Genomic DNA, 138,597 nt, shown 5'->3' on the forward strand with positions numbered 1-138,597 from the left:
TACAGATGTCACCCATGGAAGGTCAGCTTGCTTTCGCCTCTTTAGTCTTCCTTATACTGACCAACAGAACGCGAATTACTAAACCACTCACGTTGAATGGCCCTCACCTTGCAGGTTCCATGGTGGGGTCCCTGGAACCCCCTGGAATCATTAAAAGATGACCCTTTTACTCTCACCTGTGGGCTCTAGATGCCAGTACCCAGGAACAAGAAATGACTCAACTCACACTTGACACCCTTTTGATGTTAACAGCTTAAAGGAAATGCCAAAGAAATCACCCGATAAAGCTCAGTACACATTCATGATGAAAATGAATCTCAGCAAACTATGAAAAAGAGGGAACTTTGCCTTGATAAAAGGCATCAGAAACCTAAAACAAGCAACTCCATGCTGAAATACTGGAAATGTTCTCATGATACATTCAATGCGCCCCTAACGATAACATTTATCACTGAGTGTCTTCAACAATATATAGGGTCTCCTGGCCCCTACAAAAAGATAAGAATGATATATAAGAAATATAAATATCATGAGGAACAGGCAAAATTTCTGTCATTTGTAAATATAAGCATATATTTATAAAATGTGAGAATCAATTATTAGAAATATTAGAGGGAAAGTGAGAATCCAAAATGATGGCTGGACATACAATCAACCAAAAATAAATCAATAGTTTTCTTATAAACCAGCAATAATTAATTTAAAATGTGATAAAAATAATATAATAACAATTGCAAATAACACCATAAAGGAAGTAAAAATAAACCTAACAAGAAATGAGAAGACAACGATTTTCAGAGACTTAGACTGTTTCTCTGTAAAATACGGGAAATATGTTTCTCTGTACTTTTTTGAATTTTGGGGAAGGCTCAATAATTTGTGTGCTGGGCCCTGAGCTCATGTGGCAGGGTGACCAGATTAAAAATTGACATTCATGAAAGAATGAGAAATAGTTCTGCTCGTTCCCATCTGGTTTTGTGGATTGTGATCCAGAACTTCCTCTTGTCCCGAAAAAGAAGTATATGCAGTGAGGGAGGGCATTACATGAAGGTGGGAGAAGTGGGGACCTTTCTGGAGATGCGACATAGATATGGTCACCTCCTCAAGCAAGTAGAGACATGATCCAATTCCCACACAGCCTTGGGACATGGGGGCCATGGTCCCTTTCCATGCAGTCCTGAGACTGAGGTGGCTCACAGAGCCCTGAATGCCACCACTGTTGGGCCATGGCAAACATCCAGGGGGCTGAGTGGGGAACGGAAGGCATGATATCACCACCCTCAAATGGAACATGTAGACTTAGATCAGGAGCTATCTAGATGCCAGCCATCAACACTAATGCTCCTCTGTTCCTCCAGACATTTCTGTAACTCCCCATCTGCCCATACAACCTGAGGATGGGAGCAGGTTGCCCCTTCCACCCAACAAAAAAGCTTAACCTGAGATTGAACTTTCCACTTTTCAGGTAAGTGGGGCCTCAGAGCCAGAGTTAACTTGATTTCTAAAATCACAGAAATATTTCTTGAAACCAAAGCAATGGAAACTCATGTTAACATATTCATGATTTATTACACTTGAATCATCTCTGCTCAGTGAGAGGATGGGGTGGTGATGAGCATAAGCTTCAGGTTCAGGTAGATGGGTTTGAAAACAGCCTCTGTCACTTGCTCCGTGTAACAAAACTCAAAACATTTAACTTCTTTAAGTTTCAGTGTTCTTGTATAAAAAATGGGGAAAATAATGCTCGTTCCATGGCACTGTGTGAAGATTAAGTCATAGTTTATAAGATGTCTTAGAAGTGCTTGTCAAGGTGCTTGGTATATAGTATATGCTCAATAAACACCTCACTGAGGTCTGAAGTGGTGGGGATGTGTTCATCAGCAGGAAGTTACTTGGGTAATGCCTGAGGTGGGAGTGAGATCTTCCCTAGAGGCATAGGCTGGCTGCTTTTAGGTCAGGGAGTTGAGTTGGTACCCCCAGAGTCAAGGGAGTGGATAATACATGCCAATCACTAGGGGTGGGTTGGCCTCCTCCATGCTGGGGCACCACCCAGCCCTCTGACCTCATGGAGAGCCTGAGCAGATGTGCCCCACAGACCTCAGGCTGCCAGATAATCCCGAATGTATCCTTAGCTCCACACATTTGGAATTTCCCAGAAGTCCACCCATCTATCATTATGCTTGAGCAGCACTGCTAAATCTTGATAAGGCTGGGCAGGCAGTGGGCTGCAAAGAAAGAGTAGAGGGGCCAGGAAGCAGGCACCCTGTGTGTGCTTTTGGAGGGAACCTCCATCCCAGGACTTCACTGTTGCCATCTATAAATGAAGGAGTTGGACAAGAAGAGGAAGAAAGAAGCCTCCCTCTCTTGCCAAAGGGCGAAGTTAGAGTGGCTGTCTAGAGTGCAAAGCTGAGAAGGGGCTCCGGGGGGAGTCAGACTGATTAGTAATCAAGGGGGAGGAGTCAGGGCCCAGCGGGGAGTGCCGTGGCTAAGATACCTCCAACTCTTATAGCTACAAAGGTGTTACAGCACCTCATAGACCAGGTGGATTCCCCAGGACGTGGGCTGAAAGGCAAGGCAGGACCCTCTCCATCCTGTGGCCGTGGTGCCTGCTCAAAACTCACAGATGGCCAGTCGGGACTGCAGGCAGTTCTTGTTATTCCACCGGCCATCTGTGTACATCTCCACACACTTCTCTTCGCCCCAACCCCCGGGCTCCCCTGGGTACCAGTTGGTGTAATCCACAGGGGTTCCATCCACGTAGCGGAAGTTTCCAGCAGTGGGACCCTCAGTCAGGCCCAGGTAAGCATAAGTATTGTGCTTCTTCACGATGTTTGCAATGGCCTCATTCTCCTCTAGACTCCTTGGGGTAGCAATGCGTCCACCTGCTCTGGCACACGACTCTCTAATGGCATCAAAATTGACCAACTGCCCACTGGTGGCGAAGACCTTCTCTCCCACTGCCAGCATGGACCCCTGCAGACTGAGGACTGACAGCAGAGGAATCCGGGTCAGGCCACAGGCCTCTTTGTTTCCAAGTCCTTTTCCTTCCCTTTATGCTCTCTGCCTTTATGCGCTTTGCAATCTCTTCACCTCTTCCTCTCTCTCCTTCTTCCCTCCCTCTTCCAATCCTAGTCTTTCTGGATTCCCCTCCATGCTCCCATCATTTAATTATCCGTTCACCCATTTAACAATTACTTATTGACCGTCTATTATGTGCCTGAAACTGTGCAATTTCCTGGGATTCAATAGAAAGCAGTACAGCCAGGAACATTGCTTCCCCAGGACACAGGGAGAGAATCCACATCTACCTCGGTCTCCTCTGAGCCGTTCAGGAACATCTGAACAAGGACCTCCATGTCCACACTTGTTTGTCAAGTCTCTAGATTCTGGAGCCTGATGCTGAGAACGAGGAGAACTTATGGGAACCCCCTACCCTCAGAGGGCCCCAAGGGATCCCCTTACCGCGCATCATCTTCAGGATTTGATGGTTGATCTCAAGGAGTGTGCTCTGGAGCTCCTCGTCTAGATAAGGTGGAAGCCCTGTAGAGAGATCCCCAGCAAGAAGAGGGGCAGGCCAACAAAAACCCCCACTTGTGCCAAGCAGGTGTGAGGCCAGCTGCAAGCCTGCCATTCTGCCCTTCACTTGTCTAGAGCCACTGCCCAGGCCCCAGGTCATAAGGGTCCCCGAGGTTGGAGTGTGTTTCCTACTCCCTACACACTTGTCCTTTAATGCAGCCTCGCACTTACTCAGCCCCCCCTCTGCTCTTCTTTCCTACCATATCCTTTCATGGCTCTGTCTGTCCACTTCTGCGGGGTTTTCTAGTTTCTGGGCAGGGCCCCCTTCCCCACCTTCCAACCACAAGAGCAAATGTGGTTCTCTCTGACTCTCCTGATGGACCTTGATTACTGCTCAGAGCTGCAGAGTTGCCCTGGACATGCGGGGTTCCCAGTGATATCATCTGTCTGGTCCTTGGTCCACATAAGCCCCTGCGCCCTCAGAATGCCCCTATGCCTCAGCACTAGGAAGTGCCTCGCCTCCTTGCAGTGCTGTCCCAGTTCCCACACCTGACGCCCTGTGTCTCCCCATCAGCTGTTGTGATGCGTGGAACACTTCCACTACCCACCAGTCCCTGCGCTGTGGCCCACGACCCAGACCCCTCTGATTTCTCAACCTCATATTCTCTTATCTAGGTTGAAACATATACCCTTTGGGGACTTCCGTGGTTTTGTCTGCTCCCCTTCATCCCTCAAGTAACTGACCACATGGGCACGGTGTCCAGTTGCTTCTGTCCACTGGCCACATCCTGCTCACCTGGAGGACCCCTCTCACCAGGCTCTCCCTTTTCTCCACGCTCTCCAGTGAGGCCAGGGGCTCCAGTCATCCCATCACGCCCAGGGGGGCCTGGCATTCCTCCAGGGGGGCCCATGGGGCCTGCAGAGAGAGGGGGACAAGGATGTATGCTATCTATCATCCACAGTGGGTTGGGGCTGATGGGACTGGACCTCCCTTATCAGCCAGGCTGACTCACCTGTCACTCCACGGGCACCTTGAGGGTAGACCCTCCAGGGCTGCTCCAGTCTATGGGTCCCCGGAAACTCCCACCATCCAGCTGACCCTTGAACGTAGCCCAGAACCCTGGACAGCAAGTCCCCCTGAAAACAGGTCACTGTCCCTCAGCTCCCACTCAGTACCTGGAGGTCCAGGGTCTCCTTTGATGCCATCTCTCCCATCTCTTCCTGGCAGGCCATGGGATCCAGGAGTACCAGGGGTGCCAGGGCTTCCAAGACAAACTTCCTTCATGTTGTACTCAAGGCCAGAAACCACCATCCAGATGAGGGTGAGGGTCAAAGAGCACAGCAGCATGGTGCCTGCTCCAGCGGCTCCTTCTGTGGAAGGAAAAGGCTGTGGCCCACCCGGAGCATTTGCCAAGGTCTCCCCTTGCTGTGCTTTGTCAAGATTCAGGCACATGATGGAGCCTGAGGGCCAGGGCAGGTACAGACAGGAGCTCTGGAAAGACCCATACTATCCTTGGAAACTCCCAGCATCATCTGGTATCTAACATGGTCTCATGCCCCATCCCTCTGGCTGGAGGTGGAGTGGTACCTGGGCAGGTGAGCAGTGGTAAAGAGCTCTGGAGAGTCAGAGGACCTCGGTTCTAATGGAGTCTCTGTTCCTCGCTGTGTGACCGTGGGGAACTCACTTCACCTCTCTTGGCTTCAGCTGAAACTTCTGTCCTGGAGGCAATCCTGGCCTGTCCCTCCCAGGCTGTTGGGAGGAAGGATGTGGTCAACATCCACTCGCTCCATCTGTCCCTCATCCTCTCAGCTACCCGTTGCTCTTGAGTTCTAAGGGATCATGATCCTGAGGATGAGCAGAGATGACCAGGGCCCACGTCTTGGCCACCCCACGGTGGTCAGTGATAGGGAGTCCCCTCCTCCCTGCTTTCTCGGGACTTTCTCTTTGGCAGGCTGTTTCTCCCCCTGCCTCCACCCTGCAGGCCCTGCTGAATCCCTGGGGCCAATGGGCCCGGCCCAGGCGCACAGTGAAGTATGAGGATATTCGCAAGCCCACCTTCCTGTACCCATAGTTAGGGTTCTGTGGAACAAGTCCCAGTGGTACCCAGGGAGGGCCCCTCCTTCCCTGCCTGACCCATAGTGAAGCCTGTGGCTGCTGGGCTGCTTCATGCTGCTGCAACCCTGGGAAAGACCCAGGGGATGGGGCTAAACTCACCCACACGAACAGAGCCTATGTGGCTCTCTGCCTCCAGATCTGCCTCCAGGTGGCGAGGTGGACAGCAACATTTATACTGACCGTAGGCTACCAGGCTTCCTCTCCAGCCCAGGGAGGGGCCTGCCACAAGGGCCTCTACTCCAGGACAGCCAGGCAGGAAGCTGTCATCTTGTTTACCCAGTACTTTTCCCCACAGGGCACTCAGCTGGAGGGCCACTTAGGAAACCCACTAAAGAGAAACTCCAGATCGGTAAGAAGGGACAATTCCCACGGACCGGAGGCCACCCACTCTCCCTCCACCCACTTTCCCCAAAGCAGTGAAGAACGAGAGCGCTTATACGGGAACCGATGGAGCCACGTGGCAAAGGGAGCCCTCTCCCTCCTGGGCCTTGGCCTCCCGGTCCTGGCTCGTGACATGTTCGCAGCCCCAGAATCACGATCCCCCGAAAGCCCGCCAGCTGGAGAGAACATACCAGGGCTGGACTCTTTTCCCAGGGGAGCAAAGAGGCAGGTCAGTGACATACAGGGCTTCCTCCTGGGGCCATTCCAGCTCCAGAGCCTCTTTGGCTCTTGGAAGTGTCCATAGGGCTCCAGAGTGTGCAGAGGTCACGTCTGAAGCCAAAGGGTGGTCAGGGTGAGCTGGAACAAACTGTCATGGGGCGTGGCTCCCCACTGAGCCCCCAGCTCTTGCTTCCGGGGCCTGCAGCTGAGTTGACGGAGCATGGTTCCCCGGTACAGGTGAACCCTGGGCGGGTTCCCCAGCCCTCCGCCCCGGCAGGCTCAGAGGTGGGGAAGCAGGGCGGGGGCTGGAAGGTCACAGGAGGACAGCAGTTTCTGTCTCGGCCTTGGTGATGTCTGACGACCTGCAGTGGTGGTTTCTTTAAGTAGTGGAATGACACGTGAAGCCTTAATTGATAAGATTCCCTCTTCAAGCCACTTGATGAGGAGGGAATCTCTAACATAGGGATGGTAACGATGGGGAACAGAGACAGGAAGAAATCGCCATGCTTACCTGTGAGTGGTCTGAAAAATCTTGAGATCCTCAGGGAGAGCGGGAGCTCAGCTAATGGAATCCCTTTCCCAGGAGCAGGGAGCCTGTCAGAGCCTCGCTGGAGCCCTGAGTGCTTTCAGCTGCCCTGCTGCCGCCTGTCACGTGCCCTGCGACCCTGTCAGGCACAGGATGGGGAGCCAGGGCCAGCGCAGGGTTGGGTCAACTGGGGAGCAGCTCCAGCTTAAGGACCACAACTCGGCTTGGAGGCAATGCGGTTCTGCAGGTGAAGGAATGGGAGCAGGGGTCTTCTTGGGCAGATTTTAAAGGGTCTGGGGGGAGGCAGCCTGGAGGTCCGGGCCATGGCTGGTGGGGAAGGGTGTGGACTAAGGAGTCAGACACACCTGAGCTGCACTTTGGAGCTGCCACTTGTTATCCCTGTGGCCTAGGTCAGGTTATATAACTTCCTGAGCCATGGTTTTCTGGGGTTCTTTGAAATTATTATTTTGAAGTAATAACAAACCTACAAGAAAGAGGCAGGTGCACTACAAATTTTTTTCTGAACCTATGAGAGTAGGTTGCAAACATGACACTCCATCACCCTGGTATATTAGTTTATATTCCATATGAAGATGTTTTCCAATATAACCATCAAAATCAAGAAATTAACACTGGTTCAGATATTATTTTTACTTAAAAACATGAAAGAGTATCACGGGGTATTTTATTTAATCTTTTAAGTCACCTGTTTAACTTAAGTCACTCACATGGCTTAATGCCAATATATTAAAGTATGTCATAAAAATTCTAATAAAATGACTAATTAATTATTTACCTGGCCTTACCGCCTTCTTCATCCTGTGTTCCACCACTCTCCTTCTCCAGCTTCTAAGAGGGTGTTCCAAGTTCACAGAACTGAGGGGTGCTTTCCACGGCGCTCTTCCTCTGAGCATGATTCTTCTCTTGTCTGGAATGTTCTGACTGCCTTTTCTGCCACACACCAAAAAGGGTGGATGTCATATAATATTTGTCTTTCTCTGTCTGACTTATCTCACTTAGCATAATGTCCTCAAGGACTATCCATGTTGCTGCAAATGACAGGATTTCCTTTTTTTCGTGGGTGAATAATATTCCGTTGTATGTATACACCACATCTTTATCCATTCATGTATCAGTGGACACTTAGGTTGTTTCCATCCTTGTGAATAATGCTGCAATAAACATGGGAGTGAAGATATCTCCTTGAAAACCTGTTTTCATTTCCTTTGGATATATACCCAAAACTGGGACGGCTGGATCATATAGTAGTTCTGTTTTTAAATTTTTGAGGGACCTCCATACTGTTACCCATAGTGGCTAGACCCATTTACCAGTTTATAATCCCACCAACAGGGCACAAGGGAACAAAGAATTTTTTACTGTAAGTATGCAACATTTGGGACGTACTTATACTAAAAAATTATTCATTGTTGATCTGAAGTTCAGGTGTCGTTGGGCATCTTATATTTTATCTGGCAAACCTACCTGCAGGTACCGTCAAGCAGAGGCTCTGGGTGAGGCAGGAGAGACCTCCTCTGGCTTGCTGTCATCTTATGGGTTTAGTCTGGGCCCACATTGTTGGGTCCACATTGTCAAAGTTGCTGATTTTTGGCTCAGATACAGATGAAAAGTCTTCCTGACCTCTGTGTGGCTTTTGAGCAGGGGCTGAAGTGTGGAGTGTATGGGTTACAAATGGGGCTGGTATTTAAAACAAACCCCAGCTCTCCTGAAGCGGCAGGGAACATCCAGGAGCTGGGGGTGAGAAAGCCCAGGATTTGCTTTATCCCTGCCTCCACCTGGACTAGAATGACTCTCCTGAGGAGTTTCCATGGCTACATTGGGAGGGAGGACGGCAAGGTAAGACCCAGTAGGACAGAGCAAAGGAAGGGACCAGGTGTGGCTGCAGCTCCCGACCAGGCTTCCTGGGGATGAGTGTCCATCAAAGCAGGGATGTTGACCAAGTGCACAGGCTTCTCACAGAGCCTAAGCGTCCACTTCTCTGGGGCAGTGGGCTCTAGATGCCTTGCAAACACGTGCAAAGCCCAGAGAGGAGGCACCAGCCAGGGCTCAGGCCCTGGTGGTTGTTTACATGAGGCTGCCTGGTGGAGACAAAGCTGAGAGCAGCCGGTGGGACAGGACGGGACAGGCAGACAGCAGGGGCAGGGAGGGGTTGGCAGCAAGCAGGCTGGGGTTCTCCCCAGGAAAGGTGCAAGATGGGCTGCGCCTGGATCCCAGCCGGAGGGAGCTAGAGAAACCGTCTGCCACCTACACTGCGACAGGAGAGAACTCTCAATGGCCTGCAAGCTTCTTCATGGACAACACTTTAGCTTAACTCCAGTGCATCACGGGATCAAGGAGGCCCTGGTCTTCAGAATCAAACAGGTACATTAGCATGTGCTCTACGCAGTCACAGCTGTTCCCCTGGGAGGAATTCCAGGCTCAGGACAACATGGGATTCTTTTCGCCCTGCTTCATGGAACAACCAGCTTCTGGTCTGATCCCAGCCTCGTGTTTTCACTGGAACTGAAGGGACTTTTCCCATCATGGATCTCCCCACTCCTCCCCCACATTCACTACATTCATCCGGGGCCTCCACTGTCCTCAGAGGACACCTGAGCCCACATCCTGACACCCACGTGACCCTCCCGTGACAGCCTCGGCCCCCTCCTGGCTCACCCAGGAGCCAGGCCCCGGAACACCGTGGCGTCAGCTGTGGGAGTGTCCACAGAGCTCTCTAAAGAGGCTCCTTCTTCCTGGTCCTACAGCCTGGATGTGTTCTACTCTCTCGTGTGCAGTGCCCTTCTGTGAGTCCTCCTATATTTAATTAACCTCAGATTACAGCAACAATACCTCAACACATTCATTCTAGACTTTTGAAAACATTTCAGAAGGGACCAAAGCCTCTCGGCATTTAGGCCTGCAACGCTTGTCCCAGGGATCTGGGATGTCGGAGCGATGTCCCCTCAGGCCAAGTTGTGGGCCTAAGACTGGCTATGGTCTGGGTTTCATTTTCTAAAAGACCTGAATGTTCAAGAAGAGAGGGCATTCTCTGGAGCTTTCAGCTTAAAAGTGGCTCAAGAATGGGGCCGAGAAGGAGGTCTCAGCACCGCCCACCCTGCTCCCTCAGGGCATCCTGAAGGGCAGCCAGACCACAGGCTGCTCCACCTCATTGGGCTGAAGAGATGATAAAAGGTGACAGTTCAGGTAGAGCTCCTGGCAGGGTGACTGGTGTGGGGAAAATCTGATCCTTGCCGGAGTGCCCCACCTCTGTAGAGGTGAAGGGACCAGCTCCTCAGGCACCCGTCCAATGCCCGCCCTCTGCGGGGGCAGGCAGGGCTTCCCAGGCATCTGCATCACTCCTAACTCTAGGGTCTTCTTCCGAAACTACCCCCTGGTGTGTGGCTGCTGCTTTCCAGGCCCCTTGTAACAGAGGATCTGTTGGGTGGGTGCTGGAGTTGTTACTCACTGACCCGGGAGAAACTGACTAGGAACAAATAAAGACTCCAGCTTCCAGTCAACATGTATTTAAAACAGCTTCAACCAAACACATCTTGGTTTACTGGGAGATGGTGTTAATATAAAAATTATGCCTGTGAGTATAAATATAAAAAACTGATTTTGTGCTTCATATATGACCCGAGCCAGAGGAACTCAGCCCTCTGCAAAGCGAGCACAGCCCCACCATGTGCCAGAGCTGGGACTCTCCTAAGCTACATGGCTGTGCCCCAACACAAGACCAGAGGGCACATGCTGGGCCATGGACCCCACACTGCCCCAGGTCAGGAGCCAGGCCTGCAGGGACATTCAGAGAGGCAGGGCCTTCAGGAGTGCAACTATGGAGATGACCACTGCAGGGCCACTGGCCACCAGCCACATCCGCTTCCACCACAAAGCCTTGTCCCAGCAACCCAGCGGTCCTGTCCTGGGGCTGTGCCCACTGCCGTGGCTTGTCTGTACACAGCCCTGCAGACATCCATAGGACAAACACGGAATCTGCATGAGATCCTGACCCAGCATCCAGCCTGGTCCAAGGAGCAACAGGGATACTGAAGCTGGAGGAGAAAGAGCCTCTGCCTGTGAAGTGTGGAAGGGTAACCTGAGGATGAGTGTCTCGGATAAACATGAACCAGGGAAGGGAGCAGGTGACTAATCACAGAGACCCACAAGGACGCAAGCGCACCCTGCGAATGCAGAGGGAACTGAGAGACCAGCAGAGAGCGGTGGCACACAGCTTGAGGTCCACCCCGGAGAACCAAGGAGAGTTAGCCAGATTGGGAGAGACACATGGGAGGAATAGAGGGGCCCACGGGGGGAAGGAGACCCAGGCTGGTACATGTCACAAAAGGCCAGGGAGTGGTAGGACACAGTGCCACAAATGCTGCTGCCTGTGCCTCAGACTCTCATGACCCTGGGGAGAATCCTCACTCAGGAAGCCCGCGGTTCCCAGCTGTGCCCCTGAGGCCTGGCTCGCCGCAGGGTGGGAGATGGCGCCTGGGCCCGGGGCTTCAGTGTCCTTGATCAGGAATTCCCATTCCCTTCTAAGTTCCACTTGAGAGCAGACACAAATGTTGGATGGCATCTGTGTCCCCCCTGGTTTCCTGAAGAACCTGAGGGTCAGTCTCTCATGTGCATAATCCTTCCCCACCCCCAGAACAGTACACCCCTAACAAAGGAGAAAGAAGGGGGTACTCCCTGGGATGAGAGGGGGGCACAGGCACACCAAAGCCCTGAGAAATCTGATCAGACTGGCGCAGGAACATTTGCCTCAACTGGACTTTTTTGTTCCAGAGAGAGGGAATGTTGAGAAAAGGGTTCTGACCTCTCAGGGGCTGTGAATGGCTTCCGTACCTACAGAGAGGAACGGTGCTCCCTGAGTTCTGAGGCTTATCATCCCCAATAGAACTCACAAGAGGGAGCCTGGCCTCGATCCCACGAGGAATGTATGGGTCAGCTCTGCCCTCTGGTGGCTGAATGAAAAACTGCAGTCAAAGGCGAGGATGTGCAGACAAACATCGCACATCACCCTCCGAGTTCATTGATTCCACCTTCACGGGGGGCTACTTTGTATCAGGTGCTATGATAGGCCCTGACTTAATCCTCTGACTCCCCTGGCTGTATCCATGAGGATTATTCCCCGCTTCCTCCTGACCTAGTCTGATACAGAGTCTTCACCCTTGTGGGCCTCCCTTTGTCAGGGCTCTTCTTGCTAATCGTCCCATCCCTGTTTGTCCACAGAGGCTGACTCAGTGCTGTGCCCCGGAGAAGGCTGATATAAACCAGTGTCCATTCCTGAGACCTGCTAGGTACATTTACATCTACCATATCCCTCCAAGGCTCACTGGAAGACAGGGCCCATCTTTACCCCCTTAGAGCAGAGAAGGACACTGAGTCTCAGTGAGGTTCCCATAACTTACTAGAAGTGGTCCAGCCTGCAGGTTCTAGAGCCTGGTTTAAACGTCTTTCCATCTGATCCCACAGCATCTTAGGCATGGCTTCCCTGAAGATCCAGTGCATTCTTTGCCCATAGCCATGGCTCAGGCCCTGGATGGGCTCCTCCTGGACTGTCACTCTGGCAAGGTGGACCTCATCCAAGCCTCAGGTGCCAGGACGGCTTACTGTATCCCCCAGAAGCTCCAGCCTTGCTCTTTGCCTAGAATCCACACCCATCCCTGGACATGCTTGATCCTGGCTCAGCTAGACTGAGCTCAGCCACTTATACCCCAGCCTTCGGCCCCAAGGCTGCTGGCCCAGAGCTTGGTACAGGCTGCCCCCAAGGCCCTCAGCAGGTGCACTGCACAGCCAGTGGTGCCACTGGAGCAGGCTCTTTGCTCTAGCTGAAAAGACCCAGATGCCCTGGAGAGGTGGAACAGAGCTGAGAATCCCAGCCTGTACCCACCTTCTGCAGCCCTGAGTAACTGAGTTCAGTCCAGCCCTGGCCAGGGGCCCTGACAACCAGAGGGCAGCAGCTCTACTGGGCCCAGAACACCAGGAGCCCCCTGGGCCCCTCATTCCACACACCTGCTCCCCACACAATCAGCACAGCCCAGCCATTCTTTGATCAACTACAGAGACCATGACATCATCCCCACTGTTCTCTTATTACCCAGCAACACAGAAGCCATCGGCAGAGAGAAGGTGTTCTGATATTTCCAATGTCTCTGGTGGTTGAACTCCTCCCAGAGAATAGTTGTTTAAGAAATAGTGAATTGTGTCATCAACTTAAATTTAACCCGTTATATTTTCTAGAAATTAAAATATGAAGAGAATCATTTAAAAACCCACTACTGGGCTTCCCTGGTGGCGCAGTGGTTGAGAGTCCGCCTGCCGATGCAGGGGACGCAGGTTCGTGCCCCGGTCCGGGAAGATCCCACATGCCGCAGAGCGGCTAGGCCCGTGAGCCATGGCCGCTGAGCCTGCGCGTCCGGAGCCTGTGCTCCGCGACGGGAGAGGCCACAATAGCGAGAGGCCCGCGTACCGCAAAGAAAAAAAAAAAACAAAAAAACCCACTACTTACTAAATACTATCCAGAAGTTTGTTTATAATTCTATTGAGATACAATCTGAGAAAAAGTAAAAAACTTATGTACAAAGAGTTCTTTAAACTAAAAACAAATATAGATAATTCAAAATTACATTTGGACAAAGGTGAGCTATTATAGTGGGCCTTGGGGTGATTTGGGATTTGGTCATGAAGCTAGGAGGTAACTCATTTGCACGTTCTGGATGAGCGTGTTCAGGGAAGACCCAGCCCCTGAGGGAGGACGACAGGGAGGACAAAGACCCCTTGGTGAGAAGCCAGCTCAGGGCCCCACCTGGGCTTCCTGGAGGAAGGGGTGGAAGAGAACATCCTCCCACCATGAACTCCACATGTGGATTCACTGGACAGCGTGGAGGAAGAGGAGGGGCAGGGAACACCTGGCAGCCACGGAGGGAAAAAGTGGGGGAGAAAAACAAGGGCCCAGGGCTCAGGTAGCATGTGCTCCCTGATAAGTGCTCCATCTGGATCATCAGATGTGTGACCCAAGTCTAGAAGCTCTGTTTGTTTTTTTTTTTAATTAAACTATAGTTGATCTGTAACATTATGTTATCTTCAGGTATACAACAGTGATTCAATATTTTTATAGACTATACTCCATTTAAAGTTATTATAAAATATTGGCTGTATTCCCTGTGCTGTACAATATTCCCTTGTCACCAATTTATATTAAAGATAGTGCTTTACCTCTTAATCCTGCCCCTATCTTGCCCCACCCCGCTCCTCTCTCTACTATAAATAAACCGCTAGTTTATTCTCTGTATCTGTAAGTCTGTTTCCTTTTTGTTATATTCATTAGTTTTGTTTTTTAGATTTCAAATATCAGTGACAACATACAGTATTTGTCTTTCTCTGTTTGATTTATTTCACTAAGCATAATACTCTCCAGGTCCATTCATGTTGTTGCAAATGGCAAAATTCCATCCTTTTTTATGGCTGAATAATATTCCATTGTAAATACGTCCCAAATCTTCTTTTCCATTCCTCTGTTGATGGACACTTTGTTTGCCCCTTATCTTAGCTGCTGTAAATAATGCAGCTATGAATATTAGGATGCATATATCTTTTTGAATTAGTGTTTTTGTTTTCTTCAGATAAGTACCCAGGAGTGGGATTGCTGAATCATATGGTAGTTCTATTTTTAATTTTTTGAGGAACCTCCATACTGTTTTCCACAGTGGCTATACCAATGTACATTCCCACAAATGGTATATGTACTAGGGTTCCCTTTTCTCCACATCTTCACCAACATTTATTATTTATTCTCTCTCTCTGTGGATTTTTTTTTTTTTCAGTCATCCTGCACAGCTTGCGAGATCTTAGTTCCCGGACCAGGGGTTGAACCCGGGCCATGGCAGTGAAAGCACCGAGTCCTAACCACTGGACTACCAAGGAACTCCTTATTTATTCTCTTTTTGATCATAGCCATTATGACAGGTTCAAGGTGATATCTCATTGTGGTTGTGATTTTCATCTTCTGATGCTTAGTGATGTTGAGCATCTTTTCATGTGAATGTCGGCCACCTGTATGTGTTCTTTGGAAAAATGTCTATTCAGGTCTTGTCCATTTTTTTTATTGGGTTGTTCGGGTTTTTTTATATTGAGCTGTAAGAGCTCCCTTCTGGCCTGTGAAATTTCTGCAGAAAAATTGCCTGATGAGGGTTCCCTTGTATGTGAATCTTTTTTTTTCTCTTGCTGCCCTTAAAATTCTCTTTAACTTTCGCCATTTTAATTACCTTGATATACCTTGGTGTGGGTCTGTTTGGGTTCATCTTGTTGGAGACCCTCTGTGCTTTCTGTACCTGGAAATCTGTTTCCTTCTTCAGCTTTGGGAAATTTTCAGCCATAATTTCATCAAGTACATTTTCTACCCCCTTCACTCTCTCTTCTCCTTCTGGGACTCCCATAATGTGAACGTTAGTACACTTGATGTTGTCCCTAAGGCCCCCTTAAACAATCCTCCTTTTTAGAAAATTTCTTTTTCTTGTTCTTATTGGTTGACTTCCATTATTCTATCTTCCAGATTGTTTATGCATTCTTCTGTATTGCCTAGTCTGCTGTATCACCTAGTTTGCTGGTAATTCCTTCTGTTTTTCATTTCAGTTATTGTATTCTTCTCTGACTGGTTCTTTTTTATATTTTCTGTTAAAATTCTCACTGTGTTCATCTATTCTTTTCCCTAGTTTAGTTAGCATTCTTATTACTAATGCTTTTAACTCTTTATCTGGTAAATCTCTCTGTTCCTCCAGCATTTTTTTTCTTGTTATTTTGTTTGAAACAAATTCCTCTGTCTTCTCATTCTGTTTAACCGTCTCTATAAAATTAGGTGAAAGTTAGTAACCTACCCCCGTCTTGAAGGTGTGTCCTTGTGTGAGAGTGCTCCTAAGCAGTTTGCGTGTGCCCAGTGGCTCTGGTGGAAGTGAGCGTGGGTCACATCTTCCCTCAGGGTGTGCTGGCAGCTACCGCCTCGGTGGGGGGTAGGGCTGGAGATGGAGGGGCTAGAGCTGGAGCCAGCTGTGAGCAGGGGTATCTCCTCTGCTCAGTGGCCATCAGTCCCTATTGGGGGCATGGTCAGGGTCCCAGGTGCTGGCGCAGAAGCCCTGAGGGTCAGGTCCAAGCTGGTTCCAGCACTGGAGCAAGACAGGCTGGAGAAGGTGCCCGCTGTGGGCTGCGGTACGCTCTGGGACAGTTCCAGCAAGCCCGTCAGAGCCCCGGTCGTTGCTGATCTGCTGTCTCTGCACGCTCGCCACCTACAGGAGCCCTCACCCTATTGGAGGCAGGGCCAGGTTCAAGCCATCTTCATCCCCCCACCAAGTGTGCTCTCTCCTTAGCAATGGCAGCCTTTGCCCTGGGGGACAGCTGCACCAGAGCCAAGAGTGGCTGGGCAGGCTCCCGCTGTGGGCTGGGGTACGCATGAAACTGGCCAGAGCCCGGGGGAGGTTTCCATCTGCTTCCTCTGCCTTGTTCCCAGGACTAAGCACGAGTATGTGTGCGCTCTTCAAGGGTGGTGTCTAGGTCTCTTACAGCCCTCCAGTAAGTCCCACGGCTTTTCAAACCAGCTAAGGGTACTCGTCTTCCCCCCATCGGACCCCAGAGCTGGGGCGTCCAATGTGTGACTCAAACCCCTCACTCCCCAGGGAGGCTCTCCAAGCCCATGCAGTCCTCCTCCTCTTCTGTGTCCCCTGCTAGGGGCACAGCTCCTGACCTGATCCCTTCTCCCTTCTGCCCAACTCCATGTGGACCTTTCTTTACAGCCTTGACTGGGGAAGAGGCTTTCTGCAAGTCCTGTTAGTTTTCAGTGAGAGCTGCTCCGCATGTATTACAGATGCGTTCGTGGGGGCAGGTGAGCTCAGTGTCCTCCTACTCCGCCATCCTGATCTCCCTGCTGGAAACTCTGGTGTAATCGCTGTTTCCGATATTCTTTGTCTTGGGCCTGCACCTCCTGTCTGGAGGTGATGTTGTTTCTTTCAGCCTTCAATGAACATGAGTTTTCAGTTCAAGGGACAGAATCCTGTTTTGAGAAGAAGAAACGGATCTTTCCAGCTTTGTTCCAAGAGCTTTGTGTGTTTTTTTAAAAACTATTAATTAATTAATTATTTGTTTGGCTGCGCTGGGTCTTAGCTGTGGCAGGCGGGATCTTTAGTTGTGGCATGTGGGATTTAGTTCCCTGACCAGGGATCGAACCCGGGCCCCCTGCACTGGGATGTTCCAAGATCTCTGAATCATTCTCTGTAGCTCCAGATCCATTTTGGACACGTCCAGGACATCTGACATTTCTGGGCTTTGGTCTTCTATTCCAGGACAAAACTTGATGAGGGCTTTACATCTTCCTAGAATTAGTGCTGAACTGCTACTGGCATGCTTCTCAGCTCCCTGTAAAGAACGTCTGCCACTGGTTGAACAAGTCCATCAGAAACAAGAGAACTATTATCAGGACACCTACCACAGCACCCTCCAGCATCTCCCACTGAGACCCAGGGAGAGTTAGACTTGGCCTCATATCATACGGAAGGTTCTCCTGCCATGAAACTCTGCAGCATCTCCTAGGTTTGCCGCTATAACAGCTTCATGGGAGGCTAAGTCCTCCCTAGTTCCCCAGGCTGATGAAGGGCCCCCACCCTCAATGGTCTGCTGGGCCACAACAGGGAGGAGACCAGGGGACACACCTGTGCCTGGTAACCAGGGTAGACCAGCACTACAGGGGGGTAGGGAAGGACAGCAACAATAAAGGCACACACCCTCAACCCTCCTGCCTTCTGCTGAAGCCTTGCTTCTGTGGTCTCCGAGGACCCATCTCCCATCCTCTGCCCGCACTGTCCCCTCTGTCTGGTGAGCCCTTCCTCTCACTGCTCATGCTGTGAGCACGTTCCCACATGTAACCCCTGGGTTCCCCGGCCCATGTCCCCAGGGCCCACAGCTCGGTGCTCCATGATCCATGCAAGTCTTGGACGGCAGGAGGGAGGGAGGGAGGGAGGGAAGGAGGGAGGGAGGAAACCATCGTTTGCCATTCCTGAGTATTCCCACATTTTTGTTCTCTCTTGTCTGTGGTTTTCCCTAAGGAAAGCTTAAAATTACTGTCCACAGGAGTATCTGAATTACAAATTACATAATTTAAAATATAAATACGTGTTATAGAAATTTAAATATTCAACAAATTAAAATAAATGCAAATCTATATGCTAATAACATCAGGCGACCACATAACATTAGAAGTCACCATTTTGGACTGTTATACAACAAAAACCTCAAAAATTTTTGAAAAGTACAAATAACAGAGATTATTTTCTGTAATTGCCTGTCAGTGAAACTAGGAACAAGTGAAAAAATTCAAGCAAAAACAACCATGTGGAAATTTTAGAACTGCCTCTGGGGTAAATTTTGGATCTAGAAGCAGCTGAGCCTACATGCAGCTCAGAAAGTTAGAAATGGAAAATGAAACAGAAGGAAAGCAGAGAAATAGAAATGAGGTCAAAACAAATGAAATACCTTAGAACTCATAACCTCGGGATGCTTTGATGCCAAAATCAGAGCTAATTACGAGGTGATATTCCTTTTCTTTCCTTTCTTCCCTTCCATCCTTTTCTTTCTATCTTCCTTCCTTCTTTCTCTTTTTTTCTTTTTTTTTAAAGGGAGAATGTTCAGAGCTGCCTTTCAGAGTTCTGTGCGGGGAGATGGATGGTCCCACAGTGCCTCTTGGGAGGTTGGAGCAGCCCTGGAGGAGGTGATGGGGAGGGGGCAGGGTCAGCCTGGCCAGGTGCTCCCCCTGGGACTCTTACGGGATCCCTCAGCCCAGAGTTGAGACTAGAACAAGCCATCCAACCTCCTGTCGGGAGGAGGGAGGTGAGCACAGTGGTTGGGGTCAGGGCCCCTGGAGGTGAGGGGTGGGTCCAGGACTGAGGGGAAGCGGTCTCCTACTCCTCCCCTAGGGGCTGCCCCTCCTGCTGGAGAACATGCACAGCTCCGAGGGTCCTCACACCCCTCCAGAGCAGCAGGACGAGGCCCAGTGCTGGGTGAGGACACGATCCAGCCACTTCTCCCAACGAAGGGAAGGGGAATCATGCCGCCACACCGTGGTTCCCATCCTGCCCGGGGACGGGGTCTGCCCTTTACTGAGTGGGGATCCTCAGAAGTGGCCTCACCCACCTGAGCCTCAGTTTCATCCTCTGTAACCTGGGGATCTGAATGGCCCTCTTAGGCTGCCATGGTCGCCTCAGCAGCTGCAGCCTTGGCTTGTGCAGGACGAGGGCTCCTCCCAGCCCCCGTGTCCCAGGGCCATCTTTTGGGGGCTCCACAAAACCCCCTAGAGGTAGCCCCCTCAGCCTTGGCAGCAAGGGGGGGAGTCCTGCTCTTAGGAGGCCAAGAGCAGACGTGGGCTTCCTGAGAGTCCCCCCTCCCCCCGACCACCCTGATCCAGTCAGCCCACACCGACCTTGCCCTCCTGCCGTCCTCAGGAGAGGGTGTGGCCACCTGACCCACAGGTCTGGGAGCAAAGCTCTCCCTCCCTATCTTGACGGCACCTCTGACCCAAGGCTCAAACCTGACAAACATGGCATTTAAATTTCAAGAAAAAAGAACGAAGTACCCTCCAGAAAGTTTGTAACAAGTCACACCGACCGTATTTGGAAATGCACATTTCCTTACATCTTTGCCAGCCCTGGATTTTAAGAACATTTCCCCCCCAGCCATTTGTTCACCAAAATACAAGATTGCATTTTTAAAAAGTTATTCCTTGAAATGTGCGCCTTCGAGCAACTTTCATTTCTTGTGGTTTCTTCCATTTCTTTAATTACATGTTTATTCCTGTCCTTATACTTTGTCCATTTACTTCTGGGGTTTGGGCTGCTTTCTTATTGATCTGTGGTTCATTAAATTTGACATTGTAAATATTTTCCATTTGTCAGTTATGTTTTATCTTTGTGGGTTTTTTCACCTAATGCGCAAGAATTTCTTTTATGACATCAGATTTAGCGAATTATTTCCCTTATGCCTTTTGAGTATCACACTGTCCTGTGACAGTCACATCAAATGGGTCTGCTGTAACCTCCCATATTGTAAGGGGACGTCCAATGCCACCTTTGACGCAGATTTTGGGGGTTGTAAACTCCCCTGTTCCCCCTGGTTGGTTTCCTCTTCCAATGAATTATTTTCCTACCCACATTTTTTTGCATCTAGGGCCGATACGAACTGAACTCAGAACACAGCCCCTCTTCCTTATTTCTCCAAAACCTCTTTCATGAAGATGCCAAGGCAGTAGACCTCAGAGCCCAGGAACCAGGTGTCTGTCTCAGTTTTTTTCCCCACAGACTTATTGAGATATAATTGACATATAACATTGTGTAAGTTTAAGGTGTGCAAAGTGCTGATTTGATACACTTGATACACTGCACAATGATTACCACCAGTGCACTAGCTCACACCTCCAACATGTCACATAGTTACCATTTCTGTTTTGTGGTGGGAACATTTAAGATCTACTCTTAGATCTTTTTAAGTATATAATACAGTGCTATTAGCTATAATCACCATGCTATACATTAGATCCCCAGAACTTATCTTTAAACTGGAAGTGTGTACCCTTTAACCAACATTTCCCCACTCCCCCATCCACTCACCCTCCCACCCCCTTGAGCCCCTGGCAACCACCATTCTACTCACTTCTGTGAGTTCGGCTTTTGTAGATCCCACACGTAAGTGACGTCATACGGTGTGTGTCTTTCCCCGACTTACCTCACTCAGCACAATGCCCTCCAGGTTCATCCACGTTGTTGCAAACGGCAGGATTTCCTCCTTGCTCATGAGTGATATTCCACTGTACATCTACGACACATCTTCTCTATTTATTCTTCCATTGGTGGACACTTAGGTTGCTTCCATATCTTGGCTATCGTGTCACTGCTTCTTACACTGTGCCTGGGTCACATCTGCTCTGGGGAATTTGTCCCAGGCCAAAATTTCTCCTGAAGTTTCAATTTCCAAGCCTTTCACCCCAGCCATCCACTGCTGTTTCTCCCATTCGCCTCTCATTCCCCCACCCCTCCATCCACCACCACCTCTCAGACCAAACTCCCAACTCCCCTTCCTCGATACCCGCCTCCAAGTGCCTCCCCATCTGATGTCACCTTCCTCTGGACCCTCTGTGGGAAATGGGCTTTGTCATATCGTGTCATTCATTCCCTGTTCACTTCCAGGGTTGAAACATTAAACTGCCAAGTGATGGCTGTATAACTACTCACGGTTACAGTGCTACGTCTTAACAAGTGCTAAAACACACACACATACAAAAAAACAAAACAAACCCCAAAAAACCCCCACACAACCCTGATGAAGGATGGTAATCTACATCTACATCTCTGGGCACCTGAGCCTGGCACAGAACCCACCGGAGGGCAAGCAGGATTCTCAGCACCTGCAGAACCTCTTTGATGAGGGGAGCTCAGGGAGCAGGAGAGATGAGCACACCTAGGATTCATTCTGATATGACTACATCGAGCACCTTCTCTGTGCCAGGCCCTGCACTGGAGCAGGTATGAAATGGCAAACAAAGCAGTCAAGGCAAGACCTCAAGAATTCTGAATCTGGGGCTTCCCTGATGGTGCAGTGGCTAAGAATCCGCCTGCCAATGCAGGGGACACGGGTTCGAGCCCTGGTCTGGGAGGATCCCACATGCCGCGGAGCAACTAAACCTGTGTGCCACAACTCCTGAGCCTGCGAGCCACAACTCCTGAAGCCCATGTGCCTAGAGCCTGTGCTCTGCAACAAGCCACTGCCGCGCACCGCAACGAATAGCCCCTGCTCACCGGAACTAGAGAAAGCCCGCACACAGCAACAAAGACCCAATGCAGCCATACATACATACATACATAAATGAATAAATGAATAAAAGAATTCTGAGTCCTATGGATGCGACAGGCACGAACAAGCAAGCACTGCCACCCACAAGGAGTTACAGCTTTTGATGGCTCAGGACCAGAGTAAGATGGCCATCATTCATGGAGGATGTTTGGGAGAGTCTTTCTGGAGGGTGATTAGTAAACGGAGACTGGAAGGGTTCGGAGGAACCACCTGTGAAGAGACGAGAGGGTGGGTGGGTATAGAAGGAGACACGAGGGGTTTGGGCCCCAAGGTTAAACGAGGAAATCACATATTTACACATTATACACACTGAACAAGAAACAAAACATGGGAGTAGAAAGGGGAGGTTACCAAGGAAGGGGTTTTTCAGAAACACAGAAATTTCATCTGAAACCTAGAGGATGAGACAGAGCATCCAGCCAAAGACAGAAGAAGTGTATCACAGAAAGAAAGGCCTGGAGGGCAAAGGCCTGGGGCAGGAGTGAGTGGGTCCTGTTTGGTGAAGCCAGAGAAGCCAGGGAGTCTGGAGTGGGGTGGGTGGGAGAGCCCAGAATGAGGGCAGACAGATGGGTAGTGGGCAGGCACATGGGACACTGACAGCTAATACCTGGTGTATTTAGAGGTACTCAAGGATTACAACTGGGGTGTGAAACACGGCCACATTATTTTAAGGAGTCTCCTTTCCCCGGGTCACTGACAACCTCCATGTGGCTGAAGTCCCTGGGCACTCGGAGGCCTCATGTCACGTAAGCCGCTGGTGTCATTCCACGTGGGCAACCCGCACTCATCTTCGCTTAGCTCCGAAGGACGCTCCCCACTCCCACAACTCTCCTGGCTTCCCCCCCCCACCCTCCCGCGGCTCCCTTCCTGTTTCCTTTGCTATTTCATTTCCCTGACACCTTGACACTTGGGAACTTCATGGCCCAGAAAGGGCTTCCCCTCCATGCTTTCACTAATTATTCGGCCTTTGATGCCTACAGAGCCATTCTTCTACCACCTTCCCTCCCGGGCACATATCCTAACACGGCTCACGTGCATATTTTTATTTATGTGTTCTCATGTGTATTATTTTCTAGGAAATGTAGTCATTGCACAGCCCAGGCAATAGCCTCTAGAGCACAGGTCTCCTCTCTCTGCCGCACTCCCAGGTCTGTCCTTCCTGGGGCCCTGGTCAGCCTGTCTTGCGCCGGGGTGTCACCAGAAACCTCTTTCCGCAGTCTCCCCCTCCTCCGGACGTTTCCCCAGAGCTGACCCCCTCCCCACCGCCTGCTCTGACCATGCCCCAGGACGACCTCTCCGGGGGCTCCTGCGGGGACAATCTCTCATCCAAACGATGGTCTGTTAACTCTCCTCACGAGACGTGTGAAGGGAAACGTGCACCCACTGAAGGCCTGGCTCGTCTCTCTGCCAACCAACCCCCTTCATTCACTCACCTCACTTCAGTCACTGAACTGGCTGACAAATACTGCACGAGCGCCCACCTCGTGCCAGGCTTACTGCAGACAACACGCAGGGAGGGGCAGCAGAAGGAACCAGGTGAGGACAAGGGGCACAAATGCCAGATGATGAAGGGGGCACACTCTGAAGCCACCTGCCAGCCTGGTGCCCTTGGCCACACTCCCATCCCACTTCGGGCCTCAGGGTCTCCACGTGTGACGTGGGTTTGCTAGGAATGCCTACCTCTGGGCGGCGTGCTGCAGAATGAATATGGCGATGCAGTGATGCTGCAGGAGGTGGCACGAGATGCCTTAACCTGTGCTGGCTGGACCCCACACACACGGGATCGGAGGGACCCTGGCTGGCAAACCCTGAGGGCAGGACACCTGCTTCGCTGCGGGACGGGGATCAGGTAATGTTACTTGGAGTGGAGGTTGCAGACAAAAACTAAGCATAGAGTAGTTGCTCCTTGTGTTTTTATTCACCGGTTTAGCAGGTACTATTAACAAATAGACTCTAGTTTCATATAAACAGTGTTGACCCAAAAAAACCTTGTTTCTCCAGTGGGTGGGGAAAGTATAAAATTCTGAATTTTCACTTCGAATATGGCCCAAGTTAGAGGAACTCAGCCACCTGCAAGGCTGAGCCTCCCTCTCCCGAAAGGAACTCAAGGCTTCCTGGGTGACCTGGAGCCCTGAGAGAGACCTGAGCTTCCGTATCACACACACCAGCTCTAGGCTTTTATGGAGATCTGGGCTTCTTTCTCTGCCCTGAACAAGCTGCCTTTTCCCTGAGGGGAAGAGAAAGCCGAGGGTCTTCGTGCTTCAGGCCTAGAGCCCAGCTGCTGGCCGCCTGCCACCCAGGTGAGGCTTCCTGGGCTGTGTCTCCCAGCCAGATCCAGCACCGTGTGCCCCAGAAAGAAGGCCAGTCCCCAGCGTTCTCCAGAAGCCCATGGAGGCCCCTACCTGAGCCTGTGGTCTGGGGAGAACGTAGAGGTGCAGCTGTCAGAGGCCCAGGCTGAGGAAGGGGGATGGGGGGAGTGGGTACCAGCCACAGATGGAAAGGCTGGGGAATGTGCAGCTTCCAAGACCCCGGTGCGCAAAGGAGCACCCAGGACCTCAGGGGTAGAGCTGCCCCCAGAGGCTGCCCGGTAAAGGCAGAAACCGCCTCTTGACATCCTGACTTATCTCCCATTAGGAGTCAAGCCCTGCCACTTTGAGTCACCATTTAACATTTGATATTCAGGCCTTAGGGCTGTCCTCTCTGGAAGTGGGGTCTGAGGGGCTCACCCACTGATCCTAACAGCAGTCAGACTGCAGGGGTTACAGAGGGGCCAGAGAGAGAGCGAGCCGTGGAGGACACAGGGTTCCACCCCCTGTTTAAGGGCCAAGCAGGAGGAACACGGCTCCTGCTCTAGGAAGCCCGATGGGACAGGACTGGCCTTGGACCCTTTCCCCAGGGGTCCACAGGCCCAGCCCTGCATGTCCCTGAGTGGTCAGGGCTGGGATTATACCGCTGCCTCTTAATTCCCAACTCCAGCCCAGCCCTGTGGGCCAGGATAGCCAGCGCACCCCGAACTGTCTTCTGAAATGAAAGAGGCAAAGGAAACACCCCTCTGGGTCTGTCCTGACTCTGCAGATCATGGCCCAGGGCTCACCAAGGGCTTAATCCCCTAATTCCCAGAGACCTCAAGTCTTCAGGACAGAGGTCACAGCCTCATCTCAATGCACTTGGTCATCACTCAGAGCTGTCTCTGGCATGAGATGGGGGCGCTGGCAGGGGGAGACACGGTGTATGGGCTCCCGCTCTCACATCTAGCCTTGTATAGATGGCTTCCCCATCTATACATGCAGGTAACACAGGGGGTCACCTCACTGTGTTGCAGTGAAGAAGAAATGAGATCAGTGAGTAGTTCAGTCCCTTACACACTAGACGCTCTCACCCCTGCCACAAACCCAGCCTGGGAGGGCCTCTGGAAGGCCTGGGCTCAGGACGCTGACCGCATGGCCACAGACGTGAGGGGCAGCCCCGGCACACCCAGGCCCACACGGAGCCCTGAGATCTGTGCCGTGTGCTGCCCTCGGCACACGCCAGGGAGGCAGGGGCTGGTCAGCGTCCAGGCCGTGGCGGAAGGTGAGCGAGGGGATTTACTGCCGACCACGGGTGGGATTTCCACTAAATTCGCATCGTCTTGGCCTGAGGGAGAGGCAGGGGAACCTCGTGACTGTCCTCACGAGGAGATCTGAGCCCGGCACCAGGAGGCCCCCTCCTCCTGCTAAATCAGAGGGGCCTGGCTTTGCCAGGGAGGCGGCAGTGGGTGGGCAAGGCCCAGCCCGGGGTCCGGGAGATCTGAGAGTTGGGGTCCTAGAAAAGAGGAACGCGGCTCTGTTCCACCCAGATGCCTCCACGGTGCGGCCAGGCCTGGTCCCACCAGCACTAAAACACAAGCTTTTTCGGAACTTCCCAGGGGAACTCGCTTCTTCCGAAATGGCCGTAGCATGCCGTCTTCTGGTAGATGGGCTTCTTCAAATCCAAGTCCCTGTGTGTGCAGCAGAAAAAAGGTCATTTCTAATAGAAAAGGAGCAGAGTTTCTTCCTCTGAATTTGGGCACAGGAGCAATTAAGAGACGACGACAGTCTGTGTGGTGGTGTTACCCACCCGAGAACAACTAACTCCCTCTAAGTGTTCTGTCTCCACCATGCCACGTCTTACGAGGTGACTGCCACTGGTGCTTAGGAAACAGGCTGAGTTCAGGGACAGCCTGACTGATCACACAAATGCAGCAGGAACCAGGGATGTGAACTCTGGCCTACTCTCCACTCCACTCACTTGGCCCAGACCGACATCAACACCGCCAAGCTCCAGGCAGCAGGGGTGGCATCAGAAACGAGAGCAGGTGGGGCTGGACTTGCCGACTGAATTCCCAGCCAACGGGCCTTGGGATTATTTTCCTAAGATCCCCCAGCTGCTCAAAGATGGCCCCCCTAGGGTCAGGGTCTGCTGGGCCAGCAGGGACCCGACCCAGCTGCCTTCAACCTGAAAACCAGACATCCTGCATTTGGGGTTTGCACTGTGCTGGACCAAGAGCCGGAAGCCCCTCCTGCTTCTGGGAGGCTGAACATCCTTCCTTCTGCTTCCCTTTCCAGTGAGCTGACCACCGGGTGAGGGAAGAGGGTCCTGCCCAGCAGAGGGGGCGGTCCTTTTACCTGACGATGACGCCAGGCCGAAGGTCGAAGTTCTTGTTGACCACATCCAGCAGCTCTCTCTCTGTCTTCTGGGACGTTCCGTAGGTGAAGATGGAAATGGACAGTGGCTCGGCCACACCAATGGCATAGGACACCTTCCAGAAGAGTCCAGGGTCAAGGACGGGCCCCTTGCAGAGACCCTGACATCCTCAGGGAGGGGATGCTGAAACCACACACGCCCTGCCCAACACGTTCCCCCAGCCCCCCATCTGCCTAGAAATCCCTGCCATCTTCATGGTGGGCAGTTTCTGTACGTGCCCCGCTGCCTGAAGACTTGTTTTCCCGCTCCCAGGTTTGCAGGGCACCGGCCACAGAGCCCAACACGACACACACAGAGTTGCATCCTCCGGCAAAGTGTGGTCCTTCCCCTAGGCCAGGGTGCCCTTACTCAGGGTAGACCTGGGGGTCCGAGCCGGGGGGCTCCAACCCACCTGCACAAGCACTCTCCGGCAGAGCCCCGCCTTCACCAGGGACTTGGCCACCCAGCGGGCAGCGTACGCGGCCGAGCGGTCCACCTTGGTGTAGTCCTTCCCGGAGAAGGCGCCCCCGCCGTGCGCCCCCCAGCCGCCATAGGTGTCCACAATGATCTTACGGCCAGTGACTCCTGCATCCCCCTGTGGAGGGAAAGGAAGACACAGAGGGAGGATGTGGGAGGAGGGGGCGGCCAAAGCACTTCAGTGGCCGCTGGACCACAACTTGGAGATGGTCCCCGAAGCTTCTGGGGGCACACGTTCCAAAGACCCCTTGGCTGGAGTCAGCCAGAAACCCTGGGCTCTAATCCCAGTTCAATCACTGACTAGTCACAGAAGTCAGGTCACCTGTCAGAGCCTCGTCAGAAAGGGCAAAAGGTGGGCCAGCTGGGGTCACAGCCCGCTCGTAAAGCCTTTGTTTGTAGGAGTCAATCGTAACGGAGAAATCCAAGTGCAGGAGGAAACCGCGCTGTGACAAATACACCCCGGGCTGTGCCCCGGCTGGTGCCACCCGGCAAACGTTAAGCTACCCGTTTCCTCAAGTGTCTGCTCTGTGCATCTCTGTCAACAAAGACGTTTGGGGGCGGGGGGGGTCTCTATGTTTCTCTGTTAAATGATGTGGGGGAAGTCTGCGTACTATACCATCCCCCCCTGCCCCGCTTAGAGATCCACAGTTCACAGCAGCATGCCGAGGCCCTGAGAAGTCCTGCAGGAAAACACAGTGAGCTGTGCCTTCCTTTCACCCTGGGTTTCTGCGCTACTTTGGCTCGAGCACCCAACCCAGGGACTCCGCTTTGCGGCAACACGTCCACAGGGAGGTGCCCCGGCGGTGGTCAGCAGCCTCTCGGAGGGTCTAGGGCACTCTCCGACTGCTCACGCCGGCTGCACGGGAGAAAGGGACCCCCCACGTCCCCATCTAAAACACAGCCCCCACCTTGGTGCCCACAAGAGCTGCAGGTCACGCGTGGCCGAGACCCAGGAAGCGCCACCCGGGCAAGCTCAGCGCCCATGATGGTGAGTTAGCCCCGGGCAGGGTCAGGCGGCAGCTGGACACGTGTGAGACGTCTCGAGAGGGAGGGCCAGGCAGCACTGAGGGGGAGCCTCCTGGGGACATGTCCCCATTCCTCCTGTACTCAAGGGCGCACAGCAGGCTTCACAGAACAAGCTGACTTCACGTTTCATCCAGGGCCAGACCCACCTGGCCGAGCCACACAAAGCCAGCACCCTCCTGTGGCCTTTGCCCTCAGGGAGGTGAGCAACGGCAGGGCCTCACGCAGAGCCGGGGACGCACCTGGGGGCCTCCGATGACAAACCGCCCGCTGGGCTGCAGGTGGTAGATGGTGTCCTTGTCCAGGTACTGGGCCGGCACCACGGCCCTGATCACCTGCTCCTTCAGCGCCCTGCGCATGTCCTCCAGCGTGACGTCCTCGTTGTGCTGCACGGAGATGACGATGGTGTGGATGCGCACGGGGATGACCGCGCCGCGCTCCTGCGTGTACTGCACTGTCACCTGGCGGGGGGCAGGGAGGGAGGCAACGTCGTGAGGCCCTGCCCTGAGCTGAGGACACGCTGCTGCCAGGCGCAGGAGCCCAGGAGGCAGGCAGGGCTCCCAGGAGCCAGAGGGACCCCCTGTCCTCAAAGGGCCTTCAGGCAAGTTCATCTGACACATTCTTAAACTGGATAACTGCCTGGCACTGTGAGATGACTGGGCACGAGGCACAAGCTATTCCCACCTGTGACCACAATCAGTGCCACTTGGAGACTCGGGTGTCACAGAGTTTCCGCTCTGTGACCCACTAGACTCCACTCCTCCTACCTCAGAGGGCTCTGGGTGCCAGAAAATGTCCCTCTGCCAAAGCCCTCTCTTGACCCTCCGTGGCCCAGGCCCAAGACACCCCGGCTCCCACCAAGGAACACAGGAGTCCACAGGCCACACGCCCACTGCCCCGGCCCCCTCGGTGGAGGAGCTCTGGAAGCATATGGGGCCAGAGGCCTTGCCTGCTGGAGGGACAGGGTGACAGGGACTCGAGCCAGGAGGACTGAAGTGGAGGGAGCAGCAAGCTCTGGATCACCAGCCTCTGTGTGTCTGCACAAAAGCAAGGAAAAGCAGAGCGCGTGGAGGGAAGGATCCTGCCTGCAGCTCCCGCGCAGGGCAGGCCACAGGGACAGAGCGGGGGTTCACTCCCTCCAGCGTGGGTCAGTTCTGTGCCCACTCTATGTATTACCGATGAATATTTAAACCATCCCAGCAAGATCGGCATTACTGTCTCCACTTTACAAATGAGGAAGACCAGGCTCTGAGAAGTGAAACAACTTCCCTGAAGTCACACGCCAGTCGGTGAAAAGCCCAGGAGCCAACACTGCTCTGCCTGCCCCCAACGCTGTGTCCCGCCCAGAGCAGCACAGAGAAAATGCCTCTGCACTCTGTCCTCTACCGACACATCAGGAGGGCGCGAGAGCCCGACATCACAGCCTGATCTGTCCGGTGACGAAGGAGAGCAGCCTGGGCACCCTGGGCTTACAGAGCGAGAGGGAAAGGGATGGTGAGGATGGCAGATGAGGCTGGGAAAAGAAAACAGAAGCCAGCAAAACACAGTCAGCCAGACCGAGCGTGTACCGTACGCGACAAGCCATGCCAAAAGCTGTGAGAAGCTGTTACCAGCCCCACTTTAAAGACAAGAAAGCTGAGCTTCCAGAACATAAGCACTCTAGAGCTCAAGATCGCACAGCCAGCAGAGGTGGGCTGTGACTGTGCGCCGTGCGGCCCGGTGCCTGCAGCTCTGCCCAGCACAAGGTCGTCACCCAAGACCCTCAAGGCTGGAGCCACAGGCCCCGTCACTACCCGAGGCAGCCTGGACCCACAAGGGCAGTGCCCAGAGGGGCTGTGCGCCTGCAGGAGTGCAGCTATGCTGCATGGTCTGGCAGGGACACTGGCCGGCAGGTACATGACTGCTCCCCACCCCAAGGGCCTTGACAGGACCACAGGGCAGCAAACAGTGGGCCCTGGGGCTATGCCTGAGGCGAGGTCCCGGCCTGCCCAAAGGCCCCTCAGATATCCATCCAACATGGGACGTGTATCAAACTCTACTCTATGTCCTGCCTGGTCCAAAGAGCCAAAGGGTGGGATCCAGAAGAAGGAAGGGAAAGAGCCCTGACCCCACGATGCCTGATCCTAGTGAGATGGGCAGACGCACACCGCCTGTGCTCTGAGAGCAGCCCGTTAATGCTGGGCCGCGTGCACACAGGGCCCTGTGAGAGGGAGCTGGAGTTGGGGGCTTCGCGGGCTCCAGAGGGGAGCCCCTGTGGCGGCTCTGGGACCAGACCTGCTGCACCTGGCCTCAGGAGAAGGCTCCTATCCTGCGCAGCTGCTGAGGCCCATCTCCACTGCTACCGACTCCCCTGCCCTGCCACAAACCCCAAGCAGAGCTGTGGCAGAGCAAAGGGCCCCAAGCATCGCTCTTATCTCATCACGTCAGCAAGATGTGGGGAAAAGTACACCGTGGAAAACACAACTCTGGCCAGGTACAAAAACAGCCATCCGTGCTGCCACTCAATTCTCAGTATCAGCAGCAAGAATTTGCTCAGGTGGAAAGGTTCCTCCTGTTCACAGTCGACACTCTGGGTAGATGATGAAAATCCTTTACCAGTAAGGTATAGAGGAGAAGGCCCAGACATTGTTCCTGGCAGGGTGCCCGTCCCAGTGCAGCAGCCGCGTGGAGGCCGGCCGAGGGCCTCAGGGAGAGGCTCCGTCAGCAGACCCCCGCACCCTCTCTGATGCCCGCTGGCTCAGGGCCAGCCTGCGGCAGGGGAGTGAGGCCGACTGGTATCCAAAGTAGCATTTGTAAGAGAATTCAGTGTCTCCTTGCAAGAAGGGAAAGCCTGGAAGAGCCCATCCTCCCCTCCCTCCCTCACTGCCTTCTGAACTCAGAAACGTTCTATTACTAAGCAAATACAGGAGGCCTTTCCTATTTCAGCGGGTCCAGTAGGTGGACCCTCCAGTCCTTACCCTCAGGCGGGTAGGAAGGAAACCCGAGTCACCCCACTTACTTCCTCCCATCCCTGTTCTAGGATTTCCTTTTCTGTGAATCTCCAACCTGCCTCCCATCACAGCACAGCTCTGCCACAGGATGGGGAGGGCTCTTTTCTTTCGGTACCATCACAGTCTACATGTTTTAGCTCTCCTGCCCACAACCTCAAAGAACACCTGAGGGATGCTCATGGTTCCACTTCTCACCTTGGGGGTCATGTGGATAACACCAGAAGTCCCAAGGATGGGTTTCTTTTAGGCCACAGAGGTACTCCCTTGCCCCAGGTACAGCTGATATGCAACTTCTGCCTTGTGTGGCCTTACACTTGCGGTGAGAAGGATGCGCCTCTGTGAAGCTGGAGGAACGGGACAGAGTTGCGTGCACCGCGCTGAGCTATAAAACCACGTGAGCCAAATTCCAAGTGCGGGGTCAAGAGGAGGTCCCACCTGAGGGCGGCCAGAGAAGACCATGAGGAGGTGGGAACCACGCTGGCCACTGATGGACAGGTGGAGGCCAGAGAAAGCTTCCAAGGAAGACGAAGTGTGGGAGCGCAGGTGCAAAGCACCGAGAAAAAAGGGGAGCGTGAGTGAAAGGATATGGTTTAAGCAAAGACTGGGGGTGGGGACAGAAGAAGGTAAAGCTGGAAGACCATACAAGGCGTTAAATACCAGAATAACGAGTAGGAAGGAGGCAGAAAGTTGTAGACAATTCTGAGCAGATACAAGGAAATTAAAAGTGAAGCCCAAAGCGAATTAACTGAAGTTTCCAGGCAGATAGAACCTTTGGGAGGACACAGCACTGTTCCTGGGCCTGGCCTGGGGAATGGGGCCGGAGCGGAAGGGATGCACTAGAGGGAAAACGGGAGCCCAGGTAGAGTGGAGACAGACAGGGCCGGGAAGGGTGGGCTCCATCACACTCCTTCAGCTGAGGAGAGCTCCCGGGGCCCGGGTGTTTGCTGGGTGAATGAGAAATGGGGCTGGTGATTCAGTTAGACCTGCAGGGGGAAGATCTGGAAGCGGAGCGTGCAGAGGTGAAGGCTGGATTCACAAGCGTGGGCAGGAGGAAAGAGCGTGGAAGAGGAAGTGCCAGGACCCCGCTGGAGTGTGGAAGAGGAGCTGGGGAAGGAAGCCTTGAGGAGAGGGGCCATCGAGGCCGTCAGGGTGCGGGGAGAGGAGGCGGACAGGAGGCCTCTGCGTGTGCCAACACATGCATCACCACCGGCCTTCAAACAATACAGACGTCGGTGCGGATTTCTTCACTGCAGGGAGCACAGGGGTCAGGGCGGCTTTGCCACAGAGAGTCAGAATCGGCAAAGCCTTTTTATGAGAAACAAAGCGAAAGGGCCACAGCGAGCTGCAGACAGTACTTGTTCACGGCGTGTTCAAGGTTTGCTCAAGACGTGGAGACCTGATAGGCAGCGACCGAAAGTCTGAAACCTGTTACAGAGGAGGTTTGTGGCAGGAATTGGGGAATCATATTACTAGAGTCAACTTATGCTAAGAAAGCCCCCGCACTAAAAACCTAGAACTGCTCTTTTCATTTTTCTGTGTCTTCTGAAATTTTTCATAATAAAGTGTTGGGGTCAGGGGAGAAAAGATCTGGAGCTGAAGATTTTTGAAACAAATAGTTCTTTTCAGAATCAACAATTCTTTGAATGCCCAGACGGAACATTTGGATCTAACAACGATCAGTATCAAGAGGAAGGGGGGTGGTGTTTGAGGCACGCATCTGGAGCCCCACAGGGGGCGGAGGGCAGGGGCTCACCTGCGTCTTGGAGTCAGGCCGCAGCCAGGGGAGCTGCCCCGAGCGCCGCAGTTCTGCCATGCGGGCGTTGAGTCTGTGCGCCAGGATGATGGTGAGGGGCATGCACTCCTCCGTCTCGTCTGTGGCGTAGCCGAACATCAGGCCCTGCAGCAGACACCTGCTTCAGACCACAGGCAACAACCCTCCTCAAATCTAAAGCCCCACTGGCCCTCCATCCTCGCGGGTATGTAACTTTAGCACTGGGCACTTGTGGAGGGGAAGACGTGGTCCCCGAACTCAACACTCTAGAAGGGGAGACAAGCCCACACCGGGTGTCCCCAACCCTCCCTGCCCTCAAGTCACTACCCTGAAGAAGGGGTGACTCACTCCAGGCATGGGGACGGGGGTCTACCCCATAGTGCATTCAGTCCATTACGCATGAACTTCCCCGGCTAGCCCCTCACACAGAGCACACTGCACTACCGTCCTGACGCAGGGCCAACGCTCAGCGTTTAGTGACCTGATCTCCGGCACCGACATCCTCTTCGTTTCTGTCCAGATGGACACACTGGGCAATATCCGGGGACTGCTGCTCCAAAGCCACCAGCACGTTGCAGGTCTTGAAGTCAAAGCCTAGGCACAAGGAGAGCAGGCCTGAGCAGAGGGAGGCTGGAGCTCCTGGGGGACTGCTTGGCACACGACAGGGCATTTAGCGGCGTGGGTGGTCTCTCTACCATCCATCTGGGCCCAGAGCTGAGGCCCAGGACGGGGAACATCAGTATCCTTCCCATCCTATCACGTGCAACTCTTCAGTCAAAAAAAATCCTCCACAGAGTATTAAATTACACCTCGATTAAAAATATATATCCTACACAGAGCGGCAGTATGAAGACCAAATAGCAGCTACAGCTGCCCTGGCTGAAGGGCAGGTGGGTGACTCACAGCCCTGCCCCCTTTGCCTCTCCCAGAGGCACCTCCCAGGACCCAGGTGGAAAATCACTGCACTGAATGAACATCAAGGGCCCTTTCAAAAGCCCAGGCACACGCCAAACCCAAGCATCAAATATACTGAACAATACGGTGCATGTGAACCATCCAGAGACACTCCCAGAGCCAGAGCCCCCTGAGCCCGAGACAGGCCCGCGGCCTGGAGCAAAAATGGAAAAACCACACCTCTGGAGGCCAAGGCCCCTTCAGGCCATCCCCAAAGCTCAAGCACAGAGATGGAGGCCAGTCCCCCGCAGGTGGGCACAGCGGGCTGGGGCCTGGGACGTGGAGTCCTGGGTAGCAACAGCCCAGGCCAAGGAGCCCTGAGAGGGAGCCGCCGGGCAGACAGCACAACCTCTCCGACACTGGTCCTCACTGGGCTCAGCTACAGGACGGACACAAATGAGGAGCTAAAACGCACAGAGGCCTCACCACAGGGACAAGTATCAGTGACGAGATGACTGTCACCCTCTTTCCAGTCTGTCCTACCCATGTGGCCAGAATGGGCTTATTAAAACAAACAAAACCACAAAAAAGCCTAGGTTCGATCTATCTTTTATGCTCATGCTTCAAGTGGGGACCTGCCACCAAAGGAAGTAAACCGGAAACCGCTCAGCTGCAGCCAGGCCTTCCAGGCTGAGAGCTCTCAGCCCACGGGATCTCGGGCTTAGCCTTAAACACAACCTCCTCTGCCACCTCCACTAGGGCTCTCTGCCTAGAATGCTCCTCCTCTGCCTCCCATCCCCCTCCACAAGTCCATCTAGCTCTCTGAAAACGTCCTTGGACGGTCCCCCCCGCAGCTCTTCACTGCACACTCTGCCTCTGACTGGCCGCCGGGCACCCTGTACTGTATCACTAATGCCAGGCAGTGCCCCCGCTCAGGAGCCATCAGGCCACCTCTGTCCTCTGCAGCCCCTGTTCGCAGTGCACGTTTCTGAATGCACAAACCAAGGAACAACCTTTAGGGAACAATCTTTAGCTGCCGAGGACTCACCTCCTCACTCCGGGTCTAAATAATAAATCTTCTTAGCGCTGAAAATTAAAGGCTCCAAGTGACTCAGGAGAACAGAGTTCAGGGGACTAAGGGGAGAGCAGGAGGGCTTGGAAGGGGCAGGGGGAGCCACTAGCCTAGGGCCTTGTGGCTGCAGGCCAGCCCGCAGCCTGCTGGCCGCTTGGTGCAGGCGCACTGACAGGCACAGGTGGGCGCGCTCCCACTCCTCCCTTTCCGGGGGACGTTGTACCTCTGGGAAACGTTCCTGCTGCCTAACGCAGAGCAAGGTTCGCTCTTGAACAAGGTCTAAGCGTACATAAACAAGTCGGCTCTTCCTGGTAGAACAGGGCGAAGGCTCTGCGTGGTAACGTGTCAGGAGGCTGCTGCTCTGGGACGACGCGTCTCCTCCGCGGACACCCCACATGCTGGCTGGGAGAACCGACCTGTACTCACTGGCTTCCTCCCAGCGATTCTTGATAGACCCCCAAAACTTTCGTGTGCTCAAGCGAGTCCTCTGAGCGAGCCAGAAGGTGGCTGCACTGAGCTTCTGTGTGTCCGCGCCCTCACGCAGAGAGCGCCTCTCTCACTTATGGAGATGCGTGCACGTCACCCCAGCCTGCCCTGACCCACAAAGATGCCACACATCAGCCCAAACAACCCATAAGTACAACGTAGTGTACACTGGCCCTAGCATCTGGCCCTCGCACCCTGTCTTTTCACGCCCTCCAGGCTGGGCCCCTTCCCAGCCTGCCCGGTCCCTGGTGTGGGAGTCTGCTTCAGGGCCCTCAGTTCTCTCCAGCTCTCACCCCCACCCCATCACAGAGCTCTTCCTCAGCTCCCGCCAGGGCCTGGGCCCCTTCGCTGGGTCGTAGGCTCCCACACTGCCTGGCACTGGAGCTACCCTGGGCCAGCCTGTCTCCTCTGCCTGCTTTCGGCACCCGTTCTGGACTGAGTCACCTTCTTCTTTGTCTATGTGGGGAAGCAGCATAACTTAGTAGAAAGTGCAGGAGTCCCAACCGGGGGGCGGGGGGCAGCCACTTACTGATCGTGTCACCTTACACAAGTTACCGACATATGGAAGCTTCAACTTCCTCATCTGCATGAAGAGCAGAGCAGAGCTCCTTGAACAGTTAGGTAGGAAGACGCACACAGAGACCAGCCCCAGAGCCCGGCAGAGAACACGGCCCCAGCAGAGGGCAGCTCCTTGTACTGGGAGCTTCCTCCTCTTCCAAGATGGCAGGACCATAAACAAGCCCAGAGGCAGCCATGGCTGGACAGGGGCTGATCCCCCTGGGCTGCCACGCTGTCGTGCCAGAGGCTGGGAGCCCTGGACCCTGGCAGGCAGGCCTAGGAGCCTTCTTCCCCTGGGAGGTATCTGCTCTTCCAGGAGATGGAGAGCCTCAGGTGGGACTCAGCCCTGGGGCCCTGGCCTCACCCTTGGCCGAGTCGTCGTAGCCGATGTGCTTGATGGTGTCCCGTACCACCCGCTGGTAGTCCACCATGGCCATGGAGGTGATCTCCCCGCACAGCAGCACCATGCCCGTCTTACACACCGTCTCTGAAGGGAAGGAGACATGTTAGTGGCCATGTGCTGGCGAAGGGGGCTCCACACCTGGACCTCTCACAGTGCTGAGACAGAGACACGCAAGGAGCCGCACAAGGAATGGACTCCAGAAGGAAAACTCATGACGCTAATGAGGAGAGTAAATCCCGGCACAAGTGCTGACCGTCTTCCCAGGCCACCCGGAGAACTGCGGCTCGCAGAGAACTGGTCACACCCGAGTTTTCATACCTCGCACTTACTGTCGCACACTTGCCTGATCCTGAACTGCTTATTCAGCCTCAGCTGTTGGGTGAAGATAACCATAAGACTGCTTTGGGGATTAGAATGAGACGCTGGCTGTATGCGGTCATAGAGAATGCAGAATGCAGCCAACATACGTGAGGCCTCTCCCGCCCCCTTATTGCTAAAACTCCACTGCAGGCTTTAGGCATGGGGTCCTGAGCAGAGAATCAAGGCAGGTTATTTGTAAAGATGTCAGGGTGAAGTCCACCCTCAGAGGGGCATGGGTCCCTACAGTGCTCATTCTGGGGGCTAGGGTGGCCCTGGAGAGGGAAGGGCGGGTCTGTACAGCAAAAAGGACAGGGTGCTGACCGTGAGGAGATCGGGGCTCTGATCTCCACACCGGGACCCCTACCCCATGACCTTGGCCAAGGCCCTGATTAAGCTGCACCCAAGATCTCCTCAGTAAAGTGAGGGGGCTAGACCTACCACCCCTGGAGCCCTCCAGGCTCTGAAGCCCCCGGCTCTCTGCTGTGCTGAAGACTTCAACACAGGCAAAGGTTTCAAGCTCAGCCCACTCAGGTCTCCAGCAGGAGGGATTAGGCGTTTCTTACCGCAGGCCACCTTGGCACTGGGGTCCTGCTTGAGGTGCGCATCCAGCACTGCATCGCTGATCTGGTCACAGATCTTATCTGGAAGAGAATGAACATGTGTAAGAATCACAGGAATATTAAGCCTAGCAAACTGAAATGTTAAAATAATTAGATACTTCGTCAGTTTACATATCGAATCTACCTAAGAGGACACTTTTTAAATATAAGAAATTATAAATTTTTTGGAATTTTAATTTCTTCCCATTTCTGCCTTAATATTGGATGATGTATATTATATAAAGTCATAAAATTCCCTAAAAAGAGAAATATATTCCAAAACCAGTTACAAGAGCCTAAAGCAATTCACACACACACACACACACACACATGCATATTCTTCTAACTAAAAAGTATCTCATCCCTCAGCATATTCCCTTTAATTCTAACATCTAGAAAAGTCCTAGAAACAGAAGTTAAAATACTAACTGATGACATCAGTAAGATTAGGTGCCAAGAGGCGGACTAGGATGGGACAGACACATGGTACCGCTGGTCCCGCAAGATGCAGTGCGCTGTGTAGAAAATACCACACCCGGTTCTGGGACTACACCTGTAAGAATCGCGTAAGAGAACCTCTGCACATTACTGCCACTGCTGTTTTGCAGAATACTTCCACAAGCAGCTCTCAGATCCTTCCCGCCGTCACTCAGCCTCCTGAAAGCCGGATATCCTAACAGCTGGGTTTGACCTCCTCAATCAAGGTGGGATTGACAAAGAGTCCAACATGAACTGGCATTTCATCTTATTCTACGATTTGCCTTGAAGACTCCCCATGGCCTGGGGCTTCCCTGGTGGCGCAGTGGTTAAGAATCTGCCTGCCAATGCAGGGGACACGGGTTCGAGCCCTGGCCCGGGAAGATCCCACATGCCGCGGAGCAACTAAGCCCGTGCGTCACAACCACTGAGCCTGCGCTCTAGACCCCGCGAGCCACAACGACTGAAGACCATGTGCCTAGAGCCCGTGCTCTGCAACAAGAGAAGCCACAACAATGAGAAGCCCGCGCAACGCAACGAAGAGTAGCCCCCGCTCGCCGCAACTAGAGAAAGCCTGCATGTAGCAACAAACACCCAACACAGCCAAAAATAAAACAAGTAAATCAATAAATTTTTTAAAAAAGACTCCCCATGGTCGAGTATGTAGACACTGTGGAAAAATCCACTCTTGCTTTGGCGTTATGTTCACAAATTCAGAAAAAAAAGTGACATCTATTTACACATATTACATCTCGTTTAGTGTTCAAAAATACCCATAGAGTCTGCTCTTAGTAAATTAATAAGTTTTTTTCCAGCTTTATTTGGGTATAATTGGTATATAAAAATCTGCATATAATTAATGTATGTAATTTGCTAAGCTTGGTCACATGTACATACTTGTATTACCATCACCACCATCAGGGTTTAATAAACATCCGTCACCTCCAAAATCTCCTTGTGTCCCTCCTGTCGTTTTTTAAGTTTTTAAATTAAGAACGCAGGTCCAGAATCAAGCATTTCTGCTTTTGAAAGTGCCTATTAAGTTCTGTAGTTAAAATGTTAGTTAATCTGAAGGTGAATTCTCTAATCTTTCCTTCAGAAACTGCTACTAAACATATATTTGAGTTTTTCTATCTTCCTGCAGATCCTGGTCATAAATCTAGGTTTGCCTGAGTCCATGCCTCTGCAACCCCCTACCAATCATGGCCTCCTGCTGCCCAAATGTCCACTTTAGACCCAGCCATCAGGCCTCCTAGGAGCCACTCACACAACGACCACGGATGACTCTGCTCGTTTAGACGACACAGGTCACATGTTTCCAGTGCACACAGGGAAATAGGATAAGGGATATTAGGGATAAAGCTGGAGTTGAGCAAGGGTATTAAGACAGCTTCACAGACTAAGATAATGCCTTAGGAGGTCCTTTCTGAACTCTTTCTTGAGGCTTTTGAAATTTCTATCAATATCACTTAGTAGTCTTAAGACAGCCAATAGTTGGTTTTCTTGGAAGTTGAAAAAGAAGCATTAATTTTATCTTTCTGATGGAGAGGAATTCAGCACTGGAATGACAAGCAGAAAGCCACCAAGGAAACTGTCTTAACATGAATGGCTAATTTATAGTGGCAAGCGCAAGGAGAATCAGACAAATTGAAGGGCTGCCATTAAGTAGACAGAACAGCCAACTGATTGGCTGGAATTTTCATTCTCTGTCCATTGAGCACATGTTGTGTGTACAATGGGACCACTGGCCACTGCGTGACAAAGCACCCACTTCCGCCGCATGGAGCAAATCCTATCTATGGCCATCTCCTAACCTGTATATGGCTTTCATACGTACGTCATGGAGCTGTCCAGAATATGTTAGACATAGCAATGGATCTGAGATTATGAGTACAGTAAACCTAGAAACTTCATAAAGTCATGCAGAATTAAAGATGCTATTTACATTGAATTGAGCTAAGTCACATACAAAACTCCGTTTAACCCAAGATTTCTCAATGGCAATACTGACCTTTGGGGCTGGAAAATTTCTTCTTTGTGGGGGATGGTCTTGTGCACGCAGGGTGTTTAGAAGCACACCTGGCCTCTCTCCACTAAATGCCAGTCTCACCCCACGCCCACCCCGCCCCCCGACAGCTGTGACAGCCAAAACGTTCCAGACACCACAAAATGCCCTTGCGGGAAAAGGGCACACCCTCCCCAGCTGAGAACCAGCGGCTGAAGCACATGGAAGGAGCAGCGCGCTGAGGTATCTAAAGCTGGGCTACGAGGTATGAAAGTTAAAGCTCTGAGAAAGAACAAGGATGAGGAAGATGAAAAGAAGGTAGACTTGGTGATGATTAGTGACCAAGAACTTCAAATACTCCAGCGAATTGTGAAGAGGTGCTTAAATACATAAATCAGCGTGTCTGGCCCCCAAGGTTCTCCTAGACCAGTGGTTCTGAAAGCGTGGCTCCCTCATCAGCAGCAGCATCATCGCCTGGGAACTTCTTAAGAATGCAAATTCTTGAGCCTCACCCAAGATCTACTAAATCAGAAACTCTGGGGGTGGAGCCCAGTACGTTGTGTTCTAACAAGCCCGTGGGGTGACGCTGATGCGCCCTGAAGCCTGGGAACCACTGTCCCAGAAAGTTGAGGCTCCCACTGTGGTCTTCACGGAAGCCTCTCTCGTTTCCCCACATCACAGTCCTCCTACCTTTCAGAGACCCAATAAAATGCTGGAATTTTCTTCCAGAGATCTGTCTCAGCCCCTGTTTAGAACGCACCGCCGTTCACTTCTAAACCGCACATGCTTTCCATGCAAAACTTAGTGACCCGTGGTCTTGCTTGCGGGAACATTCTCTGTTGACTTAAGCTGCTCATTGATAATAAAGCTTTACTCAAAAAAAATAATCTCTCTATATAGCGTTAATACCTGATGATACATTTTACACATATGTTTATCCAACCAGCCGTGTGTTCTCCGTCGCAGTCCCGCTGTGAGGAGATGCTGGTGGTGGGCTGCGGCACAGATCCTCGGCTTCGTTAACTTACAATCTATTATTTGCATAACAAGTGACTGTTTTACAAGACTGCAAACTAACAGAATAAAAAATTACTGCATATTGTTCTTGCCAAGATCCCTTACAGTTACTGACCCACACCGTTTTCCAGGCCTTCAGTAACAGCGACCCCCCGGTACAGGTCACCATCCAACCAGGACCACCTACTCACCCGGGTGCCCCTCTCCTACAGATTCCGAGGTGAACATGAAGGCCCCTTCCTCGCTTAGAGAATGGTCACACAAGCCATCCACCGGTCCATTCATCTCTTCAAACTGTCCACTCGGCTTCTTCAAGGTAACAATTTTAATGCTGGGACTTGGCCTGAGGGTTCTGTTTGTTTGTTTCCTTCTTTAAACCCAACAGGCTCGTCTCCGCAGAGCCACAGGGCTCACTTCTGCCTAAGTGCCTGCAAGCGCACGTGAGAGTAAAGGTGCGGAGGGATGAGAAGGGAGGGACTGGAGAAGGATGTGTCACTCCCTCCAACTGGCCAGAGCTTGCTCCTGAGTGACTCCTATATATGGAAAAGTGAAAGTGCCTGAATAATCATGTGAGAAAATTGGAGGAGTCCACTTCCGGGGTGTGTGTGTGTGTGTGTCTTCTCACCTTGAGGAATTTCAGCCCTTAGCTCTCATCTCCCAAGTCCTAAGCATGTGGCCAATGTATGGCAAAGAAGGTTGTACAGATTCTGCATAAGTGAAGCTCCTCTGGGACTCTGCTTTAGCTCTGCAGCTCATCTCCTCAGTGCACCAAGGTTAACATCCCACGTTGGAGGCGGGGGTCTGTGGTTACTCAGGGATACAAATAAATAGGAAGCAAAAAACTCCTGCCCAGAGATATGGTTTAGGCTGAGATTACAGCACAGGACGCCTTTGCTCTTCGGTGCCCTGCCTGCTCGCCCACACCTTGTCTGAATTGGGCTCTTCCCCTTCTTCTGCCTTCTCAGAGCAAGAGTATGCACCTATATTCTGAGTCAGCTTGCATGTTACACAACAGATTCATTTAGAGGAAAAGCTTTTGAGCCCACATTTTTCTGCTCATAGAAATCACAGAAACTGTCAACTTCTCTAAGACGCTAGCAATCACATTGACAAGCAAGATGTTAAAAAAGTATCCGCACGGGCTACAGAGAACAATGATTTTTGGAAAAGGATTCCTGAGAGGCAGATTCATTATGGGGAAATCATCAGAGTCCAGTTTCCCAAAGCTTCTTATGATAAATTGGTCCTATACACTTGAGAAACATCCTGCTCACGTGACTCCTGCATTATTTTTGCTTTGACCAAGAAAAGAAGTGGACAGGATTATATCCTGAACCAATTCCTACACTAAATGACAGCATCTTTCACTTCACTCCCTCCCACTCTCAGATCTAGCTGCATCCTCAGGCCCAAGGAACAATAGGGAATTGAGATCACGGAGAGTGAGAATGGGTGGAGAAACTGGTTCCCACTAGAATGCAATACAAAGTAATCAACCAAAACCTTGTGCATCAAGCACCGGACTGTGGGAAGCAAAAGGGAGGACACAATTGCCCCAACGAACAGTTCTGGCAACCAAATCCCCTCTGTACTTATGAGCATTTAAAATTTTTTTTTTCCAAATCTTGAGTTTTCCAACTGGTCAACAGTGGCAGTACTATCCCTCCAGGGAATTAAAACCATATTAAAGCGATGTCTTCTGGGATAAAGTAAGAGATTTTACATATACACATTTAATCAGAGGCATTTTACAAAGAGGGAGCTAGAATGCTCAGTCACAAGACTGCAGAAGGTCCAAAGAGGAAGAGGCCACTGGGAAGGGATGGAAAATGAGGAATCAAACAGGGACTTTAGACAACATAGCCTTGTCCCTGTCAACACACAGGAATCCTGCTGTTTGCACTTAAAATATTTCAACATCACTGTCCTTTGGTAAATTTCTTCTGGGTACACTGGTTTCAAGCCTGGAGGCAATGTGAGCTAATGTTTAATATGAACTGTAGACCTAGGTTACCGCAGCATTTACAACGGCAGCCATTATGTTCTAAATGTGCTTTAAGAGAAAGATGAAGTTTCAAGTACTCGTGCAGATTCCTAGAGCTTGCAAGAAGCCAGAAAACAAAGCAGCCTAACTGCCCTCTGAATTCCAAAATGAATAACAGCATCATGGGGCGAAGAGGCATGGGGCGGGGGCGGGGGAGTGGGTGGGATGGAGGGGACAGTGTCGGGTCCGGAGAAGCGGCACTTTCAGAAACGTATGCAGGAGGCTTCTGCAGCCTGGACGTAAATGCAGAGTGAGGGAAGGATCTGGAAGGCACCTAGTTGAGTATCCATCTTATGAGTCTCATATGACATCCCTACTAACTACTAGGCCACCGTATGCTCTTTCAGCAGATAAATGTTAACAAGAAGTGCACAAAACACGGTGGCTGGGAGTGCAGGCTTCAGGGCTGGAGTCCTGTTTTGCCTCTAACCCACTACACACCCTGGGGTAGGCTTCCTACACTCTCTAGGCTGCTGTTTCCTCATCTTTAAAGCAGGTTAAATAATTACCTACCTCAGAGCATTGCTGTCAGAACTACAAGAGATCACACGGGTATGCTGAGTATTGAGCATAGTGCTAGCACACAATAAGGGTTTAATAAAATATTACCTAAGCACCTTCTATGTACATACACATGATTTTCTTCTGAAAAAAAAATAGCTCACCATATACATGTTATTTGCATCTTGCTTTTCACAATATACTATGGTTCTCTTTTTACATCTCAACATATAGGCAGACCTCATTTTTAGCACTTGACTAATATCCCACAATGAGGATATACCGTAAATTATTTAACCACTCATTCCCCAATGGCTGTATATTTTCAACTTCTAATTATTTCGTGTTACCATAATGCTGCAGAGAAGATACTAATCATTGGCATCCTTTTATAAAAAGACAAAATGCAAGGGCCTGGCAATGCTGAACTAGACCAAAGATTTCCCTTTTGTAATAAATTTTACCCAGTTAGTGAAAAGAAACAGCACTTCAACAATGAGTTAAAACAGCAGCATCAATCTGCCCCCTTCAGATATAACTGGCAGACCTTGGCAATGACATAATTACTTAGAGAGCTGAACCTACGAGAACTACATAGCCCTAATCTGCTATCATAAACTCAAATTAAAGCCTCCCTTACGCAAAGACTGTCCCGTTCTCCCTTACGCATGAATTGTCCTAATGTCCCCTGACCCAGCCCCACTGATTACCTAAGTCCAATATGTGTCAAAGGCCCAGAGTTGACCTCACTTCCATGTAGCAACCTTCAACTCTAAACCTCTGCTGACTAATCTCTGAAGAAACCTGCCTTTGAAAATATCACTTTCAGTTAGATATACCCCTGAGGAATCTCTAAATGTAAAATATCAAGTGGAAAACCATGTTTCCGATGAACAGTATATGTAAGCCACACTGACCAGTTTCAGGAATAAGCTTAAGGGCACCTTATCCCACATAACACCATGAGGCAGCAGAACTAGTGGAAAGCAGCTGGCCAATGGTGCCCTTTGCTTGCCCCTGCACTGCCATGTATGATGGCTATGCCACAGGCAGAAGAAAGGTCAGTTTGATGACCTAAAACTCTGATGCAGAAGTGGAGTGTGCATCCACCTCTTAAATGCTGTTTAAGTGCAAACATTTCTAAACTTTGGTGAGAAACTCCCCTAACTTAAATGGCATAATAACCACATGGAATATTTGCTTCTTTTGCCCTCATTAAACACAAACTTTTATCACATATGTCATCCTGGAACATAATAACTTATTCATGAAAAAAGGTAAAACTGACTCAACACCACTTATTGAAGAGGCTGTCTTTTCCACATTGTATATTTTTGCCTCCTTTGTCATAGATTAATTGACCATATGTGTGTGGGTTTATTTCTGAGCTCTCTATTCTGGTCCACTGATCTATGTGTCTATTTTTGTGCCATAACCATACTGTTTTGATTACTATAGCTTTGTAGTATAGTCTGAAGTCAGGGAGCATGACACCTCTAGCTTTGTTCTTTTTTCTCAAGATTGCCTTTGTTATTTGGGGTCTTTTGTGGTTCCATACAAATTTTAGGATTATTTGTTCTAGTTGTGTGAAAAACATCATAGGTTATTTTGATAGGGATTGCATAATACAGCTACATGTGAAAGAATGAAATCAGAACATTTTCTCACATCATATACAAAAATAAACTCAAAATGAACTAAAGACCTAAATGTAAGACTGAAAACCATAAAAATCCTAGAAGAAAACATAGGCAGTACACTCTCTGACATAAGTCTTAACAATATATTTTTGGATCTGTCTCCTCAGGCAAGGGAAACAAAAGCAAAAATAAACAAATGGAACCTAATTAAATTCAAAAGTTTTTGCACATCAAAGGAAGGCATCAACAAAACGAAAGGACAAGCTACTGAATGGGAGAAGATATTTGCAAATGATATGCTTGATAAGGGGTTAATATCCAAACTATATAAAGAGCTCTTATAACTCAATATCCAAAAAACAAACAACCTGATTTAAAAATGGGCAGAAGACCTGAATAGACATTTTTCCAAAGAAGACATACAGATGTCCAACAGGCACTTGAGAAGATGATTAACATTTCTGATTATTAGAAAAGTGCAAATCAAAACTACAATGAGGTACCACCTCACACCAGTCAGAAAGGTCATCATTAATAAGTCTACAAATAAGAAATGCTGGAGAGGGTGTGGAGAAAAGGGAGCCCTCCTACACTGTTGGTGGGAATGTAAATTGGTACAGCCACTAGGGAAAACAGTATGGAGGTTCCTCAAAAAAAAGAAAGAAAGAAAGAAAGGAAGAAAAAAAGAAAGAAAACAGAGCTACCATATGATCCAGCAATTCTACTCCTGGGTATATATCCAAAGAAAACAAAAACACTAATGCAAAAAGATATATGCACCTTAATGTTTATAGCAGCATTATGTACAATAGCCAAGATGTGGAAGCAACCTACGTGTCCATCAACAGATGAATAGAAAAGATGTGGGGACTTCCCTGGTGGCGCAGTGGTTAAGAATCTGCCTGCCAATGCAGGGGACACAGGTTCGAGTGCTGGTCTAGGAAGATCCCGGAGCAACTACGGCCGTGCGCTACAACTACTGAGCCTGTGCTCTAGAGCCCACAAGCCACAACTGTTGAGCCCACGAGCCACAACTACGGAAGCCCACATGCCTAGAGCCTGTGCTCCACAACAAGAGAAGCCACCACAAGGAGAAGCCTGCACGCCGCAATGAAGAGTAGCCCCCGCTCACCACAACTAGAGAAAGCCTGTGCGCAGCAACAAAGACCCAAAGCAGCCAAAAATAAATAAATAAATTAATTAATTAATTAATTTAAAAAAGAAAAAAAGATGTGGGGTGTGTGTGTGTGTATATATACTATACACACACACACACACATATATATAAACATACACATGCATAATGGAATATTATTCAGCCATAAAGAAGAATGAAACTGCCACTTTCAACCACGTGGAAGGATCTGGAGGGTATTATGCTTAGTGAAGTAAGTCACACAGAGAAAGACAAACACTGTATGTTTTCACATATATGTGGAATCAAAAACATAAAACAAATGAATATAACAAAACAGAAACAGACTCATAGATACAGAGAACAAACGAGTCACTACCAGTGGGGAGAAGTGGGGAGGGGCAAGATAGAAGAAGGAGATTAAGAGGTACAAACTACTAGGTATAAAATAAATAAGATACAAAGATGTAATGTATAACACAGGGAATATAGCCAATATTTTATAGTAATTTTAAATGGAGCATAATCTATAAAAATATTGAATCACTATGTTGTACAGCTAAAACGAATAAAATTGTAAATAAGCTATACTTCAATTAAAAAAATAACTGACTCAGACTGTACATTTAAAAAGTTTTAGGTAATTTCAGCATTATGTGAGCTTCATCCAGTAAAAAGTCCAAATAAGCACCCCATATATAACAGCTATTCTGAAAAGGAAGAAAGAAATGTGGAAAGACTTCGTGGAAAAAGCAGAACCTGAGCTAGACTCCAAAGGAATTACAGGATTTTAAAAGGCAGCAGAGAGAAAGGGAGGCTCTGGGGGGGGGCAGGTGGGGAGACTTCACAGCCAAGAAGCCAAAGCATTAATTAGAGTTTGTACACTGCTCTGACTCCAACTGAGGGGTGGGGATAACTGGGCAGGGAGGTAGAGGGCTGGGAAGCCAGGGAGGTCAGGAGCTGGGATTCAGAGCAGTAAGTAGCCCTGCAGAGAGGCAAGAAAATGGGAGGTTCCATCTGACAGGAAAAGGCAGCTTCCCAGATGGCATTTGCAGAAGGCATTTCAAGGCAAAGGTGTTGGCCACAGCAGACTGAGGCAAAGGGTGACACTTGGGACAAGCAAGAATAGACCAAACGCCTGGAAAGGAAGAGCTTGGGGGAAAAGATATATGGGGAATAAGAGATTTTTAAAGCTACCATGTATACCAGGGAATCAAGAAGGCCAAGAACACGACCAGAGCCAGACAGATCCTCAGAACAGGCCTGAGAAGACCCTAAGTTCTCACCTGTGGCTGAACTTCAGGGTCCCAAAAACAGGAAGTCAAGGGTAAGGCAGAGTTGTAGATGGCCTAGCTAAGCACTGAAGAATTCCCTAACATGGAGGCACTCTGCAAAGACTGGGAGAGTATTTTCTTCTTTTCTAGGATCCAGGTATATAAGGAAACTTTGTCAAAACACTAGCTAACCACTAAGCTAATGGAACACAGACTTCATTGGCCACACACAACAAAAGAATATAAAATAGTTCAGAAAAGTATTAAACAACAGTGACCCACAACAAATGGCAACAGCACATGCCAGGGAGAAGAGAATCTTATTCCAGAGTTGCCATATTATAATATTCAAAATGTCCATTTTTCAACAAAAAATTACCAGGCATGCAAAGAAACAAAAAAGTATAGCCCATATGCAAGGAGGAATAAAAAAAAGAAACTAATAGAAACTGTCCCTGAGGAAGCCCATGCATTGCACTTACTAGACAAAGATTTAAAATCAACTGTCATATATTCTCAAAGGTATAAAGGAACCACAGACAAAAAAATTAAAGGAAGCCAGCATGGTGTCTCACCAAACAGAATATCAATAAAGTAATAAAAATGATAAAAATGAACCAACTAGGAATTTTGAAGCTGAAAAGTATAATAATAGAAATCAAGAATTCATTAAAGGGGTTCAACAGCGGATTCAGGCAGACAAAGGAGTCAGTGAATATGAAGATAGGCCAACTGAGATTGTTCAGTTTGAGAAGCAGAAGTAGGAAAGAATAAAGAAAAATGAACAGAGTCAGAGAAGCACGTAGGATACCATCAAGTTTAACAACATGTGCATATGGGAATCTCACAGGGATAGGAGAGAGAGAAAGGGGCAGAAAGAATACTTGAAGAAACAATGCTTAAAAACTTCCCAAATTTGGTGAAAGACACAAACTTACAGATTCAAGATTCTCAACAAAATCTAAGCAGGATAAAATCAAAGAGATCCACACTGACACACATTATAGTCAAACTTCTGAAGGACAGACAGAGAGAGATTCTTGAAAGCAGCAAGAGAGGCATCTCATGACATACAAGGAACCTTCTATAGTATTTTTTTTTTTTGCAGTATGCAGGCCTCTCACTATTGTGGCCTCTCCCATTGCGGAGCACAGGCTCCAGATGCGCAGGCTCAGCGGCCATGGCTCACGGGCCCAGCCGCTCCACGGCACGTGGGATCCTCCCAGACCGGGGCACAAACCCGTGTCCCCTGCATCGGCAGGCGGACTCTCAACCACTGCGCCACCAGGGAAGGCCCTCTTCTATAGTATTAACAGACAATTTCTCTTCAGAAACTGTGGAAGCCAGAAGGCAATGAGATAACATATTTAAAGTATTGAAAGGAAAAAAAGAAAACCTGTCAACCAAGAATTCTACATCCAACAAAATTATACTTCAAAAATGAAGGGGAAATTAAGACATTCAGATAAATAAAAACTGAGGGAGTTTGTCACGGTAGACATGCCCTATATGGAATGCTAAAGGGAGGCTCTGGGGCTGAAATTAAACGACAGCAGACAGTAACTCAAAGCCACACGAAGAAAGAAAGAACAATGGTACATACACAGGTACACAGGTAAACATAAAAGGTAGTATTATTGGAGTTTTCTTTCATAACTCTTTTTGTATTTAAAAGACAAATGTATAAAACAATTATAAACCTTTGTTAATGGACACAGTATGTATAAAGTTGCAATTAGGGCCAATAAACATGACAGAGGAGACCGACTGAGCAGTGTCTCTGTATACTACTGAAACTGTGTTGGTATTAATTCAAACTTGATTGCTATGAATTTAAGATGTTAACTGTAATCCACTAAGGAAAAAATCCAGTAAGGTAAGCACTAAGGAAAAAAAAAACCCTAAAGTATATACAGAAAAAGAAACAGCAAAATGGCTGAAGTCCTTTCTCATCCACAATTATTTTAAATACAAATGAATTAAACTCTCCAATTAAAAGGCAGAATGTATTAAAAACAAAACATGATCCAACTATATACTGTTATAAGAGACTCACTTTAGATCCAAATACACAAATAGATTGAAAGTGAAAGGAAGGAAAAAGATATTCTACACAAATAATAACCAGAAGAGAGCTAGGATGGCTAACCTAATATCAGAGAAAATAGAATTTAAGTTAAAAATTGTTACAAAATAATTACTTTATATATTGATAAAAGGATACATCCATTGAGAAGATATAACCAATATAAACATATACACACCTAACAACAGAGCACCAAAATACATAGAGCAAAAACTGACAGAATTGAAGGTAGAAATAGTTGGAGATTTCAATATTCCATTTTCAATAATGGACAGAATTATACAGAAGATCAATAAGGAAACAGAGGACTTGAACAACACTATAGACCAACTAGACCTAACTGATGCATATAGAAAAGTCCCCCTGAAAACAGAATATAGATTCTTCTCAACTACACATGGAACATTCTCCAGAATAGACCATATATTAGATGACAAAACTCTCAAATTTGAAAAGACTGAAATCATACAAAGTATCTTCTTTGACCACAATGGAATGAAGATAGACATCAGTAACAAGAGGAAAACTAGAAAATTCACAAAAACATGAAAATTAACCTGCACAGTCTTGATTCAAAAATGAGTCAAAAAGAAATTATAAATGAAATTAGAAAATATATTGATATGAAGGAAAATAAACATTACCAAATTTATGTTATGTAGCAAAAGCAGTGCTCAGAGTGAAATTTATAGCTGTAAATGCTTATATATTTTTTAAAAGATCCCAAACCAATAACTTAATTTTACACCTTAAAAACCTAGGAAGAACATGTTAAACCCAAAGCTAGCAGAGGGATAACATAATAGAAATTAGAACAGAGATAAATGAAATAGAGACTAGGAAAAAATAGAATCAACAAAATGAAAAGTTACTTCTTTGAAAAACCAACAAAATTGATAAACATTGAGCTCAATGGACCAAAAGACATCAAAGAGAAGACTGAAATTATTAAAAGCAGAAATAAAGTTGGTGACATTAGTACAGACCTTAAAATAAAAGGGACTATAAGAGTATACATGAACAATTGTAAGCCAATTAGATAACCTAGAAGAAATGAACAAATTTCTAGAAACATACAAACTACAAAAACTGACCCAAAAATAAACAGAAAATCTGAAAAGAACTATAGCAAGTCAAGAGATTGGATCACCAATCAAAAACCTTCCAATAATGAAAAGCCCAGATCCAGATGATTTCACTGGTAAAGTCCCCCAAATCCTTAATTAAAGAATAATTAATACCAATCCTTCTCAAACTCTTCCAAAAAATAAAAGGAGGCAACACTTCCTAACTCATTCTATTTGGCCAGCATTACACTGAAACCAAAGCCAGACAAAGACATCAGAAAAGAACTATAGACCAATACTGTATTTCCTTATGAATACAGATGAAAGAGTCCTCAACAAAATAATAGCAAACAAGTTCCAGCAACATATTAAGAGAATTACACATCATGAACAAAGATGATTTATCCCAGGAATGCAAGGGTGACTAAAATATGAAAATCAGTGTAATACACTATAGTGATAGAATGAAGGGGGAAAAAACACATGATCATCTCATTTGATACAAGAAAAGCATCTGGAAAATCCAACTGTCTTACATGATAAAAACACTAAACAAACTTGGACTAGAAGGAACTTCCTCAACATGATAAACGGCATTTATGGAAAAACTACAGCTCACGTTATACTCAAAGGCGAATAACTGAAAGCTTCCCCCCCACCCCCCAAGATCAGGAACAAGAGAAGGATGCCCATTTCACCACTTCTATTCAACACTGCACTGGAAGTTCCAGCCAGAGCAAATGGGCAAGAAAAAGAAATAAAAGGCACTGAAATTGGAGAGAAAGAACTAAAACTATCTCTATTTGCAGATAACATAATCTTGCATATAGAAAATCCTAAGGAATCCACACAAAAGTAAACTATTAGAGCTTATAAACTAATTCAGCAAAGCTTTGGGGTACATGATCAACACACAAAAATCAGTTGTATTTCTATACATGATCAATGAACAATGTGAAAAGGAAATTAAGAAAACAATTTCAGGGCTTCCCTGGTAGTGCAGTGGTTGAGAATCTGCCTGCCAATGTAGGGGACATGGGTTCAAGCCATGTTCTGGGAAGATCCCACATGCCGTGGAGCAACTAAGCCTGTGCACCACGACTACTGAGCCTGTGCTCTAGAGCCCACAAGCCACAACTTCTGAAGCCCGTGTGCCACAACTACGAAGCCCATGAGCCTAGAGCCCGTGCTCCACAACAAGAGAAGCCACCCCACAGAGAGGTGGGATAGGGAGGGTGGGAGGGAGACGCAAGAGGGAGGGGATATGGGGATATATGTATACGTATAGCTGATTCACTTTTTTATACAGCAGAAACGAATACACCATTGTAAAGCAATTATACTCCAATAAAGATGTTAAAAAAAAAAGAGAAGCCACCCCAATGAGAAGCCCACGCACCGTAACGAAGACCCAAGACAGCCCAAAATAAATTAATTAAAAAAAAGAAAACAATTCCATTTATAATAGCATCAGAAAGAATAAAATAATTAGAAAAATTTAAGGAGGTTCAAGAGTTTTACACTGGAAAACTAAAAATTGCTGAAATAAATTTTAAAAATCCTAAGTAAATGGAAAGACATCTCATATTCATGGGTTGGAAAACAAACAGTTACGATGGCAATGCTACCCAAAGCAATCTACAGATTCAATGCAATCTCTATCAAAATCCCAGGGGCCTCTTTTGCACAAATGTAAAAGCTTATCTTAAAATTAATATGGAATTGAAAAGGATCTCAAATAGCCAAAACAATCTTGAAAAAGAAAAATGAGGTCGGAGGACTCACATTTCCCAAATTTCAAAACTTACTACAAAGCTACAGCAATCAAAACAGTATCTGATACTGGCATAAGCAAAATGTTTCCAAAACTAGAAAGCAATACAACATCCCCAAACCTCTGGGTTTTCTTAGGCTGGTTTCTCATACTGAAATAAAAGCAAAACGTTTCATATTAAATGGTGCTGTGAGGTTCTAATTACAAGGTTCAATTGTATTAGGCTTCTTTAAAAAAAAAAAGTTGAGTTTTATTCTGGTGTAATTTATGGTAACTGTGGGAAATTTTTAGAAAATACAGAAAACAAAAATAATATAGTACATCCTTCCACTCATAGGTTGATGAGCATAGTTCATACACTGGTATATTTTCTCTTGAAGGAAATATATCCATATATCTATATAGGTATAGTCCCCTGTATGTGTTACTTAGATAAAAATTTGAGAGTTGAGGCTTCCCTGGTGGTGCAGCGGTTGAGAGTCTGCCTGCTGATGCAGGGGACGCCGGTTCGTGCCCCGGTCCGGGAAGATCCCACATGCCACGGAGCGGCTGGGCCTGTGAGCCATGGCCGCTGAGCCTGCGCGTCCAGAGCCTGTACTCCGCAACGGGAGAGGCCACAACAGTGAGAGGCCTGCGTACCGCAAAAAAAAAAAAAAAAAAAAATTGAGAGTTAATTAAACCTGTCGAGTTCTAGTTCCAAACAAGATGGAATAAGCACGATAAGCACACTCCACCCTGTCTCTCCCACTGAATGCAGCTATAACATCTGGACAGAATGCATGGAGTAGCTGTTTGAGGATTCTGAAAAGTAAACAGTAGTAGGCAAATAGGGGAAGAGACCAAAAAGGCAGTGAGGTTCCCTTTTTTCCCCCCCTCCTGTATCCTGGACCCAAGGCAGTGCAAAACTCAGAAGTGGGTGCCAGGGCCCACACAGAGAAAGCTCTGGGAGAGGCCCTTTTATTGACTTGATCAAGAGCAGGAAAGGGGATTCCCTAAGTTTGCAAGAGTGGAGGGAAATCCTTTGGGTTTTTCTTTTTTCCATTCTCTTGAGCCCCAGCCCCCAGACAATTCCATGGTGACAAAATTGGCAGTGGAGGCCCGTGGGCACCTAAAATTCTAAGGGAGGGGAAACTTCCTCTCTGAATGGAGAAGCTGTGATCCCAAGAAAGTGGAACCAATCCCTGTTGTTTTTTCTGTGTGTATCTTCTGCCACTTGGCTTCAGATACAGGCTTGGCCATATGAAGTGTACAGCAGAATGGGGTAACTGAAACCCAGCTTTCTGGACAAAAGACCAAAAAGGGGAGGCCCAGAGTGGGGAAAAAACTGGAAAGATCACCGAGGGAAGAGCTCAGAAAGAGATCCAATAACACTGTAAGATGCTAATAATAGGGGAAACTGGGTTCAGAATACACAGAAACTCTGTACTAACTTTGCAATAATTCCGTAAATCCAGAAGTGTTCTAGGGACTTTCCTGGTGGCGCAGTGGTTTAGAATCCGCCTGCCAATGCAGGGGACACGGGTTCAATCCCTGGTCTGGGAAGATCCCACATGCCACGGAGCAACTAAACCTGTGTGCCACAACTACTGAGCCTGCACTCTAGAGCCCATGAGCCACAACTACTGAACCCCATGCGCCTAGACCCCGTGCTCCACAACAAGAGAAGCCACCGCAATGAGAAGCCTGTGCATGGCAACAGAGTAGCCCCCGCTCGCCACAACTAGAGAAAGCCCATGTGCAGCAAAGAAGACCCAACACAGCTAAAAATAAAATAAACAAATTTACTTTTTAAAAAAAGTGTTCTAAAAATTTTTTTAAACTAAATATTTACCTTGGCTCCTTCACTCTTATGTTCATTCACGTTACTCACTGAATTATTTACTGAGCACCTACTATGTCGTGTCCCAGGCACTAGTCTATTCTCTGGAGATACAAACAGCAAAACAAAACCCAGCATGATTCCTGCCATCAAGGAGTTTGCAGCAGAAAATGAAAAATAATAAGTGGTTGCCAAGCCATAGAAATAAAGTTACCACTTAAAATTAAAAATTATCTTCTTGAGTCTTCATTGTAGAAGAAAAATCTATGAGAAGTTAAAAGCCCAGGCTGAAGACCGTACAATCTGTCAACTGACAATCAACGAGCAGGATTTCCAAAGAGGACTCATAGGCAGTTCTGGAGCCAAACAAGGCAAATCCCTAGCAGGCGGCCCAGCCCCTGGCCTTAGCAGGAACAATTACTTTGAATCTAGGCTTACACCAGAAGGCCAGGCTAGCTGTTGGCTCTCTGCAAGCCAGACTGTGCTGGGGACAAGACATGGATAGGAAGCCACATGCCCTACTGGGGTGCAGTCTCAGTAGTGGCAGGAAGGCAGCTGGGCAGCATGACCAGGACAGGCTCCACCTCAGCTACACAGGGATCCACGCATCCACCCTCCTCCCATGCTCACACGCCACACATTCTTTCTTTGAACATGAACTGAACACCTACTGTATACCAGGAATAGGGTAGGCCCTCTACAGTAAGGACAAACATAGGTATTCCAGGAGACACTGGGAGAAAATGTTCTAGGCAACGGGAAGAACATTTACCGAGACCCACAAGCTAGAGAGAGCGTGAAGCCTTCATGATTTTTCAAGCGGTTCAGTGAGGCTGGGGCGTGGGCTGGGGCACTGTCAGAGAGAAGACTAGAGGTGGTGGCAGAGGCCAGATCGTGAAGGGCTCTGTGGGTCTTATAAGGAGTTCAGACTTTTTCTTGATGACAAAGGGAAGCTGGTGAAGGGTTTCAAGCAAAAGACGTGCATGGATGGGGCATATGATCAGATGCAGACTTTTACAGAAACCATTTTGCCAGCTGCTGCTATCGTTCTATGGTGACCAGACTAGAGAGGGCTGCCCTGGAGGCAGAGACATTACATGGCATAGGCGGAAAGCAGAAGTGGGATTTGATACCTCACTGGATGTAGGAAGCAAAAAGGTGGGAGGATTCAGGGACGACTTCCACGTGTCTGACCTGGGTGAATTCATGGGATGCCAGAGTAGAGTAATAATGACAATAAACACAAACACTGTGTGCTCCCAGGATGAGTCAGACCCTGCCAGGAGGTGAGTGAGTGCTGGCGCTCTGGGGAGGACTGGGTGCTCTCAGGGACCTGTGTCAGTCTCCTACCCTGCAAATGCTGGCGTATTTGCCTTTACGTCATTCCCCAGGTCTTACTCAACAGGTCAGGATGTATTAAATGAGCCTCCAGAAAGTTTAAGCAGTATTTACAGATATAAAATTTGAAAATAACCCCACACCCTGAACAAGCCATTTCTGTAAGGATTTCTACAAATATGTGATTCTATATTTTAAAAAAAGCAATATTCTGAAGGTTCTTGTTATCACGAAGTAAACACTACTCTTTTTTATGTAAGCAAACACACTCGCCAAGGTAAATATCCAACTGAAGTAAAAATGGAGGCGACATGGGTGTGTTTAAATTAGCCAGTAATTTTGGAGGAAAAAGCAGAAAGTTGGGTGGGATGGAAGAGCAGCCTATGATTGGCCAGCTGATCTCCCAACTCAGCGTAAACTTGGTGGAGGGAAGGAAGGGGTGGCCTACACAAGCCCAACGTTGTTAGGGAATCACTAATTCAGAGTGCTTCTATGGAATCCTCCGCTGGGCTAAAAATAGCTTTGCTGTAGAATGACTTCGTATTTTTAAAGGAGAAAAACACTGAGTCAAGTCTATGAGTCAATTCACAGCAATCAATATGAATGTTAAATATACTATACATGGTTTCAAGGAATTAGCCGTCACCTCTCAACTCTAAACTTAGAAGATAGCTAGGATGTGTCTAGACATCTGTCAGCTTACCGCTAAAGACTATACATATGCACATAACTTCCATTTTGAAATAGAATCATCATGGCCGTAGCCAGTCATTATAAATCAGTTTTATTTTAAAAACTGAAGGTTATATATATACACTATTGATACTATGTAGAAAATAGATAACTAATGAGAACCTACTGTATAGCACAAGGAATTCTACTCAGTGCTCTGTGGTGACCTAAATGGGAAGGAAATCCAGAAAAGAGGGGATATATGTATACGTATAGCTGATTCACTTCGCTATACAGTAGAAGCTAACACAACATTGTAAAGCAACTACACTCTGATAAAAATTTTAAAAGATAAATTAAAATTGAAGGTTATCCCAACTGACCTTATTACATTTATAGAAATTTAAAATATCACATCCTTCCCTCTAAGTCAACTCACCATAAACTCATCAACACTGGTGGGAAATCTGGGAAGTGTATGGATTGACAGTGAACTATATGACCTCAGTCCACAATTTACTAAATGGAGTTAAATCGTTGACCTACGGTTTCACAATACAGCCAAAGGGTATGGCAGAGACAGAAGTCGTCACTTTTTTCCCAGAATAGTTTCTTCACTAAACAAATCCCCATCTCAAACACCTAAACAGGGAGGGTGAACATTTTAGAGGCAAAAATTGTAGAGAAAGAAAATTACAGTCATGAAGTCATCTGGCTTTAGTCTTCTCTTGATATTTTGCCTTTCTCTTGTTTACTCTAGACAATATTTTTATATAAATGAATAGTGTTGTTGAGGTCTAAATATTTTAAATGACATAAGAAACTAAAATCATTATTTAGGTAATTTAGGCCAAACTGACCCTCCAATGCAAAAATAAATAAAATTTGGTCAGAAGTATTTCATGTTTTGAAATGTCTATAAAATTGTCTCATTTGGGGGGTTGAAAACAGATTTTAAAAACCTTTGTGAATGCAAACTATTACATTTAGAATGGATAAACAAAAATGTCCTACTGTATAGCACAGGGAACTACATCCAATCTCCCGGGATAAACCATAATGGAAAAGAATATAAAAAAGAATGTAAAGATGTGTGTAACTGAGTCACCCTGCTATACAGCAGAGACTGGCACAACATTAAATCAACTATACTTCGATAAAAAAAAAAAAAAACTATGTGAAAAAAACCCCACAAACCTATGTGGAAGCAGCCTCCCATTCCTACTCTGTCTCTGATGTCTCTGATGCCAATTTTCCATATTAATAAATACATATAGAAAGTCTTGCAGTTTACAAAGCACCCCTGCAAGTGTCAGCTCAGTCAGCTCTCACAATGACTCAGCAGGGTACTGTCCCCATTTAACAGAGGAGGAAGCCCAGGCCCAGAGAGATTCGGTGATTTATTTTGGGTTACACAACTGGTAAGTGACACCATCCTCAAACTCAGTCCTTCCAACTCCAAATATTCTCTCCTTTTCCCACTGTGCTGCCAGTTAAAAGCGCTTCATTTTTTTCCTAATTCAAGATAATAAAAAAGTAATTACCCACAAAGTGTGGTTACTTATTTAGCTGCTGCCAGCTACTCTAATACTTTCTGCTACCAGAGCTCAGGAAAAAAGCCTTTCTCAGCCTCAAATGCAGAAAGCTTGCTATTGAATACTCCAGAATTACACCAAAGGGTCCTTGGACAATGAGGCAAACACATCTCTACTTCCACCGCTCAGTGTGATCTGCTTTTGCTGGCTTCTGAGCCATGAGGATCACTTGTACTGCAGCACCATATCTAGTGAATCACCAGACACCATAATGGAGCAAGTGACACTGTGCTCAGCCTGGGCTCTGAACCTACAGCATGAACTAAAGGCACTGCAGGCACAGTGCCCACCACCCACCTCCCCCATCACCCCCACCCAGGCAGCAGCCTCCTCACCTTCCTTAAAACTGCTGCACTGCTGCTTGGCCCTCAAACTCCTCCAGTGACCCATGTGCCTACCAAACACATTTTCTTTCTTCTCCAGTCCGTTCTCCTCCACACACACCTTCTGAGTATAACTTTGGCCTTTGTTATTCAGTGTAGTTCCCTAATGAACAGCCTCAGCATCACCTGCCCACTTGTTAGAAATGCAGAATGTGGGGCTCCACCCTAGACTCGGAAATTAGAATCAACACTTTAACAGAATCCCCTCTCCTCCATTAATTTATAAGAAATTAAAATTTGAGAAGCACTACCCTAGGAAAAAGGACAAAGCAAGTGAACCTCCTCCTGTCTGGTTGTCACCCCGTGCTGCCCTTGGGTACCAGTATTTCAGGCTCTAAGAAGGTGTTATGGCCAAGTTCAAACCCTCCAGCGACAGCTCTTCTATTCCTACAGTATATCCAATTCAGCTAGGTTTCACGGTTCCGCAAAATAACCTGCTTAATATTTAGCAAAGTAGTCACACTAAAGTATGAATAGCTAATAATGCCTACAAACAGTGGGCTCTGATAGAATGTTACTGAGAGAACACAGTGATAGCAAGAAAGTTGTAAAGTCAGAGAAATCTGAGTTTGCATCTCAGCTCTCTCAATGATTAGCTGTGAGAGTCTCGGAAGCTTTAAAAACTCTCTGAACTTCCATTGCTGCCTCTGTAAAATAAGGACAATCCCTGCCTTACAAAGGGAGTAACATACTGCAAAGCATCTTGCATACCTTGCCTGGCACATAGTAAGTGCTCTCTTCCTTTTGAATGAATGAGCCAGTAACATCAGAGAAAACTGAATTTCAAAATCATGTTGATGCAAATAAATATCTAGTTGGTGCTGCTCCGGCCAGTGTAGCCACACAGGGGACATTCTGGAGTAGGCAAGCATTTCTTGTGACATGGAAAATCGCATTAGCCGACCGCCACGAGCCTGGAAGTCACACACCACACCTCTCCTACCTGGTAACTTCTCCTACACTAACTTATACTTTGGAGTCCTCTGATTCAAAAGCTCTTCTCCCTTTCTCCTTGGAAAAACTGTTTAATCCTCAAATAAAACGGCCAAAAGTATTAGTAGTGGTGGAAGTAATAAGTTTAAACGGCAATAAGCTCATTTTTAGCACTTAAAATATCATTTCAGCAATATCATCAATGGACAAGTTACAAACTAGAATTGTTTTTATTATTCAGTATAACTGGTAAAATCATGCTTTAACCTGATTTTTTTTTTTTTTTTTGCCACACCGTGCAGCCTGTGGGATCCCAGTTCCCCAACCAGGGATCAAATCCATGTCCCTGCATTGGAAGCACAGAGTCTTAACCACTGGACCTCCAGGGAAGTCCCTAGCCTGATTTTTAAACTGTCGGTTTGATTACTGATTATACTTGAAGGAAATTAATTTGAAAAAATCTAAGTTAAAATACATGGAAATAATTTTTAAAGATAATCCTTAAATCAGACTGGGCATCTTATAAGTTTTTCAGAATTAATAATGCTTCATTAATTTGTTAAACAAAAGACCAAAAAAAGCACAAAACATGAATGGAAAAAAAGGTACAGTTAACTAAAATAAAACAACATTTCTGCCTAACAATAAACACCATAAACCAAGTTAAAAGGCAACCCATCAACTGAGAGATTTCCCAACACATACAACCAACAAAGAAAATCAATAAGAAAAAGACAAACAAATCAATAACAAATATAAGCAAACAATATGAAGGAGCAACTCCCAGAAGAGCAAACCCATTGTGCAATAAACATGAAAAGGTCTGTAACCTCATTAACATCAGGGAAAATGCAAATTAACAAAGAAGCTACCATATTACACTCAGTTATGCGCAAAAATGTTGAAGTGTGACATTACCAAGTACTGGAAAGGAAATGGCACAAAAGGAACCCCATATCCTGCCGGTAGGATTGTCTAGTAAACTCACATGACCGCTTTGGGAAGCAATTTCACCCTAGTCCAGAAGCTCGAGAATGGGCACCGGCACCACACATGGGGGCCTCATCTCCCCTAGAGCAGCGTTTTCCAAAGTGTGATCGCTGAGCTGGAGCAGCACCACCCAGAAGCCTGGTAGAAACGCAAATTCTCCAGCCCCAGCCCAGACTTACTGCCTTACTGGGGGTGCATTCTAAAAAGCCCTCCAGGGACAGGGAGGGTGGGAGGGAGGGAGACGCAAGAGGGAATAGATATGGGAACATACGTATATATATAACTGATTCATTTTGTTGTAAAGCAGAAACTAACACACCATTGTAAAGCAATTATACTTCAATAAAGCTGTTAAAAAATTTTTTTTAAAAAAAGATGATATGTAAGATTAAATAAATAAATAAAAAGCCCTCCAGAAGGTTCTGGTGCATGCTCGAGTTTCTCACACATTTCGTCCTTACCTGTTTCATCAGGACATTGTGTCAGAATACCAGGGACGTGGTCCTTGATACATTCTCTGGGAAGGTGGTCTGACAGACAGACCTTGGTTTACCAGGACAGCATGTCGCTGAGAGTCAAAGGACAATGTGCAGACAATCAGATTTCCTCAAAGGCACACATCTGCACAAAGAGGTACATATAAAGACGTATGTATACAAATAAAGCATTTAAAATAGTCTAAACAGCTGCCTGTAGAAGAACAGGTACGACAGTACACTATACAGCAGTTAAAACAGACGAAGTAGATATTCATGAACCGGCAGGGATAAATCTTGAAAATATAACATGAATGAAAAAAAGCAAGCTGCAGAACGACACCTATAGGATGATACCATTTAACACTGTTAAAATCTCACCCCAAAATACTGATGCTATCTTTGAATAAATAAATTAGCATTTGTGTGAAAACATCAGGGGTGTATCTGGGAAGTACATCTACTGATCTCAAGGTAATGGTTATCTGTGGGCAAGAAATGAGAGGAATGGGATGGAGGAGGACAAAAAGAACATCAACTGTAAGATTTTAGTCTTTTTTTGACTGTCAAATATATGATAAAAAGTTAGTATTTGTTAGATCTGGGTTGGGGTAAAAGATACTGCTTGCATTATTCTGTGTATTCTTGTGCATATTTGGGGTATTTCATAATAATTTAAAAAATTTAAAGTAGCATTTCATTATACTTGTTAATACTAGAAAACCGCATTTCTGTACAAAAAGAAATGTTTCAAAGCCACAGCCTCAAGAGGTGTAGGGCCTTTAAAAACTGAATCTTTGTGACACCTAGTGGTAGTAGTAATAGTTACAATTTAATACACAATTAGAAACAAACTTGATTCAATGTATTAATACCTGATTTCTTGGTTTAATTAAATTTCACAAAAAATTTAATACTTGTTCTTTTTGTTTCTATTTTTGTTTTCAGTGGTCTGTACTTGAATATTTTTAATGGGTATGACACTTTAGAATAAGGTTATCATCTCATATTCATTAATTATATGGTTCAGCCACTGGTCTCCTGAAAAATGTGTCAATTACATCAGTTCTAGTGTCCCCCAAACAAGGGCGTCCCTGCCATCCCATTCTCTGGGTCAGTGACAGCAGCAGCAGCAGCTCTGAGCTTCTCTCTTATACCCTGCTACATACCCAGCTGCCAGGCATCCTTTCTGCCCCAGACCTACACCTCCTGCATGATCCCTCTAAGCCCTCAATTGCTCCACCATTACTCCAGGCCCCAGGCTCTTCCTACATCCTTCATATCCACACAATCAGCTTCCAAGTTGGCTTACAGAATGTGCCATGTCTGCACTTGTTTGCTTTACATCCCCCACTAAACTGTGAGTGACTTGAGAGTAGGAACCACGTCTAGCACAGATGTTCCCCACGAGAACCTAGAACAGTTCCTAGCACATAGTAGGTACACAGTACATGTTACTGATGAATTTCCACTACGACAACCCAGGTCCCGACCTTCATTACCTGAAGCCTAGACTAAGACAACAGCATCCTAAGCCAGAACCATCCTAAACACCACCAATTAAGCATCTTAAAACGTCTCTCTGCAAAAGAACACCACTTTCTCACACCCTGTTCCTAATAAAGTTTTTCAACGTACACTTCTCATTTCCGTTCTCTCTCTCAGCCTAGACTTCTTAGCTTGGACTTTAATATGCTTCACAATCTGATCCAGATCAACTTTTCTGAACTTCCCTCCTACTTCACCCCTGCACGGATCTGCTACTCCTCAGGCAGCCTGCAGGCATTCCTGCCTTCATTTCTCTGCTCAATTTCTCCTCCTACCCACCCACAATCAATTCTGAACCTTTCTTCTTTGTTTTTTATGTGTTTTGTATGTTTTGATCTCTCACTTCCATGAAGCTCTAAGTGACTTCTGTCCATGTAAAAAGTTCATAGCACTAACTACCAACTGGTCCTTTGCCACTTCCATCATGATTTACCTTCTCGCCCGTGCCCTTGCTCACCGTGCGGGGGAGAGCTTTGCAGTGGCACTGAGCACCTCTCACACCAGTCTGTGCACTCAGAGACCAGCTAAGAGGGGAGCCTCAGAGGGGAGCCAACCTAGAGAGACTTGTTGAAATGAGGTAAGTCAGGTAGAGTTGGGGGGAGGCCATTGACTGCAATTAGGATAAGCCCTTATCATCTTTAAGCTGGAGGAACCTGGCACATGATTCTGAATAATGTGTTAAACAAGCGGGTCTCTTATAATTTGATGAGGGACTGACGACAGTGACACTAAGGTGATGAGCTAAAAAACCTATCACCGGTGGCTTCGGAACATGAGAGAAAAGAGGAGCGAGTATCAGGCTCCTTGTATTGGACAAGAAGTATGAGAACCACAAGACGGTTGAGGAAGGCTCCCACCTTATAAACTGGGCACCTGTACAGTAATGAAGCCGCTTGTGATACTGCAGAGGTGAGGAGGGGAGAGACTGTCTAGGAAAATAAAGTCAACTATGTTTCAGACACAGCTGTTTCTGTAACATTCTTAGCACACACAAATACATTCAGTAGTTTAAATATTTCACACGGAACTGGGCAATGAGGCCAGCTCCAGCACATTAGCTGGACAGCTCGGAACAGTGACTTTCTGAAACTTCCTTTCTCTAATACATTCAAATCCAGGCTCCTATCAACAATCCCATGAACCCTCAGTAGAGCCTTCAGCATTAAGAAGGGCTCAGTGTTAGCCCCCTTCTCTCTCCTTCACCAACTTCACACCTGACCCCTTTCCACCCACTCACAAGCCCACTTCTATCTTGCCCCAATCCTGACAGTGTGTGTTTAGGCTGGACAATGGGCATTGGTCCTGCTCCTGATTTATAGTCAAGCTCCTTGGTAAACACTGACTCCTTGGCTGGGCCAAATCTTTGCAAAATACTCTACCACGAGCTGTGCTGTTTGCTCTCTCCTCTCCTACCTTGCCCCCCTGCCCCCATCTCCCTCCCACTATTGCTCTGTTCCTGGCCGGGAATTTGCTTTGAACAAGGCCACTCACCTCTTGCCCTAGAGCTGCCGTGCGGTCATCCAGCTGACAGTGGGCCTGGGACCAGACCCCACGGTCTTGTGACAGTCTACCAACCCTCAGCTCTAGGGCATCGCCATTAGCCACTGACTGCTCTACCTTTGAGTTTGTTACGGGCTACTGGAGAACATGATTTAAGAGCTCTGATGAGGTCTCTACTTACCTAGCCCAGTACCCAGCATGTAATAACGTGGTAGTAGTAACAACTTCACTATTTGAGTGCCTACTAAATTCTAGTCACTGCTACAAAAGCTCTACATGAATTAAGTCATTTAATTCATTTAAGTTTAGGGCCCACAGAGCTGTCCAACAATTATTTTATTCATCCATTCCGCCAGCAGATGTTTTAAAATTCATTCTCACTCAAGTACCTGACCAACCTCTGCCCTTCTCTCCTTCTTTACCAAGAGGATCAGAGGTGTATGTTGCAAATTCTGCAATGCACCACTGTCCCAAATTTCATCCCCTTCCCTCAAAATCTCTCTCTATATATATTTCCCACCCCTGGATGAGAGAAAAGAGTAATTCCCAAAGTGCTTTCCTCCCTCTGTGACTTTGTTCCACACCCAGTTCTTCTGGAACCCTGCTCTAACCCTCCTGAACCACAGTTTTAGCCCCTCTCTCAACTCCCCAACATTCCTATTGCCAAAACCACAAACAAAACCTCATTTCTCCCCACAAAAAGAATTCCTTCTCAACCCTGCAAAATTCTCAAGCCACTTCCTCATCACCAAATTTTTCCAAAGAATAGCTTTACAATCTTTCCCTTCTTTACCAAAATTCACGCCTTAACCACATGATCTGAATTTCATCTCCACAGCCTTAATGAAGACTGTAAAAAGTCCTCAAAAGCCATCACGAGTCTTCCTACACATCACTGCCGCCTCGCAAGCGCAGACCTTTGAGGCTGGCGCCCAGGCCTCCATGATCTGGCCCCTAACGGTCCCTCTAGCCCTCTCTTTGGCTAGTTTTCTTCACATCCCCATGGGTTTCACGTGTTCAAAACTTACCTCTCCTTTAAGGTTTTTTCCAAGGTTCTCCCTTTCATAAACCTTGCTCAAATCATACTCTCCTCTAAATCCTTAGCTCCTATTTGTGACAGTTAATAGTTCTTCATGCACACCGCCTCAAATTATATGTGCACACAAGTTATGCTTTTCAACCACACAAAAGCACTGTAAGGGCAAACGTCATGCCTTATTCTTATTTCCCACAGTAACTAGCAGGGATAGGACTGGGACAAGGCAAACGGAGTGCCTACGGCGCAAAATTTGAGGCAGTCACTCAGGTTCCTGTAATTACAGAGTCAGCACTTAAACTTTTACCGCATTTGCCTCATCCAGTTACTGGCCCAGCCCTGTAACTAGTGACGTCTCTTTGACGCAGATTGAGAATAAATGAATCTAAACCAATGAATCAATAAGGTGATAGTGTAAGTACTTTGGGTGATGACTACCCATCTTTGTTGGGAATGAGATTGGAGATGATAGGCATATAGTGCAATCACAAGCAGTGAGACAGGAAAAGTCTGCTGAGGAGTCTCTAGGAATATAAATACTACCACCCAGGAAGACTCTCCCCACTTCTCACACAAGATGCTGTTGTGTCTGAATATAACACCTGGATTTATTTACTGCAGCCATGCAAGGAGCAACCCGAGGATGAAACCAATAGAAGAGAAAGACGGAGCCAAGAGGGGGCAGCTAGAGCCCTGATCTGTCATGTTTATGACCTGCCCATTCTCTGCACTTCTCCTAGGAGACATTAAGTCATTTGATCTATAAAGCCAGTTGAGTCTGGGTTTTTTAGTTATTTCAGCCAAAATAAGACTAATACAGTATAATTTCCCAGAAGAGAATGGTGTGGCAGACAAGGAGGCCAGGCTATTTCTGCACCCTCCTCTCTTGCTCCTCCCAAGAGAAGGATGAGTTGGTCTGGGGTAAAGGTCCCGGGCTCAACCGGGCCTTTGAGCTCTTGCCCCTGAATGTCTCAGCAAGCAGAACCGACCATGGACCCTCCATGCTTCCATCTCCCCTCTGAGAAGCAGAGCAGACCGGGCTCTCCACCTGACACAGAGAGAACTGCAGCTCCCCAAATGCTTTTCCTGAGACTAGCCAGCAGCAATAAAATACTCAGTTTGGGCCCAGTGTCCAAAGTGCACTCTCTGTGGAAGTTTTAACGTTTGTAAAGTTGATTCTTTGACTCGCATTTGGCCCTTTATGCCTGGTTCCAAACAGGATAAGAGATATAAGTCATTAGGTACCTCCAGGACCCCGAAGTTCTTCTCAGAAAATAATCACGTTAAACTTCATGAAATTAGGAAAGTTGAGTATAGCAAAGGAATAGTTTTCCATGAGAAAAAGTCTGTAGGGTTTGATCTTTGGCTTTAAGCCAGGATGGTCTAAAAGGGATAGGACTTACACGTGAAACAATTAAAACCAGGACAAAATACATGAAACAATACTTGTCAAGACAGTGAACATAAGGCAACAAGGGACAATAACCCCTGGGAAATGAGAAACAATTAAAGTGTTCCCTACAATTGCCCCAATGTACTTCCTTGAGAGTGATGCCCAGCTACAGTGCCGGGAGGCGGAATGTATACAAAGCCTGGTGGTCTCCCCGACTTAAGGAGAAGGAGCTGAGAGCACAGAGGTACCTACAGAGGGTCCTCCTCGAGTCTTCAGCTGAGTGATAAATGCATGTGCATGAGGAAATGACACAAAGCTAAGGAAAGAACCCCCTGAAGTGATTAGAGGGCATTACCATGGCTCAAAGAGAGCCAGGAAAAATATCTCTTCCTGTCAATCACACATCAATAAAGTGGTTTTACTATATGAGAAAAGAATCTGAAAAAGAATGAATACATGTATATGTAAAACTGAATCATTCTGCTGTATACCTGAAACTAACACATTATAAATCAACTCTACTCCTATAAAATTAAATAATTTTTTAAAAATAATAGATTTCCATTGGAAAAATAAAGTGGTTTTAAAAATACAATAAAATAGGGCTTCCCTGGTGGCGCAGTGGTTAAGAATCTGCCTGCCAATGCAGGGGACAGGGGTTCAAGCCCTGGTCCGGGAAGATCCCGCATGCCACAGAGCAACTAACTCCGTGGGCCACAACTACTGAGCCTGCACTCTAGAGCCCGCGAGCCACAACTACTGAAGCTCACGTGCCACAACTACTGAAGCCTGCATGCCTAGAACCTGTGCTCCGCAATAAGAGAAGTTACCTCAACGAGAAGCCCGCGCACCGCAAGGAAGAGTGGCCCCTGCTCACCGCTACTAGAGAAAGCCTGCGTGCAGCAACAAAGACCCAACTCAGCCAAAAATAAATAAATAAATGTATTAAAAAAATAAAAATACAATAAAATAATTTATCTTCCCACAGCCGAAGTGGAAATTCTCATAATTCACTCAGCATTGGATAGCATACACCCAGAGATGGTTGCCTCAATTGTAGGGCAAAATTAGCCCTAGACTGAATGCTCCCTTAGTCCCACCTAACAAAGCTTCTTAAAACTAAGATCAGAAAAGAAATCAAACTATTTCCAAGTAACTTAATTGCACCTAGGAACAAAACTCGAAAATATTTATTATAGGAATAAAAATACCCAACATTTAAGAAGATAAAATTCGTATCTAATCAAAAATTACCAGGCATAGAAAAAAGTAGAGAAAAACAAATGACCTATAATGAGAAAAAAACTCTGCCTCAGAAATAATACAATGACAGAATTAGTAACCAAAGACATTAAAGCAGTCATTCTAATTGTCTTCTATGTTTTAGAAGCTAGAGGAAAGAATGAACATATTAAGTAGAGGATGGATGACATTTTAAAAAAATAATAAATATAAATGTTAAATATACCAGACAAGATTAACAGCAGATTTGACATTGCAGAAAAAAAAAAAAAGTTGTTTACTTGAAGATACAGCAACAGAAACTTTCAAAAATGAAACACAGAGAGAAAAAAAATAAAAAGAAAGGAATTAAAGCATCAGTGAGAGCTCAGTTCACCCAATGGGGGGAAGATAGTGAAAAAATACTTGAAGAAATAATGATTAAATTTTTTTTCAAATTTGATAAAAACCTATAAGCCAAGGAACTCAACAAACCTAAGGCATATAAAACATGAAGGAAACCACACCAAGGCACACTATAATCAAATTGTTCAAAACCAGTGATAAAGATAAGATATTAAAATCAGAGGAAACAGACATATTACATAGGAACAGTTAAGGATGATATTTCTTATCAAAAATAATGCTAATGAGAAGACAGCAAGGAATCATCTTTAAAATACTGAAAGAGAAAAAACTGTCAACCTACAATTCTTTAAGCAGTGGAAAACTCCTTCAAAAACAAAGGTAAAAATCCAGAAAATATATTTATATACAAAATTCAAAAACTACACAAAATTCAAAGACTTGTGTCTTATATCATTACATGATAGATGATTACAGATTTCATTTAATGTTAGCAAGAAATGTACCATTTGGCCTTATCTCACTAGGATGCAGAAGAATAAAAATAAATAATTAAAAAATGAAGGTAAAATAATGTCAGCAGAAATGGTAGAATAAGGATCTCCAAAAATCCCCTCCTCCATAAAAGCAATGATAGTAATGGTGCAAACTGTCAATATCGACTTTTTCAGAACTCTTAAAATTAACCAAAGGCTTGCAACAATCCAGGGAATATTTATTCAAGAAAAACAGCTGAATCTCAAGAACAGCATTAGCTTTGTGGCTATTTACTTTTCTCTATTCCCATTCCCTTACTCCCATGTCTATGGTAGCCTTGAAAACCAACAGCGCTTTCATGTTGAAACCATGATGAAAATCAGTGACCTGCAAGCCAGTAAAAAAGTCAGAATCAGGATGCAACTCTTCTAAAGCCCAGTTCCCAGAAAACAGTCATTATTTGACTTGTCTGGAAGTTCCATGGAAACTCCCACTTGAAAAACTGTATTTGACATGACTCAGAGTTCACCCATTGCAACCAGCCTTTTTCCCGGGGGTGTTGTCAACAAAAATCAGCATCAACTTTTTGTTTTTGTTTTTTTGTGGTACGTGGGCCTCTCACTGTTGTGGCCTCTCCCATTGCGGAGCACAGGCTCCAGACGCGCAGGCTCAGTGGCCATGGCTCACGGGCCCAGCCTTTCCGCGGCATGTGGGATCTTCCCGGACCGGGGCACGGACCCGTGTTCCCTGCATCGGCAGGCGGACTCTCAACCACTGCGCCACCAGGGAAGCCCAGCATCAACTTTTTAACATCATGTCTGCCTGAGACAGTGATAACAGCTGGGACAAAGAACAAGATGACCAAAAACTTAAGTGGAAAAGCTTGAGAATAAGATTCCATAAGGGGATTTCAAAATCTCTGGCATATTGCTAGGAATTGAGAAGGCCACACATATTTGCAGGGTTGTACACGTGCCTAAGGCTACGTGCACAGTTGAGAAAGACCGAAGAAGACCCTAGGCTCCATCTCTGGCTGAACTGGAGGCCTCAACACAATCAGAAAGTGAAGGTTAAAGCAGAGTTGTAAACTGTTGGGTTGGCCAAAAAGTTCATTTGGGTTTTTCTGTAACATCTTATGGAAAACCCAAATGAACTTTTTGCTCAACCCGATACATGCCTAAGCATTGAATGTATGCCACCAACCAAGTCTGGAAGACTTATTGGTTCCAGACATCTAAGGAAATCTCTGTCAAATCACTGGCTGACCACTAAGCAATCCAAGCAGACTTCAATGACCACATATGATAAAACATGCAGACATTACAAAGTTCAGAAAAGGTACTAAACAAACAAATAGGAACAAGAAGAACAAATAGCAATAATAAGAAATCCTGGGAAGGGGGACAGAATCTGTTTTCCAGGATTGCCAATATATATATTTTAAAATGTCCAGTTTTCAGAAACTTACAAGGCATGCAAAGATACAAGAAAGTATGGCCCACATTCAGGAAAAGAAAGGACTATTAGAAATTGTCCCTGAGGTAATGTAAATTGATACAGCCACTATGGAAAACTTAAAAAACTGAAATAGAACTACCATATGACCCAGCAATCCCACTACTGGGCATATACCCAGAGAAAACAATAATTCAAAGAAAACACATGCATCTCAATGTTCATTGAAGCACTGTTTACAATAGCCAGGACATGGAAACAACCTAAATGTCCACCGACAGAGGAATGGATAAAGAAGATGTGGTACATATATACAATGGAATATGACTCAGCCATAAAAAGGAATGAAATTGGGTGATTTTGTAGAGACATGGATGGACCTAGAGAGTGTCATACAGAGTGAAGTAAGTCAGAAAGAGAAAAGCAAATATTGTAATAATAACATATATGTGGAATCTAGAAAAATGGTATAGGTGACCTTAGTTGCAAAGCAGAAATAGAGACACCAATGTAGAGAACAAATGTATGGATACCAAGAGGGAAAGGGGTGGGGTAGGAGGAATTGGGAGACTGGGATTGACACATATACATTATTGATACTATGTATAAAATGGACAACTGATGGGAACATGATAGCACAAGGAACTCATCTAGTGCACTGTGGTAACCTAAACGGGAGGGAAGTCCAAAAGGGAGGGGATATCTGTATGTGCATGGCCGATTCATCATGTTGTGCAGTGGAGGCTAACACAGCATTGTGAAGCAACCATACTCCAATAAAAATTAATTTAAAAAAAAAGGAAGAAATTGTTCCCAAGGAAGGCCAAGCATGGAGCTTATTAGACAAAGACCTTAAATCAACTATTTTAAATATGTGCAAAGAGTTAAAATAAACCATTCATAAAACTAAAGAGAACAAACAGAAATTCTGGATTTGAAAAATACAATGACTAGAATGAAAAATTCAAGAGAGGAACTCAACAGCAGATTTGAGCTGGCAGAAGAATAAATCAATGATTATGAAGATATGTCAATTGACATTATTCACTGAGACACAGAAAGAAAAAATATAGATAAAATAACAAAGCCTAAGAGGCAAATAGGACACCATCAAGTATACCAACATGTGCATAATGGAGGTGCAGAAGGAAAGAGAGACAGAAGCTAAAAAAGTATTTGAGGAAATAATGGCCCCAAACTTCCCAAATTTTATGGAAAACATTAATCTACATATCCAAGAAGTTCAATGAACTCCAGGTAAGATAAATTCAAAGAGATGCACACTGAGAGAAATCACAGTCAATCTATCCAAAGACCAAGAGTGAATCCTGGGAGCAGCAACAGAGAAGCAACTCATCACATACAAGGGATCCTCAATGAGATTAACAGCTAATTTCTCATCAGAAACCTTGGAGGCTAGAAGGCAGTGGGGATGACATATTCAAAGTGCTGAAAGAAAATGCTGATAATCAATAATTCTATGTCCAGCAAAACCATCCTTCAGAAATGAATAAGAGGGAAGGGTAAGCTGGGACGAAGTGAGAGAGTGGCATGGACATATATACACTACCAAACGTAAAATAGATAGCTAGTGGGAAGCAGCCGCATAGCACAGGGAGATCAGCTCGGGGCTTTGTGACCACCTAGAGGGGTGGGATAGGGAGGGTGGGAGGGAGACACAGGAAGGAGGAGATATGGGGATATAGTATATGTGTAGCTGATTCACTTTATTATAAAGCAGAAACTAACACACCATTGTAAAGCAATTATACTTCAATAAAGATGTTAATAAATAAATGTTAGGCAGACCAAAAAAAAAAAAAAGAAATGAACAAGAAATTAAGACATTCCCAGGTAAACAAAGCTGACAGAATTCATTGCTAGCAGACTTGCTCTGCAAGAAATGCTAAAGAGAATTCTTCAGGCAGAAATGAAAGGATACTAGACAGTTATTTGAATTCCGTGAAGAAATAAAGAGCACTGATCAACATAATTATGTAGGTAAATATAAAAGACAATATAAATGTATTTTTGTTTGTAACATTTTTTTCTCCTATTTATTTAAAAGCAACAATTATAAATCTGTGTTAATGGGTATACAAATTATAAGATGTTATTTCTATGACAATAATAGCACAAAAGAGGAGTGAGGGAACAGAGCTATCTAGCAGCGAAGTTTCTGTAAATAAATAAAATTAAGTAGGTATTATTTTAAAGCAGAGTGTTATATAGTAACATATTTCTTGGAAAGAACAGTCTCTTCAATAAATGGTGCTGGGAAAACTGGATAGCCACATGCAAAAGAATGAAACTGGACCACTATCTTATACCACTCACAAAAATTAACTCAAAATTGATTAAAGAACATAAGACCTGAAGCCATAAAACTCCTAGAACAAGGTGGTAAGCTCCTTGACATCTGTCTTGGCGATTATTTTTCTAATTTGATACCAAAGCAAAGGCAACAAGAGCAAAAATAAACGAGTGGGACTACATCAAACTAAAAAGCTTCTACACAGCAAAAGAAACCGTCAACAAAATGAAAAGGCAACCTACCAAATGGGAGAAAATATCTGAAAGTCATATATCTGATAAGAACTCATACAACTCAATGGCAAAAAACAGTAATTAAAAAATGGGCAGGGGCTCCAAATAGACATTTTTTCAAAGAAGACATAGAGATGGCCAACATGACAAGGTGCTCAACATGACTGATCATCAGGGAATGCAAATAAAAACCACAATGAGGTATCACTTCACACCCATTAGAATGGCTTTTATCAAAAACACAAGAAATAACAAATACGGGTGAGGATGTGGAGAAAAGTGGTCCTCAGTGCACTATTTTTGAGAATGTAAATTGGTGCAGCCGCTATGGAAAACAGTATGAGGTTCCTCAAAAAATAAAATAAAACTATATGATCCACTTTTGGGTATTTTTCAAAGAAAATGAAAACATAACTCAAGAAGATATACACACCCCATAAAGGATTATAAGGGAATACTATAAATAATTGTATATTAACTGTATGCCAATTAGATAACCTGGATGAAATGGACAGACTCCTAGAAAGACAAACTATAAAAACTGTCTCAAGAAGAAATAGAAATAGAAATCCTGGAAAACTACAGGCCTAGATGGCTTCATGGGTGAATTATACCAATTTTTAAAAATTCTACCAATTAAAGAATAATAAATAATAAATATCAATCCTTCATAAACTCTTTCAAAAACAAAAGAGACAGGAACACTTCCCAACCTATTCTATGAAACTAGTATTAACCTGATACCAAAGCCAGACAAAGACATCACAAAAAAACTACAGACCAGAATCTGTTTTGAATATGGATGCAAATATCCTCAACAAGTTACTAGTGAATTGACTCTAGAAGCACATAAAAAAGGTCATACCATGATAAGAACATTTAACAAATCATGAATACAGAGGAACTTTCTCCACTGGATAAAAAAAATGTATGAAATACCCCAGTAACATCATACTTAATGGTGAAAGATGGAAAGCTTTTTCCCTAAGATCAGGAACAAGACAAGGATTCCTGCTTTCAACACTTCTATTCAACATTATACTGAAAGTTCTGGCCAGGGCAATTAGAGGGGACAAAAAAGAGTAAAAAGGTTCCCAAATTGGAAGAAGTAAAATTATCTCTCTTTGCAAATCACATGATCTTGTGTTTAGAAAATTCTAAGGAATCACAAAAAGAAAAAACTACTAAAGCTAATAAATGAATTCAACAATAGACCAACAACAAAACCAGTTATATTTCAATACACAAGCAATGAACAATGTAAAAGGGAAATTAAGAAAATGATTCCATTTATAATAGCATTAAAAAATAATTAGAAATAAATTTAACTAAGGAGGGGCAAGACTTGTACACTGAAAACTACAAAACATTGTTGACAGAAATGAAGAAAACTTAAACAGAAAAACATTTCACATTCATGAATTAGAAGACTTAACATTGTTAAGATGGCAATACACCCCAAACCTATCTAAGGAGTCAGTGAAATCCCCATCAAAATCCCAATGTCCTCTCTTGCAGAAATGAAAAAGCCAATCCTAAAATTCATATGTAATTGCAAGGGGGTCTAACAGCCAAAACAATGTTGAAAAAGAATAAAGTTGGAGGAAGCACATTTCCCAATTTCAAAACTTACAAAAATTACACAGCTACAGTAGTCAAAAGAGGGTAGTACTGGCATAAAAATAGATCAATTGAATGGAATGGACATTCCAGAAGTAAACCCATACATTATGGTGAACTGATTTCAACAGAGTGCCAAGACCATTCAATGGAGAAAGAACAGTCTCTTCAACAAAAGATGCTGGGATAACTGAATAGGCAAATGCAAAAGAAGAAAGTCAGACCCTTACCTCATATCATATATAAAAATTAACTCAAAACAGATCAAAGACCCAAATAAAAGCTAAAATTAAAAGAAACTATAGAAGTAAATCTTTATGGCCTTGGATTTGGCAATGACTTCTTACATATGACACCAAAAGCACAAGTAACAAAAGAAAAACATAGATGAACTGGACTTCGTGAAAATGAAAATCATTTGGGCATCAAAGGACACTATCAAGAGAGTGAAATGACAAATCACAGAATGGGAGAAAATATTTGCAAATCATATAAACGGTAAGGGTCTAGAATCCAGAATATATATTAAAAAAACCCAAAACCTTAAAACTCAACAACAAAAAGACAAACAACCAAATTTAAAAATAGGCAAAGGACCTGAATGAACATTTCTCCAAAGATGTACATATGACCAACAAGCACATGTAAACATGCTTAAAGTCGTTAGTCATTAGGGAAATGTAAACCAAACCACAATGACATACTACTTCACACCCATTAGGATGGCCACAAAAAAAGAAAAAGAAATGGAAAGGACTTCCCTGGTGGTGCAATGGTTAAGAATCCGCCTGCCAGTGCAGGGGACATGGGTTCAATCCCAGGCCTGGGAAGATCCCACATGCCATGAAGCAACTAAGCCCGTGTGCCACAACTACTGAGCCTGCGCTCTAGAGCCCATGCGCCACAACTACCGAGCCCACGCGCCACAACTACTGAAGCCCACGCACCCTAGAGCCCATGCACTGCAACTACTGAGCCCACACACCTCAACTACTGAAGCCTGTGTGCCACAACTACTGAGCCTGCATGCTGCAACTACTGAAGCCTGCATGCCTAGAGCTCATGCTCCATGACAAGAAGCCACCGCAATGAGAAGCCCACGCACCGCAACGAAGAGTAGCCGCAACTAGAGAAAGCCCGTGCGCAGCAGTGAAGACCCAACGCAGCCAAAAAAAGAAAAAAAAAAGAAAATGGAAAACACCAAGTGTGGGTGGGGGTGATACATTGTTGGTACAAATGTAAAATGGTGAGCTACTGTGGAAAATAGTTTGGCAGTTCCTCAAAAACTTCAACATAGAATTTACTGTACGACTCACTCCCAGGTATATACTCAAAAGAACTGAAAACATATGTCCACATAAAAGTTTGTGTACACATGTTCACAGGAGCATTATTCACAACAGCCAAAAGGTAGAAACCACCCAAGTGTCCATGAATTGATGAATGGATAAGTGTGGTGTATCAATACAATAAATGATTATTCAGCAACAAAAAAAGTACTGATACATGCTACAACTTAGATGAACTTTGAAATCATTATGGAAGTGACAGAACCCAGGCCATATATTATGATTCCATTTATTTGAAATTTCCAGAACAGGTAAATTCATAGAGAGAAATCTGATTAGTGGTTGCCAGGGGCTGGGAGGAGGGGGAAATGGGGAGTAACTGCTTAATGTGTGTGGAGTCTGCATCTGGGATGATAAAGAAGTCCTGGAACTAGATAGTGGTGATGGCTGACTGTACTTAATACCACTAAATTGTACACTTTAAAATGGTTAAAATGGTAAATTTTATGTTATGCGTGTTTTACCACAGTAAGAAATAAAACATATACTTAAAAAGTCTAATTCTCTATGAACATTGATCTATACAAATATAATTGCTTCAGGTCTTTTTTTAAATTATTGCTTTCAATTTTCTTGCCCCTACCCAGAAGCCATATAGTGAAGTGACAAAATACTGCCACTGTGACTTTGGGGCCCAACAAAGGCTAAGTCCAGGTCAGTCCTGTCACTTACCAACTGTATAAAATGAGACAAAACTCCTCTCTTTGTGCCTCAGTTTCTTCATCTGTAGAATAGGGAATAATATCAATTATTCAGGGTCCTGAATAATGACAATACTGTAAATAAGGAATAAAGGAGCTCCCACTTACCAAGGTTATGACAATAAAAAATATTTGTAATGGAATGAAAAACACTAAATGAATGAAATACCATGAGTCCATAATGACAATCAATTAAAAGAAAGCCAGAAAAGAAAAACTGTCACTATTCATAACTACTTCATAACTCCTTACTTTTAACATTAGTAATTAAGGGAAAAGAAACATGTTTTTCAGGAGGAATTACATTTTAGAGTAACCCAGTAATTCCCAACGATTAAGAAAAGCTTTTCAGAAGAATGCTAGACATAAAAGTAAAATGAATACAGAATTAACAAAATGCATTTCACAAATTCCGATGCAAATTTTGATGTGGGTAAAAATTAGCAACTGGTATTAAAATAATTAGAATTGGACGGTCATATTGTAACACCACACAAATTACTCTGGAGTTGCAAGGGGAGCCACAAAAGCTTGGAGAGCACAGACTGTCATCACCCTAACCCAGTGGTTAATCTTAGCTTTACTCATAGTGGGTCAGATACCATGTCTTCTGATGTACAATAATGCAGAAAAACTAGATTAGTGGTTGCCTAGAGTTTAGAGGGAAGGACGGGGGGTGGTGACCACTTAAGAGTATGGAGTTTCTTCTTGGGGTGACAAAAATGTTCTAAAACTGATGTGGTGATGGTTGCACAAATCTGTGAATGTACTAAAAACCAATGAATAGTAAACTTTAAACGGGTGGTGTGTGTGTGTGAACTTTATCTCAATAAAGCTGTTACCACCCCCAAAAAATCATATACAGCTACATCCAGGATAAATTATTTTCAATCCAAACAAAATTAAACATATAGCGTCTACAGAGAAGAAAATGAGATTGGAGAAAAATTAGGTACCCAAAAGTATCAAACACAAAGAACAGAGAGTTTAAAGAAAAAACACACTAGAGAAAAAAAGTACTGAAAAGTATCTCCTCCATTTTAGCTGAGAATAAACATTTACATAGTATCACAAACGTGTGGCACAGTGACCACAAAAGTTCCACAGCAGTTAAAAATGTTGAGAAATTACTGCTCTAGCACCATAATATTAAACTACCAAAATTTTAATAAAAGTGTAGTTTTCAAATTGTTGTATCTCAGAAGTTAACATATAACTTCAGCCTTGACTCTGGCTGAACAGTGAGATTAATACTCCGTCATTCAGGCTTCCCTGATGACGCAGTGGTTGAGAATCTGCCTGCTAATACAGGGGACAAGGGTTCGAGCCCTGGTCTGGGAGGATCCCACATGCCGCGGAGCAACTAGGCCCGTGAGCCACAACTACTGAGCCTGTGCGTCTGGAGCCTGTGCTCCGCAACAAGAGAGGCCACAATAGTGAGGGGCCCCCGCTTGCCGCAACTAGAGAAAGCCCTTGCACAGAAACGAAGACCCAACACAGCAAAAATAATTAATTAATAAACGTGTCCCCTGCATTGGCAGGCAAAAAAAAAAAAAAAAAATACTCCGTCATGCAAGATTCAACCAAAACATCTACTTAACTGTATGTTATCACTTACATGTGGAATCTAAAAAAATATAACAAACTAGTGAATAAAACAAAAAAGAAGCAGCCTCACAGATACAGAGAACAAACCAGTTCTACCAGTGGGGAGAGGCAATATAGGGGTAGGGGATTTTTTTAAAAAGGGTTATTATGGGATTATACAAAATAATTTGTGTGAAACTTTTGAAAGTTGTAAAGCACTACAGAATTTAAAGACTCTTTCATTCAATAACAAAAAATACATTAAAAAATGTCTATTCGGTGCACCTGTATTTTGATGGTTTCTGTCTCACCTTTTGCAGTGAGAAATGTAGTTTAACTACCTATGTTTAGATCCTTTAGGTCTCTCCATTCTTTCATCCATTTCTTCCTCCCCTTCTGTTATCCTTGCCTTCCACAAGAACCAGATCCACAGGGAAATCCAGAATACCTCAGCTAAGACCAGGATGCCACCCAGCTACAGAAAGGCCCGCCAGAACAGGAGCCATCCCACCCCGTCGTTTGGGTGGGTCTAAAATAAGTCTTGCTGCCAATGGCCAAAAACGCTAAGGCCTAGATCCAGACTCAGCATAGGTGTCTGCCCGAAAACAACAGGCTTGCCCCAGTCCCAGCAGGCAGTGGGCATCTGCTCTATCTGTGAGTCATCTCCTTGGGGGCATAGGAGCCTCTTCCCAGGCACCCTGATCACCAGCTAAATCCTCACGAGCGCTCTCTCTCCAGACAGAGGTTGAACATGTTTCATCTCCTTTCTTACCCCATTCCACCTCCTCACTCTTATGCCCAGTTCTGGCTGGGAGCTCTTCATACAAGACTACCCTCTGCCCAGAATCACAATGCCTCAAGAGTCACTAACTCTCTGAGTGTTGGCTAACACTCAGAGACTCTTGCTGTCAGATCCCAGAGCCAGACTGCATCCTTCGCAGACCAGCACGGGCTGTGCTGAGCCCAAGATGCCCTCGGAGCCTTCCCTTCCACACCTAGCCCTCCACAATGGTACCACATGGGCTGAGAATGAGGCCTTGAAGGACACTGTCTTGCTGCCTTTGACACTCCTACCTGGGTGAAGTGAATGCAGGGCATCCATGTTGGGGGCACAGTGCCTGGTAGACTGACTGACACATAAGTCATCTCTCCAGGGCACCTGAGACTTTTTTCTCAAAAATGTACAGAACTGGAGAGGAGTCAAGATGGCAGTATGGGAAGACACGGAGTTAGTGTCTCTCCTCAACTAGGGTGCCTGCCGGCTGCTGGTGGGGAACTCTGAATCCCAAGGAGACAGGAGGAAGCCCAGAGTGAACCGGTAGGACGCAGGGGGACTCAGAGGGGAGGAGAAGTGGACGCCAGACAAGATCAGCACCCCTGAGGCTGGGGAGATCAGGAGAGGCAGGTGGGAGGGACTCTCCGGGAAGAGCAGGAAAGGAGCAGAGGGCGACTGCCTGGCCACTCAGGCCGAGGAGTCTGCTGAGCTCCCAAGCTGCTTCCCCCACCTCCAAAGCCCCCTCCAGGCCGCATGGGTCCTGGGGGCATAGGAGGGAGGCCAGGGAGATCAGGAGAGGCAGGCAGGAAGGGCCCTCAGGAGGAGTGGGAAAGGAGCAGAGGGCCACTGCCCTGCCCACTTGGGCCCAGGGAGCCTGCTGAGCTCCCAGGCCAATCCCCTGCCCTCCAAACACCCCTCCAGGCTACATGGGTCCTTGGGGGCATAGGATGGAGGTGGGGAGACCAGGAGAGGCAGGCAGGAGGGGCCCTCTGGGAGGAGCAGGAGAGGAGCAATTGCCCCACCCACTCAGGCATGGAGAGCCTAAGGAGATCCCAGGCCAGTCCCCTGCCCTCCAAGGCTTCCTTCCCCGCCCCAGCCGCACTGGTCCTGGGGGCATAGGCAGGAAGCGGGGGTGGGGGGGGGTGCTGGTGACCAGGAGAGGAAGGCAGGAGGGGCCCTCCCAGACCCCAGACCAGAGGAGCAGGAGAGGAGAGGAGGACATTTGCCCCACCCATTTGAGCCCAGGAAGCCTGCTGGGCTCCCAGGTGAGGTCCCCTGCCCTCGAGATCAGGCACGCCTGGGTCCCTTCTGTCCCTTCAGCCTAAGCCCCACCACCCATAGCTCCCAGGACCCTTTCCAGCCCTGTGGGTGCTGAGCACTGGCCCCACCCACTGCACAAACCTTGCCCTTGCTTAGGCCCCACCCTCCACAGCCAAGGCCTTCCCCCACCACCCTGCCCTTGGTTTTTTGTTTTTTGTTTTTTTTTTCTTTTCCTTCCTGCTCTTTTTTACTGGTGTGGTACTGATGTACCTTCCAGTTGCTGATTCATCTGTATTTTTATTTTTACATTTTTTCTCACATATCTGTTAGTTTCCTAGTCTAATTTTATTTTTTACTTTGTCATTGCTCTTTTTTTTTTTTGGCTGCCCCACATGGCTTGCGGGATCTTGATTCACGAGCCCACGGTCAGGCGGAAGCTCCTGCAGCGGGAGCTCCAAGTCTGAACCACTGGACTAACAGAGAACCTCAGACCCCAGGGAATATTCATAGGACTGAGGGCTCACAGAGCTCCTCGTCTCAGCACCAAGACCCAGCTCTACCCAAAAGCCTACAAACTCCAGTGTCGGAAGCCTCAGGCCAAACGACCAGTAAGACAGGAACACAACCCCACTCATTAAAAAAAAAAAAAAATGAGACGGCAAAACAAAATGTCACAGAGGAAGGAGCAAGGGAAAAACCTACATGACTAAGTAAATGAAGAGGAAATAGACAGTCTACCTGAAATAGAATGCAGAGTAATGACAGTAAAGATGATCCAGAATCTCAGAAACAGAATGCAAGCACAGATTGAGAAAACACTAGAAATCTAGACAATAAATACAAGAAATCTTAACAAAGATCTAGAAGAACTAAAGAACAAACAGAGATGAACAACACAATAACTGAAATGAAAAATACACTAGAAGGAATCAATAACAGAATAACTGAGGCAGGAGAACAAATAAATGAGCTGGAAGACAAAATGGTGGAAATAACTGCCAAGGAGCAGAAGGAAGAATGAAAAGAATTGAGGACAGTCTCAGAGACCTCTGGGACAACACTAAATGCAGCAACATTCGAATTATGGGGTCCCAGAAGAAGAAGAGAACAAGAAAGGGACTGAGAAAATATTTGAAGAGATTATAGTTGAAAACTTCCCTAACATGGGAAAGGAAATGGCCACCCAAGTCCAGGAAGAACAGAGAGTCCCATACAGCATAAACCCTAAGAAAAACACACCAAGACACATATTAATCAAACTAATAAAAATTAAATTCAAAGAAAAAAATATTAAAAGCAGCAAGGGAAAAACAAAAAATAACATACAAAGGAATCCCCATAAGGTTATCAGCTGATTTTTCAGTGGAAACTCTGCAGGCCAGAAGGGAGTGGCAGGATATACTTAAAGTGATGAAAGGGGAAAACCTACAACCAAGATTACTCTACCGAGCAAGGACCTCATTCAGATTCAATGGAGAAGTCAAAAGCTTTTCAGACAAACAAAAGTTAAGAGAATTCAGCACCACCAAACCAGCTTTACAACAAATGCTAAAGAAACTTCTCTAAGCAGGAAACACAAGAGAAGAAAAAGACCCACAATAAAAACCCCAAAACAATTAAGAAAATGGTAAAAAAAAAAAAAAAAAACATACATATTGCCAATAACCTTGAATGTAAATGGATTAAATGCCCCAACCAAAAGACACAGACTGGTTGAATGGATACAAAAACAAGACCCATATATATGCTGTCTACAAGAGACCCACTTCAGACCTAGGGACACATACAGACTGCAAGTGAAGGGATGGAAAAAGATATTCCATGCAAATGGAAATCAAAAGAAAGCTGGAGTAGCAATACTCCTATCAGATAAAATAGACTTTAAAATAAAGACAGTTATAAGAGATAAGGACGGACACTACATAACGATCAAAGGATCAATCCAAGAAGAAGATATAACAATTATAAATGTTTATGCACCCAACATAGGAGCACCTCAATACATAAGGCAAATGCTAACAACATGAAAGGAGGAATCGACGGTAACACAATAATAGTAGGGGACTTTAACATCCCACTTACACCAACGGACAGATCATCCAAACAGAAAATAAATAAGGAAACACAAGCTTTAAATGACACAGTAGACCAGATAGATTTAATTGATATTTATAGAATATTCCACCCAAAAGTGGCAGAATACACTTTCTTCTCAAGTGCACATGGAACATTCTCCAGGAGAGATCACATCTTGGGTCACAAATCAAGCCTCAGAAAATTTAAGAAAACTGAAACTGTAACAAGCATCCTTTCTGACCACGACGCTATGAGATTGGAAATCAATTACAGGGGAAAAAAACTGTAAAAAACAAAAATACGTGGAGGCTAAATAGTGTGCTACAAAATAACCAAGACATCACTGAAGAAATCAAAGAAGAAATTAAAAACTACATAGAAACAAATGACAATGAAAACACGACGACCCAAAAACTATGGGACACAACAAAAGCAGTTCTAAGAGAGAAGTTTAGAGCAATTCAATCTCACCTCAAGAAACAAGAAAAATCTCAAATAAACAATCTAACCCTACACTTAAAACAACTAGAGAAAGAAGAACAAAAAAACCCCAAAGTCAGTAGAAGGAAAGAAATCATAAAGATCACAGCAGAAATAAATGAAATAGAAACGAAGAAAACAATAGCCAAGATCAATAAAACTAAAAGCTGGTTCTTTGACAAGATAAACAAAACTGATAAACCCTTAGCCAGACGCATCAAGAAAAAATGGGAGAGGACGCAAATGAAAAAGGAGGAATCACAACTGACACTGCAGAAATACAAAGGATTATAAGAGACTACTACAAACAACTATATGCCAATAAAATGGACAACCAGGAAGAAATGGACAAATTCTTGGAAAGGTACAATTTTCCAAGAATGAACCAGGAAGAATTAGAAAATATAAACAGACATATCACAAGTAAGGAAACTGAAACCGTAATTAAAAATCTCCCACAAACAAAAGTCCAGGACCAGATGGCTTCACAAGCGAATTCTATCAAACATTTAGAGAAGAGCTAACACCAGTCCTTTGCAAACTCTTCCAAAAAATTGCAGACGGAGAAACACTGCCAAATTCATTCTATGAAGCCACTATCACCCTGATACAAAAACCAGAAAATGGTATCACAAAAAAAAGAAAATTACAGACCAATTTCACTGATGAACATAGATGCAAAAGTCCTGAACAAAATACTAGCAAACAGAATCCAACAGCACAATGAAAGGATCATACACCATGATCAAGTGGGATTTATCCCAGGGACGCAAAGATTCTTCAATATATGCAAATCAATCAATGTGATACAGCATATTAACAAATTAAGGAATAAAACCCATATGATCATCTCAATAGATGCAGAAAAAAGCTTTTAACAAAACTCAACACCCATTTATGATAAAAACTCTCCAGAAAATGGGCACAGAGGGAACCTACCTCAACATAATAAAGGCCATATATGACAAACCCACAGCAAACATCATACTCAATGGTGAAAAACTGAAAGCATTTCCACTAGGATCAGGAACAAGACAAGGAGGTCCACTCTTGCCACTCTTATTCAACATAGTTTTGGAAGTCCTAGCCACAGCAATCAGAGAAGAAAAAGAAATAAAAGGAATACAAACTGGAAAAGAAGAAGTAAAACCGTCACTATTTCCTGATGACATGATACTATACATAGAAAATCTTAAAGATGCCATCAGAAAACTACTAGAACTAATCAATAAATTTGGTAAGGCTGCAGGATACAAAATTAATGCACAGAAATCTCTTGCATTCCTATACACCAACGAAAAATCAGAAAGAGAAATTAAGGAAACACTCCCATATACCATTGTAACAAAAAGAATAAAATACCTAGGAATAAACCAGCCTAAGGAGGCCAAAGACTTGTACTCAGAAAAGTATAAAACACTGATGAAAGAAATCAAAGATGACATAAAAAGATGGAGAGATATACCATGTTCTTGGATTGGAAGAATCAATATTGTGAAAATGACTATACTGCCAAAAGCAATCTACAGATTCAATGCAATCCCTATCAAACTACCAATGGCATTCTTCACAGATCTAAAACAAAAAAACTTACAATTCGTATGGAAACACAAAAGACACCGAATAGTCAAAGCAATCTTGAGAAAGAAAAATGGAGTTGAAGGAATCAGGCTCCCTGACTTCAAACTATACCATAAAGCTACAGTAATCAAGACAGTATGGTACTGGCACAAAAACAGAAATATAGATCAACAGTACAGGATAGAATGCCCAGAGATAAACCCATGCACATATGGGCACCTAATTTATGACAAAGGAGCAAGAACATACAATGGAGAAAAGACAACCTCTTCAATAATTAGTGTTGGGAAAACTGGACAGCTACATGTAAAAGAATGAAATTAGAACACTGCCTAACACCATATACAAAAATAAACTCAAAATGGATTAGAGACCTAAATGTAAGACCAGACACTATAAAACTCTTGGAGGAAAACAAAGAAAAAATCACTCTTTGACTTAAACCACAGCAAGATCTTTTTTGACCCACCTCCTAGAGTAACACATAAAAACAAAAATAAACAAATGGGACTTAATTAAACTTAAAAGCTTTTGCACAGCAAAGGAAGCCATAAACAAGACAAAAAGACAACCCTCAGAATGGGAGAAAATATTTGCAAATGAAACAACAAAGGATTAATCTCTAAAATATACAAACAGCTCATGGAGCTCAATATCAAAAACAAACAAACAATCCAGTTAAAAAATGGGTGGAAGACCTAAATAGACATTTCACCAAGAAGACATACAGATGGCCAAGAGGCACATGAAAAGATGCTCAACATCACTATTAGAGAAATGCAAATCAAAACTACAATGAGGCATCACTTCACACTGGTCAGAATGGCCATTATCAAAAAAGCTAGAAACAATAAATGCTGGAAAGGGTGTGGTGAAAAGGGAAACCTCCTGCACTATTGGTGGGGATGTAAATTGATACAACCACTATGGAAAACTGTATGGAGGTTCCTTAAAAAGCTAAAAATAGAACTACCATATGACCCAGCAATCCCACTACTGGGCATATACCCTGAGAAAACCATAACTCAAAAAGGGACATGCACCACAATGTTCATTGCAGCAATATTTACAATAGCCAGGTCATGGAAGCAACCTAAATCTCCATCGACTGATGAATGGATAAAGAAGATGCGGCACATATATACAATGGAATATTACTCAGCCATAGAAAGAAACGAAATCGAGTTATTTGTAGTGAGGTGGATGGACATAGAGTCTGACATACAGAGGGAAGTAAGTCAGAAAGAGAAAACCAAATACCGTATGCTAACGCATATATATGGAATATATTAAAAAAAAGGTACTGATGAACCAAGTTGCAGGGCAGGAATAAAGATGTAGACATAGAGAATGGACTTGAGGACATGGGGTGTGAGGGCGTAGCTGGGGCGAAGTGAGAGTAGCATCGACATATATACACTACTGAATGTAAAATAATTGGCTGGTGGGAAGCAGCAGCATAGTACAGGGAGATCAGCTCGGTGCTTTGCGGTGACCTAGAGAGGTGGGATAGGGAGGATGGGAGGGAGGCTCAAGAGGGAGGGGATATGGGGACATATGTATGCATATGGCTGATTCACTTTGTTGTGCAACAGAAACTAACATGGTACTATGAAGCAATTATACTCCAATAAAGATGTATTAAAAAAAATGTAGAGAACTGGGTTTCCCGGGTGGCGCAGTGGTTAAGAATCCACCTGCCAATGCAGGGGACACGGGTTCAAGCCCTGGTCCGGGAAGATCCCACATGCTGCGGAGCAACTAAGCCCGTGCACCACAACTACTGAGCCTGTGCTCTAGAGCCCGTGAGCCACAACTTCTGAGCCTGCACGCCTAGAGCCCATGCTCCGCAGCAAGAGAAGCCACCACAATGAGAAGCCTGCCCACAACGTAGAGTAGCCCTTGCTCGCTACACTAGAGAAAAGCCCATGTGCAGCAATGAAGACCCAACGCAGCCAAAAATAAATAAATTTATAAAAATTAAAAAAAAACCTTGTTAAAAAATGTACAGAACTGATATAACATTTCAATTTTTTTTTTTTTTTTTTTTTTTGCGATACGCGGGCCTCTCACTGTTGTGGCCTCTCCCGTTGCGGAGCACAGGCTCCGGAAGCACAGGCTCAGAGGCCATGGCTCACGGGGCCAGCCGCTCTGCGTCATGTGGGATCTTCCCGGACCAGGGCACGAACCCGCGTCCCCTGCATCGGCAGGTGGACTCTCAACCACTGTGCCACCAGGGAAGCCCCATTTCTTTTAATTAAATAGACTTTTTTTCCCATTATTTTTTTCTTTTTTCTTTTCCCACTTAAGCAACTAGGCTGTTCTGTTCTCACTGCCTCGGGAAAGGTTATGTTATAACCAAAAACAGAATTCTTTTTTTTTTAAAGAAGCCTCTTCCTGGCATTTATGCTTCCACCATTCCTTAAAGAACAGAAAGGACTCATAACATAGACTTAGGTTTGGAAGAATTTTATAAAAGAAGCAAAATTCTCCCTAAAGCTCAAAGTTAGACCTGAAACCTCCAGGAGGCCAAGAGTGCAGTCAAGGTCCACAGATCACCCAGCATCCCCTGAAGGAAGCACCTTGCACGGCCTGTGTCCACTAAGATCTTCCTTTCAACAGCAGCACAGGGTCTCTGCCCAGTGACTGTTCCAGAAAAAACAATGCTACCCTGTCCCTGGGACCTTTGCATCCCTCCCCATCCCAGCCCCATCAATAAGCATGGATTAAGTGGTACTACAAAGCATCGCTCCCCAGCAAACTGGGGGAATCTTTGCAGTGCATTCCCAGGAGGAACCACCATATCTAAAGCATGTTGACAATTCCTGAGCTCTACACAGTGGCAGCCCCTTTCACTTCTCATAGAACCAGTAACTTTCAACTCAGGAAATCTTGTTCTCACATAGATGCACACATTCTTTTCAGCTTGTCTCCCATTTGCCCCTTTTCGTTGCTTTGGGAAACACTCTCTCCTGTTCTCTCACTGGCATCACACAAGTAATCAAAATGGTGTCATACAAGTAATCAAAACAGTATTTTAAGGCCACTCTTGAAGCCCATTTATAAAGCTGTCTTTAGAGGGAGGAAAAGCAGAGTTCAAGTTTGGAGGGAAAAAAACAATTGGCGACCTCCTATTTTGAAACTTGAAAGAAGAAGAAAAATTTATTGTTCTTTGGTTGGTTGATCCTACAAATCTTGATCAATGTTTAATGCAACCTAAAAACAAAAAGTAAATATGTTTTAAAATACAACTAGAACTGTGAAATGTACAAGCCACAGAAAATTTAAGCTTAGGTAACTTCTATGTGACTATGTAAATGAAGCTTTTTGATAGTTTCAGATTATTTCAAATAAAATCTGAAGTCAATATAATAATAATTTAACTGTGTTCTCAATGTATTTATCAACCCATCCTTTCTTCTACTTCTCTTGCTATTCTCTCTTATTGTTATCCGTATCCTTCTTGCAGGGGTCCTGTACGCATCCCTTAAATGTTGAAATTTCTCATGTGAGCCAGGTAACCTGACTCACTCTCCTAGCTTCACTTAGCATATATGCTGATGACTGCTGAATTCATCTCTCCTGCCTGGACCTCTCTCCTTCCTCCAGACCCATAACATACTTCAAGGGGTCTTTGGCCATTTTCACCTGCATACCTCAGAGTGACCTGAAATCAACATGTCCACAACTGAAGACATCATTTTCACAAAACCTACTCTCTCTTCATATGTTCCTCAATTTAACGAATGGTAAAGCTCAAAAAATGGTGAAGAGTTCAGTTGCCCAAGGCAGAAATCTGGGCTTCATCCTTAATTTCTTTCTCTCCCTTATCTTCCCAGCTGATATCAAATCCACTCAGCTGTCCCCATCTCTGCTGTCTGGTCCTAGCCCTGGTCATCTTGCATCTGGATGACTGTGATAACCTCCTAAGTGGTCTCCTGTTTCCACTCCTGTCCACTCAGATCCTTTCTCCACCTTCTAAAAACACATATCTAATCCTTACATAAACCCTTTCAATGACTCCCACTGCACATAAGTCCAAAATCCTTAAGAGGACACACAGAGCCCAGTGTGATCTGGCCTTTATCCACTTCTCCAGCTTCAAATCACACCATTCTCCTAGCTCCATTCAACTCAGCCAAAATACTGGACTATGTGCATTCCTTGAAAGTATCTTGCTCTCTCCATCCACTGGGCTCATCTCAGGCTAACTCCTTAAACGTCATTTCCTGGAGAAGACTCACCCAGGCTAGGTCAGGTTTCCCTGCTCTGTCCTCTCAGACCACCTGCCCCGCTGGCCCATGGTCCCCAAAGGGCAGAAACCCTATCTGTTTTGTTCACTGGTATTTTCTAGCTCCCTGCATGGCACCAAAACACAGCAGCCATTAAACAAAAATGTATCCACTGACTGATTAGCACCAAATCCTCCCGGCTCCACTTTCTGAACAGCTCTTAAAAACACCACTCACTACTTCAGGCCATCAGTGCCATCCCTCTGTAGATTACAAATAGCCTCCTGGTGGGTCTCCTCAAATCGATCACTCCATTCTCTTCTACACGCTATAGCCAGATGGCCTTCCTAAAACACAGTTCTGATGTTGGCCTCCACTGCCTTTAGGATAAAATATAAACGTCTGAGCACAGATTACAAGTCCTTTCATGGTCTGGCCCCTGCTCTCCACTGCCTCAGCTCTGATATCTCCCTATCTCCCACTCTCTCTTCTCCCCTCCCCAGCCTCCCATCCCACCACTGAGTGACAAAGCTGACTTCCTCCAGGAAGCCTTCCCTGACCAAGGGTCCTCAACTGGGTGGCTGTCCCGCTTTGTCAGTGCCCACTGATGCAGGTGACTCAGTGCAGCCCTCTGCCAGGGCAGTCCCGGGTTACAGCTGCTGATGGGCCTGTTAGCAACAGCCCCTCCTCTCGCTCTCCAAGCATAATGCTCTGGACCAGACATTACCTGCTCACTCTAACAATGACTATCAACTGCTTGTCCAGTTGTCTGTTTCTTCCCTAGACAAGGTCAAGAAGGACCTGTTTTCGGTCATAAAAGCATCGGGCACAGTTTATGTGGTGCATAGGAAACACTATATGTTTATTAAATAAGCAAATGGACTTATATACTTTAAAAGCATGCACCCTCATTAGGATATTTACTTGGCTCCACGGTTTGCTACTGAGAACCAAAATGTTGGCCCCCAAAATTTAATTGAAAGATTATGTATTTCACCACGATTCTAAATACGTATTTTGAAGAGATTTTGAAATTTTCAAAGGCTCATTTCCAAATATACATATCACCCTCTACACAGGAGGGCACACTGCTCCATCCACATTAATGCCCAGTGACCTCCCCATCAGTGCCCACACATTTGTGTAGAGCCAGACAAGTGCCCACTCTCACCCTCAGGGCCAGTAGCACAGTGCACAGAAGGGCAGAAGGCAAATTAGGGATAAGTCAGCACCCAGAACACTGGTTTTCTTTGAAACAAAGAAACAAAAGGCCTTTGAAACAAGGCCTTCTTTGAAACAAAAGGCCCATTTTGCCATCCAACCTTGGCCTGAGATACACTAGGCTCTCCCAAAGTAAAAAAAAAAAAAAAATCTGCTTTTCACAAAACACTTTCCTAAGGATACTCACATCCGATAGCATCGGTTCATCAAGTTCTTCCACCCTGCTCAAGTTCGGCGCTCCATATCGATCACTAATTTCAGCTAGTGTTCTGCCTGAGTCGGCTTCATCCTACAATCACAGAGCTCATTTTCACTTTCAAATGATTTTGAGATTAATACATTAATTTGCTTTCAGTTTTGCTAAGACACTTCTGTATTACAACATCAAAATTCAACACTGTCAGTTAATGGAACGAACCAATACCTGTTAATGACAAGAGAATTCCAGGAATAAACGCAAAAACGTGTTTAAAAAAATACATCAGAAATTTAAAACATATCATTGCATGTAATCATGTGGTCAATAATCTCACAATATTCTGGTTTTTAAAAATACCAAACAACCCGAATCTCCCAGTTCTACCCACTTGGAGATTTTGCTTTAAAGCACATCATATTTGTGACTTGTTATTACTAGACTATGTATTTGGACTATCAGTTTTGATAATCTCCTTATTAAAAATTTAGCTATTAATGCATCAAAATTAAGCTTTACATTCCAGGATACTTATTCATTTCCCACAATATAGAGTAACTTTTTCTTCTCACCTCTCCATGTGAAATATCTTCACCCTTAGCTATACTTTCCATATTCATTCTCAACTCCTATAATACAAAAAAATGAAGAAAAATACTTTTAATATACTTTTTATTTTGATTCCATGTTTAATTTTCAAGCATTTTATTTTTACATTATGATCAATTTAACAGCAAAAATGCTGTCCCTCAAAGGAGCAATGTGAATACAAAACTGCAGATAGTCTCATTTAATACTCTATTAAGAGGTGACTACGATGTTCTGTCTATAATTAAATAGAACTTTTTAAAAAATGAAAAAGGCTAACTATTTCACTAACCCTGAAGCCAAATTACTAGCAAATTTGAAAAGTGACAAAATAATAATTTTCATAAACTCTTAGAATACGAGATTTTGAAAGAACTGACAGTTATGTAGAATTTTATACATAGTAAAAAAGAAGCAAATATTTCTGAGGGAATTAATCTGGCCCAAGGCACTATCCAATACATGACACCTCTCCACAGTACCTGGACAATGCCCTCTATAATGCTCTGAACACATGGGCGACTGCTTTCTGAATGTGAAAACGTAGAATCTGCTAACCAAGCCAAACCTTGCTGTGGCCTCTATCTTTTCATTTTAAGGCAGCAGGCTGACTTAACTGCTCCTGAGCTGATTCATTTCAACTGTTCAAAGATTAGTGATCGGGCTTCCCTGGTGGCGCAGTGGTTGAAGAGTCCGCCTGCCGATGCAGGGGACACGGGTTCGTGCCCCGGTCTGGGAAGATCCCACATGCCGCGGAGCGGCTGGGCCCGTGAGCCATGGCCACTGAGCCTGCGCGTCCGGAGCCTGTGCTCCGCAACGGGAGAGGCCACAACAGTGAGAGGCCCCCGTACCGCAAAAAAAAAAAAAAAAAAAAGATTAGTGATCTTGTGATCACATGCAGTCACCCTGATTATTGGGGACATATATCGTACATATATGGCTTTCTCAAGATCATTCCCTTCTCCTGGGCATGTCTTATCCCACAACCACATGGCTCTGGTGGGAAAGCATATATTCTCACAGGACTCTGTTGCCCAGCCAAGGGATGGATACTTGACACAAACTAAGCCAATCAGAATCCTTCCCCAAGATTCTTTTCTTAACTGAAACCCAAAAGAAAGGAATCTATTCCTCTCAGACAGTAGGAGACCCAGGAACCCACATTACAAGACCCAGGAACTATTAAGGACCGTGATCCTCACCCATGTGCAGCAAACCAGGCCACAGTGAGAGACAACAGCAGAGGTAAGAGCCCTGGCAGCATTGATTCTCTTGCTCCCAAAGGTCTGGAAGACCCAACTCAACCAGAGCCCTTCACAGTTTAGTTGTAAAACACTTTCTTCAACCCAGGATCCTTCCAATAAACTTCCTTTTGCAACTGATAGTTTAAGTTATGTCTCTGAAGCCATAAAAAGGCGAGGACAAAAAGACATGGGTGAATTTGTCTCTGAGCAAGGGGTCAAGCAGCAGTATGTTGCAGGGAAGAGAGGGGTGATAAGCCAGTAGGAACATGACTTATTAAAGCTACAGTGGCTCTGGTCACATAGTCTGGTAATGGCCATAGAGTAACATGAATGGGACCCTCTGGAGCCAATCCCTTCTATAAATCACAGACTTCCCAGCACTCAGATATAGCTATCAGGCATCTCAATAAAAAATACTTTCAATTCTCTTATTATTTTGATCACCGTCTTCTTGATGTATTCTGGTTCTTCTTTCTTTTGCAATCACGGAATCTTAACTGAAGAGGAAGGGGGTATGCATTTACGTGTGTGTGCATGCATGGGTACCCATGTGTCCTACCATATTCAGACAAAGATAGATCAGCATCGGTGTTTTTTAAAACTATGTACAGAGGTTTGAATTTATCCTTTTAAAATCTCATCTTTTTGACTCACAAAAGTAGTTTTCTGACACTTGGGCTACAACAGGACTAAATGATTTCACTTTGTCAAGAACAATTCTTAGTAGATTAATCTCTTATTATAGAATGAAGAGCATAGTACATTGATGAGAAGAAAAGAATTGAATTTATCTCAAGAGTTTAAAAAATAACTAATTAATTAAATCTCATCTTTTAAAAAAATTTAATTTACCCTTCCTACTTTTTAAAATTGCTTTAAATAATGATGACTTCATCTAAGCCATTAATAAACATCTTCTACAAAACCTGCTTCTTTTTAAAATTTTAATTTCGGAATAAATAGAGGAGTAACATTTGAGTAACAGATACTAGCTATAAGCATACAATATGAAATATCCAGTTGAAAAGTATAACTCAGTCATGCAGAAGTTTGGTCTATACGACACATACTTTTCGGATACAAGGAAACATTAGCCAAGCAAGAGGCTTGACATAAGACAGACACAGTCTGGGGGCTTCCCTGGTGGCACAGTGGTTAAGAATCCGCCTGCCAATGCAGGGGACACAGGTTCGAGCCCTGGTCCAAGATCCCACAGGCTGCGGAACAACTAAGCCTGTGTACCACAACTACCGAGCCCACATGCCACAACTACTGAAGCCCGTGCTCTGCCAACAAGAGAAGCCACTGCAATGAGAAGCCCACACACCGCAACCAGAGAAAAGCCCACGCGCAGCAATGAAGACCCAATGCAGCCAAAATAATAAAATAAACTTATTAAAAAAAACACAGACACAGTCAATGGAGATGGACTTTTTTGACATAAGTTACTGAATAGTTTATTTAAAGAAAGACATGAAAAATCCAAATAAAAACATACATATATATTTTTTTTTGGCTGCGTTGGGTCTTCGTTGCTGCACACGGGCTTTCTCTAGTTGTGGCAAGCAGGGGTTACTCTTCGTTGCAGTGCGCAGGCTTCTCATTGTGGTGGCTTCTCTTGTTGTGGAGCACAGGCTCTAAGCGCGTGGGCTTCAGTAGCTGCGGCATGTGGGCTCAGCAGTGTGGCTCACGGGCTCTAGAGCGCAGGCTCAGTAGTTGCGGCGCACGGGCTTAGTTGCTCCACGGCATATGGGATCTTCCTGGACCAGGGATTGAACCCATGTCCCCTGCTATGGCAGGCGGATTCTTAACCACTGTGCCACCAGAAAAGTCCCCCAAACGTAGTTTTAAGTGTAAAGTATTGTTGGTAATACATCTAACATTAAGAAAAGAAACAAACTATTGCCTCAGAGATCAGAATACCCCCAATACTACAAAGAACTTCAGTATCAGCTACCATAATTAGGAACAACTATCTCTTGACTAAAATGTTGACCAGGGCTTCCTGGCAACATTAGACCTTCCTGGCAGGTCTCTAGACTATGAATCCCCTGCTATAACAGCTGGAAGAAACAGTCTGAGGATTCTCAGAGGTTTTGAATAAAAGAGACATTTATAAAACTTCAAATTACCTTCTCAAGTTGCTCTTGAGCTCTCTGCAGTTCTTCTATTCTCTGTCTCTCTTTTTCTTGCATTTCCAACTCCAGCTGGAATGCCAACTGTTGCTGAACATTCAGAAATAAATAAGTCATATTAGAGTCAGATCAATTGCAAGGAATTCACTCTATTACTCTAAAGTGTCCCAGGATAATTAAGTTTATGCCCACCTAAATTTCAGAAACTTACAAAAATAAATGGTCACAACCACCCAATACTTTAGCTTTTACAAATATTTCCTGAAGTAGAAAATTAAAAAGGAAGCTTCCTTAATTGCTAATTTTAGAAAAGCACTATTTGTACAAAATCAAGTCGTTTTCTCTGTTCTTCCTGAAGCTACAAATGAGACTGCAGTGGTTTTTTTTTTTTTTTTTTTTTTGGATAAAATCTCTTTAAGCACAGATGGATCTTCAAATAGCCAAACCTTGGTTGTAAAATAGTAGATAAGAACATTTTAAGTAGATTATCTTAAACCAGAGATGATCAACAACATATTTGGTCCCAACTCAACATATATCCTAGCCACGCGAGAATAGGGGTCGGTAGACTAAACTCCTTGGGCCAAGCCTAACCCAACGCCTGTTTTTGTACAGCCCACGAGTGAAGAATGGTTTTTATACATTTTTCATGGTTGAATAATATCAAAAGAATAATATTTCATTGCACATGAAAATTATATGAAATTCAAGTGTCAGTGTCTATAAATAAAGCTCTATTAAAACACTGCCATGCTCACGCTCACTCATTTAGTGTGACTGCTTCTGCCCCATGACAGCACAGCTGAGTGTACGCAACAGAGACCACAGGCGGTACTCTCACTACCTTGCACTGCTGCTCAGCACACTGCAAGTTCAGTGACACCATTATAACTCACAGCGTTTGGAGTGCCACGGTACCACTATACCGGGACTTTTTTTTTTTTTTTTTTTATCAGTGCATTACCCATCATAACAAAACAAGAAAAGAAGTGGATTTTGAATGTTGTCCTTTTAAGACACAGTGGAGTGTGGGTTACTTTATTATCAGATTAAACAGCACAGGACAGTGTTTCTCATGCAACGACACTGTACTAAAAGAATACAGTAAATATCAGCATTACCAGAGGACGCACTCATCACGATCTTCTCAATTCACACGAATGCAAAGGTCAGAAGTATTAAGAAATTTAAAACAGAATTACTTCATGAGAGCAGGATTTCTTCACAAAAATTAAAAATGAAACGGAGGCGGCAACAAAAGTAAGATCCCAAGCAAAGAAGTACATTTATCAATGGTGATTCAATTAAAACAAGTGAGAATTCAATGTCCAGAAAAAACATAAACTTAAGATTATTATCCTTTTGGTGAGAACCGCTGCTCAAAGAGTCGATTACACGGGGAGCAAACTCAATGGTCAATTAAAGGCAAAGGCAAAAGGGTTCTGAGTGGTTTTCCCTGGCTCTTGATGAGTAGACAAACGCTCCCAACACTGCTTAGTTGTTGTTTATCAAAGGAGTCAATGTTGAGTTTGCAGTGACTGAAAAATCAACCACTGTGAACAGTCTTCATGAACAGTACTACAGGCAAGAACATCTTCAAAGACGTTGAGGAACATTAATTCAGTACAACCAGATGTGACATCTGCTCAGATGTGTTACAACAAACAGTGATAAAAGTGTGTATGGAACAGAAAAAGGCTTAATTGGACAAAATTTACAAAGTTGGTGAAAACATAGTGTTTAAAACCTATGAGTTCTCATTTTATGATTCAACAGCAGCTACTCTGCAGAAAATATCTGACTCTATCATGTGTTATTGAGCCAGCAGTGTTGAAACCGAGTCCCCCCTAAAGCTGAGTTCCCTTATTGAGTTTCTGATTAATCTCTCTATCCAAAACTTTATTCCCTTTCTTGTCCCCTCTGACCTCAATCCTGTGCTAACTGAACACTAATCAACCAGAGTCAGATGACTAAAATTACTGTTGTCAATAGCATAGTTAATGTACTAAAATTGCTATTATAGATATAATCATTAATGTACAAACTCAGGTTGTTTCTCTAGGACACGATGAGCTAACAGACCCCCCCAAGCCATGGACCACCTGGCTGGAGAACTGTAAACTGGAGACAACCTGACTTCCAAAGGAGTCAATGTTGAGTTCAAAATGACTGAAAAATTCGATCACTGACTGAAAAAAATCAATGACTAAGAAATATAACAGAAGTGCTGCAGCAATAATGGATGGACCTAGAGATTATCATACTAAGTGAAGTAAGTCAGAGAAAGACAAGTATCATATGATATCACTTATATGTGGAAACTGAAAAACAGTACAAATGAACTTATTTAAAAAACAGAAACAGATTCACAGACATAGAAAACAAACTTATGATTACCAAAAGGGGGGGGATTAAACTGGGAGTAGGGGATTAACAGATGCACACTACCATATATAAAATAAACAACAAGGATTTACTGTACAGCACAGGGAACTATATTCAATATCTCGTAATAAACTATAACAAAATAGAATGAAAAAGAACACAGATATATACATATATATGTATATATAACCACTTCGCTGTACACCTGAAACTAACACAATATTGTAAATCAGCTATACTTCAATTAAAAAAAAGCAAAGAAATGTCACAGAAACATCACAAGATTAATCCTAGCCTCTTTGCTCTTCCCCTTTAAGAAAACCCCTCACTCAAAGACTCAGTTGGAGTGGATCCGAGGCTTGTCTCCCTCTTCCTTGCTTGGCGCCCTGCAGTAAACTCTGTACTTTCCTTCACTAGAACCCACCGTCAATAGATTTGGCTTTGCTGTGCGTTGGGCGAGCAGACCCGTTTGGTTCAGTAACAGTGTCAACAGTGACCTTCATTTACCCTTATGAACTTAAGCATCATTTCTGGTGAATTTGTGTCAGAAATAGAAGCTGAATATATCTTGACTTGCCCTACCACCCCACAGTTCCATGGCTCAACGGTGGTAATGTTTTATTGTGAATTTTTGAGCTCAGGGACAAGACTGACGTTTTTCTTAATGAGAAGACCATTTTCAACTACAATTATCAAACATTAAATAGCTTTGGAAATTAGCTTCCGCTGCAGACTTAATAACGATTTTAAATCAATTTAACCTAAAAGTTGCCTACAAGGCAAAACAGCATCATATGTAAAACTTACACTGCAGGAAAGTCATTTCAGCAACAACTAATTTTCTGAATCACAATGTCAAGCTGCTTTATACACTCCCAGTGCTGTCAGAAACGGGATTTCCATTCCCACACAAATTTGTGACAGATACATTTTCCAAGCTCAAACTATAGTTCCAGAGTGTTTTTAGGCCTTGACGTAAGTGCAAAGGAAATTCCCACATTTCAAAATCCATCTAACTGTAACTGAGAAGTTTTCACCAACCTTCAACTGGAAGGGATTAATCTACCAGGTAGTGGCTAAAAGACAAATATCAAGAGGAAAATCTAATAGAATTCTACGAGCGCCTTCCAAGAGATGAATACACTCAAAATTATAGGCACATGAACTGATATCAATATTTGGCAGGACCTATGAGGGAAAAGACATTTTTCAAAGATGATACACATAAAATCTCATTACAGATCAGCATTAACAGATACATATTTTCAATACATTTTGATGACAGGGAACATTATCTTTGAACTCCAACTAAGTGAAACATTATCTTTAAAAAGGGAATGTAATTCTTCTCAATAATAAGCCTACACTGCAGAAAAAACTGTATTTGATTTTTTTAAATTTTTACTTCATCAATAAAACATTTGTAGAAATTTATTTTCTCTCTTGTTATAGCTACATAGTATACCATAATCCCTACATAACATCCTCAATTTTGCTTCTTGGCCTGAAAATCATAAAATATCCACCTTTACAGAAAGAGTCTGTCAACCTCAGCTAGAAAATAATTTCTCACCATCAGTCCAGTGCCACCCCATAAACGACCTAATATAAGCTCATTCCATTAAGAGCACTTTAAAACTATATTTTTAAACGCATTTTAAAAAAATAATACATTTTTACAAAGAGATAATAAACAGTGATTAATATTTATTCACAAAGGGCTGTTTAAGGTAATTTCTTCATATTCCTATATCATCCCCACTAAGATAAAAGTGATGGGCTACGTAGCCAAAATGCAGGAACGTTATCATTCAATCAGCTTTCAGATATTTGTAGAGGAAGCGAAATTAACCTCTCAACAATAACACAAAGTGCAGTTGCTAAATACCAACCACATCGGTCAACATAACCGGTTTCTTAACATTTTCAGGAAATGTTCGAAACCCAATCGCTTTCTTCACACATGTGTCAAACCATTAGAAAAACATTCAAACAAATACAAAAGCCAGTACTTCCAAAATTAACTCTTAAGCAGAAAACAGCAAGAAAAATGTTGCCCTGCTCACAAGGACCCAGGCTTGCTGGAGAATGCCTAAAATTTCAAGGAATTTCAAGTCCTTGAATTTATGAGGACACCTGCTCTTGCAACCAACAGGCAGGTGACCAGAATCGGGACCTTCCAGCTCACTTGACTCGGGGGACACGGAGAGGCCTCTCTCTTTCTCTTCATCTGTTGGTCTACCCATCCCTTCTCCTCCTCTCATCTATCTCTGCCCACCAATCCACTTCTTTAATGGGCCACCACATCTTCTGCAGGATATCACTATGTCTTCCACCCCCAATACAATGCTTAGGGTTTGATGCACAGGGGATGGCTTCATACTGATACAGCTAGAAAGACGTTTGGGTTCCAGTATTGCCAAATTTTATTTAAGTAAGGTAAAGAAGATGAGTCAAAGCAAATTAAACATCTCCATATCTGTGATCTAACTATCTTAGGGAAGGAGAACTGCTGAGAAGTTCTTATTCTGATAGACAGGGGACAGATGCCAGCTCTAGGAGCTGGAAGAGGCAGGGCAGATCCTCACTCAAAGTTGGGGCGACTGCAGCAGACACTTGCCCATTTGGATGGTCATTTAACATCCAACTCAACACTGTGCAACCACCCCACAAAAATAAGCCAAATGACTGAAAGATGGAGACTCAGAAGCAGTAAAGGTGCTTAGAATAGCCATATCCATCTAAGGTGCCTAGAATGATCTACCCCAGTATCAAGGATGGGAGACAAGACAGAGAAGCTAGTTCCCATGTCTACATTTTCCTTTTTTATCCACACACCCAAATAACAGGCTTCCTTCCCTTTTTATAATATGTAAACTGGAGTTGAGACTCTAGAGTTAAGTACCATATGACAGAAGTATAGGGTGGCTCCAACTTGGTTTACAAGAGCTCCATAAATTAAATTAGTCCAGAAGCCACTCTAGAACTTGCCCCTCTCTGGTTTATACTCCATGACCCACCTCTTCAACCATTTTCAAACCAACATCTTTAGCTCCCCAATCCTGCTAACCCAAACTCACTTCAGTCAAAGGTCTGTCTCCTCCACATCCTCACTCAAATATCCAGCCCTAGGTGGAGAAAATCACATCATCACAAAACCAAACCAAAAGGCCCCATTATGACTGCTTGGTCTCAGGGAATTCAGTGCTACCGAGGGATGCTAAGTTTCCTTGGTCAACTCTACCTCTCCAAAGCCACTGTTTCAAACCTTCACCACTCTCCCCACACCTCCTACCTTACCACCTCATTCTGGGCAGATGATCAGGGTCCCTACTTTACAAAAGAGAAACAGTCACACAGAAACTGCTTTCAACTTTTGCCACAAAATCTACACACCACATGTACCTAACACCGTCCTCTCTTTCCTTGAATCAAAGAATCAAAGAAGGGCCCCTCCACCCGCCTAACCTGTGTTCCAGAGCCAATTTCCTCTGGTCTCCATGAAAAGTTGACTCTAGTAATCATCCCCTTTATTTCTTTACATCAACCACTCCCCTCCACTCAGTTCCTTAAAAAAACCAAACAAATAAACAAAAGAAAACTCCTTCCCTGAAAATCTCCTTGAAAGCATTACCTGTACTCACCATCTCCATCTCCCCTGCTTTACCCCACCCCACATTCGGTGCTCCCACCAAGGTCACCAGTGGCCTTAAATGAGACTTGGCAGTTCTGTTCCCACTCAACCAGCCATAGACATGGTTGACCACTCAGGTCTCATTGAGACGCTGTCCCCTTGGCTTCTGTGACAGCAGACTCTCTGGGTTTTCCTCCTACCTCATCACTGCTTCTTCTCCAGTAAAGAAGCCACATACAGACATAAAGATGAAGATATAAGAAAGCTACATCTAAGCACAAGAGATGAGTTTTTCAACACCTGGGTTGCACCACACCAAGGGTGACTCCACTAGTTCCAATCACCAACTCTCTTGTCTCACCTGCTGAAACAGGAACTCCTCTGCTTTAAGTCTCTCCATCATTTCCTGCTCCATCACAGCTAATTCTCTTTCCTGCTCCAACTGGGCCATTTCCTCTTGTCTCTAACATGGTTTAAAAAAAAAAATCATCATGTGACTAATTACAGATAAAACAATCTGTAAAAACAATCTTAACAGCATCTTAATCTCCAACAGTAGGGAAAGGATTAAGCATATTATAGTCTATCCATTTGGAAACTGTATAATAATTTGGGGAAATGTGTGTTTTATTTCAACAAAGAACACAAAATTAAAATTACACAGCAAATACAATCACAATTGTGTAAAAAAAAAAATCTCCAGGCAAATGTGTAGAAAAAAGACTAGAATACCTAAAAATACCTAAGAATCTAAATAGAGGTCTTCTTTATTTTCTTCTTTCTACTTTTTCATGTTATCTAAGTTTTGTAATAATAAACATACTATTTTTATAATAGAAAGAAATGATAATATTGAACTTTTTTTAAAAAGCAAAGAAGCTGGACCAATTGTTTCACTCCTCTAATTTTATAAAAGAAGATCCACAATGGAACAGGATAGAAGGCCCAGAAATAAACCCAAGCACCTATGGTCAATTAATGGAGAAAAGACAGTCTCTTCAATAAGTGGTGCTGGGAAAACTGGACAGCTACCTGTAAAAGAATGAAATTAGAACATTCTCTAGCACCATACACAAAAATAAACTCAAAATGGATTAAAGCGCTAAATGTAAGACTGGATACTATAAAACTTATAGAGCAAAACATAGGCAGGACACTCTTTGACCTAAATCACAGCAATATCTTTTTTGGATCCATCTCCTAGAGTAATGGAAATAAAAACAAAAATAAACAAATGGGACCTGATTAAACTTAAAAACTTTTGCACAGCAAAGGAAGCCATAAACAAAAAGACAACCTATGGAATGGGAGAAAATATTTGCAAACGATGCAACCAACAGGGATTAATCTCCAAACTATACGAACAGCTCATATAGCTCAATATCAGAAAAACAAACAACCCAATCAAAAAATGGGCAGAAGATCTAAATAGGCATTTCTCCAAAGAAGACATACAGATGGCCAAAGGCACATGAAAAGATGCTCAGCATCACTAATTACTAGAGAAATGCAAATCAAAACTATGAGGTATCACCTCACACCAGTCAGAAAGTCTACAAATAATAAATGCTGGAGAAGGTGTGGAGGAAAGGGAACCCTCCTACACTGTTGGTGGGAATATAAATTGGTACAGTCACTATGGAGAACAGTGTGGAGGTTTCTTAAAAAAAACTAAAAATAGAGTGCATATGATCCTTCTATCCCACTCCTGGGCATATATCCGGAGAAAACTATAATTTGAAAAGCTACATGCACCCCAATGTTCACTGCAGCACTACTTACAATAGCCAAGACATGGAAGCAACCTAAATGTCCACTGACAGATGAATGGATAAAGAAGATGTGGTACATATATACAATGGAATACTACTCAGCCATAAAAATGAATGAAATAATGCCATTTGTAGCAACATGGATGGACCTAGAGATTATCATATTAAGTGAAATAAGTCAGACAGAGAAGGACACATATTATATGATATCAGTTATATGTGGAATCTAAAAAATGATCCAAATGAAATTATTAACAAAACAGAAACAGACTCACAGACTTAGAAAACAAACTTACGGTTACCAAAAGGGAAAGGCTGGGAGGAGAGAGATAAATCAGGAATTTGGGAGTAACATATATACACTACTATATATAAAATAGATAAACAACAAGGACCTACTGTACAGTGCAGGGAACTATACTGAATATTTTGTAATAACCTATATGGAAAAAGAATCTGAAAAAAATATATGTGTGTGTGTGTGTGTGTGTATATATATACACACACACACACACATATATATGCATAACTGATCACTTTGCTGTAGACCTGAAACTAACATAACATTGTAAATCAACTATACTTCAATAAAAAATAAATTAAAAAAAAAAGAAGATCCATACTTACTTGTTGCTCCATGGTCACATTGTTCTTATAATTGTAAATCCACAATGCTAAGTATTCTATTGGATCCACTGGGCGCATCCTTGCCACTTCTGCAAGACCTTGAGTTAGACATGTCCCAAGATTCTTTTGAAGATATGCCGACTCCATTTCTAACTGCTAAATAAAAACCTCTAAAAGATGAACATTTTGCATTAGAGCAGGAAATTTTCAATGAAGGCACAATCGAAGTAGAGTTCAGTGAGGCCAACAAAGCATTACATCCTGTCACCAGTCATGGGCACCTGCCATCAGGGATGGCACAAGCAAGCTGGCTCCAGGACACTTCTAGCAGTGTCCAAAAAGCCTCCACAGAAGTCACTACAACTAAAATAGTTTCAAAAACCTGAAGGACCCTGGAGTCCAAGTGTCAGAAAAGGGTTACTGTCATTATTGATGGTGAAACGACTATATGGCAAGCGATGCATGTCTTACTAAATCCTTACAACATACCTGAACATGGTATCATTAGCCCCACTGTGCAGATGAGGTCGCCCAGGCCCAAAGAGCATACGTGAACAGCCCAGAATCACACAGGTGGTGTATGATGAAGAGGGATTCATACCCAACTCTTGATTCCAGAGTCATTACCCTAAGTGACTTACTGAGATGCTCCTCCCAAGCCATGAGAGTCGTTTCTAGAAAATATCACAATAGACCACCTCAAATTTTTTAAAAATCCAAGTATCTCAAGGCCAAAGAATAAAAAATTCAACCTTCAAAGAACAGCCTATGAAGCTCCTCATGCTTTGGCCCCAATTCTGTTTCCAGGCTCACCTCTCGATATAGTTTCTGCCTCTAACATGTTCTGGGCTCTAACTACACAGAACATCCTGCCATTCTGCTGCTCACACCTTGCATGTTTCCATCTCCGTGACTTTGCACATGATGGCCCCCTCACTCTCAGCTTGGAAAATATCTCCTCATTTGCAAGGTATCAATCATCTCCAATTCCTCACCGCTGTGGCTAATACAACCGTCTCCCAGGCAACACAAAGACGTTCCTCCTTCCCCAAGCAGCTCACACAGTACTTTTCACACTATCTGAGCATTATTTGTGTATGCACATGTCTGTCCTCCTGCTAGAGGACAAACTTCTCTAGCTCCTCAAAAAGTGTGTTTCAATCACAGCGTGGACACAGCTTGCTCTCCATGGTGGCAAGTGAATGAGTTTCTCCACTCTCTCAGTAATGTCCCAGTTTATTTACAAATATGGACAGGAATCTCAGATCAGACAGAGAGAGAGAGATGGAAGGGAGGGAGGGAGGGAGAGAGGGAGGGAGGGAGAGAGGGAGGGAGGGAGAGAGAGAGAGAGAGAGAGAGAGAGAGAGGGAGAGAGAGAGAGAGAGAGAGGGAGAGAGAGAGAGAGAAGGAAATGCAGTAACTACTCTATTTAAGGTGCTTTGAAAAAACTGATCACCTTCGAATTACCCTTATGGAATCCAGACTCCTCTGAGAATCTGATGAAATGTACTCATTATTCAACAAATATATATTGAGTACCTTACATGTCAGGCATGAGCAATTATAGGGGACAGACTGCCAGTGTCTAGACCTGTCCCTGGACAAATCCACCTAACATTCTGCACAAAGTTTCAGAAACAATGACCTCCTGAGTTTCATCCATAGACCCCAATACTACTCTCTCTCATATGATGGTGGTAGAGTACAAAAGGGCAGAACCCCATGCAGAAAAATTTGTAAATATCTAGAAAATTACGTATGTATTTACCCTTTGACTGATCAATCTCACTCCTGGGATCCTATCTTGCAAAAATATGCAATGATATATGCACAGGGTTGTTTTGCACTATTACTAAGGAGAGCCAAATTGGGACCCCCATCCAAATGTTCATCATTAAAGGATTAATGAGATACAGCTACACAATGAATTATTGTGCAGATAAAAAGAGAATGAGGAAGATCTCCAAAATTGGGAGTGATCTGTAGAACACAATGTGAAGTGAAAAAAAGCAAGATGAAGAACTTGTGTATAGTCTTTTGTATTAGCAACAGCAGTGGGGAAAGGAATGTGTATGTGTGTATACATAAATTTAGTCATAAAAGCAAACTAAAAACCGGCACAAACGAACCTAATTCCTTATCAAGCTGTGTGCCTTAACCACACAGAGAAAAGAATTATTACAACTGAGTATGGAACACGGTATCCTCATCGTACTAATTCAATGGGATAATACTCTAAAGACAAATCTCAATGTCATTTGAAATAGTAACAATTAAAAAGGGAACAGATTCCTGCTGTTAATCCAGAAAGATAACAAACACATGGGAAGGGTACCGTGGTCCGTAAGGAGAAACCTCCCAAGTAGGATTGGTCTCAAACCTACGCAGGCTGCATCTCGTCAACAGCGGAACCCAGATGAAACTCGTTACCTCGCTTGGTTTGTTTCCTGCCCATGAAACAGCGACAATACCCATCTCAAAAGCCTGTTGTAAGGAATATTATTTTTCATACACAGCAACAGGCTTCCTGGCTCATACATAAGAAACCCCTTCCCACAGAAACATTTGCCTCAAGCCTGGAGAAGCTGTCAGAAGAAATAGAAGGCGGTTCCTCGCTCATGCTTGGGAGAAAGCCGGCCGAGTACCAAAGGAAGGGATCAGGTAGGGCTGCCAGTTTTGCAAATAAAAATACAGGATGCCCAGTTAAATTTAAATTTCAGATAAACAATGACTAATTTTGTATTATACTATATTTGTGCTAAAAAGCACAAAATCTGTGAAATTCAGATTTAACTGGGTACGCCTAATTTTATCTGGCAACCCTGGATTCCGAGCGCTTCGGCTGGTTTTCCATCCCGGGTCGGCGGAAGGGTGCCCGCCTCCCCTGCCCCTCCCAAATGGCGCGTCGCCGCTCACCACCGAGGAGGAGGACCCAGCCGCAGAGGTGCCCACGGAGTCCGGCGCTGAGCTAACCCTCTCTCGCCTCTGGAGCCTGGACGTCGCCTGAGCCCTACACCACTCGCAAGGTCCAACGGTCAAAACCGCCTCCGTCCGCCGGAAGCCAGCCCAGCACCGGAAGCCGTTCTTCCAAGACGGCGCCTGCGTTCTAAACGCAGGCGGCTGACGCATGCGCCTACCTACCCGCTAGTCGCGTCCCGTCGCTAGGCAACGAGCGTGCGCGCTCCAGGTGCGGGAGACGGCCGGGGGCAGAGAGGAAGGGGCGCCCGCGGAGAGCTGAGCGGACTGCGCCCGGCGGGGATCGGGGGCGGGGGGGCGCGCGGACAGGGGTTGATCGGAGGCGGGGTCCGGAAGAGGATGTGCTGCAAAGAGCAGAGGCGGGCGGAGCGGGTCGGGGTAGGACGAGCAGTTGAGAGCGGGGGCGCGCGAGGTGTGCAAGGTGCAGGATGGAGAGCAGGGAGCACCTGGGTAGGTGAACAGGGACGTGCAACCTAGAGGCTGTGAGGACGGGCTGCCGAAAAGGGGAATCGAGCGAGCGGGGCCGGCAGGTGGGCGCATACTGGGAGAGAGAAAGGGCAGAGACTACCTATAGGTGAAGCCCCACAGCCTTACGCCAGAGAAGACTAGCTACCTGAGCAGCCTGGTATTTTCCCAGCTTAGCACCTTTGCATTTGCTGGTGACTTCTGCCTGGTTCCTGTCCACTGAAAAAAATCGCACATCTGAGAGCTGTGAGTTCAGTTTTATTTGGGGACTTAACTGAGGACTCTAGCCCTGGAGACAGCTGCTCTGACAACTCTGAGAAACTGCTTCTGCTTGGAAGAGGTAAGGGGGGAGGTCAGCGTGTATGTGATTTTTGGAGAAGGAATACCTGCAATCAAACATATCTAGGTAAAAGGTCACTGCTAGCCACCAGGCACAGATAGCTTAATTATTTTAGTGCTTTTCTAAGTATGTGAAGATGGAAGAAATTGGGTTTATAAAATTTTCTCCTGGAAATTTCTATTTGAAGGTCTGTTCTGTCAATTTTCCCAGAGAGCAGAGTTCCACATTCCTGATCTCCACCCTGAACTCCTTCCAGGGTGTGTTAGTGACTCAACAACTGCAGTGGCTAATGACTTGAGCCTGGTGTAGCCAGCTGGCTGGGGACATTCTTTAGTTGGCATTCCTTTCAGAACAAGCACAGGTACCCCCACGTCCAGGAAGCCTTCTAGCCTTTGCCATTTGCGGTCTTCCCTGGGCTAGTGGTTTGTGCACAGTCCTCAACTAGCATTTCCCATGGTCTGTTTCAATTTATGTGGGGCAGTGCTGGGCAGGAGATGCCTCGTTAACCATTAGTTGAGGTACTTAGTAAGTGCCAGTGTGGGCACTGTCAAATGGAAGGGAGCATGAGCTCTTGCCTGGGCCCGCAAACATCAGAGCCCTCACTGCTTAAGTCAAGAAATATTTGCTGAGCAAGTACTGAGTGCCCAGCACTAAGGATGTGGTGTGAACAAAGACAATCCCTATACTTAACACCCCGCTTACTGAATGCAGGGCCATGAGCAAGGAGGTCCAGTATAAGCAGACCCTCAGAGGAGCCCTGGGAAACTGAAAAATAGCCCCCTCCTCACTGATGAGTGTGGCTTGATTTGGTGGGGAGTGGGCTATAAAATGCACCCCTTTGGTTCCTCCCTCTCCAGGCTTCACATGGTGGCTGTTTTTTTCTGGCTCTGCTGTTTTCACATCAAGTCTTAGTGACGGTCAGGTCAGTGTATTTTGTTGAGACCAGTGTTGAAAATGTGCAGATGCTCTCTCCAGAAAGGGTTTGCCACACCTACTGCAGTGTGGCAGCCACCAAGGACCAGGCAGTGAAGACGCTTCCTGGGAATGCAGAGTTGGTGATTCCGCCCTCTGGGAAGGGCAGTTCTACTGTGATAAAGGCAGAGGACATCTGTAACTGTGTGTCACCTGGGGATTTTGTTAAAATGCAGACTCTCAATCTGTAAGTCTGAGGTGGGACCTGAGAATCTGCATTTCAACAACCTCCAGTTGAAGCAGTGCTGCTGACAGTGGACCACACTTTGAGTAGAAGGGGTGTGGAAGACAGTTTATTCAGGTGCATTGGTTCAGGTGGGCCCCAGATTGGCAGAAGGAGCCACCACACATCCCATCCCCACCCTCCACCATTACCCCAAACGTAGTGACTTTAAACACTCATTTATGATCTTACAGTTTTTGAAGTTTGAAATCGAAGATGAATCTTACAGGGCTAAAACCAAAGTATCAGCAGGGCTGGCTCCTTCTGGAGGCTTTAGGAGAGAATCTATTTCCTTACCTTTTCCAGCTTCTAGAGGCTACCCACACTCCTTGGCTCATGGCCCTGAATCACATCACCTTTTCTCCCCCTGCTTCCATCACCACATCTCCTTCTACCCTGTCTGACTTTACTGTGTCCCTCTTATAAAGACCCCTGGGATTACATTGTGCCTACCCGGATAATCCAGTAAAATTTCCCCCAAGCAAAATGCTTAATTTAATCACATCTGCAAAGTCCCCTTTGCCATATAAGGTAACATATTTCATAGGTTCCAGGTATTAGGATGTGGACACTTTGGAAAGTCATTATTCAGCCCTACCACACTGTGTATTTTCTAAGGACAAGGACATTTTCTTACTTACTCATATTTCAATTACCAAAACCAGGAATTGTACCCCTGATACAATTCTATTATGTAATCTACAATTCACATTCGGTATTTCCAACAACGTCCTTTACAGAATTCTATTTTCTGGTCCAGATCCAACCCAGGATCATGTGTTGCATGTAGTTGTGATGGCTGTTTAGGCTCCTTTGATCTGGACTGGGGCCTCATCTTTTTTTATTTTTATTATTATTTTTTTAATATTTTGGCCACACCGCACAGCTTGCAGATCTCAGTTCCCCGACCAGGGATCAAACCCAGGCCACAGCAGGGACAGCACAGCACCGACTACTAACCACTAGGCCACCAGGGAACTCCTGGCCTCATCTTTTTTTGTCTTTCATGATCTTGACATTTTTAAGAGTACAGGCCAGTTGTAGACTGTCTCTCAGTTTGGCTTTGTTTGATGTTTCCTCAATCAGATTCTAGTTTTGCATTTGGAGCAGGAATCTACAGAAATGTATTATGTCCTTCTAAGCAGTGCATTGCATCAGGAGACACATGATGTTATTTTGTCCCTTTACTGGTGATGCTTACTTTGATCAATTGGTTAACGTTGTGTCGGCCAGGTTTCACCACTGTAAAGTTTCCATGTTTACTTTGGAATTAATCCATAATTTGTGGGGAGAAACTTTGAGAATATATATAAATATCCTATTCCTTGTCAAATATTCACCAAGTTTTAGTGCTCATTGATAGCTGCTTCAGTTATATTATGATGGTTTCAAAATGTTTCTTTAACTGCATTATTCTTTCCACATTTATTAGTTGGCATTCTACTTTAAGAAAGAACTTACCTGCTCTCCCATTCACTTGTTTATTCCTACATGGACTCATGGATTCTTATTTTATTCAATTGGTTATAATCCATTACAGTCATTATTAATTCTGGTGGCCAAATTGCACCAGGTTTGGCTAGTAGCAGCCCCTTCAAGCTGGCTCCTGTGTCCCCAACCATTTTATTTTTTAGCATTTCCTTTCTGGGACAACAAAACATTCCAGGGTTATTAGACATTTCCTGCCCTGATCTTGGAATTAGTCATTTCTCCAAGGAACCTTGATTCTTTTTAAGTGGTGAAGCCTATTTAAAAGCAAATTCTAATGGAATTTTACTCAGCCATAAAAGAACGAAATTGAGTTATTTGCAGTCAGGTGGATGGACCTAGAGACTGTCATACAGAGTGAAGTAAGTCAGAAAGAGAAAAACAAATACCGTATGCTAACACACATATATGGAATCTAAAAAAAAAAAGGTTCTGAAGAACCTAGGTGCAGGACAGGAATAAAGACGCAGACGTAGAGAATGGACTTGAGGACACGGGGAGGGGGAAGGGTAAGCTGGGATGAAGTGAGAGAGTGGCATGGACATATATACACTACCAAACGTAAAATAGATAGCTTGTGGGAAGCAGCCGCATAGCACAGGGAAATCAGCTCGTGCTTTGTGACCACCTGGAGGGGTGGGATAGGGAGGGTGGGAGGGAGACGTAAGAGGGAGGAGATATGGGGATATATGTATATGTATAGCTGATTCACTTTGTTATACAGCAGAAAGTAACACACCATTGTAAAGCAATTATACTCCAATAAAGATGTTAAAAATAAATAAATAAAAGCAAGTTCTGTGGGGAAGGGATGGATTGGGAATTTGGGGTTAGCAGATGCAAACTGTTATATATAGAATGGATAAACAACAAGGTCCTACTGTATAGCACAGGGAACTATATTCAATATCCTGTGATAAACCATAATGGAAAAGAACATAAAGAAGAATACATATATATGTATAACTGAATCACTTTGCCATACATCAGAAATTAACACAACATTGTAAATCAACTATGCCTCAATTTTTTTAAAAAAGCAAATTCTGTGTGTTCGTTGCTACTGAGGTGTTTTTGCTTCTAGGCGTTTGCAGTGGAAGGAGCTGGGAATTTTTTTTTCTGTATTCGTATCTATCTATCTACTTATCTTTCCCTTCTTAAACTGAAAAATGCCTCCAGAAAATGTTAGGAATTGATCTAAGCCTTTATTATTCACTTTATTATTAGCTCTTTTGGAGTTAAAATATGTCAGCTTCAGGAACATAGAGATGTTCAGGCATAGGCTGGGTGCTAGGCCATTTCATGTCACAATCTTCCACTGTAACAGCTAATATTTATTAAACATGTACTGCACGCCAGCCTATGTGCTTCACATGGATTTATTATCTCTTTTAATCCTCACAGTTATGAGATACATATTTTTGTTATTCTGTTCCACAGATCAGGAAACTGAGGCTCAGAGAGACTTAGTAAGTTGCTGAAGATCACACAGCTAATAAAAAGCAGAGCCAGTACTGGAACTTGGTCTGTCTGATCTCAAATTCTACATTCCTACTGCTACACTACACCTCCACTCCTAACTTATGGTTTAACTCAGGCTTCATGCCCTCCAATTCTTGACATCTGATTAAGAGTAAATCCAGGGGCTCAACTCAACCTAAAGTAGTTTCTTGCTTAAGCAATAGAAAATGGAATATTTTCTAGCTACAGTGCTGGGCATTCTCCGTCCCTCTCCTCCTCAGGGCTTCTCAATGGTCCGTTGTGAAATAGATAAGCCTGTCTTATCTATGTCACAGATGACTGTAGCTCCCAACCTCACAATAGTGCAGCTTGCTGGGTGCTCAGAGCCCCTCCTGGGCCCTCCTGCCTGCTCAGTTATTTCCTCCCTAGTCAAGGGTAGAGTCGTGTAGTGGAGGCCTTAGCCTCTTTTAAGCACCAATCCACCAAGCTCCTCTCAGGCCTGATGAGCCCCGGGACCCATTTACTGACCTGGGAGAGCTGGAGAGCTTTAGAAAAATGTCCATTTGAATGTAAGAGCTATTGGCAAGTACTTATGTATTTATTGGTTCTTTGGGGAAGGATGGGCTCCAGAAACATCTCATATTTGTCCTGAAATGAACCTGCGTTGGTTAGAATGTGTCTATTTTTTATGTCCAATTAGATTTGTGAAATAGTGTGACCCTGCTTGACGTTTTCCAAACCCACCAGGATGGAAACCAAATACCTGAAGAGGTGCTTTGGAAATTGCCTGGCTCAGGCGCTGGCAGAAGTGGCAAAGGTTCAGCCCAGTGACCCCATAGAGTACCTGGCTCACTGGCTTTATCATTACAAGAAAACGGCGATGGCAAAAGAAAAGGTGTGTGTGCGCACAGGGTCAACTTGGGGAGGGCTTTCAGCTTTCCCAGAGGAATTTGAAATCCAAGGCACCACGCTGGAGCTGGCCTGGGGAGTGTCATGGTTTATTCCACTTTTGAGGATGGCTTAGGCCCAGATATCCCTGAAGTATAGGGAGTCTGGGGGCTGAAGAGAGAATCCAACTCAGAGGATTTGTGGGGTTGGTGGGTTTGGAGACACTAGCAGGTTGAAGCTAGTTAGTTACAGGAGCAAAGTCAGGAGGGCTCAGGGGCCCGGGGCCTGTCCTGGGAGGGTCCCTGCTTCCGAGGACTGACCTTATTCTACTCTGTCATATCGCCCCAGGATAGACAAGAGAAGATCCAGCTGCAAGAAGAATATGAAAATAGCCTCAAAGAAACCAGAGTGACAGAAATGCTGATGCAAGAAGAGTGTGAGATTCAACAGAAGTGTGAAAAGTGTCATCCCGTGGTGGGTACCAGGAAACCTGCAAGACAGCTCAACCATAGTGCACAGTGCACTGAGGCTCCCAAAACCTACTTTTTCCTCCATATTCATATGTTTGTATGTAAATCAATCTTATTGACAATCCTTGTCAATAAAATCCTTGTAATGAATAAAGAAGATGCTTAAAGGCAATTCCACTTACGATGTCAGGGAATAAATTACATGTTACTGGTTTAAGAAATCAGATTTTAAGAAAAATCTAATGTGTCACTTGGAACATATATTTCTATACAAGATCCTTTGAATCCTTTTCAAAAATTACTCAATATTTTTCAGAAACCAAATATGGTTTCTAGTATATACTTCAGGTATATTATTTAATTTATTATATACTATTTACTTAAATATTTAATTTAATATATGCTGTTTATTTATGTATCAAGCTACAGATGTCTCCTCTGTGTTGCTCTAATAGCGGTCATTCACTTATTGAACTTGATATCTGGCATCTTTTTAACTATCACTCTGTCCTGTGCATGAAAATCTTTAATGTAGTCCTATACAATTTACTAGCTTTTGCTAGTTTCAAAGCCAACTTTGATGAAGACATGAAAATATTAAGCTTATGTACATTTATATCAATATTCTCAGATTTCCTCATAATAGATTTATATTTTTAAGTCTGGATGTTTTATAAATAAATCAAAAGAAAGATAGTTTCCTACTACAGTCTGAAAATAGTAGTGTAACGAACTCTCCCTCAGGAACAGTTCATTCTTGGAACAGTTGTTGGGAGATGATAGAATTGAGATCATTAAGCAAAAGTTGTCATCGTCACCTTGCTGCCCACTCTAATCCTTTTCTAACACCATGCTTCACTGTTAATAGAAATATAAATATATAAGGCAGGGAAAGACTCCCAAAACTCTACCCTGGTTTTATGATGCCTTTATTAAAGAACACTTTGTTCACATCAACCTTTTTAATTGTCCCTTTGTGTTACACTTAGGAGATTTTATACCCTGAAGCAGTATTTCTTAGCAAGATTCGGATGAGTAAAAGGTTTGCTCTTCTTTTGCCAAGTGTGAGACAATCAGCGATTGTAAGGGAAGTTGAGAAATGAGAGCCAGCCTGATGCCTGCACTATGTGCAAGTTCTCAGCTTTAGAAAAGAATTCATGGGCAAATTGTGGTTATGGAAATCGATTCCCTTTGTTAGAAGGAAATAAAGGGAACCCGACAGTGATGTAAAACAAAGCTTATTGCTTACTGGCAAGGGAGAGCCACATCTTCCAAGAGCAAGTTGCTCTCCTAGTATAAATTGAAAGAGCTAGATAAAGGGCAAAGAGGTGGAGGTACATCAAATAAGATGAGATTCTAACTTCTGGTTTCTTGTTGGCTCAAGGTGAATAGCAAATTATTCCTTGCTACTGTCATCTTTAGATTTCATCACCAGAGCTTTAAAACTTATCTGAAATAGCCCCAGGATAGGTTGCATAGGATTTCAGCAGGCCTGCTGATTTAGCTGATGGGCTTTTACGCCTATACTAAAAGCTTTGCAAGATTTTCCTTAATATCTTAAAACCATCATTGCTTTTAGTACCCCAGATTGAATACTGCTGGTCCGGTGGATGTGTCCAAAGGGGAGTAGAAACAGCACTATGTGTGGTAGAGATCATACCTAATTATGGGAATCAAGAAGGGACTCACAGAGGAGATAACATTTGAGTCAGACCTAGAAGAAAGCTGACAGAAGTTGCCCTTGTAGTGATTTCTCTTCATTAAGCAGAGGCAGCTTTGAGTAAGTAAACCATTATTCTGCTGCTAAGTCTGAAAGCAATCCCTTTGATATAAAGATCTGGGCCATACAGGTGTTTTAGAAATAAATTTTTATGGAAACAATACATAGATTTGCTGCATAGATTCATAGCACTTTGGAGTTAGAAGGTCTTAGAGATCATGTGGGCAAGTACTCCACAGACCTCGCTGCAGTGCCCCACAGGGTCCACTGTTGAGTGGAAAATGGACAAAGATGGGGTAGAGATGGCCAGTAGAGCTCAAGCTCCAATCTTCCTACCTCACCAGGGACTGCAGTTACATGGATGCTTGATATCATCTCATAGGTCACTGAGACTGCATTCATTTTTTCCATCTTTTTTCCTCTGTGCTCCGGTTTGGATACTTTCCATTGACCTGTCTTCAAGTTAACTGATCCGTTCTCCTGCGATGTCCAATCCTATTTAGGAATTCAATGAATTTTTTTCATTTCAGATATTTTCTCAATTCTAGAATTTGTCTGGTTCCTTTCTATGATTTCCATTTTCTCTGCTGATATACCCTATCTTTTCACTCATTATGGCCATTTTTCTCCTTTCAATTTTTTTTTTTAATAGATTTATTTATTTATTTATGGGTAAGTTGGGTCTTTGTTGCTGTGCGCGGGCTTTCTCTAGTTGCAGAGAGCGGGAGCTACTCTTCATTGCGGTGCGCGGACTCTAGGCACGCCGGCTTCAGTAGTTGTGGCTCGCGGGCTCTAGAGTGCAGACTCAGTCGTTGTGGTGCACGGGCTTAGTTGCCCCACGGCATGTGGGATCTTCCCAGACGAGGGCTACGAACCCGTGTTCCCTGCATTGGCAGGTGGACTCCCAAACACTGCGCCACCAGGGAAGCCCTCTCCTTTCAATTTTAAAAAATATTTATAATCACTGTTTTAAGTTCTTGTCTGCCAGTCTCATCGTCTTTGTCATTTTGAGGTCTCTTTCTATTAAATACTTTTTCTCTGGATTATGGTTCACATTTTCCTACTTCTTCACATGTCTAGTAATTATTACTTGTATGCTAAACATTGTAGATGATACTTTATGGGGCATCTAGCTTGTGTAGTGTTCCTTTAAAAGGTGTTGAATTTTGTTCTGTCAGGCAGTTACATTATTGATGAGTTATCTTGATCCAATTAGATTTGTTTCATGCTTTGCTGGATTAGGTCTTTTTCAGTTTTGTTCAGTCTTGGGCATGAAAATGGCAATATTGTATTCTTGCCATGCCCAGTATGTTTAGTCTCTGCTAATGACTGTTTTCTCTTCTGTTTTCTATTTAGCCACTGATATCTGTAGCGAGTTCCACAAAGAAGACCGTGTTCATGCAGGAGAACACAAAACCCCTTGAGAAGGAAGCCTTGAAGCAGGAATCCCTGCCAGGAACTTCCAGTATGATTCCAGGAATGCCTCAACAGATTCCTTCTTCAGAGCCATCTGTCCAGGTTGACTGGAACATTGAAACTTCACAAGACATAAATTACCAGGCTTTTTAGCATGAAATTGCTCCTGAAATGCATCCTAGCTCCACATCTCCTCCCTAGGTTATAGAAGGTGGATGATTCTAGTGATGCTTCTCTCAAAGCTGCAAGCTGAGAAAACGGCCAGCTAGAAGAGCTCTTACTTGAAGATGATTAACTATGTGGATTAAACCAAGATATGAGAGGCTGTGGAAGGAGATGCCTGCAGGGACTCTCCAGCCCAAGTCCTGTCCTGACAGCCATGAAAACCCCTTAATCATGTGAAGATTTGAACTACTTATAGGATAAAATAACTCATAATAAGGATTTAAAATAAGTAACCAGGGCCTCCCTGGTGGCGCAGTGGTTAAGAATCCTCCTGCCAATGCGGGGGACATGGGTTCAAGCCCTGGTCCAGGAAGATCCCACATGCCGTGGAGCAACTAAGCCTGTGCGCCACAACTACTGAGCCTGCGCTCTAGAGCCCGTGTGTCACAACTGCTGAGCCCACATGCCACAGCAACTGAAGCCCGTGTGCCAAGAGCCCATCCTCTGCAACAAGAGAAGCCACGACAATGAGAAGCCCGCGCACCGCAACGAAGAGTAGCTCCCATTCGCCACAACTAGAGAAAGCCCACGCGCAGCAATGAAGACCCAACACAGCCTAACTAAATAAATAAAATACAGTTATTAAAAAAATAATAATAAGGAACCAAACTGATGAGACTTTTTCCTTTTGCTTTATCATTTTTTTTTTTTTGGAGACTAGACAGTGAAAACACATCCATCTCATGTGTTCATATCTTAACTCTAGCTGAATTTTGCAATCAGGCCTCTTGGAGTGTTTATACATGTCCTTATTTTTGAAACAGCTCCAGTGACAGTAAAAGTTAGGAGTTTGACTTTTTTTTCAATTATTTTCTATCTGTATTCATGCAAATATCATCTATATGCTGATGACTTGAGATTTATATCTTTAATCAGAATTTCCTTGAACTTGACTCCCTGTTTGACATTTCTCCTTGGATAACCAATGGACATCTCAAACCTAACTACAGTTGACGCTTGAACAACACAGAGCTCAATCCACATATAACTTATAGCTGGCCATCCATACCTGAGGTTCCTTCATACCCTGGGATTCAACCAACCACTGACTGTATAGTACTGTAGTATTTACTATTGAAAAGTATCCTCATGTGAGTGGACCTGTGCTGTTTGAACCCATGTTGTTCAAGGATCAACTGCGATCCAAATGGAATCCTTTATATCCTCCCTGAATTGGTTTCTACCATTTTTTTTAATCTGCTCAGTCAAAACTTCTGGTGCCATCCTTGGCTCTACTCTTTTTTGTTAGCCCTAAATCTGGTCTGTTGGCTTTCCATTTAAAATAAAGACAGAATTCAACCACTTGAATGCATAAGCCACAATCATCTTTTGCCTAAATTATTACAATAGCCTGTTAACTGAACACCCTTCTTCTGCCCTTGACCTTTCTAGTCTATCCTCAACATTAAAGTCAGGATGATCTTGGTGAAACATTAAGTCAGATCATGTCTAATGAGCAGCTTCCCATCTCAGTCACAGAAACATTTAAGGCCCCTACCATGACCTACCAGACTATAAGAGTGATTCCCCATCACTTTTTTACTCTCTGTATTGTTCTCTCCATGCCAGCTATGCCAACCTCCTGTTCTTCAAACATGCCAAGCATGGTTCAATCTCAGAACTTTTACTTTCTCTTCTCTCCACTTCGAAAGCTGCCATCTCCCCATACCCCTGGATAAATCTCTAGGTCCATACCTAGAGATTAAGTGAAGTTAAGTCAGATAGAGAAAGACAAACATCAGATGATATCACTTATATGTGGAATCTAAAATATGACCCAGGAGCTTCCCTGGTGACACAGCGGTTAAGAATCCGCCTGCCAATGCAGGGAACACGGGTTCGAGCCCTGGTCCGGGAAGATCCCACAGGCCGCGGAGCAACTAAACCCACGCACCACAACTACTGAGCCTGCGCTCTAGAGCCCGCGAACCACAACTTCTGAAGCCCGCGAGCCTAGAGCCTGTGCTCCGCAACAAGAGAAGCCACCGCAATGAGAAGCCAGCACACCTCAACAAAGAGTAGGCCCCCGCTCGCCGCAACTAAAGAAAGCCCACGAGCAGCAACGAAGACCCAACGCAGGCAAAAAATAAATAAATAAATAAATTTACTAAAAAAAATGGAGACAGACTCCACTACAGAGGGCAACCCTGGGAAACTTTGAGTGACCTTGACCCTCTCCATCTTTAGTAAAGCACTCCAGGCATGTGCTGAGGTCATTGCATCTAATTTGCACCTGGTGGGAAGGCATGCAGCCAGGCTTTCCAGAGTAGCTGAAAAAGGTCAGGGAATCCCAAAACCCCACACAGAGCAAACAGCTTTGTAGAAGACCTATTGGACTCCTTGGTGGGTCTGCAGCCCCTCAGTGGGAAGGTGAAGTCCAGGTAGCTTGTCCTCCATCTGGGAGCTGCTGTCTCCTGGACATCACAGTCTGTGTGAGGGAAGTGTAACCTCTGCCTGCTTTAAAGGATTCCATGCTTTTTTGCCTTTGTTACATTATTTGGCTCCAATTTTGGATTATATCACTGGGCGGTGATAATTTAATCAATCTCTACCAATGTTCTTTACATTGACTTTTTTGTTGTTGTTTTATTACTAAAAACTTGTCACAGTGAACTTTCTTGTACACGTATCTGAGTAAATCTCCACTGATATATCTATGGATTGCTAAATCAAAAAAATTTGCATTTGGGGGGCAAAAGACAGGAATGAATAGACATTTCATCAGAGAGGATGGACACATGACAAATAAGCACATGAACATATGTCCAACATCAGTAGCCATTAGGGAAATGCAAATTAAAATCACAATGATATTACTACACATATGTCATAATGGCTAAAGTTAAAAGATAATGACAATACCAAATGTCAATGGCGAGGATGAGGAGAAACCAGGTCACTCACACTTTGCTGGTGGGAATGTAAAGTGATACAGTTACTCTGGAAAATAGTTTAGCAGTTTCTTATGAAACTAAGCACATAATTAATAGCCATACAGCCCAGCAATTGTACTCTTGGGCACATATCCCAGAAAAATTAAAACTTATGTTTACATATAAGCCTTATGTGAGTGTTTATAAAAACTTTATTTGTAATAGGCAAAAACTGGAAATAACCCAAGTATTCTTCAGTGGTTGAATAGTTAAACCAACTGTGGTACATTCATATCGTGGAATATTACTCAGCAGTAAAAAGGAACGAAATATTGATACATGAACAACTTGGATGAATCTGAAGGAAATTATGCTAAGTGTTTTTACATGCTATAGGAATCCACTTGTATAACACTCTTGAAATGACAAAATTACAGAGATGCAGACTAGATTAGTGATTGCCAAGGCTTAGGGACAGGGGTTGGGGAAAGAGGGAGATGGATGTGGTTATAAAAGAGCAACAAGAGGAATTCTTGTGATGATAAAACTGTTTCATCTTTTGATTGTGGTGATAGATACACAAAGTTACATATCTGAAAAAAATTGCTTAGAATTAAACACACACATATACAAATAAGTACAGGTAAACAGGGGAAATCTGAACCAGACTGGTAAATTGTACCAATGTCAGTATCATAGTAGTTCTATAGTTTTGCAAGATGTTACCTTTTGTACATGAGATCTCTCTATATTATTTCATACAACTATATGTAAATCTATAATTATCTCAAAATTAAAAGTTTAAAATTTTAAAAGTTGTAAAATTCTTACCTTATGTACAGTCCATTTTCAAACATCCTCAATTATCCCCATAATGTAGTTTAACTTTTATTTATTTATTATTATTTATTTAAAAAATAAACTTTTATTTTTAATTGCAATCAATTTCACCAAGTTGTCATCTGGAAAGTCTAGACTAATTTATACTCCTACATGAAAATGGCCATTTCTTTATACTCTTGCTACACTGAGCTAGTTTTTTTTTTTTTTTGGTTGTGCTGGGTCTTAGTTACAGCAGGTGGGCTCCTAAGTTGCAGCAGGTGGGCTCCTTAGTTGTGGCTCAAGGCTGAGCTAGTTATTTTACTTTTATTTTCTGCCAGTCATACATGAAAAATAGTAAAGTTCTTTATGTATATTCTGAATACTAAACACTTATCAGATATATGTTTTGCAAATACATACTGTTGTTATCCCCATTTTACCAGTGAAGAAACTGAGGCACAAAGACATTAGGTAGCCTGTCTGAGCCCGTGTGGCTAGGAGTGGGAGAGCCAGTGTTCAAATCCCAACATTTTGGTTCCAAAGGGAGGGCTTGAGCTCCCTCACCAGCACTGTCCTCAGAAAAGCAGGCTTAGAAACAAAGGGTTAAGGGCACTTGGCTCAGAAGCCTCATCCTCTCCCAGCTGAGATGGTTCAGCCTGCAGTCCAGGACAGACCAAGTCATGACTGGTTACCAGACTCTCACAGGCTTTCCCGGGGCTAGCCTGGCCCAGGGGTTGAAAATGGCAAAGTGAAATGATCAAGCCCTCTCCCCTCCGACACCCGGCAATGCCTGGAGGTCACTGCCAGCGCTTGTGCTGCCCCTTCTGATGCACACATTCTTTCTAAAGGGAGCTGAATGCCTTCACTCAGGTTAGAGTCTTTCTCGCCTCTCCCTCTAAGCTTATATTATGTGTCTCACCTCTGACCAGGCTTGCTTTGCTCTTGCTGAGCAATTGACAAGCAACTGAAGAAAGACTCTCTTATTTTCCTCACCCTCTAGTTCTTGTGGTTGGCAGCTTTCCTCACGTATCCTGTCTATTGATCAAGAGCAGCTGTGATGGACAGAAGCAGTAAGGCATTCAGTGTTGAGTGCATGGGAAACGTTCAATGACCACAGTAATGGGCCAGTGCAGGGGGACATGACGGCATAAACAAAGGCAGGTGAACGACACCACAAAGAGCATTTCAGCGCAGGAGAAGGGCACGTGCAAAGGCACAAAGACAGGAGTGAAGACTCTGAAGCATAAGCAGGGTGTGTGTGAGGAGCTGCCAGAGAGGCTCAGGGTGCAGGGAAAGGGCTGGATCCGAGAGGAATCTACAGTGAGTGGGAGAGAAGTCCAAAACGGCTTCCCGCTTTTATTTGTTTAGGGGAAAATTAAGGGACTGAGTAAATTCACCCCAAAATAATGTCTGCTTTTGAAGGGACTTTAAAATCAGGACGTCTCCCAAAGAGCTAGGGTCTAGGATGGAGCACATCTTCCCTCGAAGGGTATGTGCTCATCAGACTTTCCATACCCTTCAAAAGGGAATATGGAAATTCCCACTTTCCACTCAGGTTCATTCCTCCACACATGTTTAAAGAAAGAAAGGGACATAGTTTAAAAGCATGATCTCCATTGTCAGTAATAATATCTGACTTATGTTGGACGTTGAATATGAGCCGGGCACTATGCTAAGTGCTTAATTGCATTCCCTCATTTACATCTCACAATACTCCACAAGTTGGATACTTGAATAATCCCCATGTTATGGATGAGGAAACAATTTAGGTTCGGAAGCTGATGGCTGGCCCAAGGTCAGACAGCAAGGCAGTGGCACTCGGGTCTGTCTGTCAGGAGCCCACACACTTGACTGCCAGGCGGTGCTGCCTAATGCTTTCTAATGAAGGAATTTTAATTCCTCTGTCAGTGGATATTTTGCTTCAAGTCAACTACAGTCTTTTTTTTTTTTTTTTGCGGTACGCGGGCCTCTCACTGTTGTGGCCTCTCCCGTTGCGGAGCACAGGCTCCGGACGCGCAGGCTCAGTGGCCATGGCTCACGGGCCCAGCCGCTCCGTGGCATGTGGGATCTTCCCGGACCGGGGCACGAACCCGTGTCCCCTGCATCGGCAGGCGGACTCTCAACCACTGCGCCACCAGGGAAGCCCAATTACAGTCTTTTTCTTACCTCTCAGATGAAATCAAATCTTCAAAGAGCTTTCAAATGATCATTGTCATCTGGAAGCGTTTAACCTCACTCATTCATATTTTATTGTCTTGATTATCAGCCAAAATTAACCAACACTCTTAAGCATTTAAAATCCCAAGCAGGATACTTCAAAAATTCATGTTAGACCCTTTAGGGACACTGTGATAAACACATAAGTGATGAAGTCCATCACTAAAGCTCTTCCCAGTGACAGAGTAATACCATCCAGTGAAAATATTCTTTTGAATAACTAGTACCTAGTAATATCATTGTTATATTTTTATGTAGATTGTAAATTTTTTCAAAAGGTTGAATAATATCTTGTGGGGTGGAATAAATCTCACTTTTCTATCTTTGGAAAGAGAACATGAAGAATGACTTTGGGGGAACGAATGCAAAACCTGTGATGTCACAACCAGATATTTTCAGAATCTGAGAATGAAATGGCTTAAATCAACTAAAAATGTGGTTCTAAGAAGACGCTTGTCAGCAAAGAAAAACTAGTGAGTGATTTTCTGGACAGGATTAAAATTTATGATGTGTATGAAGAGAGTTCAATGCTTACGCCAACAGTTCCTTAAGGAACAGCTCTGAACCCTGTTGCATGTCTCATATTACTAAAGGGAAAGTTCTCTGTGTCTTTCTGTGTTCATGTTTGAGTTCTATTTGTCAAGAAGAAACTTCTTCTGATGCTTTTCAACAAAAGGCAAGTCCAAACGTCACAGATGACAGAAAGTCCCATTAAGTATTCCCAGAAAGCAGACTTTTGGAAGCCATGGTCAGAAGTCATCCTGACTCCCTAGTGTCAGGGATTTCTTGGTCTTCCCACCTCAAAGAAATTATTAGAAAAGAAAAAAAAAAGTTGGTTGCCATTGTCAAAAAGGATGACCTTCAGGACTAAAAAGATAGCAACCAAAGATATTGTCTAAAAATATTACACTCATAGATAAGTTTAGCTAAAGTGAAATGGAATTATCAAAAATTTCAGGAGAAATACAGTTCACAGATACCGGTTATCGGGGCAAAAATTGCTCCACAAGAGGCACCAGAAAAGAAAAGTCCACATACAGAATGCCAAGAAGGGAGAAACTGGTCAGGAATCATTGCCCCTAATGATGAAACACAAGTCTATTTTAAGCCAGACTGCAATGATTCCCTACAGCCCAAAAAAAGTCACCACTGGGGACGTATTCCAAGACCATAACACGCCAGAATGAATTACCTCCAGATCATTTGTCTGAAAAACTAACTACATGGACAAAACTAGCTGAGGAGAGACTTTGCAAGAATTATCACTAGGGGAGATAAATTCTGCAGATGAGCCTGGCTAAGGAAAATCCTCATGAATAATGGCCAATAGAAAGCAATTTCATGAGAACAGTTAGCCAGGGGAAAAATTCCTCAATATTCATCACTGTCACAATCAGTGTATAAAACCAGTGTTTATGAGATGCCTCAAAAATCAGTTGCTGGCCTTAGAAAGAGAAGTTTCCATCAAGAGGACTGGCCAGAATAGATGTTCAGAAAAGTCATACAGAAAAATAATGCCCAAAGGTCAAGATGTTTAGAATAAAACCCTCAAAAGAGGCAGGATCTGAAGAATGGTTTGCTGACTCAATGAGAAATGATAAAGTCCTTGAGGGACTTCCCTGGTGGCGCAGTGGTTAAGAATTTGCCTGCCAATGCAGGGGACATGGGTTTGAGCCCTGGTCCGGGAAGATCCCACATGCCGAGGAGCAACTAAGCCCGCGAGCCACAATTACTGAGCTGACACTCCACAACTACTGAAGCCCGCACTCCTAGAGCCCATGCTCTGCAACAAGAGAAGCCGCCACAATGAGAAACCCATGCACTGCAACGAAGAGTAGCCCCCGGTAGCCGCAAATAGAGAAAGCCTGCGCAGCTACAAACACCCAACACAGCCAAAAATAAATTAATTAATTTAAAAAAAAAAGAAAGAGAGAAAGAAAACCTTGAAATCTGGAGAACTTTAACAATTGTTTAAGGGCAAGCCCCAGGGCAGAGGTTGTTAGGGTTATTCCTCAGAAATGTCAGTAGTCAGGTTTACTGAAGGGGTTCTGCAGGGTGATATTCCTGAGAACATGCCTTGGGGTACATTAGTATTCATCACTAGATCCCTTCAACACAAAACATCAAAAGAATTATCATTGTCATGGGTAAAGCTACCAAACCAAATAAAGAACCTTAAATAAAGAACAAATTTCTCAGCAAATGTCATCACAAATAATAGTAAGTAAGTCTAGTCAAATAATGCCATCTGGAGATAAAAAAAGGTTCAAGCATATGATTAGTCAGGATAAAAATCTTGCAAGCAATTCTTTAGGAGAGGAACAAGTAATGCATACTTTGAGCCAGGAACTTCTCCCCAGCAAATGCTGTCAGAAAATCTATGGAGAGGATCCAACTCAGTGAAGTTCCCTGGCAAACACGATTCAAAGGAAGAAAATCTTTAGAAACAGGTAGTCAAGACAAAACGTCTTAGGAATTGGGAGTAGTTTGGAGCAAGGCTGAGCTGACACGAGCTCATGATACCATATGTTTGTAGCCCATCAGAAAGAAGTACTCTGCACATTCTCTGCTGCAGAAATGACCTCTCCTGAGGTAAACTCCGTTATCTCAATTCATTTCTTTTCAGAAAAAACAGATAGCCAAGGTAAAGTAAATCCAGGCCAAGTAGTTCCACAGATGTCATCTTGTAGTGCAAACCCTGTAGTCAGTGTCACCCAAGCTAAAGCTTTAGGTCTTCCTTTTGTATTCTATGACCCATTTCTGGAAAGCCATGAAAGCATGAAGATTTTCTCCACTTCAAGTTTAATTTACTTGCCTTTAGTGATTCAAAAGAAATCTTTTCAGAAGTTTTCACGAGAGGTAACTCCAGACTAAGGTTAACAAAGCTGATAGATAACGGCAAACAGAAATGAAAGTCACAGCATCAGAGAATGAGGTCAGTCAGGATGAAGTACCTAACGGATAAATGAGAGGAGTGTAGCTCCTTCTCTCAGTGAACAATGGAGACAAAACAAAAAATAAAAAACTGATGATAAGATTGGCCAATTTCTACTTGATTTTCATCCCAAGTAAATTGTTATTTATTTGGAAAGCAAGCAGCATAACCTAAGGATTAAGAGCAAGAATTTTGGCCTCCACAAGAGCTGGGTGCAAATCCACGCCCCGGCACTTACTAGCTGTATGGCCATGAGCAAGTTACTTAAGCACTTTGGGCCCCATATGCCTGCCCTTCCTAAAATTAGAATTCTAATAAGCTTCACCACGTAAAGTTGTTTTGGGGTTTCCATGAGGCAGTACATACAATACACAATAGCTATTGGCCATGTTTCTGCAGCTTAAACTGGCCTCTGAAAACCATAGCATTAAAAGTAATTATGCATGGGCTTCCCTGGTGGCGCAGTGGTTGGGAGTCCGCCTGCCGATGCAGGGGACACCGGTTCGTTCCCCGGTCCGGGAAGATCCCACATGCCGCGGAGCGACTAGGTCCGTGAGCCATGGCCACTGGGCCTGCGCGTCTGGAGCCTGTGCTCCGCAACGGGAGGGGCCACGGCAGTGAGAGGCCCGCGTACCGCCAAAAAAAAAAAAGTGATTATGCATATTTTATTTTAGTGTCTTATTCCACCTATTAGTTCAGACTCTTCCCTAGCTTATTTTTGTCATCCCTAATGATATGCCAGGTGAGCTCACGCACGATGCCATGTAATGCCTCTCCCACTCAGTGAGCTTGCTCCGCAGGCTTCTACTCTCTGAGAAGTGGTTTGAAGGTTTCTGCCACCAGGCAGTTGCTGCGCCCTTCCACCTCATGACGGCTGCTGCCGCACTGCTCACCCTCCAAGGGCTAACACAGCACCGCATCCCCAGAGGCAGAGCCCTGGGCTGTGGGGCCTTCTGGCAGAAATGGATCTCTTGCCTCTTTGTGCCACCCGTTTTCACCTGGTCATTGTTGCCCCCAGTCTGGAAGAAGTCTCTTTGGAAATAGCTCTTGCAGCTTCTGATGGCAGCCTAAAAAAAGTAAGTAAGACATGAGAAAGAGCTTTTTAATTTACCAAGCTGTATAAAGATGTGTGTACAGAGTTGTTCATTAAGATAAGTTTATAAAAATGAAAAACCCGGAGCAATCAGAATGTCCACCAATAGGGAGAATGTAGTACAGCTAAATGATCACATGATTTTTATGTATGTGTGAATGTGTGTGTGTGTGTGTGTGTGTGTGAGAGAGAGAGAGAGAGAGAGAGAGAGACAGGTGGGAGAAATAAGAGGGGTTTGAAAGGATGATGTAAAAAAGGGTGGATTTCTTCTCCTTATTCAAAAACTATTTTTATTAGACTCAGAATCTACATGACTAAAAAGAAAGCTTCTCTCCTTTTTAATATTTCTTCCTCCTGCCTAAGTAGTGCCCTTCAAGAACCCAAGGGAAGGGGAAGAGGTTAAAAGACAGACATGACTGGAGGTTGCAGGGCCCAACCTTGATAGCCCACCACCAGAGGGCAGCATCAGAGAGACAAGGGCAGGGGGGCCTGGGAGGAGCTCCACGTTTCTGAACTTTTTCAAGCCCTGCCTGCCCACCTTTCCATCTAAGGGTTTCGTTTTACATAAGTGGCCAAATGAACTCCAGAATCTTATGTTATTCTATCCCCGGTTCCAATCTGCTCAGCATCTAAACTTTTCTTAAATATTTGAACATTTCCCAAACAACTTCACAGAACAAAAACAAAAACACACAAACATAGACTGACAACAATTTTGAGAGCTGATTACAAAAAGAGTACTTTGATTTGGTATTTAATTTCTTGTATATTTCAGAGATAGATAGATAAAAGATAGATAGCACAAAAGGCATTACTGGAATTCATCATGGAAACATTCCACGATGACTATTATGTAGCCATTAAAAGCAATAATGTAGAAAGATATATGTTGGCATAGCAAATGTATTATCTTAGAGTGTGCATGTGTGTCTATGCATAGAGAAATATATAGAATGATGGTCATTTAAGTGATAGGAATACTGCTGAATTTATATTTTGTTATACTTTTCTGCATCACAAACTTCTTTATAATGATCATAAATCTTTTATAAAATTAAAAAGAAAAAAAAAGAAATAAAACTATTTTCTCCATCGGGGAAACAAAATTTACTTTTTAAAAGTAAAATTTATCAATATGAACCTGAGAAGCCCCAATTTTTTTTTAAGTGTAAAATGTACGTTTAAACTTGAGCTTTCACTGTGACTGCTAAATGGATGCTTAATTCCCAGTCCTTGTGTTTCCACAGAATTCTTCTAGACCAACCTCCAGATGGGACAGTAATGGAGTGAACTCTTCTGGTTACTTGCTCCACCAGTCCTCCCTCTAGGAGGAGAATTGACCTCTCTGGCTGTTGAGATCGTCTGGCGCCTGATAGTCTTGGGGTCACATTTCTCTGCTGGGCAGAGGGAATGTATTAAATGTCACACTGTTTGGGATTTCTTTTCCTCCCTGGTCCCTTGAACCTGTCAGTACTTGTCAGAGACTCAGCAGGTATTCACGCTCTTGGTTGCAGCTTCTCCACCTACAATTTGGTGGGAAAGTCAGGCTTGTGGAGGGAGATGGGAGACACTACCACATTCTTCATTTAGCAGCTTACCTATCTCTGAACACAATCTTAAATAAACTATAATTCCACTGAAATGCAAGGAGAACCCATTGAAACTGCTCTCTTGTCATAACACTGCCCTTCAGATTATTATTATTTTAATGGCCTTTGAAGTTGCCATTATCCATTGCTCATGACAAGTATAATGATCACTAATACAACCATCATTAGCTAAATGCTTCTAACTCTTTCCTACCAGGCATAGTCCTTCAGGGGTCTCATGCTCAAGAAGTCAGTCTCTGCTATATAGACATTTCTCCAAAGAAGACGTATAGATGGCCAATAGGCACGTGAAAAGGTGCTCAACATTACTAATTATTAGAGAAAAGCAAATCAAAACTACAATGAGGTATCACCTCACACTGGTCAAAATGGCCTTCATTAAAATGTCTACAAATAACAAACGCGGCAGAGGGTGTGGAGAAAATGGAACCCTCCTACACTGTTAGTGGGAATGTAAATTGCTGCAGCCACTATGGAAAACAGTATGGAGGTTCCCCAGAAAACTAAATATAGAGTTTCCATATGACCCAGAAATCCTACTCCTGGGCATATATCCAGAGAAAACTCTAATTGGAAAAGATACACCCACCCCAATGTTCATAGCAGCACTATTTACAATAGCCAAGACATGGAAGCAACCTAAATATCCACTGACAGATGAATGGATAAAGAAGATGTGGTACATATATACAATGGAATACTACTCAGCCATAAAAAAGAATGAAATAATGCCATTTGCAGAAACGTGGATGGACCTAAAGATTATCATACTAAGTGAAGTAAGTCAGACAGAGAAAGACAAATACCATAGGCTATCACTCATATGTGGAACCTAAAATATGACACAAACGAACTTATCTATGAAAGAGAAACAGACTCACAGACATAGAGAACAGACTTGTGGTTGCAAGAGGGAGGAGCAGTGGGGGAGGGATGTATTGGGATTTGAGGTTAGCAGATGCACACTAGTATATATAGGATGGAAAAACAACAAGGTCCTACTGTAGAGCACAGGGAACTATATTCAATATCCTGTGATAAACCATAATGGAAAAGAATGTGAAAAAGAATATATATATGTATATATATAAAACTGAATTACTTTGCTGTATACCAGAAACTAACACAACATTGTAAATCAACTGTACTTCAATAAAATAAATTTTTTAAAAAGTCAGCCTCTGGTTATTCCGCCCATGAACATCCACCTCCAACTTCCAGTACCCTCTGTGACACTTAAATGAGTTAATTCACGTAAATCTCCTAGAGTGGTGTGCCTGGAACATAGGAAATCCTCAATAACATCAGCTGCTGATGCTCTTATTGTCACTATTGTTGTTGTTGTGCTAGAACCATGTAATTCTAAACCTGCAGTTGTGCTGCTGCGGGGGCTTTCCCCCAGCTCCCCACCACTTCCACGATTTTTCTTTCTCCCTTTACAAAAGTTCCAGCCTGTGTTTCCTTTCACAGCCATGTGGTGTCACCAGCACTTCACAAACGTTCATCTGAAGCGGCTGGTTGTTCATTTCAGCAACAGGATCATGCCTCTGCTTATACAGAGAGCCAAGCCTCATCAGACAGATCTTTCCGTGGATGGCAGAAACATTTCCTTTATATGTTTGTTTTCATGGAGATGTATTTAGCACTGAATTTTGTGTAAAGTACCACTGCTTTAGACTCCATATTTCTTGTTCATTATGCTGAGAAGATAGAAGCACACCAAGGAACAACTTGAAAAGAATAATGGTAATTTATTGAACACCTGCCAGGTGCGGGCACTGTCCTAGGAGAGACAAAGTCCCTGCCCTCCTGGAGCTTACAGAGTAAGCTGAGCCAATGATGAAGATGAAGCTAGAGGAAGGACAGAAGCCACGGTGCAGATCACCTTGTATAGTTCAGGATCTTACAAATCTGGCCAGCCCCAACCTGGGTCTGAACCGATAGCAGCCCCCAAACAGGCAGCCCACGTCATGATGCTGGGTCACGTTGTCTAGGGGGAGCCAGATATCCTCAGGCTTGTGTGACTTGTTTCAGATGTGAGGTGAAAATTTTGCAAATGCGATGATGTGTCTGTATGTGTGTTTCCTTTGGTCATGTGTGCATCTATCCAGTCATGTGGAGATGAATTAAAACCCCAGCTCTACCTTTTCCTTGCTGCATGACCTTGGCCAAGTCACTTATCCTCTCTAGGCCCTCAGTGCTCATCTTTAAGTGGAGGATAGCAAGACTTTCTTTACAGAACTGAGATGAGGATTACCTGAGATAACGTATATAGACCACTTAGCACTGGGCCAGACAGATCATGAACACATGGTAATTGGTAGTTATTAGCTTCCCTATTATAACAATTAAGTTAACCCAAAACCACCAGGTACCAAGCATGAGCCAGGTACCGTGCTTGGCTCTGCACAGAGCAGAGAAATCAATCCAACATAATCCTTGCACTGAAAGAGCTTCTAATTCAATAGAGGAGCAAATTATACACCAAATAATGATCATACAGACTGACTGGAATCACATGCCAAGAGAGGAACCACAAGTTGTAAGAGAATCCAAGGCAGGAGAGTTGCTGTGAATGTAGGAAAGGAGAATTAGCCTAGACCTTTGATCTAAACACAAGTAGGGGATGGAGGGGGCAAAGGTCAGACCCATGGACCCAAGATGGTGCAGAGGGAGCCAACTCCACCACCCAGGGTTGCTTTTACTGGGAAAAACAGAACGCAGGCGGCAGCCTACTAGGAGTGCCCATGCAATATCCTCAAGAAAGCTTCCTTCTTCTCCAAGGCTTGCAGTAGCTGACAAACTGGGTCATATAGGTGCCCCCTTAAGGTCTCACAGACATCCTGTGAAGAGAGAAGCTGTGGGTCTGCTCACAGAAATTTCCAAAGTGCCAGAGAAAGACTAAGCCCCTGTCTCAGGTCCTAGAGCCTCCTGCATTCATGACCACCTGAGGACACATTCAGCAAACCGCCTCTGTAACACAGTGTCTTTATAGCCCAGAGCTACACAAATCGACCTCTAGCACAGATACTTTCCTTCTGGGAGGGTCAATGAAGTCTTCAAGAATGAGGTGACTTTGATCTGGGCCTTGGGGGGATTTGGGGAAGATGCTCTAGAAAGAGAGAAGAGAGAAGTAAGACAGAGGCAGAGACTGGAATGCACAGACCATGTATACAGTGTACATCTGGTAAATTATCCTACTCTGCTGGAGCGGAGGACACCGGTACTGTTGACAATATGTCCAGTTTCCAAGTGCTTCAGAGAGTGCTTACATTGTACGGGGTTCTAGGCTCAGGTCCGGCATGCCTTATCTCATCAAGTCCTCACACACTAGATACTGTTATCTGCGTTTTTCTTTAAGAAAGTCTGAGTGAGATAAGTGACTATCTAAGGCTACAGAGATAAAGCCTGTTAAAGTGGAATTCAGCACTGACCCTAAGACTTAAGTCACTGTGCAATCTTAGCTTCCAATATGATTGGAAAAGTACCTTAGGATTGGGTCAGAGAGGGCCTTGAATACCTAGCAAAGAACATTGCATTCAGGGAAGCGCAAGCTCTGGAGTGAGAACATTTTGGAAATATCCGAGGTTGTGGTGGAATCTCCTTAAGCCTGAGCAGAAAGGTACATGCAGACCCAAGCCTACACACAACCGAACCTGGGGAGCAGAAAAACTGATCTGAGGTAAGGTGGTGTCTGCTGGGAGTGTGACTCCAGGGCACAGAGGAAGTCTCCCCAGGTGCTGGGTGTGCTCACTCTGCCACTCTTGGACAACAGTCTGGGCTTCTGTCATCTTTAGACCCAAAGGGCCATGTGACATGTTTCCATGGTTATACACATTTGTGCCCAGTAAAAATGAGCCAGCCAGGAGGCAGATGAGGAGAAGAGAGTGGAACTGATGAGAATTTAGTGTCTCGCAGGGCCTCCCCTACTGCCCTGGCTCTCTTGGGACCACCATGGGGGGCCTTGGGCTCCTCCCTTCCTTAATGAAGGAGGGGAAACTCACTAGAGTTGCTGGAGCATGGAAAGCATCCAGCCGTGAGTCAGGTCACCTTGAATGTGGATGATGACCTTGGGTAAATCTTTGCGCCATTTGTAAAACAGTAGGACAAACCAGGTGATCCTGAAGAAACTTTGTTTTGTTGTTTTTGTTTTGTGGTTAAAAAAATGCATAACATAAAATTTACCATCTTAACCATTTTCAAGTATACAGTTCAGTGGTGTTAAGTATATTCACATTGTTGTGCAACTGATCTCCAGAATTTTTCCTCTTGCAAAATTGAAACTCCATTAAACAAGAACTCCCATGTCCAGCCCCCTTCTGTTTGGTAACCACCATGTTATGTTCTCTTTCTATGAGTTAGACCACTTTAGATACATCGTATAAGTGGAATCATACAATGTTTGTCTCTTTGTGGCTGGCTTACTTCACTTAGTATAATGTCCTCAAGGTTCATCCATGTTGTAGCATGAGACAGGATTTTTTTGATGCCTAAAGCTCAGCTTCTCTGTACATCAGTGCCAAATCAAATCTCGGAGACAGAGTTTTGGGTGAAGGAGAAAAAAGGGGGACACAGCGGGCTCCTGACTCAAAAAACTATGTGTCCCCACTTGGAGAGGTTAGTGAGACGTTTTATAGCAGTGGTTCAAAGAGGGCATGATCAGCTCATGGACATTCTTCTGATGGGTTGGTGATGAGGTAAGTAGGAGTCAGCATCATCAACCTTCAGGTTCCAACTGGTCTGTGGTCTACATGCTTGTGGGCAGCATACCATCGTTAATCGTTAATCGTTAACCTCTCCCACCTGGAAGGGGTTTCAGTATCTGCAAAACAGCTCAAGGATATTGTTGTGTGTATCCTTTGATGGGGAACAGGGGACCTTGTCCCAAGGTTGCCCTATTGTTTCTCTTGACTGTTTGTTTCCCCCTGGTCTCACATCCCCTCCCTTCCCTAATTAACAACTGCTTGAATCTGCCCACTGGAACTCAGGGAAGGTCATGTAGGCTGATTGAAGGATATTTCCTGTAATCAAAGAAATGGGGGAACACAGAAAGGCTTTGTGCCCAGGAGCCCCAAAGGGCCCTGCTCAGTATCATTTAAGGCTGAATAACATTCCATTGTATATATATGCCACATTTTGTTTATCCAGTCACCAGCTGACAGACATTTGGTTGCCTCCACCTCTTGGCTACTGTGAATAATGTTGCTATGAACATGGGTGTGCAAACATCTTTTCAAGACCCAGCTTGACTCTCAGGTTTCAGATGCAATTAGTCTGGTTGTGTGTTTTATTACTGCTTTCTTTAAACAAACAAACAAATAAACAAACACGGAGCCTTTTGAAGAGTGAACTAATTGAGATGAACACTTCAGATGCTGCAGGGTGACATTAATTTGGGAAGTTTGGACACTCAAAGCTAAGATTTTGGCACTCAACAAAGTCCCAAAGCCGCAGCACCAGGAGGAGCTAGAATAGCCCTAAACTGGGGCCTTGCAGAGAAAGCCCCGGCATCATTATGCTCTTCAGTCACAACATTATCTAGGAAACCCTTTCAGCAGAGATAATGGGGATCTATCCGTATAAATCATTTGCTGGATGAGTTATGCATTGACTTGTTGGAAAATACGGGAGATTACATGCCAGGTGTGCAGGAAAAACATTCTTCAAATTCAGTCACGTATACTATACCCTCAGGGAAAGACATTTAGGATCCATACAGTTTCCCTTGAAATAAAGGTTTGCTTTTCCTCTCCTGAATAGCATGGTTGAAAGGTCTGGCCAACAATCAGGCTGGCAGGCATGTTACTAAATATTGGAACCTCTGCTTTCAGCACGATGACTCAGTGGGGTGGTGGGTGTTTGTTAGATGATTAATGTTTCAGTATAGGTGTGCCTGCTGGTTGGGGCACAGAAGTAACTTAAATCACTAATCGCAGAATCCTCTTCAGAGAAAACTGTAGTGAAACCTGGCTGATCCATGGAAACTCTCCGCCCTGGGTTTTTTGCCACAATGAGAATGCCTCTCTCAGGATGGTAGGGGGAGAGCCAAGCCGTTCTTCTTAATGACACTTGCCAAGCCCTTGGCTGGGAGTGTGGCTGTGATGAGCACAGTCTCTGCCCTCGAGGTCCTAGTCCAGTGGGGGAGACAGAGAGAGGTAGGCAGTGTGGGAACAGAAGTAGGAACAAGCCTTGGGAGCCCAGAAAAGCAAAGCTAACTCAGGCAGAGTGAGAGGAAAAGCATTGCACAGATTACTTCTGACCTGGGTGTTGAAGAATGAGGAGTCTTACAGGCAGAAAAGCATAAGGAAAGGCAGTCTAGGCCGGGGGAAACAGCATGCGTGCGTAAGAATGGCAGGATGGCTGAATAGCAGAGGGTTGAGGGTGAGGTTGAGACTTGGGAAGGCCTCTTAATGAAGTGTGAGAACTCCAGAACAGGCCCGCCGTACCCCTGCCAGGAGCTCTGGGGGGATGCAATGCCATTCCTGGTCTCCCTGGCTGCCCACAGTGTCTGACCAGGGAGAAACCACAGCTTACACTGTGCAGCTGCGTGCCCAGAACCGAGGATGGAGAAGGCATTGCTTCACGGGTGGCACAGGCACCACGTTCATGGCCGTGTGTGGGGAGGAGGCCCTCAATCACCAAAGAGGAGACCTTGCCAGCTTTGAGGGGATGTTTCCTCCGGTGAGGCTGAGGAGAGTGTGAAGAATACTCACCTCTCGGCTCCATGCTGCAGCAGCCCTGGCCATCCCAGCCAGTGACCTGAACTCACCAACATTCCTGGGATGCAGAAGCAGCATCCACTGGCTCCAGCCAGGTCCCTGGGTGTCCTGGCAGCATGCCAGCGAGGGGAAGGTGACACTCTGAGATAGCAGCAAGAGAACCTAAGGCAAGGTGACTGCAGGCGGGGAGGAAGCTTTCGTTTTCTCTCAGAGGGACTGGCTGGTGGCAGCCCGCTATTGTCCAAAGCAGGTTACCTGTGGTTTGGGAGACAATGCTTTTTATCATCCCAACCATGGCTCTTCTATCTGGGACACAAGCTATACTGAATGGGACACTAGGAAAAGAGAGAAAAATTAGACAGTGTTAGGCAAACCTAGACTCTCTCTGGGGTGCTCTTCATTCTAAACATTTTTAGACTGAAACTGCATCTCCTGGGAGAGCCTCTAATGAATATGGAGCAGCCTGTCTCACTAGACAGATTTCTCTTTGTCTGGGAGTTCTGAGTGTCTTCTCTAGCCTCCAGAAACTGTAGGTGATTTTTTAAAATAATAATGAATGATTTAATGAGAGGTAGGCAGAGCTGGGCAGAACTATGGAGAACTCCCAGAGCAGGGGGATGCCCAAAGTGTGGAGTATGAGGAAACAGTTTTTTTTAGCATTGTAGCTATTTTATTTTTAGTTATATTGCTTTAAAAAAACCAACATGAGTCTACACGTCGAAAAGTATATCTTCCTCCTTCCCAAAATGGAACAATTGCTATCAATTTGTGGGGTTTCCTTCTAGACTTTGTTCTGTGCCCATAGGGCGTCAGCATGTGTCAATACAGACCTACACATAGCTAGATGAAGAGATAGACAGACAGGACCGGAACTGGGATACAGATAAGGATAGAGACACAGCTGATGTCAGTTGTCCCTTCCTGTTCATCAGGAACAGAGAATAGAAGAGCTTAGCTCTTGGGAACAGGGAGTGAGGAGTACACATTTTCTGTTTCCAGCCAGCTGAGCAGTTACACTGGGAGAGACAAGCCAATACTTGGGAGGAAGGAGAGGCTGGAGAAGCCAGACCCATGGTGATGTTGAGATTTCTAAGACAAACAGAAGAGATGGGTCTAGGGTTACCCGACATGATGGAGGGCCTGAGCCCTCTCTGTCCCTGGATTGCTGCAGGATGTCTGTAGAAACTTGGCCGTATGCCCTAAAGCATTGACGGTGGCCTCAAGGGTCTAATGGCAAGTGTGCTGTCAGTGGAGGAAACCACAGGGGATGATGGAAAATACTAAATTTGGTGAGGATGTGGAGAAACTGGAATTCTTAGAATTAGAATGAAAATCATATAGGCACTTTAGAAAACAGTTTGAGAGTGTCTTATAAAGTTAAACATACACTGACCATATGACCACTCCTAGACATTGATCCAAGAGAAATGACAACATATGTCCAGAGGTTGCCTACAAATGTTCCCAGCAACTTTATTCATAGCTGCCCCAAAGCTAGAAGCAACCAAATATATCCATCAACTGGTGAATGGAGAAACAAAATTTGGCATACCTATACAATGGAATACTTCTTAGCAATAAGAAGTAATGAAGTACTGCTGTACACAGAAACCTGGATGAATCTCAAAAGCATTATTCTAAGTGAAAAAAGCCAAACAAGATACTACATGCTGCATGATTCCATTTATATGAGATTCTACAAAAAGCAAAACTATAGCGATAGGAAGCACATCAGTGATCTCCTGAGGCTAGGGATCTGGGGAAGGAGTTGACCACAAGGGCCATGAGAGAACTATTGGGGGTAATAGAAATGTTCTATATGATGATGGTGGTGGTGATGGTAGATGTCTGCATATGTGGGTTCCAACTCTTCAAATTCAGCAGTTAAAATTGGTGAATTTTACCTCAACTCTAACTTCATAAAAAATTGTACTTTACTAAAGCTGACAAAACTTTTTTAAAAAATTTATTTATTTATTTATTTACTTTTGGCTGCGTTGGGTCTTCGTTGCTGCGCGCCGGCTTTCTCTAGCTGCGGCAAACGGGGGCTACTCTTCGTTGCGGTGCGTGGGCTTCTCATTGCGGTGGCTTCTCTTGTTGTGAAGCACGGGCTCTAGGCACACGGGCTTCAGTAGTCGTGGCTCTTGGGCTCTAGAGCACAGGCTCAGTAGTTGTGGCACATGCGCTTAGTTGCTCCACAGCATGTGGGATCTTCCCAGATGAGGGCTCGAACCTGGGTCCCCTGCATTGGCAGGCGGATGCTTAACCACTGCGCCACCAGGGAAGTCCCCAAAACATTTTTTTAATTCAAGCAAAAATAGGTGAGAAGGAAAGTGATAACCAGATTGAGAAATGGGCTATAACTACAGGAAAAGCAGAGTTTTTAGAAAATCACTAGGGAACAACTTTAAATAAATACATCTTAAAACTTAGTTGAAATGGACAATTTTTCAGAAAAATATAACAATAAACTGAGTCAACAGGAAAGTTCTTAACAGGTTTTACTATGCTAGATAACCCAGGTGCCCCTAAACCTGTCAAGGACAGTGAGGAGTTTGAGGGAAGCAAGACTTCTGACACCAATTTCCAGTTGAGGGTCCCTGAGACCACACTTAGGTTTGATAATTCACTAGGGGAACTCATAGAACTCACTGAATGCCATTATGCTCACGGTTATATTTTTATTATAGGGAAAAGATACAGATTGAAATTAGCCAAGGGAAGAAGTGCACAGGGCAGAGTAAGTACCAAACTCAGAACTTCTGGTCTTCCTCTAACTATGGAGTCATTAAAAGTGTTAATTTTCCAGCAGTGATGTGTGACAATATGCATAGAGTATTGGCAGCCAGAGAAGCTCACCTGGACCTTGGTGTCCAGCAAAAGAAGTGAGAAGGAAATCAATACCAGGATTGAAAATTGGGATATAGTTAGAGATAAAGCAGAGTTTTTAGAAAATACCGTATTTATTTGAATTACAACGACTTTATGGTGTATTTTGATATTTGGTAAGGCAAATTTTGTCTGTTTTTTCATGTAACTTTCACAACTACTTTCAGACATTTGCTTTCCTTATAAAGCTTGGCTTCTCTGTTAAGTTGCCTCCAGTTGCAAGTGCACATTGTTTATATTCCATGAGTTGAGTTTAATTGCTGTATAAAAATCTTCTAAGAGATTACATTAGGATTTGGCACTAAAGTGAAAAAGTTATTGTGAACACAGAAATTCATGGAAACAGCAAGTGGAAAATAAATTTATATTAGTAAAGGGAATTTTGTTATCAAAGGAATGACTTCATTTTGCTGTTTTCTTGCAAAGCAAAATCAAGAGGTTTATAGAACCAAGAAATAAAGCTACCCCCAATCCCCCTTCACACACATATGAAGTCTATTATCTTTTACTACAAGATCCATGCAAAAGGATTGTAATGCAATGGAAAATTTCCCAAATCTCTTGAAATAGATGAAAGAAATTCCAAAGCAATGAGAGATTGTCATCACAATTCATGTGTTTTTTTGTTTTGTTTTTTTTTGCGGTACACGGGCCTCTCACTGTTGTGGCCTCTCCCATTGCGGAGCACAGGCTCTGGACGCGCAGGCTCAGTGGCCATGGCTCACGGGCCCAGCCGCTCTGTGGCATGTGGGATCTTCCCGGACCGGGTCACAAACCCGTGTCCCCTGCATCGGCAGGCGGACTCTCAACCACTGCACCACCAGGGAAGCCCAATTCCTGTGTTTTGAAGGACTACCATTAAGATGTAAAACGTCTATTTATCAAAACTTCCTGCTGGTTTTGAGCAGAAGACAATAGTGGAGCACTCTTTTTTTTAAAAAAGATTTATTTATTGGGCTGCATTGGGTCTTCATTGCTGCACGCAGGCTTTCTCTAGTTGTGGCGAGCGGGGGCTACTCTTCATTGCAGTGCGTGGGCTTCTCGTTGCAGTGTAGTGGAGCACTCTTTAAGAAATGCTGCATCACCAGTGTTTCTAATAGCCCAAGGATAATATTGTGTGATAAATGCAGACATCAGTGATTCTGAGTCCAAAAATGATGGAGAAGAGTTGGACTTTGGATGTGAAAATGTCTTAGGAATATCTTAAGACATTTATTTCACTTCTATTTATCCTTTTAACTATACACGCAATAATGTATGAGATGGGCACTAACCCAGACTTAGATCAATCAGAGCGCAGCAATACCCTGACCACAGTGACTGGCCAATCAGAGTGGCTGACTGGCTCTGGGCTTTGTTCACTCCTTAGTCTAACTGGCCCCTCCCCATGCTGGATCTTGGAAGCCATCCTGTGACCACAAGATGAACCAGTCTTAACATGAACCAACACCTGGCTAACAGTGCAAAGAAGCAAAAGGACCTGGATAGTTGATAACTTTATTGAATCATAGGATCACCTCAAGGCAGTCTGAGTTGGGTTTCTGTTACTTGCACACTAAAGCTTCCTAAATGAATCTTAGTGGATAGAGAAAAAGGTAATGAGTGAGGACACTCAAGGCAGCCCTGCTTCCCCAACCTGGGGACAGAATTATCCTACTATCCAGCTCTGGGTCAGTCACTGGTCCATCTGGTGAACCTCTGGTCACGTCTATTGAGGGCTCCAGAAAGGCTTTGCTGTGAGGTGCGCTGTGGAAGTAGAGCATCTTTATATGCTTTTATAAAATAAGAAAGTGGAATTCAGGGATATTGACAAGTAGAAAGATATTTGGAGCTGATCCGTGCACATCTGTTTTTGTGGTTCATACATGTTTCCAGATTTTGATTTGACTTTTATGCATTCACAGAACAAGAACCTAGGCTTGGAACAATGAAATCAAGCACCTATTTTTACTTTATTTTCATGTTGATGCTAGCTGCTTCCAGAACTGTCCCCAATGAGCCCAGACACACTGCAGGACCATCAGCTTAAAAAATCATGTTATGATGCTGGCCTGGGTCACGGCTGAGTGAGCAGATGAAGCTAGGTGAATCTAGGGGTGTCTGTGACACTGAAAGAATCACAAATCTTTACCCAAACTGCCTCCTGTTAGCAATGTTTTCTGCCTGCCCCAGGGGATTTTTGAAGGACAGAGCAGTTTCCCTGCCCCTGCTGAGAGGGTACCACACCCAAATTGTCACAAAGCTCGTAGTAGTCGACCTTAATTTCTACCCCCTTAAATTAAAATCTAGATTATGTCATGGTCTTTACAACACCAGAACTACTCTTCTTTTTCAAACTTGGTAGCTTGATGTTTTTGTTTTTAATCCCTGAGTTTGTAAATTTTCCTGTGTCTACTTTTTCTTCTGGTCTGATGACTGCTTTTTAATGAGTTCAGCCTGCGCCTTCTTGGACAAATTGGGAGTGTGAAGAGTGTGTTAATTAGCTATCAGATCTAGCCTGGCTGTTGAAGTCCAGAGCTTTGGAATGCTACAAAAGTATAAATATGATCATGGCTTTTTGTATTTGGTAATTATACCACAGCTGAAGCCTCAGGGAGCCTTCCATCCCAGGATTCTGCTACCGGTGATCCCTGAATGGCTCTGTCATTAATGGTCAGTCTCCGGGGACCCAAACTCAAGGGAAATGGCTTCCTGTTTTGTTCTAAGTGGGTTTTTTCCCCTGCAACCTTTCTCCCTGTTGACCAAATATCCTATTTCAGGATGGATAGAATAAGCCTTTTCCCCCTCCCCTTCACCGGGTAAGAAGGTATTAAGCAGCAGTGAGAAAGGCCCTCTGGGGGTAAATTGCCTTCTTATGACTACACCCACATTGTACCAAATTATACCAAATATTTTCAGGCCTTCAAATCAAATACCTACTCCTGCAAGAAGGCTACATGATCACTCAAACTGATTCCTCTCACCTCCAATTTAGAAACATCCTCTCTTTCACAGCACTTCCCCTGTATACTTCCATGCTGGCCTTGGGCCAGGCTCTGGGTTCCCAGAGATGGAGCAAAGGAACTCACAATCTGGTGAAGGAGAGATCTCTTAAATGGCCCATAAATTTACAAGGAGCTTGGAGTCTGGGTGGGAGGTCAGGAAGGTGACAGGGAACGCTTTGGACTTTGTACACCAGGAGGCGGTGCCAGGTGAACTCAGGGGCCAAACTGCAGGCAGACAGCTACCTCTGACCAGTGGGTGTGGCAGCCCTGCTTTGCTATTTCATTGCACACTGCCCTGTGACTGATCAGTTGTCCCAGTGTTACTTTAAGTGTTATCTTGTGAATCAGGGCTTCCTGTCTCTGAAAAGGTGTTCTCTCAACTGCCTACTTTTATAAAACAACGTGGACACTTAAATATGAGGAGTAAATGAATGAGCGGAAGAACCATGTGGGTCAAACTAGACCCCGACTTCAGAATCTGTGAAGTCAGGCAACATCCCAGTAGCCAGCCATCTCCACTCACCACGCTCTGCCCAATGGCCAGCATTTGGGGGTGAAAGAGGATGTGGGATGGGGGTCAGAGGCTGGCAATTCTGAATTT

General features: G+C 44.6%; 3 protein-coding genes across 11 annotated transcripts; 1 reads left to right on the plus strand and 2 right to left on the minus strand.

The window, feature by feature from the left end:
* Positions 1-1,549: 1,549 nt before the first annotated feature.
* On the minus strand, positions 1,550-11,998 carry SFTPA1 (surfactant protein A1). 3 transcript variants are annotated; one of them, XM_049696963.1, is made up of 5 exons: positions 6,205-11,998; positions 4,693-5,266; positions 4,313-4,432; positions 3,463-3,540; positions 1,550-2,987 (listed from the first exon to the last, which is right to left on the minus strand). In XM_049696963.1, the coding sequence occupies exons 2-5, from the start codon at positions 4,967-4,969 to the stop codon at positions 2,611-2,613; spliced, it is 852 nt and encodes a 283-aa protein (XP_049552920.1). In that variant the 5' UTR covers positions 4,970-5,266; positions 6,205-11,998; the 3' UTR covers positions 1,550-2,610. The 3 variants fall into 3 exon arrangements, with proteins under 3 accessions (XP_049552920.1, XP_049552921.1, XP_033289871.1); XM_049696964.1 differs by having other exon boundaries at positions 5,732-11,998; XM_033433980.2 differs by having other exon boundaries at positions 4,693-4,887; positions 5,105-11,998.
* Positions 11,999-23,540: 11,542 nt separating this feature from the next.
* On the minus strand, positions 23,541-104,285 carry LOC101289162 (S-adenosylmethionine synthase). 7 transcript variants are annotated; one of them, XM_033433974.2, is made up of 15 exons: positions 104,127-104,284; positions 101,211-101,380; positions 99,173-99,274; positions 92,790-92,882; positions 89,398-89,454; positions 88,817-88,918; positions 75,389-75,440; positions 36,943-37,020; positions 35,981-36,103; positions 33,088-33,200; positions 32,589-32,732; positions 28,088-28,306; positions 26,758-26,940; positions 26,288-26,421; positions 23,541-25,620 (listed from the first exon to the last, which is right to left on the minus strand). In XM_033433974.2, the coding sequence occupies exons 2-15, from the start codon at positions 101,355-101,357 to the stop codon at positions 25,518-25,520; spliced, it is 1,650 nt and encodes a 549-aa protein (XP_033289865.1). In that variant the 5' UTR covers positions 101,358-101,380; positions 104,127-104,284; the 3' UTR covers positions 23,541-25,517. The 7 variants fall into 7 exon arrangements, 5 of the variants coding, with proteins under 5 accessions (XP_033289865.1, XP_033289866.1, XP_049552919.1 ...); XM_033433975.2 differs by lacking the exons at positions 75,389-75,440; positions 88,817-88,918; positions 89,398-89,454; ... (2 more) ...; positions 101,211-101,380; positions 104,127-104,284 and adding exons at positions 40,669-41,010; positions 41,103-44,416; XM_049696962.1 differs by lacking the exons at positions 75,389-75,440; positions 88,817-88,918; positions 89,398-89,454; ... (2 more) ...; positions 101,211-101,380; positions 104,127-104,284 and adding exons at positions 40,669-41,034; positions 41,103-44,416.
* Positions 104,286-104,419: 134 nt separating this feature from the next.
* Positions 104,420-115,158, plus strand: DYDC2 (DPY30 domain containing 2). The gene is made up of 4 exons (XM_033433978.2): positions 104,420-104,991; positions 109,836-110,030; positions 110,372-110,497; positions 113,570-115,158. Exons 2-4 carry the CDS (start codon positions 109,884-109,886, stop codon positions 113,780-113,782), a joined length of 486 nt encoding a protein of 161 aa, XP_033289869.1. The 5' UTR covers positions 104,420-104,991; positions 109,836-109,883; the 3' UTR covers positions 113,783-115,158.
* The last annotated feature ends 23,439 nt before the right edge of the window (positions 115,159-138,597 follow it).

This window comes from Orcinus orca, chromosome 14, assembly GCF_937001465.1.
Source record: "Orcinus orca chromosome 14, mOrcOrc1.1, whole genome shotgun sequence".
Classification (NCBI taxonomy): Eukaryota; Metazoa; Chordata; class Mammalia; order Artiodactyla; family Delphinidae; genus Orcinus; species Orcinus orca.

Excerpts from the sequence above, each read along its gene's own strand:
- LOC101289162 (XM_033433974.2), bottom strand. The coding sequence starts at position 101,357 with ATGGAGTCGGCATATCTTCAAAAGAATCTTGGGACATGTCTAACTCAA. Across the intron at positions 88,919-89,397 it reads AAGATATTTCACATGGAGAG|GATGAAGCCGACTCAGGCAG; the intron begins GTGAGAAGAAAA and ends CTGTGATTGTAG. Across the intron at positions 37,021-75,388 it reads TGTCTCATTTTATACAGTTG|ATAAGATCTGTGACCAGATC; the intron begins GTAAGTGACAGG and ends ATTCTCTTCCAG.
- DYDC2 (XM_033433978.2), top strand. The coding sequence starts at position 109,884 with ATGGAAACCAAATACCTGAAGAGGTGCTTTGGAAATTGCCTGGCTCAG. Across the intron at positions 110,031-110,371 it reads CGGCGATGGCAAAAGAAAAG|GATAGACAAGAGAAGATCCA; the intron begins GTGTGTGTGCGC and ends ATATCGCCCCAG. Across the intron at positions 110,498-113,569 it reads GTGAAAAGTGTCATCCCGTG|CCACTGATATCTGTAGCGAG; the intron begins GTGGGTACCAGG and ends TTTTCTATTTAG.
- SFTPA1 (XM_049696963.1), bottom strand. The coding sequence starts at position 4,969 with ATGTGCCTGAATCTTGACAAAGCACAGCAAGGGGAGACCTTGGCAAAT. Across the intron at positions 4,433-4,692 it reads AGGAGACCCTGGACCTCCAG|GCCCCATGGGCCCCCCTGGA; the intron begins GTACTGAGTGGG and ends CTCTCTCTGCAG. Across the intron at positions 3,541-4,312 it reads TGGTGAGAGGGGTCCTCCAG|GGCTTCCACCTTATCTAGAC; the intron begins GTGAGCAGGATG and ends ATCTCTCTACAG.